The sequence below is a fragment of the Eulemur rufifrons genome, chromosome 30, assembly GCF_041146395.1.
Source record: "Eulemur rufifrons isolate Redbay chromosome 30, OSU_ERuf_1, whole genome shotgun sequence".
NCBI classification, from domain to species: Eukaryota; Metazoa; Chordata; class Mammalia; order Primates; family Lemuridae; genus Eulemur; species Eulemur rufifrons.
This window is the reverse complement of record NC_091012.1, coordinates 18,119,654-18,241,549: the sequence shown is the minus strand read 5'-3', so window position 1 is coordinate 18,241,549 and position 121,896 is coordinate 18,119,654. Positions and strand designations below refer to the sequence as shown.

Sequence of the window (121,896 nt, the reverse complement as noted above, 5' to 3'; positions counted from 1 at the left end):
AATTCCCTTCAGGCTCTGGGTTTTAGAATTCAACACAGAAAGAATTTCAGGCTATTTGTTTCCCTCCAGGATGAAATTAGAATCTTGAGGGGAGCAGGGAGGGCAAGCATGTGCATTGTTGCAAGCCCGCTCAAGTGATTCTGATGTGGAGCTCCGGTCAAGAGCCACTGCACAACATGGTAAGCTATTTGACTGCAGGAACCACACCTTTCAGTTTTGTGCTCACCAAAACATACCTCAGCCAATACCTGATGTAGAATCAGTGCCCAGTAAATGTATAAGTGAATGAATGAATACAAGAACTGAAGAATGATAGGGTGTAAAGAAATAGATGGAAGGGATCTTAGGAGTTACTTAGTACAATCACCTCATTTTTTTCCCCCAGTGACTTCAGTGTTGGAATGGATTGAGACTCCGAGACAGTCATAGGATGTCATTTTTGGCAACCACGGACCACTAGTAACCTAGCTTTTCTAGGTGTTTTGTAGCAAAGAGGGATTTCAGGTTACGTAGTCTGCAATATTACCAGAAATTGAAATTGTTTCTTTTTCCTTTTATGACTCACACAACACCAGGAAATTCCCACAAAACTCCCAGAAAAAGAACACGATGAAGGAAACCGCTTTCCTTATATGTACTTCTTATGGAACTGCCAATGAAGCAGTAGATGTGGCCAGAAGACACCACTTTCCTGGTGTCTCCTGAGAACTCTTTTCTCTCATTGGTTCTTTTCTACTGTCTTCTTCTGCAAGTTCCTTTTTGTTGGGGCTCACTTTTCATTTGCTCTCTACCCAGGCTTGTAGAAAATGCAGATGCCAGTGCTTCCCAACCTTCCCTACACCAATCGCCTATGCACACACACCCACTTGTGCACACACACACACTCCTGGAATCTTGAGAAACTTTCAAAAGGAACTTACAAGGTGAAAACTTTTATTATCATTATTATTATTTTAATATCTGAAATATAACATTTTGGACACATGGAGATGCCCTAACTCCAAAATTCCTGTCTATCTCTGGAAAGGAGCAGGTAGTCTAGGGTGAGCAGGGACACACAAAAGAACTCAGCTTCTGCTATATATATGCATTAGGCCTAACGTATTTACAAAGCAAAAGAGGCAGCTGTGGTGAGGCAGAACTCAGAGTTAAAAGACCTGGGTTAGAGTCCTGGCTCTGTCACTTGCTCTCTATGTCTCAGTTTCCTCATCTGTAAAATCAGGGCAATGTTACCGCTTCATATTAATATAACCTCAGCCGCAAAAGACTGGTGTAGGTACCCTTGTTCTGAGCTCCCACAGACCTCTTGTGCTTACCTGGTATTAACATTGTCTGCTAATATGTCTGCCTCCCGTGGTAGAAGGGGACCTGTTTCAGGGCAGAAATTGTATTTGTCTGGCCCCCACTGTGCCTGCCTTCAGTGCACAGCAGAGTGATCAGTGAATGTTGGTTGAGTGAATGAAGAACAACTGGAAATGTGCAGATTTTTGTCTGTCCTCTTAAGCTGTTCAGTTTCTAAAAGAATAATTTCTGTTTTACGATCATCAGTAGGCTACCAGGATAGTACAGATGTATTTTTATTGTATGTAAATTTGATGTATAGACATACCAAATTAACAGGAGTTGATTCACTTGCCATGTTACCTAACAACTAGTTCTGAGAACTTGTTAGATTCTCAGAGGAGAATATTTCAGTAAACTTGCTCCCCCGATTATTCAGTTGATGTGTTCCCAGCACGTGCATTTCCTCAATAATAAACCTTTACATGTGTGCACCACCACTTTAAAGATTTGTTAAGAGATGTTGTCATGTACATTGACTCATGCGTTCCTCACAACAATCCTGTGAGATAGGCAAGAAAGGGTGCTTGCTACCAGTTGACAGGTGATGAAAGGACAGCCTTAATAGTGAAATAACAACAACAAAAAATATTTAACCCACAGTAAGGGATAAAATGAATTGTATGAGTGCTCTCTCTGTTCTCTGTCTCTCCCCCTCACTGACAGACACCCTGTGGGGTTCTGTTTTCACATCATCTGAAAAGAGCCAAACAGATAGAAAGGAAATGTAAATCTTTCTCTTTACATTTGCTAGAAACTATCTTCTAGAATGTGCTTTTACAGCCTGGAGGAGTTCCTGAGTGGACAGCAGGGATGTGAGGTATAGGCCTCAGTTCCTCCCCAAAACTATATTTCAAGGGCAGAATCAATGACAAGATCACAATTAAGTGATAAGTCTGTCTCCAAAGGAAAGGCAACCACTTCTGTTATCTGTCTGCCACTAAGGAAAAAAAAAAAAAAAGAACAACAACAACAAGAAGTGGATACAACAATTCACAGTACCCTGCTAATTTGATTACAGCCATAAATCTTCTTCACCCCCCTTACAACCCCTAAATAAAAAGCCTGAGTACCTGGTTCCCTCTGCCAACATTATCTTCCTCTTTTTCACTTCCATGTTGGCTGTTTTCCATCTGGAAAAGTAAAATAAACATTTTCTTCTTTCTATCCTAATCTTCGTCTGGAGAAATTTTTCTCGACCTGCGCCGTGAGCTCCTACGTAAGTTTACACCCTAACAGATGAAGAAACCCAATGTTCAGAGACATTAATTGAGTCACCACATACCATACCAAGAGCAAGTTTGTGGCAGAGCTGGGCCCAGAATGGAACTAAGTTTCTCACTTCACAGTACAGTGTTCCTTACACAATCCAGTAGTTCAACCTGGCTGCATTTTTGGGTGATGCTTCAGTGACATTTTTGCATCTCATCCTATTCCTACTTCCCGACTGCACCTTCTGCTACTTGCTTTGGCATACCGTGTGCTCAACCAGGGTCTCCCCCTCTTCCCTGAACATGTCCTCTTGCAATTTCTTGCCTCTGGATCTTTGCATCTGTTTCCCCCTCTTGATGGGCACCCCTCCACCAACCCCTGCATCATTGCAAGTTGAAAGAAACCCTAGGCATTCTCCTAGTTTCAACTCAAAGACCATCTAATTTCATGAAACCTTTGCAGATGGGCCCTGCTGGATGAGATCTCTCTGCCTTCAAACACACAGACCAGTCTATGTCTTGTTCTACATACATTTCCATATCTGCTTAATTCCCTTTACTGTACAGTGTCCCTTGCTCTGTGTTCTCACAGCCTCTTGTGCTCAGTTTTCACAGCACTTATCACCCTATGTTGTGAGTCTACTTTTGCCCCATGACTGTGAGCTCCTTGAGGCCTGGAACCTTGTCTGATTCATCTCAGTATCTTCAGCACCGGCACAGGGCCTGGAACATAGTAGTTGCTCCAAAAAATTTTGGATGAATGAGTAGATGGATGAATGAACACTACTCAGCACAATGCCTTGGATATAGTAAGCAAAATAATGATAGATTGAATTGAGTCTTCAACCAAATCTCATTTCATTTCTTTTCATCCTATCCTAGCGGGGGAGAAAGGTTCTTCATTTTGCCTCAGGCTGTCACTTCCACTTGTGCTCTGGATTCCATCCCATCCTGCCTCCCCAAGTGCCTCACTCCATCAATTACCACCTCTCTCCAGAATCTCTAATCTCTCCCTCTTTTCTGTCTGGCTCCTTTCCTTGCAGTAACTAACATGCTCAGATCTCTCCTCCCATCCTAAAACTAAGTACCCTCAGCTGAATAGGTGTCCTCCTCCTCCTCTCCCTGACAGTATCAAGCTATGTACCTCATCGTAGAATAATCCAGCTGAGCCCTTTATTGGTGAAACTTCAGTGTCAGTATCCTTAGATCTTTTACTCTTTTGTTGGTCAGATGGCCCGTGGAGGACTCTTCCAGCCGCCAGAATTTTAGGGGCATAGTCGAGGAAGAAGACTGGAGATTCACAGCCCTCAGGATGCATACCTCCACTTAATCCCCCCACCACCTCTGTTTTCAATATGGGACCCCATCCCTTGACTGGATTTGGGAGTTCCTCCCAGGCCAGAGGCCCTTGCTTGGGGGCCTCCAGACTTCTGTCAGCGCAGGGAAGGGCCAGCCCCTCACTGGAATTGACTGCAGGAGGGTATTTGGAAGTGAATCTACTTCTTAAATGGGTTTCAAACAGCCTTCACTATTTTGGCGCCCACACCCCTTTCACCTCTATTTCCAGAGTTACCTGTGGCAGCTTTTAAAGATTCTTGGGAGTGGGAGGTAAATTAGGTTGGTTTTTTGCTTTTACCACTAAGGTCTCAGAATCCTGGTTTGTGGCCTTCTTGGAGCTGATAAGTCAAGTGCTACTCATCCATCAGTTTTTCAGCATCCAAAATTTAGTTGTTGCCTCCTTTCCCATTCTTCCACTCTTTTTTTTTTCCAATTATGTTCTTTCAAAAATCATTTTCTGGTCATTTCAGTGGGGTTTTGGTAGGTGGTGAAGTTAGATGTGGAAGTATGTGTTCCACCTTAGCTATCCATCAAGGACATGGGTGTCTGCCTGCTTGTCTCATTTACCCTTCAAACCTTTGTTACCAAGCCACTCTCCCTAAAACTCTGCTGACTCAGCTTGTCTCATCAGGCTCTCTCACCTGTTCTCTGACAATTTTGCCATTTCAGCTCTCAACCCCTCAACACAAGCCACCAAAATCCAAACCGAACTTCCTATCCATAAACCCTCAGGCCTAGAAGTTCAGACGCCTTGCCAACATATCTGTGCTTCATGACCTGTCTACTCTCTCTGACCTCCAGCATTTTCACATATTTTCCCAATTCTGACAGTCATGACTTTGGTGCTTCTCCCTAAATAGAATGTTGGTTTCTGTCAAAGACACAGGCTAGCCCTGTTCCCCCCTCTTCTCTCAAATAATGATACTGGCAACAATGATAAACAGCTACTATGTACTGCGTGTTTATTATGTGCTGTTCACTATGACAGACACTTTATACACATGACCTCAGTACATACTTCATCATAGCTTTTTCAGGTAGATGGCATTTATTAGCCACACTTTGCATATGATGAAACAGAGCCCCAAGAAAGGAAAGAAGCTTCCTAAAATTCACCAGGCTAGTAAAAGTCAGAGATGGAATCCACGCCCAGGTCAGTCCAAATTCATGCTCTTCCTATGATACTATGGTGCTTCAGTCAAGGCATCAGAGAGGGAGCTAGAAAGGAGAAGGTGAGAGGATACTGAGTACCTGAGTTGTAGGGAATGGCTGCCATCAATGGGTAGACCATGGACAAAGATGGGGCTAACAGAAAATCCTTCACTGACTTCACAGGTTTGCACAGCATCAACCCTTGTGATTCTCAGTTTGCACTGCTCATCTGCCCACACAGAAAGTAAGTTAGAACACTACTATTAATCTATATGATACACACCAACATGGCTTAAAACAATTGTAAAAGATGCCTGATTTTTTTTTTCCCAAAAAGGAAGCTTGGGATACATTAATCAAGCTAAGGGTTTTATACAGCTTTACAACCTGGCACAAAAACAGACAGTCACAATGATAAGCCTGAATCATCAAGAAACTGTGCAGTCATATTTTGTAAACCCAATTTAGGGAATCATGGAAGAGGAAAATCCACACGGGAAAGATTTCCATTGACTTTCCATTCACGATGGTACAGTGAGCTCATGCTATGGAAAGCCCACTGCTCCAAGCACGTGGCAATGATGGACAGACTATAAAAAGGCAAACTCCAAAAGGCATGAACAAAGCAAAAAAACACAACTGCCTCTGTGTTGAACTGGCAGGCTTGCTGGTCTGGAAGCAAACCATAGTAGCCAGAAGAGCCAGAAGCTAAGCTCCTGTGAGGTGTAGTGGTCCAAAAGTACCCTGAACAAGATGGAGGGCAAAAGCCAGGCTCACTGCTTTAAAGTCAAGGACTAGGATGGAGCTACCCACAAACCCATCACCCCCTGGCTGTAAGTCTGACAAAAAAAGAAGTACCACCAAACTCTGCCAGGGTCTTTGGCTCTGATGAGCTGCAGGCTTAGGGAGGTGAGGACACAGACACGAACCGGCCTCACAACTATCAGCTGAGCTCTGGCTCTGTGAGCTGGCTCTGAGTGGATCTTCAATATGCCCAAGAGCACCCTGGGGCCAGTGATATGGACATGTCCTATAAAATGGTTTTGATTCTAACAACTGACAGGTATTTTGCAAGAGTCTGGTAAGGGGGAAAAATGCGGAATATGTTAATTTCCTTCTATCATCAGGCTTCCATCTTTGGAAGAGGCAAAATTAGAAAACATGAAAAAAAAATTTATGTTTGCAAACTATTTGCAAAACTAACCTAGATATTGCCTTGGTTCTTTTAAGATCTTATTGGATGGACTGTGAAAACCCTGTGAGGTAGGTATTTCCTTTGCTATACCCGTATGAGGAAACTTAAGCAATGCAAACTCAAACAAAATGACCAATGTCACACAACTACAGAGTGGCAGAGCCTTTAGATGCTGCCTAGTCCAAGGCTTTCATTTCACAGAAGAGCAAACTGAAGCTCAAAATAGGAGCAGAAGATGCCTCAAGTCATTTAGTGAGTCAGTGGGCCTAGAACTGGGCCTAGAACTCAGCAACGGGGCTCTTCCTATCAGTGGTTCTCCAACTTTGGAGTGCATTAGAATCCCCTGGAGGCTTGTTGAAGCAAACTGCTGGTTCCCATGCCCAGAGTTTCTGATTTAGTAAGTGTGGGATAGGACTTGAAAATTTGCATTTCTGAGACATTCTAAAATGATGCTGGTCTGGGGACCCTATTGTGGGAACCACCATAGCACACCATGGTTCGTACATCTTTTTTTCCTCTTCCTCGTGGACTACACAGTCTGTGATCTACAAACACTTCGAAAGAAATGGGAACCAGTGATGGCAGCTAAAGAAAAATATGTAGCTCTCAGCAAGATGGCAGGGTGACGAACCAACAGTCCTTGTTTGTGTGGGACTCTCCTAGTTTTAAAATGGAGAGTTCTCCAGCCCTGAAAACCCCTCAGTCCCAGGTACACAGGGATGGTTGCTCACTATAGATGAAGGTGAACAAAATTCAGTGTCAGTGAACTGCCAAACACAAAAGGACATACTTACAGAGAATGTGGTAATTTCTGGTGAGTTTGTTTGAAAAGGACTCATTCATTTATTCTTCTTCCTACAAATCTCTGTCATGGACTATTTGTAAGACACTGTGTCAGGTGCTGTGGCCTGACCCTATTGATCCCATCCCACCATAGCAAAAGGTAAAAGTGACTCTATAGTGAGCTTGGTAGACACAGACCCATGCTTATATGATCAGGGACACCTGGAAGAGATGTGAAAAAAGAAACATCTCACATAGAAAATTTTCAATGTACCATAGTCAGCACTCAAATAATTCCCTTTTCTCTTTCTTCAATGTACTGAAGGGAGTACACTGTTGAGAAGGATTGATTGAAAATTTAGGAAAAGGAGGGTGAAATAAGTAATGAATCAAGGTTCCAGGAGAGACAGAAGGTAAAAGGGGAGAGGGGGATGGGGGAAAATTGATTTTTTTTTTTTGGTCTTCATCTTTCCAGGGCCATGAGGATGCCCTTTGCTTGTCATAAATAAGTGTTGACCTCAGTTATGGTATAATTTTCAAGGCTAATTTACACAAAATTTCAAGAAAGGTAAATGTCCTCATGAAAACTAATTGTGCATATCATGAGGAGTGCATAATAGTAGAGAGAAAATATTGCATGGTAAAATGTTGTTACTTCTGTTATGATTGCTAAAGGTTATATGCTTTGATAATAAACTTAATTCTCAATCCTTTGACCTAGAGGAAAACAAATTTCATGGACGATCCCCCAAATTCCTATATAGTGCAAACAAAATACAGAAATATTTTTAGAACACATTTTGGAGCACTGGACGGGTCAATAAAATAATGCATAGACTACCAAATGTGACCTAGGAACTCCCTGAAAATATCAGATTAGGCTCCATTCTCTGTCAGAATACAGAATTTGCTTTGCTTGGTGACTCCTAGCTTCACTAATAATGCTTTTTTTTTTTTTTTCTGTTATGTACATCCTAGCCTAGATTCTCTTTCATCATTCTACAGTGGTCAATGTGGTTATTGTACAGCTTCACTTCCAATGAAAGCTGGGGGAAAAGAAGCCTCATACCACCCCTCCTCCTTACATAAAAGAAGCCAGTTAAAAAATAAAAGAAGAAAGATATTCAACTTGATCCAGTCAATTCTTGGCAAATATCATGTATAATATTTTAAGAGAGAGAGAAAAAAAGACCAGCAGAAGTGGAAGAAAACAGATTACATCCTAAATGCCAGCAAATTGCCAAAATACAAACTTGGATAGTAATTTCCAGTTCTCTGGGGGCACATCATCTAACATGTTGAATTCCCTGAACAATCTTACAGAACAACCCTGTGTACTCTCTCTTGGTGTGTGTGTGTGTGTGTGTGCACGCACACGCACGTGCGCATGTGTGTGTGAGCACGTAAACATGGAAACTCACAAGTCTCTAAAAACTTTCTGCAATTATCCCTCACAGAATTACCAAACTGATGAGTCTGCTCAACAGGAGCTGTTGTGACTTCCTAATTGAACTCTTTGAGGGACGATTTGGATGGAGATAACACTTCTCAGAAAATAAAGCACTGTATTTGAACTCAGATCCCACCTTATTGCTGAGCTTGTGCTGCCAAGCAATTCCTACAATGTCTGGAGTTCTATTAGACTATAGAGAAAAATCTAGGGTTTCAAGCTAAACCCTTCAATCCACAGGCCTATGTAAAGGACTGTACTGTTCCGAGGTATCCTCTAGCCCATGGGTTTTTCAAAGTATGGTCTGAAGACATCTGGAGGGGTCCCTGAGGCCCTTTTAGTGGGTCTGTGGGTTAAAATTATTTTTTATAACACTAAGATGATATTTACTTTTTCATTCTCATTATCTTATGAGTATACAAGGACTTTTCCAGAGGCTACATGACATGTGATGTTGTCATTTCTCTGGTGGCTGAGGAATGTGTGATTCTGTGTTCTTGAGTTTTAAGCATTTCTCAGTCTTAATATCTGATATAATTAGTATCAATAGAAAGATCCCACACCCAAGAACTCCTTGGGGAGCCTCAGTAACTTTTAAGAGTGTTCAGGTATCCTAAGATCAGAAATTTTGCAAATTGCTGCTTTATCAAGATTTTGTTATTTCTAGACTGCATTTCTTTCTAACTGATCTAGTTGGAAAAAATTTTTACCTTGTGACTATTATTGCTTTCTTATTTGTGTGGAGATTATAATTCTAAAATAGATTGACCAAAATTATATCAAAAGCTTTAAAAAACATGTGGGCCCATGTTGTCACTTGGGGAAGAGCCCCACTCTTTAACAAGTTTCCCCTACTAAAGAAAGGGGTAGCTTCTGTTTTGTGGGATGGGGTAAGGAGACAATCTGAAGTAGGTTTTGACACAGTATTATTCTACGGATACGAAATTCTGGTAGCGACGGTGCCAGGTGTATTCATAATCCTGATGCTGTCAGTTTTAAGCCTGAAGCCCCAAGAGACGAGCAGTGTTTAATACATCATCTCTTGTTAAATAGCAGCCACAGAGTTGGCGGTAGCCAGTGAAGCATTCCCTGCCATGTAGGACACGCCAGTTGTCTATAAATAGGACCTGTGAATGGGCAAAGAGAGAGACAAAAAAACATCATCAGAAGAAGGGCAGACCAAAGGAACCTAAATCAGAAGAGATCATTTAAAAGAAAAGCTTTAGGTTGTTCTCTGGTTACATTCAATGAGGCATTTTTCTTTTGAAATTAAACGGACTTTTGGAAACTAAGATGTGTATAGCCCTGTAGTAGGCTAAATGGAAGTTACAAAGGCAATAGTAGGTAATAGGCCCTGGACTCAAGGTGCTTCTGTTTCTTGAGTAAATGTTCTCTTAGCAAAGCAAATCAGGTAGTTGGTTTCTTTCTTTTTCTTTTCTTTCTCTTTACTTCTTATTCTATAATTTCTCAAAGGGCTAAACTATTTCATTATGTTTTATGCTAAGCTGAAAATGTTCTTCATCCAGTGGAAATATCAAGATTTAAGAAAATGGATTCATTAAGCTGAAAGGACCCTTAGGAATCATCCAGTTAAACCCCCTCATCATATCAATAGAGTCACTGATGCCTAGAGATGGGGTGGGGCCTGCTTCCAGGTCATTCAGCGAGTGAGTGGCAGGACCAGGGCCAACACCCAGGACTCTTTTCTCTTTTTCCTGTCCAACATATTGATACTGTGACTCACATATTAAATGAGTACCCGTTCTTCAACTGATTCAGTATAACGAGCTTACTTGACATCTTTAGAGTTTAGGACCCACCCTGCCAGGCTTTAGTTTGACCCAAAACTCATTCTCAGGTCTCCTCAACTCTACTGTTAGAGTCCGATGTGCCATATACCAACGATGGACGACATCATAAGGTACGGTATTGATGATAGCGCGATCATAGTTGTTGTACCTAACATGGAAAAATGAGAAGAAAGATCTCAAACACATGTTAAAGACATCTGTTGTTTATCAAAAAATTTTCTATAAGGCTTTCCCTATATTCACTACTTGTCCCAGAGATGAAGCAACAATAAGTCAATGTTCTCTCAGGAATATAAGATCAGAGAGAGGAACTCCACTGGCTGTTAACCATATTTTATTTTTCTTTGGAGAATCTGGGGGTCGGGCACAGAAGTTAAGTTCCACTTGGTTTCTCCAAACCTAGGGTGAGATGTTTTATCTAAAGCACTTTGCATAGAGTAAATCCTTATTGGCCAAATTCATGGGACCACTGGGGAAAGCTCTGAGCTTTCTCCTCAGCAACCTGAAGTGGACAAGAGAAGAGAGGTTGTACTAACAAAGCCTTCTTTTTAACAGGATGGCTGATACTTTCTCAAGTGTCTTTCTTTGTGGGAGATATCCCAGCTATAACCTAGTAGGCAGCTCGCCCAGGGATCTTCATTCATTCATTCAACCCTAACATTTATATGAGCACTGACTATGTGCTAGGCAGCGTGTCAGGCATTAAAGATAAAATGATGAATAAATATAGCAGACATGATCTTAGTCTTAGTGGAGTTTACATTCTATTGAGGAATATAGACAATGAACAAGGAAGAAATGCATAAAATAAACAAGATCATTTCAGCTAGTTACAGATGCTATGAAAAATAATAATGCTATATGATAAAGAGTCACTGGGAAATCTACTTCAGATGGAGTGTTGAGTGAAGGACTTTTTGAAGAAGTGACATTTGAGCTGGTTCCTACATGATAAGAAACTAACAATGTGACAAGCTGAGGGAAGAGTGTTCCAGGCAGAGGGAACAGCAAGTACAAAGTCTTGGGTTGGAATGGAGTTTTACTGTGTTTGCATAACAGCAAGAAGGCCATGTGGTTGGAGCTGAGTAAGCAAGGGGAATAATGGTGGAAGAAATGATGTGGAGGAGGTATCCGGGGGCCATATCATGTGTGTATAGCCATGCAGGCCATGGTAAAGACTTTGGATTTTATTCTGAGTACTGCGGCAAGCCACTGAAAAGCCTTGGCTAAGATAACAGATTTCTGTTTTGCCTATGGCAAATTAACTTTTTACTGACGTTAATTTCTCAGATGTGTAGAAAGCAAATATTTTCTCCCATTCTGAAGGTTGTCTATTCGCTCTAATGATAGTTTCCTTGGCTGTGCAGAAGCTTTTTAATTTGTGGTATATGTATACCATGGAATACTACTCAACTACAAAAAACAATGGTGAACTGGCACCTCTTATATTACCCTGGATAGAGATTGAGCCCATCCTTCGAAGTGAGGTATCACAAGGATGGAAAAACATGCACCACATGTATTCACCATCAAATTGGTACTAAGTGACCAACACTAAGGTGTTGGTTCACATGGTAGCAATACTCTTGCAGTGCTGGTCAGGTGGGGGCCGTAAACCTACAAGTAATGGAAGTGGAGTGCACTGTATGGGGGGAAGGACACCCTTGTAGCCCTGCCTTGGGCAAGGCAGATGCATTACATGTAACCAAAATGTTTGTACCCCCATAATATCCTGAATTTTAAAAAAAATTCTGTTAATTTACTGAAGGTAATTTTCTGTATGTATACAGCAAATCATAAGCTTGAAGAATATTCACGATGTGATCACATCCATATCGCCAGCACCAGAACCCCATAACCTTCCCTTGGGCCCCTTTCTAGTCACACCCTTTCCCCCAAGCCCAGGGTAACTACCATCTTGACTTCTATCACCAAAGATTGGTTTTGCCTGTTTATATAAAACTTTAAATAAATGGAATTACACAGTATGTACTCATTTTTGGCTGGCTTCTTTCATTTAATAATAAATATTATGGGCTGGGTGCGGTGGCTCATGCCTGTAATCCTAGCACTCTGGAAGGCCGAGGCAGGAGGATCGCTCGAGGTCAGGAGTTTGAGATCAGCCTGAGCAAGAGCAAGACCCCGTCTCTACTAAAAAATAGAAAGAAATTATCTGGACAACTAAAAATATATAGAAAAAATTAGCCGGACATGGTGGTGCATGCCTGTAGTCCCAGCTACTCAGGAGGCTGAGGCAGGAGGATTGCTTAAGCCCAGGAGTTTGAGGTTGCTGTGAGCTAGGCTGACACCACAGCACTCTAGCCAGGGCAAAAGAGCGAGACTCTGTCTCAAAAAAAAATATTAAATATTATGTTTAGGAGATTCATCATTGTCTAGCAGTAATTTATTCATCCTTGGTGCTATATAGAATTTGATTGTGTGACCACAATGCAATTTATTTATCCATTCTACTGTTGATGGACATTTGAGTAGTTTCCAGTTTGGAACTGTTACAAATAATGCTGCTATGAACATCCTATTACATGCCTTTTGATGAACATATATATTCATTTCTGTTTGATATAAACTTAAGTATGGAATTTCTGGGTCATAAGGCATGTGTATGCTCAGCTTCAATAAATACTGACAAAGATACTCTTTCCAAAGAGAAATATCTCTTTTCAAAGAGAAATACACTTATAGCACATTTCCATTTGAAATGTGCTATAAGCGTAAAACTCACATTGGATTTTGAAGACTTGGAATAAGAAAAGATTGTAAAATAGGCCAGTAATGTTTAAATTGGCCACATACGGAAATGATAATATTTTGGATATATGGGGTTAAATGAAATATAATATTAAAATTTTTAAAAAAGAGAAACAAATATCCAATGGTACCCTTTTTGGACATCAGACGGTATTCATTAGTGTTAGACAGTACATGGCACAATCAGAGCCAATATTCTTAGTTTTCTCATATATAACATGAGCATAATAAACACCCACTTAGCTGATCTCACAGGGCTACCGTGAGAATCAAATGAAAGAATGTAATAGTCCTTCTTTGAGGAGCCATGCCTGGAAGGAGAATAGAGTGAGGAAGCATAGTCTTCACCAAGGTCTCGACACCGATTGTCGCTTCCAGAAACCTCCAGTGTTATATTAGGCACTTGCACAAATATTATTTCATTCACTCCTTTCATCATCCCTGAAGGGAAGGTGCTATTAGCCTCCTTTTACATGTAAGGCACCTGAAACTTAGATAGGTTGAACCTGCTATAGAGTTTATAAGTAGCAGAGAGGTTTTGAAATCAGGTCTCCCTAATACTTTAACTCATTGTTTATACCACAGAGCAGAAAAATGATCTTAATTCCTGTGTATGCTTGTTCATAAAACCAACTTTTTACAGATTTTAATTGTAATCTCTTGACCAAAAATAGAGATTTACAGTTTACAAGTGGTTTCATACACACTACCTCATTGCCCCTCTATCTGATAACTCTGTGACGTAAGTAGTACAGCTATTATTATCTTACTTTATAGATAAGGAAAATAACGATAAGGCCTTGCGATTTGCCCAGGGTTACATAGGATCTAGTATTCACTACTTATATTAGATGATGATGTTTTCTAAAGCCAATAGCAGGAAGCAGAAGGAAAAGTCTATTACAAATTAGCAAAATGGTTGTACAATGTTCTTTTGATTAGATTAAGACTGTTTCTGGACTCTTGCACAAAGTGTTGTCATCATATTATTGTGTAATTTTTCTTTTCTTTTTTTTCTCAGCTTTGATATGAAGCAAGAGAGACCTAGAAGTAGGGAAAACCAAATAAAATAGGCATTTATCTGAAAAGAAAACCTAGGAAAGTTTAACAAAACTATTTCATTGACTGACAGACAATGAAAGATTTCCAAGTAAAGAGAGCTCAGTGATTGAGTGGATTGTGGTGTAAGTGAAAGACGATGGGCACTGAAGTCAAGTAGACCATCATTACAATCTCAGTTCAGATGTGTGACTTTGGAGGAGCTATTTGATCTCCTGAGCCTCAGTTTCCCCACCTGAAACTGATATTAACAATAAATACCTTATACAGTTGTTATGAGGATTATATAAAGCATTATATATTACACACTGACACTGTGCTTGACATAAAGGAGGTAAATCATGTTAGCTAAAATAAAAACTGCTTAGCTATCTCAAGCCATAAAAACAAGCCCTAGAAACCATGAACATCTTCACGGTGAGTTAGTTATACTCAGAGTTGGAGGACAAGGTTAGACTAAGCTTTGAATAATAGTGGCTGAAGAATAGGCAAGTAATTATATCTAAATAGTTACATTTTAAAACCCCTTGCTCTAAAATGTTTAATAAGTTTTAAAATGCATTTGTGAATAGTCATCATGCTTAACTGTTACAATATCCCATTTGTAGAAAATCCTCACTTATATATAATACAAAGCATGCTATATTTTTATGTTATTATAAATATTGAACACTGGGTTCTGCTCTGGTAATGGCTGGGTAAACTCCTATTTGATCCACTCCATCATCTCACAGGTGACAATTAAAAAGCTCTAGGCAAAATATAAATAACAACTACCTGAAGGTAGTGTAGAGGCAGATTCTGGAGGAGAGTTGACACATGGAAGAAACAAACTGCATTGGGTGAGTTTCCCAGTTCCATGGCATACAGCCCGAGGGCATGCCACAGCCTGTACCTGCACCATATGGGGAAGTTAAAACTCCAAAGAAAACTTTCAGTCTTTCTGGTCCGAAGAACTAGAGGGCAGAGTTTGGGCAACCACTGCAACCAGAAAATGAAGAGGAAATCCTGGAAATAAAGAGATTGAGAAAAGTAGAGAACTAAACTCTGTGTATGAGCTGTGCCCAAATATCTAGATGATCCCTGAATTTTCCATATACAAGGCAGACTCTCAGAATTCCATCTAAAGATAAAATAACTGAACCGAACTTTGAGCTACCAAAGAACAGAGTTTGAATTTTGAGTACAGCTAAGTTAATTGCCCATTAAAACAAAAGCAAAGACAGTAACACCTTTGGAGAAACATAACAGAATCTAAAATCTCAATGACATAATATTCACATTGTCCAGGATGCAATCCAAAATTATTCAATATAACAAGAACCAGGAAAATGTGACTGATTACTAAGGGAAAAGTCAATTGATCAAGGCCAACCCTGAGATGTCCCAGGTGTTGGAAATATCAGACAAGGATTTTAAACTAGCTATTATAACTACATGCAATGAGGTAAACAAAACTATGCTTTCAATGAAAGGATAGAAAACCTCAGCAAAGAAAAACAAATTAAAAAAAAAAATATCTACTGGGTGAGCTTAACAACAGATAAAACAGTCCGTGAATCTGAAAACTGGATGATTTTGTTTGATCTATCTGAAGAACAGAGAGAAAAATTTTAGAAAAGAAAATGAACAGAACCTCAAGGACCTGTGGGACAGTATCAAAAGGTCTGACCCATGTGTAATTGGAGTCCCAGAAGGAGAAGAGAGAAAATAAGGCAGAAAAGAAATCTGAAGAAATAATGACCAAAATTTGGTGAAAGATATAAATTTTTAGGTCCAAGAGGCTCAGGGAATCTCAATCAGTATAAATATAAAGAAAGCCACACCTAGAATCCTTTCAGCCAAATTGCTGCAAACCAAAAATAAAGATAAAATCTTGCAAGGAGCCAGAAAAAAAGTTTACATGGTACACAAATTAAAATATAATTTAAAAAATAGATTTTAAATGAATCCATCGGAAAGCAGGAAATGAGAAATAGAGGGAAAATTAGAGCAAAGAGAAAACAAAAAATTAAAAATAAACATGTAATTATATGTTTATAGACTAGGCATAATGATAGATATACCCATAGGTCAATGTAATAGAATTCAAAGTCAGATATAAACCCATATATCTATGAATCATTGATTTTCAATAAGGGAGCCAAGACTATTGAATGGGGGACAGAATAATCTCTTCAACAATGGTGCTAGGATAACTGAACATTCTCAAGCAGAAGAATGAGCTTGGATCATTACCTCACACCATAAACAAAAATTAACTATAAAATAGAGCAGCAACCTAAATGTAAGAGCTAAAATTGTAAAATTCTCAGAATAGCCATAGGAGTAAATGTTCATGGCCTTGGATTAGGCAAAGCCTTTTCAGATGGAACACAAGCAATGAGAAAAAAAAGAAATCAGACTTCATCAAAATTAAAAGCTTTACTGACTGCATCAAGAAACACACTTGAGAGAGTCAAAAGACAAGTCATAGACTGAGAGAAAAAGAGCTGCAAATAGCATACACAATAAGGGGACTTGAATTCAGAACATATAAAGAACTCATAAAACTGACCAATGAAAAGACAAATGATTTAATTTAGAAATAACCAAAAGATTTGACCAAAGAAGATATACAAATGTTCAAGAAGCACATGGAAGTATGCTCAACATCATTAGTTATCATGGACATGCAAACGAAAAGCACAGTGATATACTACTTTATACCTACTAGGCTGGCTATAATGAACAAGACAGATAATAACAAGGGTTGGTGAGGATGTGGAAAAACCGAAGCCCTATACTGGTAGGAGTGTAAACTGATGCAACTACTGTGAAAAAGTTTGGCAGTTCCTCAGAGGGTTATTCATAGAGTTTCCATATGACCCAGCAATTCCACTTGTAGATATCTACTGAAGAGCAATGAAAACACACATCTACACAGAATTGTATGCAAAAGTTCATGGCAGCATTATAGAGCTCAAAACTGGAAACAATCCAAATGTTCATTATTGGTAAATGTATAAACAAAATGTGGTATATATTATACAATATTATATGCAAATCAATACATGTGATACAGTGTACTAAGAGAATCAAGGACAAAAATGACATAATTATTTTAATAAATTCTGAAAAAGCATTCGATAAAATTCAACATCCTTTCCTGCTAAAAGTTCTAAACAAATTTCACATAGAAGGAACATACCTCAATATGATAAAGGCCATATATGATAAACCCACAGCTAACATCATATCAAAGAGGGAAAAGTTAAAATCCTTTCCTCTAAGATCTGAAACAAGACAAAATGCCCACTTTTACCACTTTTATTAAACATACTAGAAATCCTAGCCAGATCAATTAGGTAAGAGAAAGAAATAAATTAGAAAGTAGGAAGTCAAATTATCCCTGTGTGCAGATGACATAATCATACATTTAATATATAGAAAATCCCAAAGACTCCACCAAAAACCTGTTAGAACTAATAAATGAAAGTTGCAGGACACAAAATTAATAAACAAAATTCAGCAGTGTGTCTATATGCCAACAGAAAACTATCTGAAAAAGAAATCAAGAAAATAATTCTATCTACAATAGCTACAAAAAATACTGAGGAATACTTGGAATAAAACAAAGGAGATAATAGATCTCTATAATGAAAACTATTATCACCAAAGAAAGAAATTGAAGGTGCCACAAATAAGTGGCAAGATATATCCCATGTTCAATATTGAATATTAAATGTTCATTATTCAATATTAGAATAATTAATAGTGTTTAAATATACAAATCACCCAAAGCGATTTATATATTCAATGCAATCTCTATCAAAATAGCAATGACTTTCTTCACAGAAATAGAATAAAAAATCTTAAAATTCATATGGAAATGCAAAAGACCTGGGATAATGAAAGCAATCTTTAGCAAAAAGAACAAAGCTGGGGATATCACACTACCTACCTGACATCAAAACATACTATAAAGCTACAGTGAACAAAACAGCATGGTACTGGCATAAAAACAGACATATAGACCAATGGCACAGAAGAGAGAACCTAGAAATAAATCCATGCATTTAAAGCCAATGAATTTTTTACAAGGCACTATGAACACATAGTGCAAAAAGGACAGTCTCTTTAATAAATGGTGTTGGAAAAACTGAATATCCACATGCAGGAAAATGAAACTAGACCCTTAACTCTCACCATATACAAAAATCAAGTCTAAATGGATAAATGACTTAAATATAATATCCGAAACTATGAAACTACTAGAAGAAAACACAGGGGGCCTGCTTCATGAAAATGGAGTGAAAAATGATCTTTTTTTGATAAAACTTTAAAAGCACAGGTAACAAAAGCAAAAACAGACAAATGGGATTACATCAAAGTATAAAGCTTCTGCACAGCAAAGGAAACAATCAATAGAGTGAAGAGAAAACCTACAGAATAGGAGAAAGTACTGGAAAACTATGTATCTGATAAGAGCTTAATATCCATAATATGTAAGGAACTCAACTCAGTAGGAAAAGAAAATAATCTTTTTTTTAAAATGGGCAAAAGATCTAAATAGACATTTCTCAAAGGAAGACATATAAATGCCTAATATATACATATGAAAGAAAATGCTCAACATCACTAATCATCAGGGAAATGCAAGTCAAAACCACAGTGAGATATCACATCACCCCAGTTATTAACAGAATGGCTGTTAACAAAAAGACAAAAAATAACAAATGCTGGTGAGGATGTGGAGAAAGAGGAACTCTTCTACACTATTGGTGGAAATTAAAATTTGTACAGCCATTATGGAAAACAGTATAGAGTTTCCCCAACAAATTAAAAACAGAACTACCATATGATCTAGCAATCCTACTAGTGGGTATATATCTAAAGGAAGTGAATATTTCAAAGAGATATCTGTGTCCCCATTTTTTATTGCAGCACTATTCACAATAGCCAAGATATGGAATCAAATTAAGTGCCCATTTACAGAAAAATGGATAAAAATGTGATTTTACACACACACACACACACACACACACACAGAGAGAGAGAGAGAGAGAGAGAGAGAGATGCCACTCAGCCATAAAACAGAAAGAAATCCTGTCATTTGCAGCAACGTGGATGAACCCGGAGGACATAATGTTAAGTGGCATAAGCCAGGCATAGAAAGACAAACACTGCATGATTTCACTCATATGTGAAATCTTAAAAAGTTGATCTCATAGAAGTAGCAAGTAGAATAGTGGTTACAGGAGGAATAAGTTCTGGTACTCTATGGCACAGTACGGTCACTATAGGAAATAACAATGTACTGTATCTTTCAAGATAGCTAGGAGAGAAAATTTTGAATGTTGCCACCACAAAGAAATGATAAATGTTTAAAGTGATAGATGTGTTAATTACAATGATTTGATCATTATACTGTGTATACATGCATTGAAACATCACACTGTACCCCATAAATATGTACAATTATAATATTATGTGTCAATTATAAAAAATATTTTAAAAAGAACATTATTCAGCAATTAAACTGATATACATTACAATATGTATGAACCTTGAAAACATGCTAAGTGAAAGAAAGCTGACACAAAAGACTTTATATTATATGATTTTATTTCTATGGAACTTCTAGAATAGGCAAATCCATAGAGACAGAAAGTAGATTAGTGATTGACAGGGGCTGGGGACAAAGGCAGAATGGGGAGTGACTGATTAATTAGTACAAAATAACTTTTTGAGGCAACAGAAATGTCCAAAAACTGGAATGTGATGATGATTACACATGTTTTTAAATATACTAACAATCATTGAATTGTGCACTTAAAACATTAATTTTATGGTATACATGTTAAGTAATCCATATGCAAACTGTTTGGGATCAAAAGTGTTTTGGATTTTAGATTTTAGAATATTTGTATTATACTCACTGAACATCACAAATCCAAGATCTGAAATCTAAAATGCTGCATTGAGCATTTCCTTGAGAGTCATGTTACACTCAACAAGTTTTATATTTTGGAGCATTTCAGATTTCAAAGTTTCAAATTTGGGAGGCTTAATTTGTATAAATAAAAACTTCAAAAATATTGTAAAGAGTTTAAAAATGCTAATGCAATCAATATCCCAATTAAATCAGGGAGACCAACAAACATATAAAAAACTGCTCAACCTCTCTAATCATCAGAGAAATGCAAATCAAAACTACAATGAGATATCACTTAACTCTAGTGAGAATGGCCTTCATCAAAAAGTTCCAAAACAACAAATGCTGGCATGGATGCAGAGACATAGTAACACTCATACATTGCTGGTGGGACTGCAAACTAGTGCAACCTCTGTGGAAAGTAATATGGAGATACCTCAAAGAGCTACAAGTAGATTTACCATTTGATCCAGGAATCCCACTACTGGGCATCTACCCAAAAGAACAAAAGACATTCTATAAAAAAGACATCTGCACTAGAATGTTTATAGCAGCACAATTCCCAATTGCAAAGAGGTGGAAACAACTCAAGTGCCCATCAATACATGAGTGGATTAATAAAATGTGGTGTATGTATACCATGGAGTCCTACTCAGCCACAAAAAAACATGATGAACTAATATCTCTTGTGTTATCCTGGATAGAACTGGAGCCCAATCTTCAAAGTGAAGTATCACGAGAATGGAAAAACAAGCACCACATGTACTCACCATTAAATTGGTATTAACTGGTCAACACTTATGTGCACATATAGTAGTAACATTCACAGTGTGTCAGGCAGGTGGGGGGAGGAAGGGATGGGTAAATGTATAGCAAACGGGTACAATGCTCACTATCTGGGGGATGAACATACTTAAAACTTCGACTCAAATGCTACAAATACAATTTATGTAACCAAAACGTTTATAATCCCATAATATTCTGAAACAAAAGAATTCAATTGGAGATTGTCATACTGGATAAGAAAGCAAGACTGGAGTATATGCTGTTTATAATACTAAACTTTAAATACAAAAACATACATAGGTCAGAAGAAAAGACGATAGAAAATCATATACTATGTAAAGAGTAAGCACAAGAAGGCTGAAGTGGATATATTAATTCCAGGTAAAGTATACTTCAAAGGAAAGTTAAAGAGGGACATTTCATGGTGACAAGAGGTCATGTTATCAGGAAAACATACTAGCCATACATGTGCATGTGCTTAATAACAGATATTCAAAATACATGAAGAACTAATGGAATTAAAGGGAAAATAGACAAAAATCTCAATATTAGTTGGATATTTTAATGTTGCTCTCTCAGCAATTGAGAGAATAATTAGCCAATAAAAACCTAGAAAGCACACAGAATATCAAATAACACTACCAAATACCTTGAACTAATTGATACTTATAAGAGTCCACTGAAGTAATGCAGAAGAAACACATGCACATGCTCTTTAAGTACACATGCTATTTTTACCAAGGTAGACTATTTTTTGGGTTAAATCCAAGTCTCAGTAAACTTTTAAAACTTCGAATCCTATAGAATAGGTTTTCTTTCAACTACAGCATCAAATTAGAAGTTAATAATAATAAGATAGCTAGGAAAACTTCAAATATTTGGAAATTAAAGAACATACTTTAATACATGGTTGAAGGAAGAAAACAAAGAAAATTTGAAAATATTTTGTATTTAATGATCATTAAAATAAAATATATCAATATTCAGCTTAGGCCGGGCGCGGTGGCTCACGCCTGTAATCCTAGCACTCTGGGAGGCCGAGGTAGGCGGATCGTTTGAGCTCAGGAGTTCGAGACCAGCCTGAGCAAGAGCGAGACCCCATCTCTACTAAAAATAGAAAGAAATTATATGGACAGCTAAAAATATATATAGAAAAAATTAGCCGGGCATGGTGGTGCATGCCTGTAGTCCCAGCTACTCGGGAGGCTGAGACAGGAGGATTGCTTGAGCTCAGGAGTTTGAGGTTGCTGTGAGCTAGGCTGACGCCACGGCACTCACTCTAGCCTGGGCAACACAGTGAGACTCTGTCTCAAAAAAAAAAAAAAAATATTCAGCTTAGAGAAAAAGGCTTAGAGATAAAAATACAGCTTTAAATGCTTATATTAGATAATGACTGGATGTATAAAATCAATTACCTTAGGGAGCTAGGAAAATAAGATTAAGTTAAACCAAAATATGTAAAAAGAAAGGAATAACAAAGATAAGAGCATAAATGAATGAAATAGAAACAAACAATGGAGAAAATCAAAACAAAAAGATAGCTCTTTGAAATGACCAACAATACTGATAAACTCTTAGCCAGACTGAACAAGAAAAAAAGAGAACAAAAGCTGTCAGTATAAAGAATCAGATATCACTATAGAGCCTATAGATACCATGAAGATAAAAAGAGAATGTTATGAATGACTTTATGACTACAAATTTGACAACTTAGGTAAAATGTACAAATTTCTCGAAAGAACCACTAAGTAAAGATGAAACAGAAGAGCTTACTGGCTTCGTATCTATGGAAAAAGTTGAATTTAATGTCCAAAACCTTTCCACAAAGTAAACTGCATTATCAGAGAGTTTCCTTGGTAAATTCCAGCAAACATTTAAGGAAGAAATAAGCACTATTACATAAACTCTTTGTTAAACCAGAGTTTTACAAAGTCAGTATAATAACAAAATGTGACAAAACTCATTACAAAAAAAGAAAATTATAGAATAGTATCCTTCTGGAACCTAGATGCAAAATTCTCAATTATTAAGCTGAAACCAGCTATGTATATGTGTCAGTTATTAATTTATTGCCTCTCAGTTCCAAATCCACCTGTCTCTATATGCTCTAGATATAAGAATCCCTTGAAGCATTTTTCCTTTATATTAAGCACAATGTTAAGCCTTCACAGAAAAGGGCATGGAGGGACCTTGAAAGAGGAAGAGATTTTTCCTGCTGTTTCTGATCCTAGTAGAGGCTCTGAGGCGTCAGTGTGAAGACATCTGGTAGAGCCAGCCCCAGCCTCTAGGCCACGATTTGGTCCTTATGGGACCCTGCAGTCTCAGCCTGGTGATAACCTTTCCACAGCTCCCTTGACGCAGTAAACCAGAACCTCATCATAGCCTGCCTTCAGCTGCCTACCTATAGCCACTTTCCTAGACTCCCTGGGCAAGCCCCTGTGTGACCCACAATACAACTTCCTGTCTCCCATAGGGTCACACACTAAGCAGTCATTCTTTCTGCAAGCTCTTACTTCTCAACCCCACCCCAGGCAACCCATGTTTTCTGAAGTCATCCTGCTCTTGCAGGTACCCAGTCTTCCACTGTACACTTATACCACCAGTTACTGATTGCCTGCTCCCCTGCCTGCACTACAGAGGGTGGCCTGTTGTTTGCTTAGCAATTCCAGATCAAGTCCAGCCTGGCCAAACCAGAGAGCTTCTCTGCTATCAGGTAGCTGAATCACTCTTTTTTCAAGATCTGAACCTCTGCAGGTTTATCCTTCCTTAGATATTCTGCCTCGGCCCAACAGGGTACCATATTGGTTTTCCTTATATCTTATAGTTACTATTTTACCACAGTTCAAAATACTTTATATTAAACATTCTCTGTTTAAACTACTGTGTTGTATTGTCTCCTGATCGGGTTTATTAGGATTTATCCCAATAATTTACTGAATTAACAGAATAAAGAAGAAAAATCACATGATTATTTCAATAATTAAGGGAGGAAAAAGACTCTAAGAAAACTCAAGCTGATAAAAGACATTACCAAAAATCCTACAGCTAACATTGTACATGGTGAAATAGCGAATACTCTACTAAGATTGAGGACAAGGCAAGGATGTCTAGATATGCACTATTATTTAACATAGTACTGGAAGTGTTAGCCAGTACAGTAAAGCAAGAAAGCAAATAAGTAAGCATACAGATTTGTAAGAAAGATTTAAAACTGTCTCTATTTGCAGACATTATTGTCTATACAGAAAATCCAAAGGAATCTAAAACAAAACTCCTAAAACTAATAAATGACTATAGCAAGTTTGCAGGATAAAAATGCTAATTAAAAAAAAAATCAACTGAGTTTTTATAATAGCAGTAAACAATTAGAAAAAAATATTAAAATTTTAATTTATAATCCCATCAAAACATAAAAATACTTAGGAATAAAATTAATAAGAGATATGTAAAATCTCTGTCTTCAATACTACAAAATAGTGCTGAGAGAAATTAAGGAAGACCTAAATAAATGGAAAGATAGATCAGGTTCATTGGTTAGAAATCTCAAAATGGTTAGTTTTTCAATTCTCACCAAAATAATCTATAGATCCAAAACAATCTCAATCATAATCTTAACAGTCTTTTCATAAAAATCACAGACTGATTTTAAAATTTATGTGAACATGCAAAGAATCTAGAACATGGGTTGATAAAGTATGGTCTGTGGGCCAAATACAGTGCACTGCCTGTTTTGTAAATAAAGTTTTACCAGAACACAGCCACCCTAATTTCTTTATGTAATGTGCTACCACAGTAGAGTTGAGTAGCTGTGATAGAGACCATATGGTACAAAAAGCCTAAAATATTTATTATCCAGCCTTTTTAAGAAAAAGTTTGCAGACCCCTGATCTGGAGTATCCACAGCAATCTTGAAAAAGAAGAACAAAGTTGACAAACTTATACTATCTGACTTAAGAATGGATGTAAACCTACTACGGCCAAGACAGTGTGAAATTGTCATAGGGATCCATAAACAGGTTAATGGAACCAAACAGAAAGTCTGTAAATAAACCTAAATTTGATTTTTGACAGAGTTTCAAAGGAAATCCAATGGATAAAGAAAGGTCTTTTCAACAAATGGTGCTATAACAAACACCTAGATATCCACATGTTAAAAAATGAACTTCTACCTCTATCTCACAACATAGATAACATTAATTTGAGATAGATCATAGATCTAAATGTAAAAGCTAAAACCATAACACCTTTAAAAGAAAACAGGAGAATATCATCATGGCATGAGAGTAGTCAAGGTTTCTTATAAAGGTCACAGAAACAATGATCATTAAAGAAAAAAAACCAATCAATTATATTTCATTAAAATTAAAATTTTCTGCTCATCAAAAGACACCATTAAAAATAGTTCAGCCAAAGAAGATAATATTACTAAAACATATATCAGGTAAGAAGTGGTAACTAGCATATATAAAGAACTCCCACAATTCAATAATAAAAAGACAACCCAATGAAAAAATGGGCAAAAAGATTTAACCAGATATTTCTCAAAAGGAGATGTACAGTCTCAATAAGATGGCAGAATAGTATTCCCTAGTGCTCATCCCTCTGAAGAAACATCAATTCAACAACTATCTACACATGACAACGCCTTCGCAAGAGCTAAGAAAACCAGGTTAGAGATCACAGCACTGGAACGTAGCACAGAAATGAGAAAAGACACATCAGAGAGGGCAAGAAGGACAGTTTTCCATTACCCACATTACCCTTCTGCCAGCCCCAGGCAGCACAGCACAGAGACAGATATCTTCCAGTTGGGAGAACGAGAGGGAAGTGAGCATTAAACTTTGCGTTGGGCCCCAACACTGGACCTTCCTCAGTAAAACCTGACACCAGGCATTCCCCACTGCCCCAGATTCCAGGCTGTTATCCATAGACTAAGCTTCCAGCCCTTCCCAGGGTGGATCCCACAGCCCCAGGATCTAGGCCTGCATTGTACATTTGGTATCCAGGTTGCTCCACTATCAGGCCAAATTCAGTGGCCCCAGATTCTGAACTGCTCTTAGCACTGGGCTAAACCGAGAGGCCTCAGGCTACAGACTGCCCTTACCACTAGGCTGACACCAGAAGATCCAGGCTCTATACTTCTCCCATCAGTGGGCAGACCCCTATAGCCTTAGTCATCAGGCCAGCACCCATGAACCCAGCCACCAGGCTTGCCCCTGAAGATACAGGCCCAAGGCCCACCATTGTGGACCCAAGCTCCAGGCCCATCTTCATGGACCCAATAAGGGAATACACTCCAGTAGAGTAATATAACAGAATAGGGAACTCAGAAATAAATCTATCAAAATTAATTAATTTTTGACAAAGGTGCCCTGAGTATTCTCGGGAAAGGACAGTCTTTTCAATAAATGGTGTTGACAAAACTGGATATTCACACGCAGAAGAATAAAATAAGGCCCTTCTCTCACATATATACAAAAATCTACTCTAAATGGATTAAAGACTTAGCTGCAAGACCTGAAACTGTAAACCTACTCAAAGAAAATATAGGGAAAGAGCTCCATGACATTGGTCTGAGCAATGATTTTTTTGGATATCAACTCAAAAGCACAGGCAGCAAAAGGAAAAATAGACAAATAGGATTGCATCAAACTAAAAAGCTTCTTCACAGCAAAGGAAACAATCAACAGAGTGAAGAAACAACCTACAGATTGGGAGAAAATAATATATATGGTTTATACATATGAAAAGTGGTTAATATCTTAAATATATAAGGAACTTAAATAATTCAATAGTAAGAAACCAAACTGATTTAAAAATTGGCAAAGGATCTGAATAGATATTTCTCAAAAAAAGACATACAAGTGGCCAATAGATATAAGAAAAAATGTTCAGTCAGTATGTTGAAGGGATATTTTACATGTTCATTGCAGTGCTATTCACAATAGCCAAGATAAGGAATCAACCTAAGTGTCTATCCATGGGTGAATGTATAAAGAAAATGTGGTATATATACACAATGGAATACTCTTCAGCCTTAAAAAAGGAAATTATATCATTTGTGACAACATGGATGAACCTGGAAAATGTTAAGCGAAATAAGCCAGGCACAGAAAGACAAATATTGCATGATGTCACTTATATGTGGAATCTTAAAGGTTGAACTCACAGAAGTAGAGAGTAGAATGGTGACTACTAGAGGCTGGTAGGTGTCGGGGAGCACAGGTTGGGGAGATATTGCTCAAAGGATACAGAATTTCATTTAGATAGGATAAATAAATTGAAGTGATGTATTATTCAATAGGATGACTTAATAACAATGGATTGTATACTTGAAAATTGCTAAGAAACAATCAACAGAGTGAACAGACAACCCATAGAATGGGAGAAATATTTGGAAACTATACATATACAAGGGGTTAATATCTAGAGTACATAAGGAACTCCAACTTAATAGCCAAAAATAAAATCCAATTAAAAATGAGCAAAAGATCTGAATAGACATTTCTCAAAAGAAGACATAAAAATGGCCAACAGGTATATGGAAAAATGCTGACTATCACTAATTATCAGGGAAATGCAAGTAGTCAAAATCACAATGACATATCACCTCACCTAAGTTAGAATGATTATTATCAAAAAGATAAAAGATAACAAATATTGGCAAGGATGTGTAGAAAGGGGAACTCTTATACACTGTTGGTAGGAATGAAAATTAGTACAGGCAGTATGGACAACAGTATGGAGGTTCTTAAAAAAATAGAACTACCATATGATCGAAAAACCCCACTACTGGGTATATATCCAAAGGAAATGACATCAGTATGTCAAAGAGATATCTGCACTCCCATTGTGATGGTTCACTTTAGGTGTCAACTTGACTGGATTGAGAGATATTTCTATGATTGGTGAATAATTGTTTCTGGGGGTGTCTGTCAGGGAATTTCCAGGGGAGACTGGTATGTGAGACAGCAGACTAAAAGAGGAAGACCTGCCTTCACTGTGGGCAGGCATTGTCCAATTGGCTGGGAGCCTAATTGGGACAAATAGGCAGAAGAAGGGGGATTCTCTCTCTCTCCCTTTCAGAGCAGGATGTCTTTTCTCCTCCTGCCCTTGGACATTAGACTCTAGGTTCTGCTTTTGGACTCTGGGACTTATACCAGCAGCCTTCCGTAGGCTCTCAGGCCTTTGGCCTCTGACTCAGGTTTGCACTGTAAGCTTCCCTGGTTCTGAGGCTTCCAGAGTTGGACTGAGCCATGCTACCAGCTTCTCGGGTTCTCCAGCTTGCAGATGGCCTATTGTGGGACTTCTCCACCTCTGCGATCATCTGAGTAAATTCTCCCGATAAATCCCCTCTCATATATCCTATTGGTTCTGTCTCTCTGGACAACACCGCTTAATAAACTCATGTTAATGCAGCAGTATTCACAATAGCCAAGATATAAAATCAACCTGTGCTCATCAATAGATGAGTGGATAAAAAAATGTGGTATGTGGTATATATACACAGTGGAATACTAGTAAGCCAAAAAAAGAATGAAATCCTGTCATTTACAACAGCATGGATAAAGCTAGAGGATATTATGTTAAGTGAAGTAGGTCAAGCACAGAAGGACAAATACCACATAATCTTACTCACGTGTGGAATCTAAAAAAGTTATTCTCATAGAAGTAGACAGTAGAATGGTAGTTACTAGAGGCTGAAGAGAGTATGGGGCAGGGGGAGATATGGAGATGTTGATCACAAGGTACAAAGTTATAGTTAGATAGGAGAAATAAGTTCTGGTGTTCTATTGAACAGTAGGGTGCCTAGACTCAACAATAATATACTGCATGCTTCAAAATAGAAGAGAAGATTTTGAATATTCTCATTACAAAGAAATGACAAGTGTTTGAGGTGATATATATGCTAATTATCCCAATTTGATCATTATACAATCTATATATGCAGCAAAACATCACACCATATACCATAAATATGTAATCACGTGTCAATTAAAAACAAAACTTAAACATGAATATTGCTAAGAGAATATATTTTATGCGTTCTCACCACAAAAAATAAGTATGTGAGGTAATATATATGTTAATTAGCTCAATTTAATCATTACACAATGTATGTATATTTCAAAACAATATGTTATACATGATATATATAATTTTAATTTATCAATTAAAAAATAAAGTCATTGGCTCAACAAAAAAAAGATATATAAATGGCCAATAAGTACATGAAAAGGTCCTCAACATCATTAGTTATCAAAAAGATCAAATTAAAGCAGAAACTCACCATAATGGCCAAAATTAATAAGACTGACAACATCAAGTATTGACAAGGATGTGGAGCAGCTACAATTCATACATTGTTGATGACAGTGTAAAATGGTACATCTATTTTGGTAAAACTTGTTGCAGTTATTATAATACTTATCATAATACTTATGAAGCTAAACACTCACCTACTCTATGACCCAGCAATTCTACTCCTAGAATTTACCTTAGGATTTTGTGGAAATGAAAACATATTCACAAAAACACTTTTACGTGAACATTCATAGCAGCTTTATTCATAAAACTGCAAACTGGAAACAGGCCAGGTATCTATTCATGAAAGAATGTATTTATTCCAGAACAAGCAAAAATAATCTATGGTAGTAAAAAAATCAAACTATGGCTTCCTCTAGGATATGTGTATAGGGCTCTGAGGGTATTTCCTGTAGTGATAGTAGTATTTTATATTTTGATAAGGGTTTGAGTCACACAGGTGATGCATGTGTCAAAACTCAGCAACTGTATATTTAATATTTTAAAACATAATTTTATATATAGTATATACATGTATCAAAACATCACACTTAATTTTAACTTAAAACAAAAAAGGCTGTAAATATATATTGAACTCTAATGATATAAATGTTGAAGTATTTTAGGGAGACATACTGATATCTTTAACAGACTTTAAAATACATCAAAAATAAGATTAACTGATGAATGGACAGATGGAGAGGGATAGGTAATAAAGCAAATATACCAATAGTAATATCTTAATGGTAGAATCTAAGTGGTAGGTATCTATGGGTGTTTCCTGTTAAATGCTTTCAATTTTTATATATGTTTAAAAATGTTCATAATAAAATGTTGAAAAAATATTGAGTATCTACTCATCATTTTTTTTTAGTATCTACTCATCATTTTTGCCCCTACAAGCCAGAGGCAAAGGCAGGGGCAAGAGTTTATTTTTATCTTCACAGCAACTGAGTACAGTAGATATTATAACTGGAAAATCATGATCAGCAGGTTATCCAAAATCAAAAAACAATACATGGCAGTCAGGATTTTATACTGAACTCTTTCTGATTATAAAGTCTGTATTATTTGTAATATGTCAAGTTAAATTTTGCAGCTACCTCCACCCTGCCTTTGTACTTCCTCCTTCACTGCTTTATTGCTTTTCCCTAGTAATCATCACCATTTGATAAATTATATATTTGCTTATTTTTCAATTAACTATCTCCTCCTACTAGAATGAGAATTCCATGAGGGCTGGGAATTTTGTCTGATTTGCTCACAGCTGAATCGCCAGTGTCAAGGACAGTGTCTGTAGATGCTCAAGAGATATTTGCTAAGTAAATTGAATTGATGCACAGTAGAAGTTAGCTTAGACTAAGTGGAACAGGAAGGGTAAGCCATATGAAAAACAGCATAAAGAAAAGCTTGACTGAAAGATGGAAAATAATTGGCTCCAGAAACCTTAAGTAATTTGGTACATCTGGGCAGAATGTGTGTGTGTGGGGGGGGAAACATAGATTGTATGGAATCGTGCTAGAAGAGTAAGAATGAATCAGATCATGCAGAACCTTGTAAGTCATGAAAGGCACTGAGGAGACTTAGAAGGATCTTAACAGAAGAGCAACAAGATAAAACTTGGATTTTAGAAAGATGCTCTAGCTGCACATGGAAAATGAATAGAAGGGGGCTCATGGCGGAAACAAGGACATGAATTAAAGGTTTAGCAATGGTACAGAAGAGAGTGGTCTCACTGAAAGAAGTGGCACTGCAGATAGAAATCAGGGGATGGTTTGAGAAAAATTTAGGAGGTACAGTTGATAGGATTGGTTGTGTAGTGTGAGGGAGAGGGAAAACCGAAAAATGACTTTTGGTTTATGGCTTGGGAAACTTGATGGAAGGCGGTGCCATTCAGTGAAATTAGGGAAACAAGTGGAAGAGCATGCTTAAAATGAGTGGAGACAATGAGTTTCATGGTATCCAGTAGGCAATTGAATGCACTGGTCAGGAGTTTTGCATAAATCTGAGCTACAGACATAAATGTTGCTGTTGTCATGCCTTTGGGTACCCTAGCTGTTTGTTCACTGAGGATAATTTAATAACTGTTTTTCATTTTAATAGTGTTTTCATTTAAAAAATACTACCTCTACTATCTGCCCCCTCCAAAATATAGTATCCTTTGGCTGTTGGCCTATTATTCCATGAGAATTATAAGAAGAATATAAATTATTCTATAATAGAAAACTATACAGTAGCAAGATTAAAATGTGGCAGTTCTAAGGATCTTAGAGATTTTCATTGCATTAGAAGGCTAATATTTGGTAAATACATTACAATGGAGGATAGTTCTTTGGTACTCACCTGATCAAATACAGCTCTTTATTCCATGGGTAGATATTTAAGACTGGCCCAACCCCAATCATGTGGTTGTGACATTCTCCAACATTTTCAATATATTCATGCTTCAAAGGCACTTTGCTAAGGAGTTCAAATTCCTCAGGTGCCTTTTGAAGTACTTGTTCTGCTGCATAGAATCCATCTACTAGCAGCGTCCTGCCACCTGTTCCTTCATGCTTAAGACAGTGAAACACCTGAACGCTAAGGAAGGAAAAGAAAGCTCTGTTCAGTGGAGAAATTCTAGAAAATTATATATAAAATGATTACTGAATCTACTTGTGTCATTTTCTTTTTTTTTTTATTTCAGCTTCTTATGGGGGTACAAAAGTTCAGGTTACATACGTTGCCCATGTACCGCCAATCCCCCCGAGTCAGAGCTCCAGGCATGTCTGTTCCCCAGACTATATAAACAAATGTTTTGGAGAATGGAGATGGCTTTGCTAGTCTTAAAGAATGAGCAATAATTAGACTGGAATGAGATTGAGGTGAGGAGAAGGCATTCCAGGCAGAGAAAAAGCATAACCAAAGATATCAATGTGAAACAACAAGGTATATTTAAGGAAGAGAAGAAGAAGTTCCTATTGGGATAGCACCGAGAACCACAGAATGATTTTAAACTGTGAAACTCTATGGTCATATTAACATTTTAAAGAGTTGATTATGGTGCTAGTGTGGAAGACAGACTGGTGGGAAGCGAGATGAAAAAAAACACCATGGAGTCCTACTCAGCCACAAAAAACAATGGTGATCTAGCACCTCCTGTATTATCCTGGATAGAGCTGAAACCCATTCTAATAAGTGAAGTATCACAAGAATGGAAAAACAAGCACCACATGTACTCACCATCAAATTGGTATTAACTGATCAACACTTATGTGCATATGTAGTAATAACATATATCGGGTGTCGGGCAGGTGGGAGGGGAGAGGCGGGGATGGGTATGTTCACACCTAATGGGTGCCGTGCACCTGTCTGGGGGATGGACACACTTGAAGCTCTGACTCAGGTGGGGTAAAGGCAATATACGTAACCTAAACATTTGTACCCCCGTAATATGCTGAAATAAAAGAAAAATGAAAAAAAAAAAACTTGGAAAACAACTTGGATAACTGTAATAGTAAAAAAAAAAAATGTTGAGGGCTTGAGCTTAGAGAAGACCTTTGTAGAAAAGAAAACACACCTGAGAGATACTAGGGAGATAGAACTGGAAGGATTTTATAACTTGTTAAATATAAAGGATGAAGGACAGGCAAGAAATTAGAATGACTACAGGTTTCTCACTTGGGCAAACTGAAAGATGATAATGCTGTTTACTAAGACAGAGAATGCAAGCAGAAGTTAAATTGGATGATAATGAAGGAGTATCAGGGGATGAGAGGAAGAAGTTCGGGTTAGGGGCATGTTGAAATAGGTGAATTGTATGCATCTGAACAGGTTAACAGGGAAAGGGAAGGTGACAATTAATGGACTGGAAAACTACAGTAGAATATTCAAATTAATGAAGGGAAATAAAATCAATAGTAATTTAATCAAATAAGCAAAAATAAGGAAAAGTAAACAACAAATTAAACAAAAAGAAATATGGAAAAGATGAAAGGAATAGAATCAAAGATAATCTAATAAATACAATTAAAATGAGAAATGTCAGTTCTGGCCATGTTGAAATTTCTGTGAAACTTCTAGGTCAGGATTATTTAGTAGCCAGTTAAAGATGTTTAACTCAGAAGAGAGGTAGATTTCATGATTTATAGATGATAGCTAAAGCCAAGAGCATGGAAGAAGTCATTTGGAGAGATCATTTCAAGTAAGAAAAGAGAGACAAGGAGAAAACCTTGAGGAACAGTAATATTTAGGACATGGACAGGGGAAAATTATCCAGTGAAGGAGGCTGAGAAAAATGGTCAAAGATATAGGAGGAAAATTAGGAAAGAAGGGATATTTAAGAAAAGGTAGTGGTTAATTATATGTCCCAGGGGTCAAGTAAGATGAAGGTACACACTGTATATGGCACTAAGTTAGTTGCTGGTGATGCTGGAGAGAATAATTTTAATTGGGGGGGGGGCAGGGTTGGGAAAACTAGCTGCCTATGGGTTTGGGGAGTGAATGGGAAGTGAGAATGGAAAGATATTGAATGTAGATAATTCTTTTAATAAGATTAGCCATGAAGGGGAGGATAAATACATGGCTGTAGCTGGAGGGAGATAGAGTCCAGGGAAGTATAAAAGTAGAGAATTAAGATATGAGAAGTTGATAAGAAGGAGTCACTAGGTATGGAAAGGCTGAAGATAGAGGAGACAGAAATCCACAAGGAGGCTGGAAAGGACGAGATCCAGAACAAAGATAGCTTTAGACAGGGCAAAGCATATAGTAGTGAAGATGATGAGGATGATCATGATGATGAATAAAATGATAACAATAATAGCTAATATTTATTGAACACTTAATATATGTCAGGCAGTATTCCAAGTGCTTTAAATATATCATGTAATTTAATCCTTAGAAACACCAATGGGTAGGTTTTATTACTAGTCCCATTTTACACATGAAGAACCTGAGGCACAGAGAAGTTAAGTTACTTGTGTAAGATCACAAATTTATTACATGTTCAGGCTGGGATGCAAATCCAGGTCTGGTTGATGCCATAGCTGGAACTCTTATCCACTATTACCATACCACTAATCTACTTAGTCCTTGCTATTGATTAGAAAGGGTTAAATTAAAGGCACAGACAATTGTTTATCTCCTGTATTGGTCATGAAGGGAAGAGCTTATCAGTATTTGAACCTCAGTCCCTGTCCAGCTGCTTCTTATTCCATTTCCTCTTTCTTCCTTTTGCATCCCCTAAAGTGAGGATGCAGGGTTATTGATCTCTTCATATATTGACAACATGGAGCAGGATCTCTAAAAGCTGCTTTGTTCTTCCTCCATTGAACCAAACATTCTTAAATTCTAAACTCTTAAAGGATATCAATGTAACCATAATCAATTGTATATTATCATCTTCTCATACAGTCTTCATAAATCCATATTACTAATATCTTTGTGTCTCAGGATCATCATGCATATGCAGAAGCAAGATCAACAACAACGAAATAACCATGGAGGTGCCTCTACTAAGTAGCAAATATTAATAGTAGGAAAGTTAAGTATGGTATAGATCATCTTTGGCTCAAGAGCTTCTGATTCCATGTGAAAAACGTTATGTTTCAGTCATTCCTCCTCTCCACCTTCTTAAAAATCAGATTCAAATTCCTCTTAGTATCATTCCCAAAGTATCTGTGTTTGCATGACTAACCCCTTTGCAACATGTTAATAACTATATGCAAGAAAACTGTACACATTCCAAAACTAATGATCAGCCAATACATTTTTGGGGGTAATTTATAATTACTTTAAGAAAAAATATAAATTTAATAAAGTTAAGACTCCATTTATGTAGTAAGGAGGGTTTTCAATCACTTAAATGTTTTTCATTGTTAGCAAAGTTTATTGAAGGGTGTTATGGTTCATTCTTAACAACAACAAAAAAACCCATATACTCCAAGTAAAAGGGAGGGAAGCAGTAATGAAGATAAAATTTGTTAAGGATCACCTATGCACCCTTTACTCTGCTAGGTGACCTTTGAGTTAGCTTTTATCACCCCATTTTACATATGAAGCAGGTCTCAGAGAAATATTGGTCACCTTATTAAAAATTTTTTATTCCCACAAGTCTAAAGAAGACTGAACTAGGGTATTTAAAAATGATCATGTTTCTAGGGAAAGAGAAGGGAACAGTCATACAAATCTGCAGCATCAGATATGATCTTGGTTCAAATACAATGAAAAGTGATTAAGAAACTACTCAAGACAATCACATATAAAGACCCTACTCTGCAAAAGTCTAGTCCACCTACCCACAGGGCTCTTGAAAATAAGTAGTGTCAGTATGCCGATCCAGAGCTAGCTTGGTGTATGCCGTGTCACCTCTGGAGAAGTCTGAAGTGAAATACCACATCCTCCCATAGATGGTTTCCCTGCCATGAGATAAAGGAAGACTTATTAGCTATTTGAAATCTTCATTCTTGCCTTTTGAAACTCTTTCCAATACTTTCTTTAATTACTCACAAATAACAATAGATTTTTTTTGGTTACAGATTTTCATCCGCAAGGTGAAAATGACAGTGGAATACAACAGTCTTGACAATTCTGTCACTGATTAACATTCTAGGAAATCAAGAGGAAAGCTGTGGGAATATAATGTATTCTGAAAGTTTAGAGAATCATCCCTCTCTGTTAATGTGCCTGTTTTTCATAGCCTTCACATTCAAGGTGCTTTTCTATGCTTACATTCCTTTCATAGAAAAAGATGATATGACTACTTCTGGAAGTGATTTTTAACTTTATTTAAAAATTTTATAACTGTTGTCTTTATTAATATTCTTACTTCTTTCAATAATAGTGTTAATTTCCTAATATCTTGGATAATCCAATTTGCAAGAGTGACTGAAGAGTTTCATATTCTTCTTGTGACATAGAAGTGATTAATGTAGATCCTTACTTATCTTTTGGATGTGGAGGAATAAGGAAAAGAGAAAAAGATGGTATTTAGTGAGACTTGCTGTACCATTGTTGTTGCATCTCTCTTTCAGGTATACATCATAGATTTTGATTTTATAATCATTTTCATTGTGGGTTCAAAGCTTTCAGAGTTCATCTTATTCTCTGAACCCTCCAAGTCCAAACAGGAAATAGTCTTCCTTTCAAACTATAATCTCTAAGGCTCTCTCAATTTCACTTGAAAGTTTTCAAAGTGTGTTTCAAACTGACTGGCTCACAGATGCTATTGATTATGCTCTTCTAGTACAGGGCAAATGACCCAGCATGATACTTGCTGCACAATGAGCTATATCTCTGGACCTTATTAAGTAAAAGGAAAAGTACTAATTATAGTAAAGTAGGTTTATATCACATTTAACACTATAGAAGATCAATTTATATACCACTTAGAAAAGCAGAATGGTAATAAAAAGAACACTGTGTTTAGGATCAGGAAACCTGGACTATTTGAATTTCAATTCTATTGCTTACTAGCAAAGCAATTCTGGGCAAACCACTTAGTATATCTGAGCGTCAGGTGCCTCATCAGAACAGGAGACAAAACATGCACTGATCAGGATTATTATAATGACCAAAGGAAAATAGTGGGTATGAATGTGCTGGTTAAACGCTATATAGCCATATAAATGCTAAGGCAATATTATTAAAAACCAGTCTCTGAATCAAGCCTTAGGAGTCATACAAAGTCAAAACTGAGTGATCTTTAGACACCACCTTATTCAATCCTCTTTTGAACAGATGGGGAAAATAGAGGACAGTGGGGGTCAGGTGTGCGTGTGTGTGTGTGTGTGTGTGTGTATAATGGACTTGCCTATTATCATATAAGTGCTTGATCGTAGAGCTCAGACTACTGCCCAGTTCTCTTACTAACAGTCAGTGCTCTTTCTAGTGTACAATAATTTTTCACTTCAGGGATCACTGGGCCAGAAAAATATACCTGCGGGGAGTTAGCTACACTCCCCGCAAAGAGGATTTTCCTTCCAGTCGGGTCTCTCAGGCAGGGGTAGTCGCAAAGGATGAAAAAATAGTAGGAAACAGAAATAAAAGAATAATAATAAAAATACACAGAGCCAAAGATATAGTTTATAAAGTAAAGGTTTATGAAGTTAGACAAAGGAGGAGTCTGGAAGGTATATATTTCTCCCGTGGAAATATAACAAAGACTGAAACTCCACACAGGTACTTTATAGGGTAGATACAGGCTCCCCATTGCCAAGGGCAATGGGATTTACATACTAACAGGCAGTTTGGTTTAGGGTCAAAGTCTTCTAAAAGGCTACTACAGATCCTTTAACTAACTCTATCTAGGTGAACAATGAGTTACAAAATCTTCTTAGGGAAAACTTCTAAGTTTTATGATAAGGCTATTACTTTAGCAAAAAACAGAGACATCTTGGCTCCGGTAATTATGTTCTTGGAGACAGAGAGGATCTCAGAAGTCAACATGAGCTGTGCCTTGTGCTAATTACTTGAACTGCATGGTTCTGTCTGGGCCAGCTTGGGCATTAGCATATCTATTTGATCAGCTCTCATCTCAGGTGGCCTTTGATCAGCTCTGGCAACCTATGGCCCTAGGTGAAGCCTGTCTTGTCTTTCAAAACAGGTGAGAACCATAGGCCCAGCTTACAGCTGTCTCTTTGAAATGCAGCTGTTACTGACCAATGAGACACCCTTCTGAGGGGAGGCAGCTTTTGAACTAACACATTTATTTTTTCTTTAAGGCAAAGCCTTATTTGACTTCTGAAATCAAATCTTGTCTCCAAAAATACAGGGGGCATTTCTATAACTCAGTATTCTTAGGCTCAACATACACCAATGACTTTGAAGGCATCATTATATTTATCACGTAAGTGTCTTTAGAGATTAGAAGTCCAGGCCTTAAATAAAGCACTGTATGTGGGAGTCCCCTTCCTTATTCAAGCCACAAATATTCTGGATTAAAAACAAGGGTGACCATACCTGTTACATTTATTTATTGTTGCTCATGCTCAAGAAATTATAGTACTGTGGATTTAAGGAAACTAATGAGTTACCTGATCAAGCTGATCCTTTTTGCCAACTTCTCTGTATGGTCTTGAGTGGGAGGGACATTTTCTACAAATGCAATTCCATAAAGCAGAAAGTTCTGCAGAAACTTCTTCAATCCCTCCTTGGTTTCTAAGAAGCTCTGAAAATCTACAGATGGAACTTGAGCTTGCTGGTAGATTTCAGCATTCCATAATATTCTAGGCTGGATGACCTTTTGTTTCTGCCCTTCATAGCTGTTTTTCACCAGCCAATCCAAATCATATCTAGTCACATGACCATCTGGCCCTTTTAAGGGGAAAAATAAAAGACATTAAAATAATAATTAAAAATATTGCCAATAATTTATGACTAGGACCTCAAAAGTAAATGTAACAAAACCAAAAACAAACAAATGGAACTTAATTAAACTAAAAAGCTTCTGCACAGCAAAAGAAATAATCAACACAGTAAATAGACAACCTACAGATTGGGAGAAAATATTCATAGACTATGCATCTGACAAAGCACTAATATCCAGAATCTACAAGGAACTCAATCAACTTAGCAAGAAAAAACCAGATAACCTCATTTAAAAAGTGGGCAAAAGACATGAACAGACATTTTTTCAAAAGAAGAGATACAAATGGCCAACAAGTATATGAAAAAATGCTCAACATCACTAATCATCAGGGAAATGTAAATTAAAAGCACAGTGAGATACTTCCTTACCCCTGTCAGAATGGCCGTAATTAAAAAGTTAAAAAACTATAGAAGTTGGCACTGATTCAGTGAAAAGGGAATGCTTATACACTGTTGGTGGGAATGGAAATTAGTACAACCTCTATGGAAAACAGTATGGAGATTCATGAAAGAACTAAAAGTAGACCTACCATTTGATCCAGCAATCCCACTACTGGGTATATACCAAAAGGAAGACATCCCATCAAAAAGATATCTGCACTTTTGTTTTTATTGCAGCACAATTCACAATTGCAAAGACATGGAATCAACCTAAGTGCCCATCAGTTAATGAGTGGATAAAGAAAATGTGGCTTATATTATATCATAGTATATATATGATATATGTGTATATACCATGGAATGCTACTCAGTCATAAAAAAGAATGAAACAATGACTTTTGCAGCAACTTGGATGGAACTGGAAGCCATTATCCTAAGTGAAATATCTCAGGAATGGAAACACAAATACCACATGTTCTCACATATAAGTCGGAGATAAACAGTGGGTATACATCATTATACAGAGTGGTATCATAGACTTGGGAGACTCAGAATATGGGAAAGTGGGAGGGAGGATGAGGGATCAAAAATTATCTGTCGGGTACAATGTACACTCTGCATGACAGGTACACTAAAAGCCCTGACTTCACTACCACACAGTTCATCCATGTAAAAAAAAAAACTACTTGTATTGCCTAAATCCATTGAAATAAAAAAAAAAAAGGAAAAAAGAAAAAGAAATTCTGGACCTGAAGTATTCATCAAATGAAATATAAAATACATTTGAATGTTTTGACAACAGACTAGATCAAGCAAAAGAAAGAATTTCAGAACTTGAAGACAGGTCTTTTGAAATAATGTAGTCAGACAAAAATAAAGAAAAAAGAATAAAAAAGAATGAGAAAATTATTTGTGACATATAGGACACGACAAAGTGACAAAATACAGGAATTTTTGGTGTCGAAGAAGTTAAAGAGAAAACAAAAGTGATAGAACACCTATTTAAGGGAAAAACAGATTTTTTAATGTTGAGTTTTATTTTTTTATTTTATTTTTTTTTATTTCAGCATATTATGTACCGTATGTTGAGTTCTGAAAGTTATTTAGTCCTAGTCCTAGTCAGGACGTGAAGATGTTCACCAATGTCCTTTTCTAGAAGTTTTATAGTTTTATGTTTTACATTTAAGTCCACAGTGTATTTTGAGCTAATTTTTGTATAAGGTGTGAGACTTTAGTTGAGGGTCTTTTATTTTTTTGCTATGGATGTCCAATTGCTCCAATACTAATTGTTGAATAGACTATCTGTCCTCCATTGAATGGCTGGCACTTTTGCCAAAGCTCAGTTGTCTATATTTCTGTGGAACCGCTTCTGGGTTCTCTATTCTGTTTCATTGATCTATGTGTCTATCACTCCACCAATATCACACTGTCTTAATTACTGAAGTCTTAACATCAGGAAGTCATTCTTCTAACTTCATTCTTTTTCAAAATTGTGTTGGCTATTCTAGGGCCTATGCATTTCCATTTATATTTGAGAACAAGCTTCTTTATAACTATAAAGGAATCTTGCTGAGATTTTGACAGGAATTACATTAAAACTATAGATAGATTTGAAGAAAATTAACATCTTTAGTATGTCAAGTCTTCCCATTCATGAACATGGTTTGTCTCTCCAAGTACTTATGTCTTCTTTCACTTCTTTCAGCAGCATTTTATAATTTTTATCATATAGATCTTTTACATATTTTGTTAGATTTATACCTAAGTACTTAAATTTCTTTGAAGCAATTAAAATAGTCATTTTTCACTGCAGTTGCTGCATATTCATTGTACCTATATAAAAATGCAATTGATTTTTGTGTGTTCATTTTGTATTCTGTGACCTTATTGAATTCACTTATTAGTTGTAGCAGTTTTGTGATAGATTACCTAGACTATGTAATCAGTGAGGTATCTGCAAATAAAGAGATATTTCCTTTCTAATATGTATGCATTTTATTTATTTTTCTTGCTTTATTGTGATGACTAGAACTTTCAGTACTATGTTAAATAAGAGTGGGGAGAACAGACACTCTTGCCATGTTTCTATCTTAGAGGGAAAGCATTTAGTCTCATCATTAAGTATAATGTTAGCTGTGGATTACAATTTTATTTGAAGAGAAAAACAAAAGGTTCCAAAAATGCTTCCAAAACAAGGAAAAAAGAAAAAAAGTAGCTAAAAGAATACCCAGTTTTGGAAAGGGGCAAATCATTTTTCACAAAATAATTGTTCTTTAGAAGAATACCCCAAAGAAGAACAAGTCTTCTGTCCACTCACAAGTAAAAAAGAGTGTGGTCTCATCCAGACGAATAGTCTTTGGCTTGATACATAAATCCACACTTGCAGTGTCCAGGTTGCGCTGGTGAGTCTTAGAGTTGTAGCAAGATGCTGAGCGGCAGTGGTCTCGAAGCCAGACGTAATCAAAGCGCATCACAGTGTTAGCATATTGCAGTTCTAGGAAAAAGATCACATTCATCAAAAATATTTATTAAGAAAACTCAAAAAAATCAGTAGCCAGAAAATTTTCTTCAAAAAGTCTTCTACCAAGAAAGAAGCAAGAGCACTTGCTCCTTATCAGATATTAGAACATGCTATAGAGCTGCAGTCCCCAACCCCCAGGCCGTGGACCAGTCAGTACCAGTTTGCAGCCTGTTAGGAACCTGGGTGGCACAGCAGGAGGTGAGCGGCAGATGAGTCAGCAATGCTTCATGTGAATTTACAACTGCTCCCCATCACTCGCATCACTGCCTGAGCTCTGCCTCCTGTCAGATCAACAGCAGCATTAGATTCTCATAGGAGCACGAGCCCTACTGTAAACTGCGCATGCAAGGGATGTAAACTGTGTGCTCCTTATGAGACTCTAATGCCCAATGATCTGAGGTGGAGCTGAGGCTGTGATGCTAGTGCTGGGGAGCAGCTGCAAATGCAGATTATCATTAGCAGAGAGGTTTGACTGCACAATAAATGTAATGCACTTGAATCATCCCAAAACTATCCCCACCCCTGATCTGTGGACAAACTGTCTTCCATGAAACTGGTCCCTGGTGCCAAAAAGCTTAGGGACTGCTGCTATAGAAATTCTATAATTAAAATGGTGTGATGTTGGTATGGGAATAGACATATAAAACAATGGAAGAGTATAAATGCCCAAAAATATACTTAAATGCATATGGAAATCTGGTATGTAATAAAGTGACAGTGAAAATCGCTACGGAAAAGAATTTTTAAATAAATGGTGTTAGGACAACTAGATAGTTATTTGGAAAAAGATAAATTTGTGTCCATATCTCATGTTTTCACCAGGTCACCAAGATAAACTCACAATATGTAAGAGTTCTAAATTTTGAACATGAAACTATTCAAGTGCTTTTTAAAAAAGGAAATATGGGTGGGGTACAGTATATACAGGAGGTCCTTGTACTATTCTGGCAAATTTTCTGTTAGTTTGAGGTTATACCATAATGAAAAGTTACAAAAAACATCAAAGACTAGGTTACTCATTTAGAAAAGGTAAACAAAACAAGATAGAATTTACCAAAGAAAAGAAAAATAAATTCTGGCTTAATATCATTCAGAAAAGTAAATTTCTGATAAAATGAAATATAAAAATTAAAACAATATGTTGACAACCTTGAGGTAGCAAACGTTGTTTTATATGACACAAAAGCATAAAAGATGAATTTATCTACGTGAAAATAAAAACCTTCTGTTTTGTAAACAATATGAAGACAAACTTAAAAGACAAGTAATAGGCAAAATATCCAAAACATAAAAGGATTAATACCCAGCATATAGAATAAATCCTTGTCATTAAATATAAAATCCTAACAGAAAAATGGGTGAGTGATGTCAATAGAAAAGTTACCAAAGTGACCAGTAAATACATGAACTGCCCCCAGGCTTAGTAGTAATCAAAGGAATGGGTGTTGAAACCAAAATGAGATACCATCTTATAACAATCAGAACTGGAACATTTTTTTTAATTTCAGCTTATTATGGGGGTACAAAAGCTTGGGGGAGGGGATGGGTGTATACCTACTTGATGAGTGCGATGCACACTGTCTGGGGAATCGACACGCTTGAAGGGGAACATTTTTAAAATTTGATTAAAATGAGTGTTTTTAAGGATGTGGGGAAATACATATTCTCAAACATTTAGCAGTAGAAGTATAAATTGTTAAAGCCACACTAGATGGCAATCTGGAAGTTTCTATAAAAATAATAAAAACTGTGTGTATTTATTGTTTGACCAAGAAATTCACCTCTCAGTATTTATTTTATGGAAACTGTTACACACATGGAGGAGCACACAAAGATATTCATAATAGTGTTGTTTATAATAGCAAAAATATTAGAAAATAAGATTAAATGTCTATCATTTGGGGAAGTGGAGGAATAGCTGAATAAATTGTGGTTTATCCCATTATAAGATATTAAGCAACATAACGACACCAATCGGATATCAGACTGAGGTGGGGGGTGGGGGAGGGATGGGGGTATGCCTACACAATGAGTGCATTGCGCACCGTTTGGGGAATGGTCACGCTTGAAGGTGCTGACTTGGGAAGGGGGGGTGGGAAAGGGAGGGATATATACCTACATGATGGGTGCAACGCGCACTACCTGGGGAACAGACACGCCTGGAGCTTTGACTTGGGGGGAAAGGCGGTACATGGGCAACGTATGTAACCTGCAATTCTGTATCCCCCATAACAATAAGATGAAAAAAAAAAAAAGGATATTAAGCAACAGTTTCCTAAAAATGGTGTACCTATACTCTTCCCATTGACTCCCACTGTTATAATCATTCTCATTTTAAGGACAAGAAAACTAAGGTTCAGAGATGTTAAGTAACTTTGTAAGATAAAATAATCATTAGGCGGTAGAGCTAGTATATGAACACAAGTTGTACAACCTAATAGCTCACTATACTAATGTTTCCCAAAATGTAGCCTTCAGAATCTGGAGGTGAGACTTCTGGAAAAGCACAGTGAAGATCTTGGCAAATTCTCTCCCCCAAAAGCAATGATAAAACTGAACAAAACTTAAAAATGACCATTGTAGCACTCAGGAAATTTTCTAAAGACATAATAAATTAAGAAGTATTCATTCTATTTTTAATTTCTTTAGGAACTTCCATGCTGTTTTCCATAATGGCTGCATTAATCTACATTCCCACTATCAGTGTACAAGAGTTCCTTTTTCTCCACATCCTTTCTAACACTTGTTATCTCTTGTCTTTTTGATAGTAGGTATCCTAATGGGTGTTAGGTGGTATTTCATAGTTTTGATTTGCAACTGATTATTGGTGATGTTGATATCTTTTCATATATCTGTTGGCTATTTTTATGTTCTTTGGAGAAATGTATAATCAGATCCATTGCCCATTTTTAATTGGGTTATATGTTTCCTTGCTACTGAGTTTGAATTCCTTATATATTTTGGATATTAGCCCTTGGTTTGCAAATATTTTCTCCCATTGTGTAGGTTCTCTCTTCATTCTGTTGACTGTTTCCTTTGCTGTGCAGAAGCTTTTTAGATTGATGTAATCCCATTTGTCTATTTGTGCTTTTGAGGTTATATCCAAAAAATCTTTGTCCAGAAGAATGTTATGGGGCTTTCCCCTTAAGTTTTTTCTAGTAGTTTTAGAAAGTCTTATGTTTCAGGCCTTATGTTTAAGTCTTATCAGAATTGAATTGATTTTTGTATATGGTGTGAGATGAGAATCTAATTTCATTCTTTTGCCTTCTGGGTATGTATCCAAAGGAACTGAAATCACCACCTTGTAAAGACATCTGCACTCCCATGTTCATTGCAGCATTATTCATAAAAGCCAAGATATGAAAACAACCTAGGTATCTGTCAGTGGATGAATATAAGAAACTGTGGTATATGTGTGTACACATATACACATCACAGTGGAATATGATTCATCTTTTAAAAAGGAGGAAATTCTGCCATTTGCCACAATATGGATGAAGCTAGAGGACATTATGCTAAGTGAAATAAGCCAGGCACAGAAAAACAAATACTGCATGATCTCAGTTACATGTGGAATCTAAAAACAAAGAGTCAAATATACACAGACAGAGAATAAACCAGTGGTTATCAGTGGTGTGAGGGGAGAGGAGAAAATGGGAGATGTAGGTCAAAGGATACAAAGTAGTAGATATGTAGGATGAACATATCTAGAGATCTAATGTACAATATGATGACTATAGTTAGTAAAAGTGAATTGTATTTGGGATTTTTGCTAAATGAGTAGATTGTAGTTGCTCTTGCCACAAAAAATGGGTAACTATATGAGATGATGGATATGTTAATTTGCTTCAATATAGTAACCATTTTAGAATATATATGTACCTCATAACATCATGTTATATAGTTTAAACATACACAATAAAATTTATTTTCAAAAAAAGCTTTTATTCAGGAAAAACTACTGAACTTTGGGTAAGAACAATGGGCATCTGCGATGTGTTTTAGCCTAAGGTGCTCCCACTCACTACCCTCCACCACCCCCACCTCCATCAGCAATAGTTTCATAAAGGTGGGCAAACCAAGAAAACCAGTAGTGTTACTGCTAATGTGAACTAACTTGATTTGTAGCAGAGCATGCATAAAAACTCCATGCCCCTGGGTGTTGTTGAAAACCATCAGGGAAGGCATACTGGTTGGGGCAAGCAACAGACAAGAAGAATAGTCAGAAATCTAACAAGGGGATAAAGGGAATAAGGCAGCTATAATGGGCCTTGAAAAGCTCCCAGACATCCCCAATGTTCGGAAGCGTGTGCACATATGCAAGGCTGTGTGCACACTGAAGAGAGACTGGAAATCGCCCTATTATCTACACATCCATAGAAGAAAATGAGGCTTTGTGCAGGCACAAAGGAGACAAGAATGACAGAAAGTAAAAACCATGGCAAACTTTTAAATAGCCTGAACTTTGAATGTTTGCCTCAAACCACACAGAGATCCATTGGCAAAGGGAAGAAGCTTTACTGGCTTAGGATTTTAAGCATAACCTCTGACCAATAGCTGGCTGGCCAATAAACTATACTAGGGTTTCTCAACCTGATGCCTCAGCTAGTTACTATGGATACTGGGGTCAGATAATATTTTGTTGTAGGACACTGTCCTATGCATTATAGGATGCTTAGTAACATCCCCAATATCTACTCACCAGATGTCAGTAGCATCTTCCTCTCCAGTTGTGCCAACCAAAAATGTCTCCCGACAATGCCAAATGTTCCCTGAGGGTCAAAACAGACCCCCTCTGAGAGCCACTGGGCTATGGTGACCACAGTGCAATGCCTAGGAAGCCATAGATAAAAATAAAAACAAGAAGTAAAAATAAAACCTCAGCAGAGATATCAGTGGCAACACACAGCAGGAGACACAGACTCCACAGAATTACTCCAGGCAAGTCAGTAAACAAATACACCAAAAACAAACAAAAAAAATAGTATCCCTGGGGAGGTCAGCCTCAGTTTTTACAACATATTATCTAAAATGTACAGATTTCAACAAAAAAAATGAAGTATGTATAGAAACAGAAGGGTGACTTATGTATAGAAAAAAAGCAGGCAACAAACTCTCTGAGAATTATATTACTCCAAAGCATATTGTCTAAGTCACACATGCAGATAGAAGGCAACCTACTGCCTATAAAAATGTCTTTTCCTTCTAATAGTCAGGCTTTACAGGAGAGAAGCAGAGTGGACCATTGGTTTTCTTTGAGTCACTTTGTCTGTGAGCAACTGTGCCTTCAAGGTATACCCCAATTAGATATTTTGAAATTCAAATATTGTTTTATTAATCTTCCATATAGTTTTTTTGTTGTCAAATTCATTTACTTCTGCTCTTATCTTTGTTATTTACTTTCTTCTGCTGGGTTTGGTGTTTGTTTGCTCATCCTTTTCCAGTTCTTTGAGATGATTCATTAGATTGTTTATCTGTGATCTTTCTGTCTTTTGGATGTAGGCATTTTGGATATAAATTTTCCTCTCAGGGCTGCTTTAGCTGTGTCCCACAGATTTTGATAACTTGTGTCTCTTTTATCATTTAGTTCAAAGAATCTTTTGATTTCCCTCTTAATTTCTTCCTTAATGCAATAATCATTTAGCAGAAGGTTGTTTAGTTTCCATGATTTTGTGTAGAGATGAGAGTTTCTGTTGGAGTTGATTTCTAATTTTATTCCACTGTGGTCTAAGAAGATGTACTGTGTAAGTTCTATTTTTAAAAATTTTTTGAGACATGCTTTGTAGCCTAGGATATGGTCAACCTTAGAGAATGTCCCATGAGCTGATGAGAAAAATGTATATTCAGTGGTTTGGGGGTAGAATGTTCTGTAAATGTCAGTGAGGCCCATTTTTTCTAGAGATCTGTTTAAGTCCATTGTTGTTTTGTTTATTTTCTCTTTGAAGGCTCTGTCCTATTCTGTCAGAGGGGTGTTGAAGTCCCTGGCTATTACAGTGTTGCTGTTTATCATTTTGTTTAGGTCAAGTAGGATTTGCTTTATGAATCTGGGTGTAACTGAGTTAGGTGCATAAATATTTAGAATTGTTATGTCTTCTGGGTGAATTGTACCCTTCACCATTATATAGTGACCATCTTTGTCTTTCATTACTTTTGTTGATCTGAAGAGTAAGTTATCCGAAATCAGAACTGCCATGCCAGCTTGCTTTTGGCTTCTGTTTGCCTGAAATATTATTTTCCATCCCTTCACCTTGAGTCTGAATGAATCCTTGTGGGTTAGATGTGTTTCCTGAAATCAGAAGACGCTTGGCTTGTGCATATTTATCCATTTGGCTAGCCTATGTCTCTTTAGTGCATAGTTCAAGCCATTCACATTTACTGAGAGAATTGATAAGTGGGACATATTTCTGTTCATCCTGTTGAGTTGAACTTTGTTGCTTTGCTTTCTCTCTTGAGCCATTGTGGTATGTGGCCATTGAACTTTAGCTTTTGAATGATTTTACATTTGTGAGTGTTTATTATGCTGATCCGTGTGTAACACTGTTTTCAGTACTTTCTGGAGGGCAGATCTTGTCTTTATGAATTCCCTCAGTCTTTGCTTGCCTGAGAAGGTCTTTATTTCTCCTTGATATAGGAAACTTAGTTTTTCAGGGTACAAGATTCTAGGCTGGGCATTATTCAGTTTGAGAAGAGTAAGAATGGACCCCCTGTCTCTTCTGGCTTGTAAGGTCTCAGTTGAGAAGTCTGTCATTATTCTGATGGGTTTTCCTTTGTAGGTTACCTGTTTCTTTTGCATTAGAGCTTGTAGGAAGGCCTCATTCATGGTCATTTTGGCCAGTCTGATGACTATGTGTCGTAGTGACTTCCTGTTTCCAATGAATCTCCCAGGAGCCCTTTAAGCTTCTTGTACCTGGATATCTAGGTTTTTAGCAAGGCCTGGGAAATTTTCCTCCATTATATCCACAAATAGTTTATCCAACCCTTGTGTATTTTCCTCTTCACTCTCAGGGATGCCTATAATTCTAATGTTAGGCCTCTTCATATAATCCCACATTTCTTCTAGGCTTTGCTGTTTTCTCTTATTTCTCTGCTTGGTTCTTTGAAAAAATAAACAAAATTGACATGCCTCTTGCTAGATTAATGAGAAGCAGAAAAGAAAGGACTCTACTAAGCTCCATCAGAATGAAAAAGGAGAAATTACAACTGATACCATGGAAATATAAAAAATTATGTATGAATACTATAAAAACCTCTATGCACATAAATTTGAAAACGTGGAGGAAATGGACAAATTCTTAGAAACACACAGCCTCTCTAGCCTCAATCAGGAAGAAATAGAAATCCTAAAAAGAAAAGTCCTGGACCAGATGGTTTCACATCCGAATTTTACCAGACCTACAAAGAAAAACTGGTGCCTATCCTGTAGAAGTAATTCCATAACGTCAAGTAGGAAGGAATCCTCCCTAACACATTTGTTGAAGGCAACATCACCCTGACACCAAAACCAAGAAAGGATGCAACAAAAAAAGAAAACTACAGACCAATATCCCTTATGAAATAGATGCAAAAAATTCTCAACAAAATCCTAGCAAACCGAATTCAGGTGCTTATCAAAAAGTAATTCATCATGACCAAGTGGGCTTCATCTCAGAGATGGAGGGATGGTTCAATATATGTAAATCTATAAATGTAATCCAACACATAAAGAGAAGCAAAAACAAAGACCATATGATCCTCTAAATAGATGCAAAAAAAGCATTTGACAAAATTCAGCACCCTTTTATAATAAGAACACAACAAAACAGGCATAGGAAGGACTTACTTCAAAATAATAAAAGCCATATATGAACAAACCCACAGCCAACATCATACTGAATGGGGAAAAAATGAAAGTATTCCCACTTAGAACTGGAATCAGACTAGGTTGCCCGCTATCACCACTACTATTCAACATAGTGCTGGAAGTCCTATCCAGAGCAATCAGACAAGAGATGGAAATCAAGGGCATCCAAATGGAGGCAGAAGAGGTCAAACTATCACTCTTTCCTGAAGATATGATCTTATATTTAGAAAACCCCAAAGATTCTGCCATGAGACTATTGGAACTGATAAACAAATTCATCAAAGTCTCAGGTTACAAAATCAATGTACACAAATCAGTACCATCCACGTACGCCAACAATAGTCAAACCGATATCCAAATCAAAGACTCCACACCCTTCACAATAGCAACAAACAAGATAAAATACCTAGGAATATATTTAACTAAGGAGGTGAAAGACCTCTACAGGGAGAATTATTAAAGACTGAGGAATAAAATAGCAAAGGACATAAACAGGTGGAAAACCATACCATGGTCATGAGTCAGCAGAATCAACATTGTTAAAATGTCTATACTACCCAAAGTGATCTAGAGATTCAATGCAATCCCTATTAAATACCAACATCATTTTTCTCAGATCTAGAAAAAAATAATTCTATGCTTCATATGAAACCAGAGAAGACCCCATATAGCAAAAGCAATCTTAGGCAAAAAGAACAAATTGGGAGGCATCAATTTACCAGACTTCAAACTATACTACAAGGCTATAGTAACTAAAACAGCATGGTACTGGCACAAGAACAAAGACATAGACCAATGGAACAGAACTGAGAACCCAAATATAAAACCATCCTCATATATCCATCTAATCTTTGACAAAGCAGACAAAAGCATACACTGGGGGAAAGAATCCTTATTCAAAAAATGGTGTTGGGAAAATTGGATAGTCCCATGTAGAAGACTGAAACAGGATCTGCATCTTTCCCCTCTTACAAAAATCAACTCATGGTGGATAACAGACTTAAACCTAAGGCATGAAACTATAAGAATTCTATAAGAAAATGTTGGAAAAAACCCTTATGGACATTGGCCTAGGCAAAGAATTTATGAGGTCACGGCAACAACAAAAGTATATAAGTAGGACCTGATCAAATTAAAAAGCTTCTGCACAGCCAAGAAGACTATGACCAGAGCAAACAGACAACCTATAGAATAGAAGAAAATATTCACATTCTACACATACAATAAAGGGCTAATAACTAGCATCTATATAGAATTCAGGAAAACCAGGAAGAAAAAAAAATCAAACAATACTATTAAAAAGTTGTCAAAGACATGAACAGAAACTTTTCAAAAGAAGATAATGGCCAAGAAACATATGAAAAAAAATGTCTAACATCTCTAATCATCAGGAAAATGCAAATTGAAGCCATAATGAGATATCACTTACGTCCAGTGTGAATGGCCTTAATCAAAAAGTCCCAAAACAATAAATGTTGGCATGGATGTGGAGATATAAGGACACTCATACACTGCCGGTGTGACTGCAAAGTAGTACAACCTCTATGGAATGTAATATAGAGATATCTCAAAGAGCTACAAGTAGAACTACAATTTTATCCAGTAATCCCATTACTGGGCATCTACTCCTCCCAAAATACATTCTGTAATAAAGACATCTGCACTTGAATATTTAGAGCAGCACAGTTCACAATTGCAAAGATGTGGAAACAACCCAAGTGCCCAGGGTAGAGCCCTCATGATATTATTAGTTCCCTATAAGAAGGGACAGGAGATGGAGCTCCCTCTCTTTAAGAAGGGAGCCATCTGCAGGCCAGGAAGAGGGCTCTCACCAGAACATGATGATGCTGGCACCCTGATTTCAAACTTTCTAGTCTCCATACCTATGAGAAATAAACGTCTATCGTTTAAGCCACCGAGTCTATGGTATTTTCTTAAAGCAACCTGAGTTGACTAAGACAACCATGCAATAGAGATTGCATATGGCTCAAAAAAGCTTAAAATATTTACTATCTGGCTGCTTTAGTCAGTTCAGGCTGCTGTAACAAAAATACCATAGACTGGGTGGCCTAAACAGATATTTATTTCTCACAGTGTGGAGGCTAGGAAGTCCAAGATCAAGGTTCTGGCCAATTTGGTTCCTGGTGAGGGCCCTCGTCTTGTTTTGCAGATGGCTGCATCCTTGCTATATCCTTACTTGGTGAAGAGAGAGAGAGAGAGATTCCTGTTATTAGGGCACTAATCCCATCATGAGGACTCTATTCTTATGACCTAATTACCTTCCAAATGCCTTATCTCCAAATACCATCACACTGGGGATTAGAGCTACAACATATGCATTTGGGGGAAGCATAAACATTCACTCCATAGAACTGGCCCTTCGTGGATGGAAGTTTGCTGACCCCTGAGATAATCCATAGCAGAAACTCCCTTTTCACCTTCTTATCCACTTCTAGGGAGTTAGAAAAAGTAGCTACTAATAGCACCTTAATGGCACTTGAAACATCCTAACTGCTCTTTCTGCCTCCATCTAAGCTCCACGCATCTGCCAGAATAATCCTTCCAATGAAATTTAGCTTAAAAAACCCTTAAGTAGTTCCTCATTCCAACAGGGTAAAGACAAATCAACTTGAAATTGCCTATGAGGCTCTGTACAATATGGCCTCTGCCAATCTCTCCAGCTTCTTTTATCAACCCTTTCTTGCATTCCATGTAGCAGTCCATATAGGCCAATATGCCATCTTCTCTGTAGCCTTCAAATTCTTGTACGTGCAGTTCTCTCTGACTAGAACATTCCTCCTCACCTCCTCTCCCCTCTTTTACTGCCTAATTCATACTCAGTCAGTATTCATGACTCAGCTCAGTAGTTGTAATCTGTAAGCAGTCATTCATAAATCTCCAATTTGGATTAAGTAACTTTCCACTGTGTTCTTATGGCACCCAATACATTGTCTGAACACATTTATCACAGTCTTATAATTGTCTGTATTTGTCACAAGAATGTGAGCACCTTGAAGATAGTGAATGTATCTTCTTCATCACTGCATGCTTACCACTTACCACAATGTCTAGCTCTTGGTCAGTGCTCATTAAATGTTGGTTGAGTAAATCAATGGTAAATCAATAGTAAATCAAGCAGTGGCCTAGCTGCCTTATTGGTAACTCCATCGTAGGCCACATATCAGAAGTGAAAAGAATTCTCTCGTTGAAACTACAAATAATCTTCTCCTGCCCTACTAGAGACCTAGTAATCCTGACTATCTGCTACATCCCATTTTCAGGTTGAGTTGCTAGGTACCTAAGCAGTACAGTAGTGAAATAATCTGTGCTATGTGGCTGGACTCACCTTTTAGCAAGCTCAAATATATCCCCTTCATTTTAGTTAAGTTGGTATGCTTACTGTCCTTTCATTGACTGGAGCTTATTCTTATCATTTCATTGGTCATTTTTTCTCTAAAGACAGGTTCCTCTAAAGACTATCTTCTTCAAAATCTAGACAAAAATTCATTCATTCAATGCACCTTCCTTGAATAACCTATGTTCTCTTTGACATTAAGTATTTGGTAGGTATCAACTAATCTGCATTTGTGTATAGCATAACCTATTTATGCTTCTTATATTTATTTATTTATTTTCTTTTGTTTCATGGACTTCCTACACTGAGAAAGGGACTCTGCTTCCATCTTCAGTTCTCTAGTTCTCAGCTCTCTATAAAATCAGCACTCAACAAATGCTTATTAATTAGGCCTCATCAAAGTTTCAACACAGAAAAGAAACTTGGAACTCAACTTGACTCATCTCTTTCATAACCCACATTTAGTCAATCACCAAGGTCTGTTGATTCTACCTCCTAAATATCTCTGAAATCCATATGACCTCTCCATTCCTATTCCTTTCTTATACACATTCAGGTTTTCACCATCTATAGACAGGGGGACTCCATAAAAAGATTTTAAAAATCAGAGTAGTAAAATCAGATTGTATTTTAGAAAGAGCACTCTAGTTTATGAGTGGGGAATGGATCATCAGGGGAAAAAGACAAGGCTCTAGTAACATTGGTAGGATAGCTACCTCCTTGCTCCTCAATGCTGCTTTTGGATCACTTTTTCTTCCTCTTTCCTCTAAACAAAAGCTCCTTTGAAGCTTATGCCATCCTAAACGATTCTGGACTCCTCTTTATTACCCTAATCAAGTACCTCCTACGTCACTTTCCATTTTTAATGATGACCAATTTACTGTTGTCCACTTTACCGCTTTCCCTGTCATCATTCTTGGCAACTTCATCATCGTTAATTACAGCACATTCAAAATTTTCATTTTAAACACCCCATACTCTGACCACTACTTGTCACCATTCCAGTTCAATTATTCTGGCACTCCTCACTCCAATAATCCTTCAACCCCATAGAGAGCTCCAATCCATTTATTCCAAGCTCCTTTCACTATCCAACATCTTGTTTCCTTTAATGTTTTCACTTTCCTCCTTATAGAGCCCAGATTCCATGGTCTATCATTTTAATCAATTCCCTACAAACAGCTTTAACCTCTTTGCCCCTTTTCTCTGTGTGCCGTACTTTCCTGACAAAGACCCAACCATGGTAAACTCAAGCTCCTACCTCCTCTGTGCCTGCAGCCAAAAAAGTGAACATTGATTTAGAAAATTTTTTTCTTTTTGTTTTCTTTTATATTTTATTTTTAATTGATAGATAAGATTACATTTTTATTGTGTACAACATGATGTTTTGAAGTATAAATATACTGTGGAATGGCTAAATCTAGCCAATTAACAAATGCATTACCTCATATAGTTATTTTTTGTGGTGATAGCACATAACATCAACTCTCTTTATATTTTTCAAGAATACAATATATAGTCACTTCGCTGCATAATAGATCTCTTGAAATTTATTCCTCCTATCTAACTGTAATTACGTATCCTCTGGCCAACATTTTTCCATCCTTCCCTCCCCACTTAATCACCACCACCTCTGATAACCACAAATATTTTAGATTTCACATATGAGTGATAATCTGTGGCATTTGTCTTTCAGTGCTTAGATTAATTCACTTAACAATATTCCAGGTACATCCACGTTATCACATAACAGGATTTCATTTTCTGTGTGGCTGAGTAGTAGTCCCTTGTGTTATATACTACATTTTCTTTATTCATCCACTGATTGACAGTTAGGTTGGAGAAAATTTTAAAAACTGTACTGGCTAATATGTTAAACTCATCATCAAAAATCTCAAATGATTCCATGACCTATTTGAAGTATAAAAAAATCTCAGATGAGTGCTCAACATTGTCAAACAATCCTTGTATAATTTCCTAGTAAAATTACTTGCTCTCCAAGAAGAGTATTTTTCATATCATCTCCTCTCACCTCAAACTGCCAACACCTCCTCTCACTTCCCACTTTCAACTGATTACCTTGCTTCCTCTTTCAAAAAGAATATGGAAGCAATCAGGAGATAATCTCCACAAACTTATGCCCTATATCCAACCACTTACCTGCATCTGTGCCTATATATTCTGCCTTAATTAGTTATAATTTTTGAAGTATCTGTGCACTTAATCAAGGCCAATACTTCCATTTAAGAATTAGATTCCATCTCTTCTCTCTTACTCAGGGACTACAGTCCTGAGGTTGTTCCATCCCTCTCTTTTGCATCATCAAATTTTCCCACCCTACTGGATCATTCTCATCAGGAACTACATGTTGTAATATCTCCCATCTTAAAACTATATTCCAGGAGTGATGTCAGCAAGATAGCAAAATAGAAAACACAAGACCCTCCTTCCCTCATGGAGACAAGGATTTAAGAATTTATGGAACAATTGCATTTATGAGAAATCCAGAAACCAATTAAGAGGTTCTCATACCCCAGGTGAGCACAAAGCCAACCTCAACAAAATCCAGTAGGACAATTCATGGCATTCATTCACCAGAGCCCCTCCCACCTGGCTTGGTGCAGGGCAACAAAGGAAACTCCCAACTCCTGACTTCTCCCTGGTGATGAAAAGGAGTGGGATATCCAACATTCTGACATTTCAGGGTGCTACCCAAGAGACTGGTTTCTGTCTTACCTGAATCTAAGCACTGTCAGCAATAAGGTAACCAGTTGGGGGCCCTTTGAAGACAAAGGCAATCAACATGGTTTGGTCTAGCACCAGAGTCTACAGACCACAGGCCGACACTATGTAGAACTCTAGTATTCCAGCTTACTACAGCACCGGGGAAGTGGCAGTATCATAGACAGACTTCAAGGGGAGCTTCTAAGGTCAGGGATTGATCTTTGGGGACCTGAGGAAAGGCCAGATCCTGTACCCTCAGGACTCTATTGTGTTGTTTGGGGGAATAGAGGGATGATTTGTGAGCTAATCTTGGGAGGCTACGGAGCCCACATGGGCAGAAGAAAAAGATAGTGCAGTGTGGGTCCCAGCCACAGCACACTCACAGAGCATGCCTCACCCCACAGGAAGGCCACTCTCTCAGCCCATGCCAGGATCCTGGACAAGGAAGCTCCCAGCCCACAGTGGCATCATGGGGAAGCTCAGCTAGTTTGAGCTCCTGCCTGCCAGCAGACACTGGAGGGACACTATGGAGTAGGGGAGGGAAGAGAAGAGTGAAATGTACTCCTGACAGCCAGATTGTATATCTCAGATGGCTCCCACCTCCATAAGCAGTCTTTCTGGCTGGGTGGGGCCACTTCAGCCACTCCGTGGTGGCTTTTCCCAGAAGTTTGGGAGCAGACTTTTGATACCTGACAAAATAGTTACCTTACCAGATTTCATGGAGCCTGAAGGCAAGATAACCCAACTCAGGCTTTACCATCCTCACTCCTCAACCTGCCTTTGCTGTGGTGAAGAATAAGGACTCACCTAGATGTTCCAGGGTCCCACTCAACACCTAGGGCATTGAAGTGCTTCTCCTGAGGGGCTACAGTTGGCCACAGATCCCAAAAACAACATTGCAGCTTGTTCCTTCTGGAAAGCATAACCTACTGACAGGGAGGTCAACTTGCAAAGCCCGTTACAGCATTCACTGACTCAGTCATATAGGGTGTGGTTGATTCTTACCCACAAGTATCACCTACAATTTCACAGGTTAAACTGGGCATGCCAATACAAACTCACACTGTTAAGAAGGCCACAGGGGTGGGAAGAGAGAAAGGATTTCAAAGACCTTAATCCTCCCTCATCAATGAGAGACAGGGAATCTTCCCATGCAAATAGCTCACCACTGCTATAGCCTACAAACAACTAATAACTGAGAAAACCACCACACTAAGGATATTTATAACCAAGGCATCCATCCAGAAACTAGACGCCCATCAAAGCACCCACAAACAAAGTCAAACATTCTTACCCAACATATGCAACAACACACCCATAAGAGTGAGGCAGGAAGGAAAGAGAGCCCCGTCTAAACAAAAGATAATCTAAAAATAAGAAGTGACAGGTTCCCCACATGAGAGGGAATCAGTAAAAGAACTCTCGAAGTATGAAAAATCAGAGAGAAAGGATACACCCAAATGGGAACACCAGCTCTCTAGCAATGGATACCAACAAAAATGAAAATATTGAAATGACATAAATAATTCCAAATATAGATTATAAGGAAGCTTAATGAAATCCAAAAGAAAATGGAAAACCAACTCAAACAAACCAGAAAAACAATTCAGAAAATGAATAAAAATTCACTACAGAGATCAATATATTAAAAAAAACAAAACAAAACAAAACAGAACCTCTGGAAATGAAAAATTAATTTAAGGAAATACAAAGCACAGTGGAAAGTTTTAAGAATAGAATACACCAGGCAGAAGAATGAGCCTCAGAGCTTAAAGACAACTTTTTCAAATTAACTTAGTCAATCAAAAATAAAGAAGAGAGAATTAAGAGTAATGAATAATGCCTACAAGAAATATGGCATTATTTAAAACAGCCAAATGAAAGAATGGTAGGCATCCCTGAGAGTGAAGAAGAAAATGCACAAGGGCTGGAAACCCTATTTAAGAGAATAATTGAGGAAAATGTTCCTGTTTTTGCTAGAGATTTAGACATCCAGGTACAAGAAGCTCAATGAACACCTGGCAGATTCATTCCACAGGGACAATCACCAAGACACAAACTCATCAGGCTGGCCAAAGTCAACATGAAGGAGGAACTCCTGCAAGCTGGGAGGCAACAACATCAAGTAACTTACAAAAGAAAACCCATTAGGCTAACTGCAGTTTTCCCAACTGAGACCTTGCAAGCCAGAAGGGAGTAGGGCCCCATCATCAGTCTTCTTAAACAGAACAGCTGCCAGCCTAGAATTTTGTATCCTGTGAAACTAATTTTCATATCTGAAGGAGAAATAAAGACTTATCCTGAGAAGCAAACACTGAGGAAATTTGTCAAGACCAGACCTGCCCTGCAGGAAATACTCAGAACTATATTATACATGGATCAGAACAAGAGTCCACCCATCAGTGTAAAACCACCCAAAAGCTAAAGTTCATAGCTCATATGAAACAATAGCACAAGAGGTAAAACAGAGCAATAATGTACTACCGAACAGGATGAACAGAACTGCATCCCACATATCAATTCTATCAATCAGAGTGAATGGTCTGAATGCCCCACTGAAGAGACACAGGCTGGCTGAATGGATGAAAAAATACAACCCAGGTATCTTGTGTCTTCAGGAAACACATCTAACCCATAATGACTCATACAGACTCAAGTTGAAAGGATGGAAAAAAAATATTCCATGCAAATGGAAATAATAAGAAATTGGGTACAGCCATTCTCATATCAGATAAAATTGACTTTAAATCAATAATAGCAAGGAAATTCAAAGATGGTCATTATAAAATGGTAAAGAAGCAATTCAACAAGAAGGCACAACAATCCTAAATATTTCTGCACCTAATAAGGAGCACCCATATTCATAAAGCAAACTCTACTAGATAGATGTAAACCAAGAGATAAACAGCAGCATCATAATTGCCGGGGACTTCAACAGCCCACTGACAGATCTGGGCAGATCATCCAAGCAGAAAATAAAGAAATACTGGACTTAAAGGGGACTCTAGAACAAATGGGTCTAACAGACATTTACAGAACATTTTACCCCCAAACTACTTGATATACATTCTTCTCATCAGCATATGGAACATTCTCCAAGGTTGATGATATCTTAGACCACAAAAGATGTCTCAACATATTAAAAAAAACAGAAATCATACCACGTGTCTCCTCAGACCACAGTGGAATAAAACTAGAAATCAATTCCAAGAGAAACACTGAATTCTACATAAAATCATGGAAATTAAATAACCTGCTGCTGAATGATTATTAGGTCAATAATGAAATTAAGATGGAAATCAAAAAATTCCCTGAACTGAATAATAAAGGATACACAATCTATCAAAATCTATGGGATTCAGCAAAAATAGTCCTAAGGGGAAAGCTGATAGTCTAAAATGCCTACATAAAAATACCCAGAAATATCACAAGTTAACAATCTAATGATACTTCTCAAGGAACTAGATCAGGAAGAGCAAACCATCTGAAAATCAGCAGAAAAAAAGAAATAACTAAGGTAAGAGCAGAACTAAATGAAATTGGAAACAAGAAAATAATAAAGATCAACGAAACAAAAACTTGGTTCTTTGAAAAGATAAACATTGATAGACCTCTTGCTAGACTAATCAGGAACAGAAGAGAAAGGACTCAAATAAGCTCAATCAGAAATGGAAAAGAAGATATTACAACTACCACAGAAATACAAAATATCATCTGTGAATACTATGAAAATCTCTGTGCACATAAAATCAGAAATGTCGAGGAAATGGACAAATTTCTGGAAATTCATGACACCCCAAGACTCAATCAGGAAGAAACCGAACTTATGAACAGATCAATAACAAGCAATGAGATGGAATTTTTTTTTCTATCCTTTCACCTTGAATCTGCATGTATAATGTAGTTCTGCGTATTTCCTGCAGGGCAGGTCTGGACTGGACAAATTTCCTCAGTGTTTGCTTCTCTGGAAAAGCCTTTATTTCTTCTTCCTGTATCAAATTTTGTTTTTCAGAATACAGAAATCTAGGCTGGCAGTTGTTCTGTTTAAGAAGACCAAAGATGTGGCCACACTCCCTTCTGGCTTGTAAGGTCTCAGTTGAGAAGTCTGTACTTAGCCTGATGGGTTTTACTTTGTAAGTTACTTGATGTTTTCACCTCCCAGCTTGCAGGAGTTCCTCCTTCATGTTGACTTTGGCCAGTCTGATGACTCTGTGTCTTGGAGATTGCCTCTTTTCAATGAATCTGCCAGGTATTCGTTGAGCTTCTTGTAACTGGATGTCTAAATCTCTAGCAAAAACAGGGAAGTTTTCCTCAATTATTCCCTCAAATAGGGTTTGAAGCCCTGTGCATTTTCTTCTTCACCCTCAGGAATGCCTATGATTCTTATATTAGGCCATACTACATAATGCCATATTTCCTGTAGGCTTTGTTCATTCCTCTTAATTCTCTCTATTTTTGACTGAGTTAATTCAAAAGAGTTATCTTCATGTTCTGAGATTCTTTCTTCTGCCTGGTGCATTCTATTCTTAAAACTTTCCACTGTGTTTTGTATTTCCTTAAATGAATTTTTCATTTCCAGGAGTTCCATTTTTTTTTTAATATGTTGACCTCTTTAGTGAATTTTTCATTCATTTCCTGAATTGTTTTTTCTGGTTTGTTTCAGTTGGTTTTCCATTTTCTCTTGGATTTCATTGAGTTTCCTTACAATCCATATTTGGAATTAGTTATCTGTCATTTCAATATTTTCATTTTTGTTTGTATCCATTGCTAGAGAGTTGGTGTTCCCTTTGGGGGGGTGTTCTTTTGCTCTGATTTTTCGTACTTCTGGAGTTCTTTCGCTGAATCCTTCTCACCTGGAGCAGGTGTTGCTTCTTATTTTTGGATTATCTTTTGTTTAAATGGGGCTTCTCTCCTTCCTAACTCGTTTGAGTATGTTTTTGGCATATGTTGGGTAAGAAACTTTGGCTTTGCTTGTGGGTGCTTTGATGGTGCTCTAGTTTCTGGATGGATGCCTTGGTTGTAGATAACCTTAATGTGGTGGTTTTCTCAGTGGCTAGTTGTTTGTGGGCTGTACCTGTGGTGAGCTGTGTGTGTGCGTAGATTCCCTTTCTGTGATGGGGAGGATGGAGGTCTTTGAACTCCTTTCTCTTTCCCCATCCCTATGGTCTACTTAACAGTGTGAGTTGTATTCTCATGCCCAGTTTAGTCTCTGAGACAGTAGGTGGTGCTTGTGGGTGAGAATTAACCACACCCTGTATGATTGAGTCAATAGATGCTGTAAAGTGCTGTGCAGACTGACCTCCATGTCAGTAGGTGGCACTTGCCAGAAGGCACAAGCTGAAGTGTTGTTTTTGGGACCTGTGACCACCTGTATTCCCTCAGGAGTGCCCCAGGTGGTGAGTGGGGCCCTGGAACTTCAAGATGATGAGTCCCTATTCTCTGCGTAGGTCGGGGAGTGGGGCTAGGTGGGGCTGGGTTGGGCCACTCTGCCTTCAGGCTCCACAAAAGCCATCAATGTAGCTATTTTGCCAGGGGTCATAGGTCAGTTCCCAGCTTCTGGGAAACCCTGCCAGGGAGGGTCTGAAGTGGCCCCACCCAACCTGGAAGCCTCCTTGTAGATACAGGGCCATCTGAGATTGACAATCTGACTGTCAAGAGTGGGTTTCACTCTTCTCCTCACTCCTCTGCTCTGTATTCTCCTTTGAATGTCTACTGGCAAGCAAGAGCTCAAATTAGCTGAGCTGCTCCATGAGTACACTGCAGGCTAAGGATCTTCCCTGCCCAGGATCCTGGCCTGGGCTGAGAGCTCGACCTTCCTGTGGGGGAAGGGGTGCTCCATGAGTATGCCACAGCTGGGACCCACACTGAACTCTCCTCTCAGTTCTACCAATGCAGGCTCCCTCACCTTCTGAGATCAGTTCACAAATTTCCACTCCATGCCACTGAGAAACACAATCGAATCCTGGGAGTATGGGGTCTGGCCTACAGGCCTGCCCCAGGGTCCCCAAAGATAAATCCCTGACCATGGCAGGGAGAAGTGTGCTGGTCTCAAGTTGCCTATGGGGTACTCCAGCAGGTATGATGTCCCTGCTTCAGCTTTGATGGATCCACTGTTCATGCAGCACCAGGCAGTGCTAGTGAGCAGGAAGCTCACAGTCTGAGCAACCTCTTAGTCTGCTGCAGGACTTTAAGAGAAAATGATTTGAGTCCCACTCTCTGTAGAAACCTTGGTGTGGTGGCTCAAGAATCTCTCTTGGCAGCCATGGGTGGGGGAGTGGAGTGGGATGAACAGAGTCTTGAAGGGAGGAAAGCTAGCACTCTGGTCATTTTCGTTCCCCTCCCTGCAGGGCAGCCTGCCTGGAATGTACTTGCTCCGGGACCCACTGGATCCCTGTGCCTCCCCCAGCCTGAGCCAAAGTTGGGAAATGTTTGCATGGGAACGAGCAAGCCAAAAACTGAGAGGCTGAAGTCCCCTGGGGAGGATAAAAGCTCACAGTGAGTAGAGAAGCAATATGGTGCCTGCCATTTCAGTTCAGGTCTGTGGTGACTGGAAGTGCCCCAGGGGGGGCTATAAGCCTGGTCATTTGTCCACAAGAAGCTCCAGTTTTCTGGCGGCAGCAGCTTTTGGGTTTGTGGGAGCAGAAAGTCACTCCAGCAGCCAAGAAGCCCACTGTCAGAGATGTGAGGGTGGGAGAAACAAACTGATCCATCTACCCTTTCTGCTGGACTCCAAGCCTCTTGGGCACTGATCTCTGCCAATATCATGCTCCACCTTGTTCTGCTCTGCAACTTCTTCCCATGGAGCTCCCCTACAACTTCTGGCACCGTTCCCTCAGAATTACCCCTGATCTATGTTTATCTGTTTTTTTTCTCTTTCATCTAAAACCTTTCCTTCCTACCAAGACACTTGGACAGCTAATGTCTCTAGTCAGCCATCTTCCAGGGTCTCCCAGTTGGGGTAATTTCTACTTATCTATCTTTACATTCACCAATTATATCCTTGGATATGTCAATGCTACTGATGAGCCCATCAAAACCATTCATTTCTGGTACTGTCATTTTGATTTTCAGAATTTCCATTTGATTATTTCTTATATTTTCCATCTTTCTGCTGACATCATCAAACTGGTCTTTTGTCTACCTTTTCCATTAGCTTCATTAACATATTAATAATAGTTATTTTAAATTTCCTGCCTATTTCTTTTTAATCGTTTTAATTGACAAATAATAATTATTTATATTTATGGGATATAATGTAACATTTTAATGTATGTATGCACTGTAGTATAATTAAGCCAGTGAATTATTAAAATATCCATCACCTTACATACTTATTTTTTGTGGTGAGAACATATGAAATCTACTCTCTTAGCATTTTTTGAAATATACAATATATTATTGTTAACTATAGTCACCATGTTGAAAAATAGATCTCTTGCACTTATTCCTCTGGTCTAATTAAAACTTGTATCATTTCATCAATACCTCTCCATGCCCTAGTCTCTAGCCTCTGGTAACCACCATTCTACTTTATACTATGAGTTTGGTTTTTTTTCAGATTCCACATGTAAGTGAGATCATGTAATATTTGTCTTTTTGTGCCCAGCTTATTTCACTTAACATAATGTCTTCTGGGTTCACCCATGTTGTCTGAAATGACAGGATTTCCATCTTTTTAAAAGCTGAATAGTATTTCACTGTGTATATATATACCACATTTTATTTATTCATTCATGCACTGATGGGCACTGATATAGTTTGGATGTTTGTCCCCTCCAAATGTCATGTTGAAATTTGATCCCAGTATTGGAAGTTTGAAGTGTTTCGGTCATTGGAACAGATCCCTCATGAATGGCTTGGTAACCTCCCTGAGGTGGTGAGTGAGTTCTCACTCTATTAGTTCACATGAGAGATGACTGTTTAAAACAGCCTGGCTCCTCCTCCTCTCTCTCTCTTTGGATATAACCCACTGGCTCCCCCTTCACCTTCTGCATTAATTGGAAGCTCCCTGAAGCCCTCACCAGAAGCAGAAGCTGGTGCCATGCTTCTTGTACAGCCTGCAGAAACATGAGCCAAATAAATGTCTTTTCTTTATAAATTACCTAGCCTCAGATATTCCTTTAAGCAATGAAAAATGGACTAAGACAGTCACCTAAGTGGATTTCATATCTTGGCTATTATGAATAATGTGCTGTAATAAACATGGGAGTAAAGATATCTCTTCAATTACTGATTTCATCTCCTTTGGATATGTGTGTGTGTGTATGTGTGTGTATATACACACACACACACACACCCAGTAGTGGGATTTCTGGAACATATGGTAGTTCTATTTTTAATTTTTTGAGGAACCTCCATACTGTTTTCCATAATGCCTCTACTAATTTCCATTTTCACTGATAGTGTACAAAGGTTCCCCCTTCTCCACATCCTTGCCAACACTTGCTATCTTTTACCTTTTTTGATAATAATTTCCCTGATGATTAGTGATGTTGAGCATTTTTAATATACCTGTTGGCCATTTATATGTGTTCTTTTGAGAAATGTCTGTTCATATCCTTTGCCCATCTTTTAAACATGTTGGTTTCTTGCTATTGCATTGAGTTACTTATATATATTGAGTATTAACCCCTTACCAGATACATGGTCTACAAATATTTTTTCCCAATATGTGGGCTGTCTCTTCGTTCTGTTTTTTCCTTTGCTGTGCAGAAGCTTTCTAGTTTGATATACTCCCATTTGTCTATTTTTGCACTCGTTGCCTGTGCTTTTGGGGTTATATAAAAAAATCATTGTCCAGACCAATGTCATGTAGCTTTTCCTCTAAGTTTTCTTCTAGAGTTTTACAGTTTCTTGTCTTAAATTAAGTCTTTAATCCACTTTGAGTTGATATTTGTACATGGTGTGAGATAAGAGTCCGATTTCATTCTTCTGTATGTGTATACCCACTTGTCCCAACATTATTTATTGAAGAGACTCCTTTCCCCATTGTGTGTTCATAATTGACAAACATTTTGACCTTTGTCAAAAATCAATTGACCATAAATGCATGATTTATTTCTGGGCTTGTTATTCTGTTCCATTGGTTGATGTGTCTGTATTTATTCTAGTACCATGCTTTTTTTATTACTATAGCTTTGTAATATATTTTGAAATCAGGTAGCATGATGCCTCCACCTTTGTTCTTTTTCCTCAAAATTGCTTTGGCTATCAGGATCTTAAGTTGAAAGCTTTCTCTCTAAGATCAGAATAAGACAAGAAAGCCCAGTCTTGCCATTTCTATTCAACATAGTACTAGCCAGAGTGATTAGGCAAGAGAAAGAAATAAAAGGCATCCAAATAGAAAAGGAAGAGATGAATTGTCTCTGTTTGCTTTTGACATGACCTCGTATCTAGAAAACCCTAAAGATGTTACCAAAAAACTGGTAGAGCTAATAAACAAATTCAGTAAAATCAACACACAAAAAATCAGTAGCATTTCTATACACTAATATCAGCTATTCAAGAAGGAAATCAAGAAAAAAATTTCATTTACAATAGCTGCAATAAAAATACTTAGGAATAAATTCAATCAAAGAAATGAAAAATCTCTACATTCAAAACTATAAAACATTGAGGAAAGAAATTGAAGAAAATACAGTAAATGGAATGATATTTCATGCTCATGGAGTGGCAAAACTAATGTTAAAATTTCCATACTACTCAAATTGATCTATAGATTCAATGCATTTTTCATAGAAATAGAAAAAATAATCCTAAAATTCTGACTGATAAATTCAACACCTGTGTCATATGTAAGTCTAGTCCTGATCTTGCTTTATCTCTTCTAATTGTGTTATTTCTTTCTCTAACATGTTTTGTAATTTTGTTATTGTTGAAAGACACACATGTTGTATAGAGTGGTAGTTATTGAGGTAAATAGGACTTTGCCATGAGTATTTTTATTAATCTGGTCAGGAGTTAGGCTGGGTTTGTCGTTTGTTATCTCTATGGGTACCAGAGGCTTTAAATCCCTCTAGTGATTATGTTTTTGTCTCCCCTTTTGGCTTTGGTCTTTCCCTTTGTGCTATACCTCAGAGACCCTGTCTCTTGCAGCTCTCCCAGGTATAATCCACTGTTATTTTAACTGGAGGTTTATTAACTTGTTGTAGTGTGTGGGGAAGGAGAGCATTCTATAATCTTCTGATTAAGTCTCAGTCCATAGAGTGCACAGTGGACCTGTGTCTTGGGAGTGTGGCCTTCACGATTGTTTTTGTCTCTTTTCCAGGGTGTGGTTGATTAAAATGTATCCCCCTAAAAGATACGTTGAGGTCCTAACCCCTGGAACCTGTGAATGTAACCTTATTTGGAGAGTCTGCAGATATAACCAATTTAAAATGAGTTCACAATGGATTAGGGTGGGCCCTAAATCCAATGAATGGTATCCTCATAAGAGAGAGATTTGAAGCTACAGAGATCTGAAGACACAATGAAGAAGGCCATGTGAAGATGGAGGCACAGATTGGAGTGATGCTGTCACAAGCAAAGTAATGTCAATGGTTGCAGGCAAACACAAGAAACTAGAAGAGGCAAGGGAAGATTATATCCTAGAGTCTTGGGAGGGAGTGTGGCCCTATCAAGACCTGGATCTCAGATGTCTAGCCTCTAGAACTATCAAAGAATAAATTTATGTTGTTTTAAGCCATCTAGTTTGTGTAATTTGTTATGGCAGCCCTAGAAAACTCATACATAGGGGTAAAGCTTCTCCTCTATTAGCCACTTAATATCTTCTATGATTGTAATATTCCTAGTCTATGTCTTTAAAACTCTTTCTCTTGAATATTGAGTCTTTCTTTATTTCTTTTTTTCCTTAGGTAAGGCAGGGAGATGAGTGAGTCGGGCTGGAGCAGGGCAGAGTTGCCTTTTCCTAGTTGGGATGGGATTTCACTGGTGCCCTCCCTATATTTTGTCTTTCTCCCAACTTCTAGAATAATCTAGGAAATAAATTGCTAGAGATTCTCTCAACTCCATAAAAAGTATTTTCAAACCATACAAAACATATTTGGTATTGCATAACCATGTTAATATACTTAACATTACTAAATTGTATACTTAAGATGGTAAGTTTTGTGTTTTCTTAACACAATTTTATCATTCTTAACACAATATTTTTGTACAATTTTTAAAAAGTATCTGTCCCCACACATCTCTTACCAAAATGATCTTCATGTTGCTGCCAAGCACAATTCTGAGCCTTGGAGGTTGTATGGTGCCAACGGATGGCTAAAGGAAATAATCTTCTGAAGTTAGGCTGTTGAATGGCCCAACATATGACTCTCCCCTTCAGCAAGTCCTGAAGCTTGCTTTGTAGGTAGGACAACCTGTGGCACCACATCCTAGAAGACTGGACAATGACAAAAGAAAGTTAGCAACAATATAAAACAACTTTTATGAGGCTACATGAATACTATAGATATAACTATGTAAAATAATAGATTTAATGATCTCCACTGCAGAGGATTAAACAAAGGAGAAATTCTGGAAAGCTAAGCATACGTGGTCTATAACCATTACTTCCATTTTCTAACCAGCCACTCTTATTTTATGCCTTGCAATCCTGCTTCTGCTCCACTACCTAATTGAGTAGTTCTTTAAAAAATTCACTAATCTTAACCTTGCAAACACATACACTCATACGTTGCATAACGATGTCACAATGGATCACATATATGAGGTGGTCTTGTAAGATGATAATGGACCTGAAAAATTCCTAACACCTATTGACATTGTAGTGCTGTAACACAACACAATACCTTTTCTATGTTTAGAGGTGTTTAGATACACAAATACTTAGCACTATTTTACAATTGTCTACAGTATTCAGCACAGTCACATGCTATACAGGTTTGTAGCCCAGGAGCAGTAGGATGTACCATGTAGCCTAGGAGTGTAGTAGGCTATACCACCTAGGTTTGTGTAAGTACACTCTGTGATAGTAACACAGTGATGAAATCGCCTAACAATGCATTTCTCAGAAAGTATTCCTTGTCATTAAGCAATTCATGACTGTACAAGGATCATTCTTCAGGTATCATCCTTCTGGACCTCTCTGCTGGATCATCCTTATCCTGACTACTTGAAACTTTCTTCTATACTGAATATGTGTGACTATGGACAAGCTACTTAAATTCTCAATAATTCCATTTCCTTTTTTGGAAAAAGAGGATGATATTTATCTCATGGGTTTATTGTGAGGACTAAACTACTTAGAATTGAGTCTGTCCCATAGTAAGCCCTATATATGTTTCAGCTGCTACTGTTATCACTATAATTATTATGGCTATTGTTAAGAATAAACTGTATCTGTTGGAGAAAGTGCCTTGATAAATCTGCTTGGAATTGGTGACTCTGAGTGGTATGGTTTTAGAAAAATTAATAAGACAACTCCATTGGCATAAGATCATAAAAGGCATTAATCTGTCTTGTGGGAATGGAGGGAGAAAACCATGTAACTGCAGATAGGCTGTGTGGTTCTTGATGTGAACCTTCTCAATTACCCCCCAAATATTCAGTAAAGTAACTAAATCCACAAAATGCTTATTTTTAGGGGGATTGTGTGTGTGTGTATGTCTGTGCACACACATGTGTATGTATGTGAGGTGTAAGCTGATGAAAGGACTGAAGTTCATGTTGATGTGGGATGAAACTAATCAAATACACAAAGGCCATAGCTGGAGACATAATAAAATTTATTAATGACTTGCGAGCATTCTGAAATAACAGGCTATGAAATTGAGGGCTAAAGTCACATTTATTGAGATTTTGTGGCTGAGTGCTAGGAGGAGAGCATAGAAAGGTCTTTGCTGACATGTGGGTTACATTTATTTCTTCACTGTCTCTTGTTTTCCAACCTCTTATCTACAGGTACTGTCTAAGAGGCTGACAATCCACAGCCCACAAGCTAAGAATAAATTTTATATTTTTAAAGGATTGTAAGGAAAAACAAAGAAGAGTATGACACCAAAGCCTACAATATTTGCTATCTGGCCCCTCAAAGAAAAAATTTTCCAACCCCTGGTCTAATATTCAATTCTTAATCAAAATACTCTTCTCCCACTGCATTGAATACCCCCAAAATCTACTCTTAAGAAAATGCATTCATTCATTTCTTCATTATTTTACCCAATAAATTTTACTAAGCATGTGTGGAATAGGCACTTTCTTAAGTACTGAGAATACAAACAGACAACTGAGCAATTCCAGCTACCATTCAAGAGGCTCACAATCTAGTGGAGAAGAAACACAAGTATAGGGTGATAACTACTGCTACCTATAATAGTTTTAAGCACAGAGTACAGTGAAAAAGTACAAAGGAGAAAGCCGTTAATTATGCCTGGGAAAACTGGCAGAACTCTGCATGAGTCGGGTTCTTTGAAGAAGTGTTTGATTGTTCTGCATATACTTTAAAAACCAAACTTGCTCATTGTAAAAAAAAAAAAAGGAGGGGAAATTAAAAACAACCTACACAACCAAAAATATATATAAAATAAAGAGTGAAAACATCCTTCTCTCATTATTTGCCATTCCCATTCCATCAAGGAAACTGTTGATGAGGTTTGGCACATACAATTGAAATCTCCATTACTGCCATTCACACATACAAAAATGCATATGTTTTAATATTCAAACCATAAAGAAGAGTAGAAAACAAAAAGAAAGTCTCTCCTTCCCCACTTTCTCTTATCTTACTACTGAAATGTTACCAGTTTTGATTTTTAAAAATTTAAAATTTATACCTACATGATGAGTGCGTTGAGCACCATCTGGGGAATGGTCACGCTTGAATGTTCTGACTCGGGGGGATGGGGGTGGGGGGAGGGGATGGGGGTATAACTACATGATGAGTGCGATGAGCACTGTCTGGGGAATGGACACGCTTGAAGCTCTGACTCGGGGGGATGGGTGGTACATGGGCAATATATATAACCTGAACTTTTGTACCCCCATAATAAGCTGAAATAAAAAAAAAATCCAAGCAATTTACAAACTGGGAGTAGGTATTTGAAATTCATACCACTGACAAAATATTAGTATCAAGAATATTTAAAGGCATCCTACAAATCAACAGGAAAAGCAAACAATATGTGAGCAAACAAGACGAACAGACATTTCTAAGAAGAGAAAACACATATGATCAATAAATTTATGAAGACATGTTCAACATCGTTAATGATTAGGGAAATTTAATGCAATTTAGTCAAAGTATCATGTTTCTTTTATACCCTGTTATCATCTTTCATTTTACTTATTTTTTTTTTTTTTTGTTCTTCAACTTTGATGTTTTCTATTTACTGGCCCCTTTCTATTTCTAGTTTGCAGTTAAGGTGATCCCAAAAGTTTTTCATTTCATATATTTCACTTTTCAGTTTAAGTATTTCCATTTGGTTCTATATTATACATGATTCTCAAACTTGACCTACTGCATTGTATCTATACTTGCCACCATTCCATTCCAGGCCCACCATTATTTCTCACTCAAAGTCTCCTAACTGATCTATCCATATCTACTCTTGCCCTGCCTTCTACTACCTGGTCCTAAGCTACTTCTCAGCCTAACTTCCTGCTACTTATCTTTTTGTACTTTATTGTTTACCCCTAGATCCACCAGATTCTTTCCTATTCAGAGAAACTCATGTTCATGCTCTTCATTCCTTCAAACTGGAAGTCCTTCCTATTCTGACTTTTATTCATCTTTTAAGAGTCAGCCTGGATATCATCACATCAAAGAAGTCTCTAAACTTCCAGAATAAACAAGTTGCTTTCTTTTCTTCTCTCATAACACTCTTTTTATATCTCTTTCTTCTTAATACGTTATGCTGAAAGGGTATGTTTATATATCTTTCCCCCTAATAATACTGGATGTTCCTCAACAGGAAGAACTATATGTTTCATTCACTTTTATACCCTAACATCTAGAATGGTTCCTAGTACTTACTAGGACTCCATAAATGTTTGTGGGAAGTGGATTGAATTACTCTTCTTCCAGTTTCACAGCCTCTTTAAATCTGATGTCTGTTCTAAATCTTCACTTAAGTAATAAAAATATTGACCAGGTCAAGCCAAAGGTAGAGTTTATAGCAGGTCATCAAAAAATTCTTCCATTGCCTATAATCTATTACTCAGCACTCTTTGAATACAGTATTTAATCAATATATAATTATATTAATTAGCTAATTCATATTTTATTGTCATAAAAGACTTGTTAAAGTCTTGCTGAAATTTCATTCATTCATCATTCATTCAACGTATATACTATGTTTGCCATAGTTCCATAAACTACCTCTAATAACCTTGTCAGAAATAAAAACTAGGTTTGTGTTGAATGACTTTGTTGATAACTTTGTAATTTTCTAAGTACTCAGTATTTTGAAAATCTGTTCTAGAAACAAACCCAGGAGATATTTAGCTCACCAGTTAGCAAATTGAAGACTTCCCTCTTCTTCTTTGTTAGAATCAGTAATATTTTTTACATAATTCCAATCTTAAAGGACCTCTCCTATTTTTCTAAATTCCTTTGATCACTGAGAATAGTTTAATAATATTGTCTGAGTTATAATTTACCCATGCCAGGACACATGTACTTTTTCTGAGAGCACAGTTAAAATATTGTTCTAGTTGTCTTTACAAATATGTATTTCTATAAGCCTGAGGTAATCTGGGGCCTTATCCTTCCAAATACTAATCCTTTAAGCACATGCCACCTGTTATATTTATCCTTGCTTTTGTATTCTTTATTTCCATCTTTTATATATCATCTTTTAAAAAAATAAACTATGAGCTCATTGTAAAACTTCCTATATGGCCCTATGGTTTTCCTCTTTTCTCCTTTAACGGAATAATTTGCTGTTTCATAGTCAAAATTATGTTTTTGAGAGCTTCCCAACCTTTAGAGTTTAAAGCCATCTTAATGTAAATTAAAGTCCAACAAGTATCAATCATAATAACAAAAAATTTTGGAGAACAGCCATAGCTAGAAATTCTAGTCAGAGTAGGCAATTACATAATAGGTCAATCTGAATTGTTTCATGGTTATTACTAAGGAAGAAGCATTACCTCCTGGAAGGCTTAAAGCCAAGAGTCCATTTAGCTCCTGTCAATTTTTCCTTCCAAATGTCTTTCAGATTTGTCCTTCTCTTTCCATTCCTATAGATGCCTTCATCACCTCATACCTGGACTATTGCCATAGACTAGATGGTTTCCTTGCCTCCAGTCCATCCATATTCCGATCCACTTTCCATATTATTGCCAGATTAATCTTTTTAAAACACTTTCATCATGTCGCTCTCCTGCCTGAGACCTAGCTCAAATGTCACCTTCTTTGTAAAATATTCCCAGCTCTCTTAGAAGAGTTAATACCTACCTACTCGGTGTTTTCACAACTCTCTGTGCATACCCTTATTAGTGCACTTAGAACATGTATAATAATTTGTTTAATTATTTTTCTCACTCTATTTTCTGTGAGCTCCTTGAGAGGAGGCAAAAGGTCTGAAAGTCATCTCTTTACAAGGATTTATACATAATTGGCTCCATCTATATTGACCCACTACCTCAAGGCTATCACATATATTGTCTTCTCTGCCTACTATGCTCTCTCATTTATTCTTTGGGTCTCAGATTAAATATCAATTCATTGAGATACCTTCTTTGACACTCTTATTAACTAATTAATGAATTAGTTGAACATGTATTTATTGAGTGCCTATTATGTGCCAGACACTGTTTTAGGCACTTCAGATATATCAGTGAACAAAGCAGACAAAAAGTCTGTTTTCATGGAGCTCATCTCCTGGTAGGAAAACATAGATAATTAAAGACAAACATAATAAGTAAATTATATAGTAAGCTATGAAAAGACAGCAGGATAAAGGGTTGTGTTGGAGGTTGGACTTTTATACATGGTGGTCAGGAGTTCAGGAATCAAGATGGTGGACGAGAAAAACCGCCAGCTAGAGTGTCTCTGCAAAAAAGACAGATTTTAGAAGAAAGTAAAAAAAAAATAATCAGGCAGACGAACATAGATCAGACGAGGGTCAGAAGGAAGAATGCCTAAAACTACAAGAGACTCCACATGAAGAAGCTGCGGAGGAGATCTGGAAGGAAAAAGGCCCCCAAGAGGCTTGGAGACCAGCAACAAGGGTAGGTGGAGCTGCTACATTTCCCCTCCCTTGCGTTTTGGACTGTGAGTGGGCTCCTGAGCGGAGAGACCTGCCCACACCAGCCCAGAGACGGCCACCGCCAGTGAGCCATGAGCCTCTTGTGGACAGGACACCAGGCTCCCATCTGCCTCGGGACACCTCCTGGTCTGCAGACCCGAGCCCATCGGCAGGCACCATATTGCTTCATTCTCCCCTCCCCTTTTGCCTACCGGCCACTGCCGAGAGAGACAATTTAGCCACCACCTGGAAGCATCTGCAGGGAACGGGATCTCTCCTTTTGGGGACCTACAGCAGATTGAGGGGTACTCAGATGGAGAGCTCCCTACCCGCCCACCCTCCCAGGTGCTGCTTGCCTGGTGACAACAGGAGAACGGGGCAAATCCTGAGGCGGAGAGACATCGATCCAGCTTGGGCACCCCGTGGGTGACTTGAGACCAGCACTCCTATCCCTGGAAGGGTCAGGGATTGATCTCCAGGGCCCAGGGGACAGCCCTGCAGACCAGATCCCATACACCCAGGCCTCAATCGTATTGCCCTGGGGCACAGAAGGGTTATTTGTGAAGGACCCTACTGAGTGTGTGTGCCTTCAAGGGCAGACCAGCATGCCTGAGGGACAACCCTCCTCTCACAGGAAGGCCGTGCGCCCAGCCCAGGCTGGGATCCTGGGCAAGGAACCTCCTGGCAGGCATGACAGCCAGGGTAGATCCACTGGCTTGAGGTCCTGCTTGCGGACAGAGGCCCCGGAGAAACTGCGGAATAGGGGAGGGTGGAAAGGAGTAAGGCCTGCTCTAGACTGTAGGTCTCAGACAGCCCCACCCTCTACATGCAGACTTTTCTGCTGACAGGGGCCATTCCAGCCCCTCCCTAGCAGCTTTGCCCAGAGGCAAAGAACAGACCTTTGACCCCTGCTAACAGCAATTGTGGAGCTTGAGGGCAGGCTCACCAAACCCAGCTCTGCCAAGACTCATTCCCTGACCTGCCCCCACTGAGGTGCAAAATAAGGATACACCTGGAAGTCCCAGGGCCCCACCCACCACGTGAGGCACTAGAGTGTCTCTCCAGAGGAACGAGAGCTGGTTACAGGACCCAAAAACAACACTGCAGTCTGCCCCTCCCAGCAAGTGTCACCTACTGATAGGCAGGTCATTCTGCACACCCTTTTACTGCATCTACTGACTCATTGTATAGGGTGTGGTCAACTCTCACCCACAAACACCACCTAGTGGCTCAGAGACTAAACAGGGTGTGTCATCATCTAAACAAAAATCTAAAGGCAAGAATCAGCAGCTGATCCAGATGGGAAGGAATAAGCGAAAGAACTCCAGAAGGACGAAGAATCAAATGGAAAGCACACCCCCAAAGAGAAACACCAGCTCTCTAGCAATGGACATTAACCAAACTCAGAACACCAAAATGACAGAAGAATTTCAAACATGGATCATCAGAAAACTGAATGATATGCAAGAAAAAATGGACAACCAACACAAAAAAACCTCAAAAAAATCCAGGACTTGGAAGAAAAATTCACTAAAGAAATTGAAACATTAAAGAAAAATCAAACTGATCTCCTGGAAATGAAGAATTTATTCAGGGAACTACAAAACACAGTGGAAAGCCTGAAGAGCAGCGTAGATCAAACAGAAGAAAGAATCTCAGAGATCGAAGATAACACCTTCCAATTAAATAAGTCAGTCACAGAGATAGAGCAAAGAAATAAGAGAAAAGACTAGAGTCTGCAAGAAATGTGGGATTATGTGAAGAAGCCCAACGTGAGAGTTATGGGCATTCCTGAGGGTGAAGAAGATAATACGCAAGGGGTGGATAAACTATTTGAAGATATAATTGAGGAAAATTTCCCAGGCCTTGCTAAAAATCGAGATATACAGGTACAAGAAGCCCAAAGGACCCCTGAGAGATTCATTGCAAATAGGATGACACCTCATCATGCAGTCATCAGATTGACCAAAATATCCACTAAAGAGCCCGTTCTTCGAGCTGCAAGGCGAAAGAAACAAGTAACATACAAAGGAAAGCCCATCCAAGTAACGCCAGATTTCTCAACTGAAACCTTACAAGCAAGAAGAGACTGGGACCCCATCCTCACTCTTCTGAAACAGAATAATGCCCAGCCTAGAATCTTGTACCCAGCAAAGCTAAGTTTTGTATACGAAGGAGAAATTAAGACATTCTCAGGTAAACAAAGACTGAGGGAATTCACCAAGACAAGACCAGCCCTCCAAGAAGTACTCAAAACAGAGTTGCATATGGACCAGCACAAGAAACACTCATGAATGTAAAACTATTCAAAAGCTAAAGATCAAAGGCCAGATACCACAATGGCTCAAGAGAGAAAACATAGCAATGAAGTTCTACCCAACAGGATGAACACAAATCTGCCCTACCTATCAGTTCTCTCAATAAATGTGAATGGCTTGAACTCCCCACTCAAGAGATATAGGTTGGCTCATGGTGGTAAGGGTAGGCCTCATTGAGAAAGATGACATTTAATTAAATGAAGACTTAGCCATGAGGACATCTGGGGTAAAGTAAGATAGGCAGAGATGATACCCAGTGCAAAGGCTCTAAATTATGATTGTATCTGTTTGTGGCCAAAGAACAGCAAAAGAAACCATTGTGACTGGAGCTCAGTAAGCAAGTGGTAGAATAACAGGAGATGAAGTCAGAAAGGTGGGGGTAGGTGGGTCAGATCCTGTGAGGCCTTGTAAGCTAATATATAAAAACTTCAGTTTTTACTGATATGAATGATAGACTATTATAGAGTTTTAAAGCAAAGAATTAACATGATGATATGTTTTAAATGGATTGTTTTGGCTGCCATATTGAGAATAAACTGTAAATGGGCCAAGGAAAGGAGGAGGGAGACCTGTTAATAGGCTACTGCAGTATTGCAGTTACTACAGTAATCCAGACAAGAGATGATACTAGATTAGACTAGGGTGGTGGCAATGGAGGTGATGAAAAGGGGCCAGAACTCTATGTCTTTTTGAAGGCACAGACAACAGGATTTGCTGATGTATTGGATATGGTGTGTGAGATAAAGAGGAATGAATGATGATCCAAGGTATTTGGACTGAGAAACTGAAAGGATGAAATTGTCATCAATCAAGATGGGGAAGACTGCTGGAGCAGGTTTGTAGGAAAAGATTAGGACTTCAGTTTTGGATCTGTTAAATTTAAAATGTCTATTAAATTTCTAAGTGAAAATACCAGAGAGGCAGCTGGATATATGAGTCTTGAGTTCGGGGGAGAGATCTGAGTTGGAGATACAAATTTGGGATTTCAATTGGTATTTAAAGTCATGAGACTGGATGGGACTACCAAGGGAAGAAATGTAGATAGAGAAAAGAAGGGGATCACACCCTCATAACTTTCTCATAGATCCCTTTTTTCCTTCAATGAACTTATTACAACTTATAATTGTGTGTTTACTTGTTTTTGTTTCTGTGATTGGCTAATGTCTGTTTGCCATATTACAAGAAAAAGCTCCAAGGGAATCAGAGTCTATGCCATTTTTTCCATCACTACCAGCATCTGGCATAATAACTAGCAAAATAATATACTGGATTACATGAATTAAAAGAATGTTCCTTTACATCAATGTCTCAAAATTAACTGCTGGCAGGAGCTAGGCAAGTAACATAAATAAGTTGTGTATAAGAGACAGTGGGTCATGGAGAAAGGGGTGAACTGAAGTGTCCAAAAATCATAGCCACTACTCAGTTCCAGCTGATTATTGTCAGGTGTCTAATGTTTCCAGATCTTCAGAATTTTTGAGAGGAGCCAGATATACAGATTATATATGAAATCTCCCAAATTGTAGTGCTGAAAATTGCATTAGTCCAGCACTAAAAAAGATATCAAGATTGGAATAGATGTGCAAGTAATTTGTTGGGGAAAACACATGTGAGGGAAAATAGGGCTAGAGTCTAGACTTGGAGGGCTATTAGATCATGGTACAGGCCCTATCCCTATAGAGAAGAGAGGGAAGAAAGCAAGGTCTTATACCACAATGTAGTTCTAAGAAGGTTTCAGCAAGGTTCTTGGGGATTTCCCAAGCAAAAGATGCCCATAACAGGAGTCTTCATCTACAAGGAATAGACTTTCACTAGTATTCTTAAGAATATTCATTCAGTAGTTAGGAGTCGTCCACGGGCTTTGTGGTCTTGGCAGGAAAACAATGACAGATTATAGAACACAGAAGCTGGCCCTTGGTCATTTATACTCCCTTTAGTAAGAGATTTGAGAGGCACTTTGTGGTGAGCATCACAATGACTAAATTTAACACTGTGGTAGCCAGAACAGTATAGACCAAAAACACATCTTCATGTTATATTCAGCCAAATTGGGGACAGTTATCAACCTCTACTCTAGTCACTAACATATACTTCACCATCAATGGGCCAGTTATATATAGATTCTGAGATAGGCCCAAATGGATCACCAATAGCACCTTAGGTAGTAGGGTTTAAGGTACCAGGAAAAGCATTGGCTAAGGTGGGTGTAAAATATACCACAATTTATTGAATAAAGATTCTTTTTCCCAGTGTATGTTTTTGTCTGCTTTGTCAAAGCTTAGATGGCTACATAAGGCTGGTTTTATATCTGAGTTCTCAGTTCTGTTCCATAGGTCTATGTCTCTGTTCTTGTGCCAGGACCATACTGTTTTAATTACTGTAGCCTTATAGCATAGTTTGAAGTCTGGTAAATTGATGCCTCCCATTTTATTCTTTTTGCCTAGGATTGCTTTTGTTATACGGGGTCTTCTCTGGCTCCATATGAAGCGTAAAATTATTTTTTCTATATCTGTGAAAAATGATGTTGGTATTTTAATAGGGATTGCATTAACTCTGTAGATCACTTTGGGTAGTATAGACATGCTGGGAAAACTGGATAGCCACATGCAGAAGACTGAAACAGGATCCATACCTTTCACCTCTCAAAAAAATCAACTCATGGTGGATAACAGACTTAAACCTAAGGCGTGAAACTATAAGAATTCTAGAAGAAAATGTTGGAAAAACTCTTCTAGACATTGGCCTAGGCAAAAAATTTATGAAGAAGACCCCAAAGGCAATCACAGCAACAATAAAAATAAATAAATGGGACCTGATCAAATTAAAAAGCTTCTGCACAGCCAAAGAAACTATCACGAGAGCAAACAGACAACCTATAGAATGGGAGAAAATATTCACGTTACACATCCAATAAAGGGCTGATAACTAGAATCTATTTAGAACTCAGGAAAATCAGCAATGAAAAATCAAACAACCCTATCAAAAAGTGGGCAAAGAACATGAAAAGAAACTTTCAAAAGAAGACAGACTAATGGCCAACAAACACATGAAGAAATGCTCAACATCGCTAATCATCAGGGAAATGCAAATCAAAACCACAATATCACTTATCTGCAGTGAGAATGGCCTTTATCAAAAAGTCCCAAAACAATAAAATTTGGTATGGATGTGGAGAGATAGGAACACTCATACACTGCTGGTGGGACTGCAAACTAGTGCAACCTCTGTGGAAAGCAATATGGAGACACCTCAAAGAGATACAAGTACATCTACCATTTCATCCAGCAATCCCATTACTGGGCATCTACCCAAAAGAGCAAAAGACATTCTGTAAAAAAGACATCTGCACTTGAATGTTTATAGCAGCACAATTCACAATTGCAAAGATGTGTAAATAACCCAAGTGCCCATCAATACATGAGTGGATTAATAAAATGTGGTATATGTATACCATGGAGTACTATTCACCTTTAAGAAACAGTGTTGATATAGCACCTCTTGTATTTTCCTATAGAGCTGGAACCCATTCTACTAAGTGAAGTATCCCAAGAATGGAAAAACAAACACCACATGTACTCATCATCAAATTGGTTTTACCTGATCAACACCTAAGTGCACATATAGGAAAACATTCATCGGGCGTTGGGCAGATGGGAGGGGGGAGGAGGGGATGGGTGTATACATACATAATGAGTATGGTGCACACCGTCTGGGGGATGGACACGCTTGAAGCTCTGACTCCGGGGAAGGGGGAGGTGGGGTGGGGACAAGGGCAATATATGTAACCTAAACATTTGTACCCCCATAATATGCTGAAATAAAATAAATTTAAAAAAAATGTACCACAAGAATAGAGAGGTAGTTTAAGAGTATGGGGGAGCAAAAATCACAATCTGAAAGGGAAAGGTATGAGTTAAAGCAAAGTGTCCTCAAGCATTATAAGAGAATAAACAGTGAAGTCAAAAAACCAGAAATAGATGATAATAATTGACTAAGCAGAGCATTTTAGATCTTTTTTATATGAAAGGAGAAGGAGCACTGTTACATATACTTTATTTAGTGTTGAGAGTATGCTGTGAGAAGAGAAGGAAGACCTTAAAAAATTGAAGTCTGAAAAGCAGTGACAACTGTGGCCCTTGGTGACAGACAATAATGTCAGGCAGGACATGACCAATTTCATCAGTGTATTACCACAACGAGTATGACTTGTAGGGCAGAACATGTCGAGGTAAAGTTTATGTCAAGTAAGAGTGGTCTAGGGTTAAGAGCAGGTGCAGCTGCCCTTTGGGTTTCCTGATGTGCCCTTGGTTCCAGTGCACAGATCTCATGTTTCCATGTGCCATGGGACCTCATGTCAGATGTAGTGCCACCACAAGTCTTAAAGATATTTCTTCCATGGGCCACAGAGGCACACTTGGGTGGCATTATGATATGGACAGAAAAGTAGGGCTTGGACTTAGCACATCAGGACTTACATATGCCAGTATAAGTGTGGCTTCTCCAATCCACAGTCTCACACACACCCCTCAATCACACATTCCATCTCCAGGTGCCAAGTAAGGTCTTTCTGAATGTCCACCAGGCTCTTCTGAGCACAGGTGTTGGTTTTCTGTTGCTTCTGGATGAAATCTATTGACATTCATGCTTGTTGGAGGGGGTGCCTCTATACTCCAGAGATACTGACTTGATAGTAGAGACCACCCACCTGCCCTTTGGGGGTGGCCTTTGGCTTCTGAGAGTACGTAGTAAAATGTATGGGCAGGGTGCCCCATCACTCATGTGGGGATCTCCTGCACTGCTCTGTTTGAGATGTCCCTCTATCAGATGTGTAGATATTATGGGATAAAATGGAGTATAAACGAAGAGCCCTCTGAATGCCTTAGGCTGCTTTGGAATATTAGGACCATTTTAAATCTGGGAAGCTATAATGAGTAGCTAGAAAAAAATGTTCCAATAGAAGCAATTGTGTATGGTTAGTACCTTTAAAGTGAAACCTGAACCAAAACTATGTGCATGTATGTACTTTCCAGGACAGAAAGTAGAGCAAGGTGATTTCAAGGTTAGCAATTATACTCTTGAGTACTGTTAGCTGGTTGATTAGTTAGCATTCTTAATATGAAGGAAAGCTGTTTCTTTTCTCTGGGTTGTATTTGCCAGATAAATTGTCTACTGGGGCACTATTTTCTCTTCCAAGGGGACATCATATTGCCACTATAAGTCATTTTCTCAAGGACAGATTTTCTGAGAGACAGGTATTGCAATCCAAGGAGGATTTATACCAACGTCTAAGCAGGAAGGTTGTGAGAACTGCTAAAATCAGGAAAGAAACTATCAGGAATAGTCAAAGTATGACCTACTAATATGGCAAGATAAGATGGATTATTCAACAAGAAGGATGAGGCAGATATACAACAGAAGAACAAATGGCAAAGTTGGTTTCTGAGCGAGTCAAGTAAGAGATGGGCCAATATTTAAGAGTTAATGGTTCATGATTTCCCTGTGAGTGGCCATTTAAATGCTGGGGCTCTTTTTTACCAGTTGAGGTACCTGTGGAACGAGTAGGTATATATGACTAAAAAAGACACATTATTCTAGCTAAAAGGTGTCAATGGTACAGATCATGGTGTTGCTCATAATATTTTACCTTGGAATATTCTCTTCACTCTATATAAAATGTCTATTCATTCTTCACAGACCATTTCAAATCCTGTTCATTCAAAGAAGCAAGCCTTCTTCACCTCATCTGGAAACACATATTTCTATCTTTCCTGATGGCCAATGGTACATACTATTTGAACCAAATGTGCTAGTGTCGTTTTGATTTTAAGTGTCCTCCTAATTGATTCAAGTATGTAAGCTTTGATTCTCTAGCTAGGCTGTGAATTCCATCAGTTCAGAGAATAAATTTCTTTATAACCTCCACAATGTCAAACATACACTAAGGACTCAATGTGTTTCTTATGTGAATTAAATTAAATCAAGATCCAACAATCATTGGTTACAGAATAATCATAAATGCCTGAGGAATGACCACAACTGGAAATTCTAGTCAGAGGAGGCAATCAAATCTGGGCCAACTTCAATCTCTTTATGGTTACTACAAAGGAAAAAACAGCATCTCCCAAAAGGCTGCAAGCCAACAGCCAGAGCAGTTTACTTCCTGAATGACTGGCAGTATCATCTGAGAAGAATGACTACATTAGGAATTGGAATAAAAACAACTTTGCCTCTACTTTTTGTGCAGTACAAGAATCAATCTAAGAACTTGAAATCCCAAATGTCTAAGTTTAGTTCAAATTACAAAACAAAATAAACCAAACTATCCAATTGGAAAAATAATAAATATCTAAAGTAAATAAAGGGGGACTTTGAAATGGCTGAGTGAGGAGTTCGGCAAAAGTACTATCCAAAAAGCAAAGATAAACTGGACAAAGTTGTCAAAAACAACTCCTTCATGACTCTGGAAATTGACCAAAATCATATAACAAATTGAGAAGAATTTAAGAAAAACTACTGAATCCTGGGTAAGAATGGTAGGAATCTGCGGCATTTAAATATGGGGCAAATCCCATTCCCCCCACCAGCTCTGTAGCATGGTAATTCTAAATGTGTAGTGGAAGACCTAAGGACTGAAAGCTCTACTGATACCAGGGTGCTGCCATTTGGAGTAAAGCACAATAAAACCCATATCCAGTGGCATTGCTGAAAACAATAGCAATCTCAGTGGCAAAAAAATCAAGAAGGCCAATATCACATCTAGCCTAAAGTCTCTATAATGGTTGGAGAGAGCCATAGACCAGAAGACCAGCAAGAAATTTAACAAGGATATCCAAGTAACGAGACAGCCAAAGTGGGCCTTGAAAAGTTCTCACATATCATTGGGGCTCTGACAGAATATGTATATGAGCAAAACTTCACATTTTCTTAGGGGTAGTCCAAGTGGATCCCAGATGCGTACTTGTCCCTGGAAGAATGTGAGGCATTGTCCACAGAGAAAGTAAAAGCTGAGATAAGCTTGTAAATAGCCTGAACTTTGAATGCATTTCCCATCCCACATGCAGATCCACTGGCAAAAGGTATGAGCCAAGTCCTACTGGTTCAAGATTTTAAGCACCGTCTCTTACCAACTATTAACTGATTACTAAGCTATGCTGACACAGAGGTATCTTATCACAGAGGTATATTATCTAAAATGCCCAGTTTTCATTTAAAAATACGAGATATGCAAAGAAAAAGGAATGTGTGATCCCTATACAAGAGGAAAAAGGCAGTCAATAGAAACTTTCTGAGAGGCACAGATGTCGCACATACTCAAAGACATAAAAATATGCTCAAAAAACAAAATAAACTGTGTTTAGTGAATTAAAGAAAAGTATGAGGACAACGACTTATTGCATAGAGAATATCAATAAAGAGACAGGAAGTTATAAAAAAGAATCAAATGGAAACTCTGGAGTTGAAAAGTATAACTGAAATGAAAAATTCACTAGGGGACTCCACAGATTTGATCTGACTGAGAAGGAATCAATAAACTAAAAGGCAAATGAACAGAGATGATCTGACCTACATAACAGAAAGAAAAAAGAATTAAGAAAAACTAATAGAGCCACAGAGACCTGTGGGACACCACCAAACATATCAATCTATATTAGTTTGCTAGGGCTATCGTAATGTCACAAACTTGGTGGCTTAAGCAATAGAAATGTATTATCCCACAGTTCTACAGGCTAGAAGTCTCTGATCACATGTTGGCAGTGTTGGTTCCTTCTAAGGGATGTGAGGGAAAGATCTGTTCTATACTGCTCTCCTTGGCTTGTTAGATTGGCTATCTTTTCCCTGTGTCTTCATATTGTCTTTGCCCTGCATGTATCTACCTCCAAATTTCCTCTCTTTATGAGAATATAAATTAAAATGATCTTTTAAAGTTAAAATGATCTTATAAGTTAAAACAAGATCAAATTTTAACTTGATTACCTCTGTAAAGGCCTTATCTCCAAATAAGGTTACATTCCGAGGTACAGAGGAATAGGACTTCAACATATGAATTTTGGTGGGACACAAGTCAACCCATAAGATAACCTATGAAACACTGTAGTCTAAGAAAGAACAGAGAGACAAAAAGGAACAGAAAAAAATACTTGAAAATATAATTGTTGTTTCCACAAAATGTGGTATATGTATACCATGGAGTGCTACTCAGCTATAAGAAACGATGGTGATATAGCACCTCTTGTATTTTCCTGGATAGAGCTGGAACCTATTCTACTAAGGGAAGTATCCCAAGAATGGAAAAATAAGCACCACATGTACTCACCATCAAATTGGTTTTAACTGATCAACACCTAAGTGCACATATAGGAATAACATTCATCGGGCGTTGGGCAGAAGGGAGAAGAGAGGAGGGGATGGGTATATACATACATAATGAGTGCAATGCACACCATCCAGGGGATGGACACGCTTGAAGCTCTGATTCGGGGGGGAAGGGGGGCAAGGGCAATATAGGTAACCTAAACTTTTGTACCCCCATAATATGCTGAAATATATATATGTATATAATTGTCATAAACTTCCCCAATTTGATGAAAAATATTAATCTACACATCTAAGAAGCTCAAAGAACCTCAAGTATGATAAATATGAGGAAGTCCACATATTTTAAAAAATTGTCTTTGAAAGCTAAAGACAATAGGCAAGTTTTAAAACAACAAAAGAAAAATGGCTCATTGTGTATAAGGGAGCTACAAAAGGATTAATTTTGACTTCTCATCAGAAACAATGGAGGCCAAAGGCAGTGGAATGGCATATGCAAAATGCTGAAATTAAGATAAACTGTCAAGTAAGAATTCTATAGGCAGCAAAACTATATTTCAAAAATGAAGGTAAAATAAAGACTTTTCCAGGAAAAAAAATTGTATTTATTACTAGCAGACATCCCTTACAGGAACTACTAAATGAAGTACCTTAGGCCGAAAGGAAATGACACCAGATGGTAATCAAATAATCACAAAGGAATAATAATAAAGGTCATTACATAGGTAAATATAAAAGATGGTAAATACACTCACTCACACATGCACACTCTTCTGTTTTCTTCACTTAGCTGATCCAAAAGAATTGCATAAAACAATAATTATAAAACTGTATGGTTGGTCTTACAACATATAAAGGTACAAATACATATGATAATTACAAAAGTGTGGGGGGAGAAAACAGAAAATATTGGTGCAATAAAATGATGTCATTGGCAATGTGAATCCACAGAAAGAACTGAAGACCACCAGAAAAGGTAAATATGTAAGTTAATCTAAAAGATCTTATAAATGTATTTTTCTTTCCTCCTTCTCTTTTTTAAAAGATATATAATTTCACAAATTCATAATAATAACTCTGTATTTAGGGCTTCATATCACATATAATATACATGACAATAACAGCACAAAGGAGAGTGGAGAATGGAGCTCTACTAGAGTGAATTTCTATACAAGCAGTCCCTAGGTTATGGACGACCTGACTTATGGCATTCTGTACTTACAAATGGGCTCCCAAGGCTCCCCATAAGGATAATTTATAATTAAATAATTTCTTCCATGCATGTAAACAAACCTGCATGGCGTAAGCAGTTCATTGGCACTGTATATTTACACAAGCAAGCAGCTAGTCTCAGAGAAGCAGCTGATACAAACTTAAGAACATTAAGAGTCAGAGGGTCCAGAGCCAAGAAAGCTTATGACAAAAGAATTAGCTGAAGCCTTTCATCTCATTGAAGCAGGATTTGCTAAGCTTGAGGAGCAAGATCCTAACACTGAATGGTTTACAAAGGTTTACTATGCAGTTAATGAGAACATTAGCTGCTACGAGGCCATTTATGATGTAAAAAAGAAAAAGGCTGTGCAAGCAAGCCTAGATACCTTTCTCAAGAAACCAACTTCAGTGGTCAGCTCCCCTCCTCCAGCAACAGAACCAAATCCTGATTCTCCAGCACCCATTCCATCCTCTCCAGCACCATCTCCATCACCATCTTCTGATTAATTTTACCTACCTTCTTGCCTCAAAAATGCCCCTTCCAGTAAGCAAAACACTGATGCGACAATAGCCTTTAAAATTCTTTTGTGAAATTTCTCCTATCTTCTACCTAAACTTTTTGTATGAGTTTGTTTTTATGTCCTATTTGTTTGAATTAAAAGAAAGAGCAGGCCGGGCGTGGTGGCTCACGCCTGTAATCCTAGCACTCTGGGAGGCCGAGGTGGGCGGATCGTTTGAGCTCAGGAGTTCGAGACCAGCCTGAGCAAGAGCGAGACCCCATCTCTACTAAAAATAGAAAGAAATTATATGGACAGCTAAAAATATATATAGAAAAAATTAGCCGGGCATGGTGGTGCATGCCTGTAGTCCCAGCTACTCGGGAGGCTGAGACAGGAGGATCGCTTGAGCTCAGGAGTTTGAGGTTGCTGTGAGCTAGGCTGACGCCACGGCACTCACTCTAGCCTGGGCAACAGAGTGAGACTCTGTCTCAAAAAAAAAAAAAAAAAAAAAAAAAAAAAAAAAAAAGAAAGAGCAGAATAGTTTCCATAACTTATTATTACAGTATAGGGGTGTTATTATTGCAATATTACACTGCATTATTATTATCACATGAACCATTATAGTATTATTATTATTACCATATATGCACTGTTCATCATGGATCCTAGTTTCATACAAATGTGACCTAAAGACTTTCTCAGGAACATATCTCGTCCATAACCTGGGGACTGCCTATAAACTACTGAAATGATGTTGGCATTAATCTTATGTGGATTGTGATTAGATGCACATTACAATCTCTAGAGTAACCAGTAGGAAAATAATTAAAAATATATAGTAAAAATACCAAAAAATGAATTAAAATGGTACACTAGAAAATAGCTATTTAACACAAAAAAGGTAGTACAGGAGGAACAGAGGAACAAAAAGACAGGATGTATATAGATTAAAAAATAGTAAAATGGCAGATACTAATTGAAACAGACTAAATGTAAACAATTACATTAAGTATAAAACAACTAAACATTCAAATCAAAAAGAAGGGATTGTAAAACTGGATTTTAAACAGTGGATGAAAATATATAGATCTAACTGTATTATGAGAGACACACATTATAGTCAAAGAAACAGTAAAAGAATGGGAAAAGATACACTATGTAAGACATAACCAAAAAAGAGCTGGAGTGGTTAGACTATTGTTGGACTACATAGACTTAAAAGAAAAAGAGGGACTTTTTTTTTTATTTCAGTAATTCAATTCATCAGGGAAATATGAAAATTAAAAGGATACATGTATCTAACAAATAGAGTCCCATGGCACATGAAGAAAAAACTGACAGAATTAAAGAAAGAAATAAATAATTCAATAATAATAGATGAAGACTCTAAAACTCCACTCTTAATAATGGATATTATATTAATAATGGATATATATATAATTATATTAATTTTATATCAAATAAAATTAAGAAATATATAAAAGACTTAGACACATTATGTATCTGTGGCATAACTGACCTCAATAGAACACTTTACTCCAAAACAGCAAAATACACATTCTTTTAAGCACGCATGTAACATTATACAGAAAAAAAACATATGTTAGGCCATAAAACAATGTTTTATAAATTTAAAAGGATTAAAATCATAAAGTTTGTTCTCCCATCACAATGGAATTCAATTAGAAACCAATAGTAGAAGGAAATTTGGGAAATTCACAAATATTTAAAAATTAAGCAACACATTTACAAATAATCCATGGGCTAAAAAGGAAACCAAAGAGAAATTATACAGTATTTTAACTGAATAAAAAGGAAACTAATATATCAAAATTTATGGAATACCTCATACCTGTTAGAATGGCTATTATCAAAAAGACAAAAGATAACAAGTGTGGTGAAGATGTGGAGAAAAGGGAACCCCTGTATACTGTTGGTGGGAATGTAAATTAGTAGAGCCATTATGGAAAACAGCATGGAGTTTCCTCAAAAAATTAAAAATAGAATTTCCATTTGATTCAACAATCACACTTATGGATATATATCCAAAAGTTATAAAATCAGTGTATTGAAGAGATGTTTGCACCTCCATGTTCAGTGTAGCACTATTCACAATAGCCAAGATATAGATCAACCTAGGTATCTACCAATAGATGAATGTATAAAGAAAATGTGGTATATGTACACCATAAAATACTATTCAGCTTAAAAAGCAGAAGGAAATCCTGTCGTTTGGAACAACATAGACAAACCTGAAAAACATTATGTTAAGAGAAATAATCCAGGCACAAAATGGCAAATACCACATTATTTTACTTATATGTTAAATCTAAAGAATTTGAACCTATGGAAGCAGAGAGTAAATTGGTGATTACCAGGGGCTGTGTGGGGAGGAGGGGACTGGGGAGATGTTGGTCAAAGGATATAAAACTTTAGTTAAACAGGAGGAATGAGTTCAGGAGATCTATTGTACAACATGATGACCACAGTTGATAACAATGTATTGTTGAGAGTAATGTCAGCAAGATGGCAGAATAGGAATTTCCAGACTTTACTTTTCCCTCACAGAAAGTTCAACTAGCAATTATACACAGATCAGAAAACCTTTGTGAAAAGCCCAAACTTTGGGAATAAGCCTGAGATATCCATGTGGACCATAGAACTGAATAAAAACTGCATTATAAGGGTAAAAGGAATGGTCTCACTTTGACTACCTGGTCTCACCCCCTGCCCCAAGTTGGCATGATGCCACACAGAGAGGATTCCACTGAGCCCATGGTTTCTACAGTGGAAAGAGAACTGGAAGTAAACATCCAGCTTCCTAGCATTTCAAGATGCTTCCCAGGAAGCCCACTCTGGTTTAACCTCACAGGGAAGAGAAAGGGTAATGGCACAGCTAGATTGCATAGGGTCAGGTAGAAACAAAGAAGGGATGCAGAGCTTGCAGTAACCAGTGTGTGGATCTTAGTGGTAGCTTTGTGCTCCTGCCAGCAGTGGTTCCCCATCAGAAGTACCTGCTATTGACATAACCCACCCACAAAGTCAAGCTGGTCACTCCCAGAAGCACAATGGAGAGTTCAATCTGACTTGAGTCCCTACATGGCCAGCCTCAATGACCAGCCTCAGACCTCCTCCAGCCTCAGACCCCACCCAGGGAGGAAGTCACTTACAACATTGCATTTTGGCAAAGCACAAGGACTAGACCTGCCCCATCTGGGAGAATAAACAGTGGCTTGACTTGTCTCAAGCTCCACCCCAAATCCCCACCCAGGAAAGGAGACAAACCCCACCCATACATTTCTACTGAGCAGAGATTATTACAGAGCCCAGCCAGCAGCTCTGCCTGATCTCAAAGATCAGCCAGTGATCTAATCACACATTGTAGCCCAGCCAGCAGCCCCATCTGACCTCAGAGCAAAGGCAGCAGCCCACCCAGCTAGAGCATCTGACGGCAAGCTCTGCCTGTGCAGGGTTGTTACCAGCTAGTCCATCTAGTATCACAGACTGGACTTAATAGTGAAAGTCTACACCTGTCAAAGATCACCTGTAAAGGTCAAAAGAGGTGGCTGTCTCCTAAAATGCAAAGACACAAATGTAAGAACACAAGAATTAAGATGAATCAGGGAATTATGACACCGCTAAAACAAACCAATAAAGCTCCAACAATGGACCCTAAAGAAATGGAGATATCTATGAGACGACTGACAAAGAATTCTGACTAATCCTCTTTCAAAAGTTCAGTAAACTAAAAGAATATATGGATAGAAAATTAAATAAAATGTGGAAAACAATGCATGGACAAAATTTGACAAAGAAATAAAACAATTAAGAACTTAAAATCTTACAGATGAAGAATACAATGCCTGTAATGAAAAATTCAATAGAAAGTTTCAATAGCAGGCTTGATAAAGTAGAAGACTCAGTGAGCTTAAAGACAGAACATTTGAAATTATCCAGTTAGAGGAGGAAAAAGAAAAAAGAATGAAAAAGAATGAAGAAATCCTATGGGAATCAAGGGACACTATCGAGATACTTAGCATTTGCATAACAGTAGTACATGGTAAAGAGAAAGGAAAAGAGCCAGAAAGCATATTAAAAGACATAATGGCTAAAAGCTTCCCAAATCTTGGAAAATCTTTGTCATCACAAATTCCAGGCACGGGAGGCACGAGCGGCACGGGCTCGCCAATCAAATTCAAGCCAAAGAGGAGTTCACCAAGACACAATGGTGAAACTATCAAAAATCAAAGACAAAGCTATGAAGGGAGCAAGACATAAGAAACATATCACATACAAGAGAGTATCAATGTAGCTATCAGCAGACTTCTCAGCAGAAACCCTAAAGGCCAGGAGAGAGTGGGATAATATATTCAAAGTGCTGAAGGAAAAATACAGCCAACCAAAAATAGTTTACCTGGCAAAGTTGTCCTTCAGAAATGAGGAAGAAATTTTTTGAAAAAAGAAAAAAAATGAGAAAGAAATAAAAACTTTTCCAGACAAACAAAAGCTAAGGGAGTTCATCATCACTAGGCCTGCCTTATCAGAATTACTCATGGGACTCCGTAAGCTGAAACAAAAGGCCACCAATTAATAACATAAAGCATATGAAAGCACAAAATTTAATGTTACGAGTGATACAGAGTCATATTCAGAATACTCTAGTATTGTAATGGTGGTATGTAAAGAAATTTTACTTCAAGTACAATGGTTAAAGACAAAGCTATTAAAAACAACTACAGCTGAAAATAAATTATCAAGCAACACAAATTACAAAATGATGTAAATTTTGAAATTAAAAACAAAATGTGTGTGATAGGGAAATAAAAATGTAGAGTTGTTGTATGTGATCAAAGTTAAGTTGCTATCAACTTGCAGTAACCTATTATAAGTATGATGTGTTATGTAAGCTTCATGATAATGACAAAGTAAAAATCTACAGTACACTTGGCTCTTCAACAACACAGGTTTGAACTCCATAGGTCCACTTATAAGCAGATTTTTTTCAATAAATATATTGGAAAATTTTTTGGAGATTTGCAACAATTTGAAAAAACTCACAGATGAACCACATAGCCCAGAAATATCAAAAAGATTAAGAAGTTAGGTATGTTATGAATGCATAAAATATGTATAGATACTACTCTATTTTATTATTTACTACAATAAAATATGCACAAATCATAAAAAGTTAAAATTCACCAGAACTTATGCACACAAACACTACAGACCATACACGGTGCTATTCACAATCGAGAAAATATAAAACAAATGTAAAGATGCAGTATTAAATCATAACTGCACAAAATTAACCATAGTACACACTGTACTATTGTAATACTTTTGTAGAAACCCCCTGTTGTTATTGTGGTGAGCTCAAGTGCTAATAATATCTGCTTAAGAAGCCATGTGATGCAAATCATCTCCATGTGAGCACTTCATCTCTCCAGTAAATTGCATATCACAGTAAAAAGTGATCTCTCATGGTTCTTGTATATTTTATATTGTGTTTAGTGCAATACCATAAACCTTGAATAACACCATGGGATCCACACAAAGTACCACTAGTGATGGTCGAAGTGCTCCCAAGAAGCAGAGAAAAGTCATGACATTACAAGAAAAAGCTGAATTGCTTGATATCTACAATAGATTAAGGTCTGTAGTTGCAGTTGCCTGACATTTCAAGATAAATGAATCCAGTGTAAGGACCACTGTAAAAAAAAAAAAAAAAGAAAAGGAAATTAGTGAAATTGTAGCTACAGCTATGTCAGTAGGCATGAAAACCTTGCACCTTTTGTAAAATATCTTTTTATCTTGTATTGAAAATGCAGCTGTTAAGTGGGTACAGGATTTATATAAGAAAGGCATACCTATAGACTCTACTATGATTTGAGAAAACATGAAGTCATTATATAGCAACTTAAAGCAAAAGTAAGGTGAAGTATCTAAAGATGGAAATTTTAATGATAGCCAAGGATGGCTTGATAATTTTAGAAGAAGGTTTGCCTTAAAAAAAAATGTCAAAAGAAGCAGGTTCTGCTGACCAAGAGGCAGCAAACAATTTCCCAGACATCATAAAGAAAATGCCTGAGGAGAAATGATATCTGCCTGAACAGGTTTATAATGGAGACAAAAGTACCCTATTCTGGAAAAAATGCTACAAAGGACATTTACTAGTAAGTAAGAGAATTGAGCACAAAGATTTAAGGCAAGAAGGGATAATAAAATAAAAACTCTACTGTTTTGTGCAAATGTAGTCATGTTTATGATCAAGACTGCCCTTATCTATAAACCTAACCCTAAGCCTTAAAGGAAAAAAATAAACACCAGCTGCCAGTCTTTTGGTTGTACTCTTGAAGCTCTGATTCGAGGGGGGAGGGGGGCAAGGGCAATATATGTAACTTAAACTTTTGTACCCCCATAATATGCTGAAATTAAAAAAAAAACACCTATATATCATTTAAAAAAAAAGAAGAAGAAGGAGGCCTGGACAGTGAGACCCTTTTTCTGGATTGGTATCATCAATGCTTTGTCCCTGAGGTCAGAAAGTACCTTGTCAGTAAGGGACTGCCTTTTAAATTTCTTTTGATATTGGACAATGTCCCTGGCCATCCAGAATGCCATGAATTTAACACCAATGGCATCTAAGTAGTCTACTTGCCCCCAAACACAAGATTTCTAATTCCACATCTAGATCAGGGGGTCATATTATGGACTTTTAAGGCTCATTACACACAGTAAGTACTCTATGGAAAGAATTGTCAATACTATGGAAGAAACCCTGATAGAACATCGTGAAAGTCTAGAAGGTTACACCATTGAAGATGCCATGATTGTTACAGAAAAAGCTGTGAAAGTCATCAAGCCCAAAACAATAAATTCCTGCTAGAGAAAACTGTGTTCAAATGTTATGCATTACTTCACAGGATTTATGACAGAGCCAATCAAGTAAATCATAAAAGAGATTATGGATGTTGCAAAAACAAGTAGGGGACTGAAGGGTTTCAAGATATGGATCGTGGAGAAATTCAATAGTTAATAGGCACCATACCAGAGGAATTAACAGATGACTTGATAGAGATGAGTACTTCCAAATCAGCGCCAGATGATGAGGAAGAAGATGTAGAAGAAGCAATGCCAGAAAAGAAATTGACATTAGATAATCTGGCAGAAGGGTTACAATTATTATTCAAGACAGTTTTTGAACTCTTTTATGACATGGGCCCTTCTATGATACAGGCACCAAAACTAAAACAAATAGTGAAAGAAGGATTGATACCGTATAGAAACATTTTTAGAGAAATGAAAAGGCAAAAAAGTCAGATGGAAATTATGATGTACTTCTGTAAAGTTGCACTGAGTGTATCTGCCTCCCCTGCCTCCCCTTCCACCTCCTCCACCTCTTCTGTCTCTGCCACCCCTGAGACAGCAACTCCTCCTCATTCTCCTCCTCCTCAGCTTACTCAATGTGAAGACAATAAGGATGAAGACCTTTATGATGATCCACTTCCACTTAATGAATAGTAAATATATTTTCTGTTCCTAATGATTTTCTTAATAACAGTTTCTTTTCTCTAGCTCGCTTTATTAGAAGAATACAGTAATATAATACATATAACATAGAAAATATATGTTGATTGACTGTTTGTTATTGGTAAGGCTCTGGTCAACAGTAGGCTACTAATAGTTAAGTTTCTGGGGAGTCAAAAGTTATATGTGGACTTTCAACTGTGTAGGAGTCAGCACCCCTAACCCCTGCATAGTTCAAGGGTCAATTTTATTTGCCTATTACACAAACTCTTCCTGAGAACATACACAGAGAAAACACTCTCATATTCATTTTAAAGCAAGTATAACCTTCATATCAAAATCAAATCAAGATAACTCAATAATAGACCAATCTCACTCATGAACATGCTTGCCAAAAACAAAATATATTAGTACAGCATATCCAAGAATGAATTGAAGACATGAATCATCATGTCCAAGTCAGATTAGTCCTAGGAATACAATATTGCTTAAATTTTAGAAAATACATTATAGAAGTCAACAAATGAATAGAAGATAGGGGAAAATACTTTCATTTCAATGTGTTCAGAAAACCATTAGATAACATTTCCATTCACAATATTAAAAAAAACACCTCTTAGTAAATTAGGCATAAAACTGTTAAAGGGTACAAAAAACACAGCAAACATACTTAACAATAAAATAATAAATCTTTCCCATTTACATATTGTTGCTGAGATGAAAATTGATATGACCATTTTGAAAATCAATTTGGTATTTTTATATCTACTAGAGTTGAAGAAATGCATACACTTTATCCTAGAATAGTGGTTCTCAACAGCCATCTTGCCATCTCTAGGAGGTTTGTTGGAAATGTGTATGGTGGGGTTGGTTATCAAAATGATTGGCAAGCATTATTGACATTTAGTGGGATCAGGACTACTAGGCATCCTGAAATGTTCAGGATAGTCCCAGGCAATGGAGAATCCTACCTAACATTTGAATATTACCCTGGACATGCCTATAAATTAAAAACCCATTTATGATTATCAGAGCCCAGAACTTAACTCCTTTTGTTACATATAAGCATGGTATTTTTGCACAAATTTACCATGCACTCAATTTTTTAGGAATAAATCTACCAAGTAAATTAAGTATGTATTTCCTTTTGTTGATAAATTTATCCAAAATTATTCATTATTTTAGAAAATTATATGACATTCATGGTGATTCATGTATAGGTATAATCATTTGGCTACTTCAAGTAGTCATGCTATAGCATTTACATATTTAAATACATTATTTTATTGTAAATCACTTACATTTAATTTTTCCCTTAAATTCTAGTTAGGGCACCGTGCTCATATTTTAAAATCAAGTGTATAGGTAGGTTATTCTATCTATGAATTTCACTTGTGGTTAATAAAGAAGTTGGTACAAAGTACTTCTTACAAAAAGGGGGAACTTGGAGAGTCTTTCAAAATGGCTGACTAGAGGCACAAGACACTCAATTCCTCCACAAGGAGGAACCAAAATAGCAAGCAGGTAATCACACTTCGAATAGAATATCTAAAAGAGAATGCTAGAATTCAGCAGAGAAGTGAAAGGAAAGCCCAGCAGGGATTGGCTGGGAGCCCAGAGAGGGCTCCCCAGTTCAGGGAAAGGGCAAGTGAGAAATCCCCAGTGGTCCACTTCTTCACCACAGACTACTATAATCCTAGCCACAGGAGAGTCCCTTGACCCCCACAGGCCCTGAGACTGGCATAGGGAGCTGCCTAGAGTCCGTGAAATGGCACTGCTCCAGAAAGGGAGCTTGTGTTGGGTCCTACACATACCCCAAGTCCCAGGCAGTTGCAGCATGGGCCATTTTAAGAGCCTAGCCCCTACCAGACTGTGTCCTGCCCAACAGCCCCTGCATCTCCACATTTCTAGAGCCCCACTGACATCCCCCTGCATCCACCCAGAGGGCTGCAGTGGCAAGACATCAGTTGGACTCAGTGAAGTGACAGGGTCCCCAGCACTCTAGCCCACATAGTGTCCTGCACTTCGGGGAAATGGCAATGCAGGAAACCAGGGAGGCTTACCTCTAGGACAAAGGCAGCCAAAGGGCATGCAGTCCGGAGCCTGAAATCTGCCTGCCTGGGGCAAGTGTCACTAACAGCAACCCCACTCTCCCTGCCTCCCCAGCAGGAAGTCTACCATATACTTGCATGTATCCTGAGAAGAGTCTCTCCTTACCAGCAGCTCAGCCACTGCCACTAAAGCACACAACCCAGAGCCTGAAACCCTTGCCTGGGACTGCTTTCACTAACAGCAACACCATTCCCCTTAGCAATAGGGCTGGCACACACTTGCACATTCCCTAAGAATAGGCTCTCCTCACTATCTGCCACAGCCACCGCTGTTGATGCGAGTCAAAGCACATGTTCCTAGAGCCTGAAACCTGCCTGCTTAGGATCACCGTCACTAATATCAACCCCACCCCCCTCAGCAGCAGAACTGCCATACACTTGCATGTGTCCCAAGTACAGGGTTTCCCTGACAACTGCAGCCATTGTTGCTGTAACCTCAGTACACAGCCCGGGGCCTGAGGATTGCTCAGGCCTGCTCACCACAGCCTGTACCCATGTGCATCACTGGGCAGCTTGAGGACAAACCTGCCCACCCTGGACCACCTGCCCAATGCCTGAGCACATTCCCCAGAGTCCTGGGGATTGTCCTGCCCCATCAGTAACCCCAGGCACATACAGACACATAATCAGGCCAAACAATAGGCCCAAAAAACCTGCCCCTGGTGACCAAGCATGTCATCCAAAGGCCTAAGTATCACTCCACCTCATCCACCACTGCTGGCATCTGGGCACTCCTCCTACGCCACTGAGGACAGGCCCCCCTAGGATAACACCACCACTGCCACTGGCACCCATCCACTCACACCACCTGGGTGCGTAGAGACAGGTCCACCCAGCCCATCACAGCTACCACTAACACCAGCAAGGGCTACCTGGAAGCCTGAGGGTTGTCCCACCACCGCTATTACCACTGCCCATACCAAGCATGCAGCTCAGGGGCCTGAAAACTTGCCCAGCTTCCCAATACACTGCTGCCATTCCTGGAACACAAGCAAGCTGCCTATATGTATTAACATAAGTACCCACATATGCTGACCAGGAGCCCAAGGACAGTCACACTTGGGCTGCCGCAGTCACTACCAGGGCCCGAAGATGGGCCAATCTAGTGTCCTCATCCCCAAAAAAACCTCACCACAGCCTTCACTAACAACTGTACCCTAACCCACCGGGAATATCACAGACACCACTGACACTGTTTATAGCCGAAGATATCATACAGAGACTACAGCACACATCTAGAATCAAAGCTAAAGTATCCTAGCTAAGAAACACTATAGATACAACTATAGGAAAAAGTCTTCCACTATGAAAGCCAATCCAAAAAATTAGCAGAAGTGACTGTTATACTTGATGCGCAGATATCAATGAAAGGACACGAGAAACATTACAAAAAAGGAAATAAGACACCTCCAAAGGAACACAATAATTCTCCAGAAACAGATTCCAACAAAAAAGAAATTGATGAAATGCCTGAAAAAGAAATCAAGATAATGATATTAAAGAAGCTCAATGAGATACAAGAGAACACAGATAAATAATACAAAGAAATAACAAAATTGATTCAGGATATGAATGAGAAATTCACCAAAGAGATAAATATCATGAAAAAATAAACAAACAGAAATCCTGGAACTGAAGAATTCAATTAATAACATAAAAAACACAATTGAGAGCTTCAAAATAGACTAGATCAAGCAGAAGAAAGAATCTAAGAACATGAAGATAGGTCTTTCAAAATAACCCAGACAGACAAAAATAAAAAAAAAAAAGAATGAAGAAATGATGTATAGGACACCATAAAGTGGCTATATATCTGAATTTTGGGTGTCCACGAAGGCGAAGAGAAGTTTAATGGCACATAAAAATTGTTTAATGAAACAGCAGCTGAAAATTTCCAAGTCAAGTAAGAGATTTAGACATCCACATACAAGAAGCTCAGAGATCCCCAAATAGTTACAACTCAAAAGGTCTTCTCCCAGCATATTATAGTCAAACTGAAAGTCAAAGACAAAGAGAGAATTCTAAAAACAAGAAGAGAGCAGTGTCTAGTCACATAGTCACATATATGTGACCATGAGAATAACAGCAGATTTCTCAGCAGAAACCTTACAGGCAAAAAGAAAGAAAGAAAAGAAAAGAAGAAGAGAAGAGAAGAGAGGAGAGAAAAGAACAGAACTGCCCAGGAATAATACTATACCCAGCAAAGATACTTCATAAATAAAGGAGAAATGAAGATTTTCCCAGACAAACAAAAACTGAGAGAATTAATTGCTACTAGACTAGCCCTATAAGAAATGCTTAATGGAGTCCTATACCTGGAAGTGAAAGGATGAGATCTACCATTATGGAAACAGATGCGGCTATAAAACTAAGTGGTAGAGCAAACACACAAATGAGGAAGAGAAAGGACTCAAATGTTACCACTACAGAGGTAACATTTACTCTACTACCAAACCACAGAGATAAACAATAAGAGAAAAAGAAAGGAACACAGGATATAGGAAACAACCAGAAAAAAATTAACAAAATGACAATAAGTCCTTACATATCAATAGTAACCTTGACTATAAACACAGTAAATTTTCTAATTAAGAGATATAGACTGGCCGAATGGATAAGAAAACATGACACAATTATATTCTGTCTACAAGAAACTTACTTAACCTATAAAGACACAAATAGACAGAAAGTAAAGTGGTGGGAAAAAAATTCCACACAAACGAAAACCAAAAGCAAGCAGGAGTAGTCATACTTACATCAATTCTCCTCAAAATATTCCAAAAAATAGAAGAGGAGGGAATTCTTCCTAACTCATTCTATGAAGCCAACATCACCCTGATACCAAAACCAGACAAGGGTATACACACAAAAATAAAACTACAGGCCAATATTCCTGATGAACATACATAAAAAAAATCCTCAACAAAATAATAGCAAATCGAATCCAACAGTACATGACAAAAAGATAACACTCCACTATAAAGTGAGATTTATCTCAGGGATTTAATGGTTATTGAACATATATGCACATCAATAAATGTGATGTATCACATCAACAGAATGAAGGACAAAAACCATATGATCATCTCAATAGAGGCAGAAAAAGCATCTGATAAAATTCAACATCCATTTATGATAAAAAAAAAAAACCTTTCAAAGTAGGCATAGAAGTGACATACCTCAACATAGTAAAGGCCATGTACGACAAGCCCACAGCTAACCTCATATTGATGAAGTAAAGCTGAAAACCTTTTCTCTAAAACTGGAACTAGACAAGGAAGCCCATTTTCAATACTCCTATTCAACATTGTACTGAAAGTACTAGCCAGAGCAATCAGGCAAGAGAAAGAAATAAAAGATATCCCAATTGGAAAAGAGAAATTCAGTTTTTCCCTCTTTGCAGATGACATGATCTTATATCAAGAAAATCCTAAAGATTCCACCAAAATCTCTTAGATCTGATAAACAACTTCAGTAAAGCTGTAGTATACAAAATCAACATAAAAAAACAGGAGCATTTCTGTACACCAATAATGAACTAGCGAAAAAAGAAATCAAGCCCATTTAAAATAGTAAAAAAAAAAAAAATACCTAGGAATAAATTTAACCAAGGGGGTGAGAGAGCTCTACAAGGAAATTACAAAACGCTGATGAAGGAAATTGAAGAGGATCCAAACAAATGGAAAGACATTCCATGATGATGGATCAGAAGAATTAATATTGTTCAAATGACCATACTGCCCAAAGCAATCACAGATTCAATGTAATCCCTATCAAAATACAAATGACATTTTTCACAGAAGCAGAAAAAACAATCCTAAAATTTGTATGAAATCAAAAACAGCCCACATAGCCAAAGCAATCCTGACCAAAAAGAACAAAGCTGCTGAGGTGAAAAGACAGAATCTTAACCACTAGGCCAAGACCGTCTTTGCTAACACTTTCTCTCACCCATAACCTGTCTTGCCACTAAAAATCTATTTAGCTAAAATCCAATCCCCACTCTTTAAAAACCTCTGTACCTCACCGAGAAGTTGAGTGCTTTTTGTTTTGTTTTGTTTTAAGAGATGGAGTCTTGCTCTTTCACTCAGGCTGGGGTGCAGTGGTGTGATCATATCTCACTGCAACCTCTACCTCCTGTGCTAAAGTGATCCTCCCACCTCAGCCTCCCAAAGTAGCAAGGATTATAGGTGCAGGCCACCATGCCCAGCTAAATTTTTTTGTAGAGAACGCATCTTGCTATGTTACCCAGGCTGGTCTTGAACTCCTGGCCTCAAGCAATCTTCCTACCTCAGTCTCCTATAGTGCTGGGATTACAGGCATGATCTATCATGCCCAGCCAAGTTTTAATTGTGAAGGCTCCTGTGTATACATGTAAAAATTAAAATTTGTAGGTGTTTTCTCCAATTAAAAAAAAAAGAACAAAGCTAGAGGTATCACACTACCTGACTCTGAAATATATTACAAAGCTATAATAACCAAAACAGCATGGTATTGGTATAGAAATATACATACATACCAATGGAACAGAATAAAGAACCCAGAAATATAACTATATATTTAAAGCCAACTGATGCTTTACAAAGCTGTCAAAAGCATAACAGTGTGGAAAGTATACTCTCTTCAATAAATGGTGCTGAGAAAACTGGATCACCATATTCAGAAAAATAAAACTGAACACCTATCTCTCACTCTATACAAAACAAACTCAAGAGGGATTAAAGACTTAAACATAAAGCCTGAAACTATAAAATTGCTAGAATAAAACACAAGGAAAACTCTTCAGGACATTTGGGTCTAGGCCAAGATTTTATGGTTAAGATCTTAAAAACACAGACAATAAAAACAATGTAGTATATTAAACTATAAAGCTTCTGCACAGAAAAGGAAACAATCAACAGAGTGAAGACACAACCTGTTGAATGGGAGAAAATATCTGCAAACTTTTCATCCAACAGGGGACTGATATGTCGAATATACAAGGAACTCAAACAACAGCAAAAAAACCAAATAATCCCATTTTTAAATGGGCAAAGTACATGAATAGGCATTTCTCAAAAGAAGACATACAAATGGACAACAGGTATATGAAAGAATGGTTGACATCACTAATCATCAGGGAAATGCAAAAACTACAATGAGCTATCATCTTACCCCAGTTAGAATGGCTATTAATAAAAAGACAAAAAATTACAGATGTCGGTGAGAATGTAAAGAAAAGGGAACTCTTATATACTGTTGGTGGGGATGTAAATTAGCACAGCTACTATGGAAACAGTATGGAGATTTCTCAAAATACTAAAAATCGAACTACCATATGATCTAGCAATCCCACTACTTGGTATTTACCCAAAAGAAAGGAAATCAGTATGTTGAAGAGATATCTGCACTCCCATGTTTACTGCAGCACTATTCACAATAGCAAAGATATAGAATCAACCTATGGGTCCATAAATAGATGAATAGATAAAGAAAATGTGGTATATATACACAATGGGATATTATTTGGCCATAAATAGGAGTGAAATCATGTCATTTGCAGCAACTTTGATAGAACTGGAGGTCATTATTTTAAGTGAAATAAGCCAGGTGCAGAAAGACAAATACTGCATGTTCTCACTCATAAATGGAAACTAAAAAAGTTGATCATATGGAGGTAGAGAGTGAAGTGACAAATACCAGAGACTGGGATCTATCCTTCCTTATGGGAAGGAGGGATGGCATAAAGAGAGGGAGGTTAATAGGTATAAGGTATACTTAGATATAAAGAATAAGTTCTAATCTCTGATTGGATAGTAGGTTGTATAGTATAGTTAACAACGATGTATTATATTTTTCAAAATAGCTAGAAGAACGGACTTGAAATATACCTAACGCATACACAGGATAAATATCAGGTGATGGATACTCTAAATACTCTGGCTCGATCATCATACATTCGATGCATATGACGAAATTTCACATGAAACCCATAAATAAATAAACATTAAAACTTTTTAAAAATAAATAAAACACAAAACTGTCAGTGAAGAATTCTGTATTCAGCAAAACTATTCTTAAAAATGAAGATAAAATAAAGAAGTTTCACAATACACAAAGACTGAGACAATTCATTGCTAACAGATCTACCTTACAAAAAATACTAAAGGAAGTGTTCAGGCTAAAAGGAAATGGCACTAGATGGTAACTTGAATCCACAGGAAGAAATAATGAGGACTAGTAAAAGTAAATACGTAGGTAAACATAAAAGAGAGTATACTCATTATTTATTTATTTATTTTAAAGGGAAACTACATAAAACAATAATTTTAAAACTATATTTTGGGTCTATAACATATTAAGATGTGTAATATACATTAATAGCACAAAGGATGGGAGAGCAAAACTTCCCTGTTACTGAAATTAAATTATTATTTATATAAAGTAGATTATTTTAAGTTGACATATGTATTATAATCCTCAGAGCAATCAATAAAAAGCTCCAAAAGTTATAGTAAAAATATAAAAAGGGGTTTAAATGGTTCATGAGAAAAGAGCTATATAACATAAAATAAGGTAATAAATGCAGTGCAGAGGAACAAAAAAGTCAAGAGATATTAAAATAAATAAATAAATAGAAAACTCAGATGTAAATCCAATTTTATCTTTAATTAAGGTAAAAGTGAATGGGTTAAACAACCCAATCAAAAGATAAAGCATATAAGGTTGGATAAAACAACAGATTACAAAGATATGGCATGTACAATAGTGGAAAGACACAGTTTAACTGTGAATACATAAATATGTTAAATGAATAAAGAACGAAAAAATTTATACAATGCAAAGATCAACCATAAGAGAGCTGGATTAACTAGACTGATATCTAATATCAGACAAAATAGACTTTAAGAAAAAAATGTTAGTATAAGAGGAAAAAGGGACGGATGAGTCAATTCATCAGGAAGACATAATAACTATAAACACATGCACATCTGACAACAAAATTCTCCCCAAGTCATTCTATGAGGCTGGTATTTGACATCAAACAAGACAAATACATCATAAGAAAAGAAAACTATAATCTAATATTCCTTATGAATATTAATATATATTCATATATATCAAATATTTATTCATATATTGATAATATAAGTGCAAAAATCCTCAACAAAATGTTAGCACATCAAATCCACCAATATAAATAAAAGGATTACACAGCATGACCAAGAAGGATCATTTTATTCTTTTTGGTGTTGTGAATTATTCTTATAATACCATTTTCTGATTTTTTCCCAAGAGTATAGAAACACAAATGACCTTCATATATTGATTTTGTATGCAAAAAGATGAATTTAGACTCTTACCTCACACCATAAAGAAAAGTAATTCAAAATGAATCAGAGACATACATGAAAGAGGTAAAACTATAAAACTTTTGGAAGAAAACATAGGAGGAAACTTTCATTATCATGGGTGAGGCAAAGAGTTCTTAGATAAAACACCAAAAAACATAATTCAAAAGAAAAAAAATAACTTGGACTTTATCAAAATTCAAAATTTTTGCCCTTCAAAAGATGTCATTAATAAAATTAAAAGACAAGCCACATACTGGGGGTAAATATTTGCAAATTATATATCTGATAAGGGTCTAATATTCAAAAGAACTCTTACATCTCAATGATAAGGAAGCAAACAATCCAATTGAAAGTGGGTAAAATATGTGAGTAGACATTTCTCCAAAGAACATATACAAATGTATAAAGCACATGTAAAGATGATCAGTTAGCCATTAGGGAAATGTAAATCCAAACCACAATGAGATACAACTCCATACCCATGAGGATAGCTATACTATTCCTAAAAAATGGAAAGCAACAAATGTTGGGGAGGAGGTAGAGAAATTAGAATCCTCAGACATTGCTGGTAGTTCATGTAAATGTAATTAATGTAAAACGGTACAGCTTCTTTGGAAAACAGGTTGGCAAAAGAGTAAACATACAGTTTATGGGCAAGCAATTCCATTTCTAGTTATCTACCCAAGAGAACTGAAAACCACCCTAAAACTTCACATGAATATTTATAGCAGCCTTATTCACAATAACCAAAAGATGGAAATAATCCAAATGTCCATCAGTTTATGAATGGATAAACAAAATGTAGTATATTGATACAATGGAATATTATTCAGCTATAAAAAGGAATGAAGTATTGATATATGCTACAAGATGACTACACCTTGAAAACATTATGGTAAGTGAAAGAAATTAGTCACAAAAGACCATATAGTATATGATTCCATTTATATGAAATGTTCACAATAGGCAAATCCATAGGCACAGAAAGTAGATTAGTGGTTGCTTGATGTTAGAGTTGGTAAATGGGATTGACTGAAAATGGGCAAGAGAGATGTCACTGATGTTATGGAAATGTCCTAAAATTGGATTGTAGTGATGGTTGCACCACTCAATAAATTTACATAAAAGCACTTTAAATAAGTGAATTTGATGGCATGTAAATTATTTCTAAATACATTATTAAACACTCTATGAAGCAAGAAAAAAGAGATAGCTCATCTCTTTATTTGACAATTTATTAGAGATCATACATAGGCTATTAGGCCCTTGTTGGTTGTTGCAGTGGTGGTGTGGTGGTGGTGGTGATGGTAAGGATAGTGGTTTTCCCGTGAGACCTGAGGGTCAAGCAACGATTTGGTCTTTTAAAATAAAATTTTTAAAACCAATTAAAAAAGAATGTTGCTGGCTTGAAATTTGGAGTAGCAGTGGAGGCAAAGAGAAGTCGATGAATTCTTAAAATAGTCAGGATATAGAAGTGACAAGAGTTGCACTCATTAGATATAGAGAGTGACGGAAAGGTGAGGATGCATCAGACTGAGTGGGCTTGAAGTTGAATTCCTGATGTCCTCCCAAACTTCCTGTCCTCCCATGCTGCCAGTCTCAGTCAGTGGATCAGCATCCTGGCACAGAGTAAGCATTCATTGATCGTCTTCAGAATGAACAAATAGAGTAAGATGAATAGCATAAAAATAAGGCTAAACAAAGCAGTCACCAAGTCCTGCCAGTCAGTCAGTCCTAAACTCACCCTCAAGGTTGACTCAGCAGATGCCCAGCACAATTTCACTCTCAATTTTCAGACCATCTGGGAAATCATCAGGCCTCTCCCTCACCCAAAACAACACCCACCTTCATATCAGCCACCCCTTGCCTAGAACCTGTAGGTATGGAACAGGCTGGGTTTCTCCCAAGAGCCTCTTAACCCTGTAAATCTTTACACAGGGCAATGGCAGGTGCATGCCAACTGGTGGATCTATGTTCAGTCTGGCTCCAAGCAGGAAGAGACTGTTCCCACCAAAGAGTTTTATTAATCCAGGGGTCCGCAGCCCTAGCCCGGGTGGGCAGAAAACACAGCTGCTAGAAACATCATAGACACTGTGTGATCAGTTTGGATACTTTACTGCTGTTCCCAGGGTTGACAAGCAGATACAGAACTACTTGTGGTTCCTGATAACAGATGCCAAAACAAGGAAGTGATCTGTCCCAGTCCACACTTCCAAGAAATAAAGGACTAGATAGGGCACATTGAAGAAGCCCCCAGACTCAACCACCCCAGTGAACATTCCCTTCATCATACTGGTTATGTGCTAAAGTATAACTTCTTTTAAGTATTATGATAAATAACCATACTTACTTCTCCTGGTTGTTATGAAAATTAGAGTATTTTGCATAACATATGGTTGCCATTATCATTATAACCAGTTCTTTAATGAGAAGGAATTGGAAGTTGACACCATAATGTTGGTCCATAGTGTTTATAATTCTTCTTTGCCTATATAGTTAAGTTAATGTAAAATAAATTGTATGTAATGTTTACTATAGTGTGTCCTGAAAGGGCAATACTCAGCTAAGAAGAAAGTGTAAAAGACTACTGTATGGGAGCAGATTATGAAAGTGTTTCTAAAATATGAGAGCTCAAGTTTTTCTTTCAGCGATTGGGTATACAGTTAAATCACTGAACAACTCTTTTATCATGAGACTTTTGCTAGGCAGTGTACTACTATGTCCATTCACCACATAACATTTTAGGCAATCATCTGGTTAAAATTTGTAATAGTAAAAACATTCACAAAAGCATTCTTCAGAGCTGACAATTAATGCATTGAATGAATGTCATTTCCAGTTTTCAGGCCACACAGAAGTGTTAAAAGGCTTTTCAGGGTGGTTTTCAGAACACAAGGAGAACTTCCTGGCCCCACTCACCTAATGCCCTACTCTGCCACTTCCTAGGCAGCTTTGCTCCAGAGGGGCAGACAAAGGGTAAAATCCGGCAGAGAACATTAGTGGATAATGAGAACGAAAGCAAGCGCTGCAAGGTCTTGCAGACAGCCGAGTTCCACCTTCCACTCTCTCGCAGAGCAAAGTGAGGTAAGGAGAGGGTAGGAACTCGCTGAAAGCTAGACACAAAGTCAGTGACAGATTCAGGGCTGGAAAGTCCAACCGAGTTTGAGACAATGTATACTGGGCGACAGTCCCAACGCGAGCTTGCTCCAGTTCTTCCAGCCCTTCCTGAGCGCTAGGCCCATCTGGCCCCACGCTGATCTCCGGGCGGACTCTGTCGCGCAATCGGCACAGACCGTGACGACAGCCCTGCCGCAAGGCAGGAGTGGCCTCCTTCGCCAAGACTAAGGTAAGTACCACTGCCCTAGGACCAAGCAACCTGGGTAGGAACCGCCGCCGCCTCCCACTGCGCCAGGCCTGAAAGCAAGTGCCTGGACAAACCCCTCCCTAGCACCCATCCGGGACTCCCCTTCCCCGACCCACAGGACAGGACCCACCTGCGCTGGAGGTCGTGACTCTTGACTGCGCAAAGCGTGCGTAATTCCAAGCAAGGAGGGCCTCCGGAGGCAGCCTTGCACCCGCCTTTTCCTCCCCCCCACAAAAAACTCTCGGCCCGGAGGTCCCCTCCCCCAGCCCGCTCGGGCCCAGTGGCGAGCCTCGAGGCCCCGCCCCTCTCCTTCCGGCCGTGTGGGGTGGGTGCCTAAGCGCGCCTGTAACCTCTGGAGTCTCTGATCCAGAAGGATTGCACTGAGGCGCTGTCGTCAATCGCCATCATTGAACGTATTTGAAGCCATGGCCGCAGGGAGGAGAAAAGACTGACCCATAAAGTTACACTGCGTGTAAAACCTGGGTCGTCTGCCTGCCATTTCAGTGCTCTTTCCGATTGCCCCAGTGTACTTCTATTTACAGTGGCTTATCGAGGTTTGCTAGAACTAAAATTTTTCTACTACCCTTCCACCACTTTCTTGAACTTACGGACGTCATATACCACTCACTGCTGGACTGCCATCAATTCAGTTGAGCATCCTGAATCCAGGGTCCAGGTACAGTGCTAAATATAGTGAGCACTAGAAGGGAATAAGCCATCAAGAAGGAACATTTTCTGCAGGTAAAAATTTAAGAACAATATATATTACAAAGAAGGCAATGGAAATCCAGGGCAGAGAAAAAAATTTGAGAGCAAAAACAAACAAGAAAATATAATATATATACATTGAAAGATGGGAAATTGTGCAGTATTATCGTTATTAGAGATTTAAAGTATTAGTCTAATGTCAAAAAGGTAATAAAGGAAATGGTTTGTAAAAACTCAGAATCAACAGAAGAAGAAAAGGCCTCCACACCTTTGCCCTGGAATTCTTTCTGCCATGGGTGCTCTACCTCCGTGGAAAACTGTTAACTCATCATTTTTGACTCAAGTGAGACATTACTTCCTCTGTGAACCCTTCCTTGTCTTTCCAAGATAAATTTATATTCTTTTCCCTGGGTCTGATATGCCCAAGCATACCACTTATTCTGGATTATAATTTCTCTCTTTCCATATTTGGCCTCTAATGAACAAGTAGCTTCTTCAGAGCAAAACACTTGTATTTCATATTTGTTTTCCAAGCCCATATCACAGAGCCTAACATCTATATATTTAATAAATATTTGTTGAGAATTGCCTAGAACCAATGAGTAGACAAACAAAAGGCCATAGCCAGAATGTGAACTAATGTGAAGAGAAAAAACTGAATAAGGTAAGATTCTAGATTTAGTTGGGCTGGTATTCATTCATGCAACAAACATTAATGAGTATCTACTGTATTCCAAGCACTGTACTAAGCTCTGGGTGTAAAATAATAAAGACCAGATATAGTCCATGCCCTTATGCTCTTATGTTTAAAGACAAAGCAGTTGGCCAGGCAAACAGGAAAAGGAAAAAAATTCCAGACACATGGAACAGCACGATCCAAGGTCCTGCACTAGGAAGAAGCATGACAGTAGCAATTAGAGTACATAAATTCATTAAAGGTAAGGTGAAGTCAACAGATAGAAGGTATTCAGAAAGAGGCAAGAGGTTGATAGACAAAACCTGTTTGAGTCAGTAAAAGAAGCTAGTTGCCTTAGTAATCGTAACCAACATTTATTAAATCTGAACTATATGCCTAACACTTGCCTAAGTATTTTATAATAAACATTTAAGGTAGATAATATTATTATTCTTACTTTAAGGATAAGGCAACTGAGACACAGATAGGTTGAGCAATTTCAACAGGATCACATGGAAGTTATGTTTGAGAGCTGAGATTCAGACTTAGATAATCGGCCTCTAAATCCTAGGCCAGGACTGTAATAAAAGCACGAGCAAAAATTACAAAGAACTCTTTGACCAAATATTTTCATTGATGCTAGATATTTGGCATTTATAAGAAACCATACTAAGAGCTTCAAGAAACAATATCCTGGACTCAAACATTAATGCTTTAGAGATAAGGCTTTGGCATAGACATTGGTTGATATTAGCAATGGTTGTGGTTTGGTGGGTGATACCATCAAGCAGCAGGGATCTTAACATAAGCCATCAGCAACAAGCCAGAGCAGAGCAGGAAGAAAATGTTTGATGACCTGAGTGCTACTTTGAGGAGCACATATGAGACCTTGGGCAAAGAACTTCACTTCTCTGACCCTCAGTTTACTTTTAGTAATCTATTTCACAGAGCTGTGATGATTAAATGAGACAATGCATATACAGTACCTGGCCATGCCCAGCACCTAGTCAATGCTCAATGAGTACTGGCGGCTATGATGATAGTGATTAATATTACAATGTTGTATTTTAGTGACTGAAGGAGAGGAGGCATGATCAACCAGGGAAGAAGTGGTTCAGGTACAGTTTGAGGAAGGTGACATCAAATGTCAGCTAAATACTGAACAAGTGATGGAAAGTTTATTCCCTCTGCTTTGCATCAATTACACTGTTTTGTCCCTGAATTTTAGTTAGCACTTACTGTTAGTAATTAAGTGTTGTAATTGTTTACTTGTTGGTTTCCCTTATGATGTGAATGTGTGCATTTCTGTGTTTGCATGTGTAGCGGCTCACACAGTATATGACACAGAGTAGTACTTAAAGAATATTTGTGGAACAAATGAATTAATGGATGGATAAAAAGCAAGAAGTACAAATGTGCTAGAAAATAAAATAGAAAATAACAACAATAGTATCTGGGTCCTTTTATGTTCCTGCAACACTAGCCTTCCTTCTGTTCCAAGAACACACCAAACTTGTTGCTATTCTGCTTTGAAAATATAATCTGCGCATCCATTTGTCCCTGCCTGAACTGCTAACATTCAAGGCCAAAGTTTGACAATTTTTTTTCTGTAAAGGGTCAAATAGTAAATATTTTAGGCTTATGAGACATAATCTCTGTCTGCAACTACTCAGTTCTACCTTCATAGAGTGAAAGCAGTCACAGACAATACATAAATGTATGAGTGGATATGTTACGATAAAAGTTTATTTATAAAAACAGGTAGGAGGCAGGATTTGGCCTGTGGGCTATAATTTACCAAGCCCTGCTCTAGACCAAATTACCACCTTCTCTTGCAAGGACTATTGTATTGAATGATGTGTGGGACTTGTCATCTTTCAATAACATCTACATCTTGCTTTTATCAGCATCTTAATGAAGCTTTGTTGCTGTCTAATCCTGTGCATAACCTTAATAGTTCTTGAAAAGTGATTAAAACTGTATATTAATTGTGATTTTGAATTGTCAAAAATTATCTTTAAGGCCGGGCTCAGTGGCTCACTCCTGTAATCCTAGCACTCTCGAAGGCCAAGGCGGAAGGATCACTTCGAGACCAGCCTGAGCAAGAGCGAGACCCTGTCTCTAATAAAAATAGAAATTAGCTGGACAACTAAAAATATACAGAAAAAATTAGCCGGGCATGGTGGCACATGCCTGTAGTTCCAGCTACTCGGGAGGCTGAGGCAGAAGGATTGCTTAAACCCAGGAGTTTGAGGTTGCTATGAGCTATGCTAACGCCGCAGCAATCTAGCCCAGGCAACAGAGCGAGACTCTGTCTCCAAAAAAAAAAAAAAAAAAAAAAGAATTGTCTTTAAAATAACCAACTACTAGTAATCTTTGAAAGAGTTCAAAAAAAGGAAAGAAAGAAAAGAATAAAATTTATAGTGAAAGTAGTGACTTTTAGGCAGAAAATAAATACTCTGGACATAGTGCAATGTTGAATTTGGCTGAGGTTTTGGTCTATGACAACAATTCTGCTATGTACTCTATAGAGAAACAAATGCTAAAAGTTTTCAGAAATTATCTAGGCCATGCAAAATTTTCCTTATCTACTGATGGAAAAAAATTTAGTAAAAGCTGAAAAGCATATTAATTTGTGTCTAGGGATTAGAACATTTCTGATTCCCAAGAAAAACATGATTAAGCACAAACTCAGTGGCCTATACAATTAGATTTGCAGTGAAGAGGTATTAGTCAGGACTTACTAGTTGAAGGTAACAACAACCAACCTGAAATTAACCAGAAAAGGGAGAAATTTATGGGAAGATAACGGGGTATCTCACAGAATTCAAGGATTGGAACAACCAAAACTTGAAAAGGGCAAGGTACAGTTAGGCCTCAATAATGGTCAAAACCAAGGATTCAAATGATATCAAGGCTCTCTATCATTCTTTTATCTCTGTTTTTCCCTGCATACTTATGTTTCTCTCTCCCTCCCCCCCCTCTTTCTCTCTCTTCCTCTCTCCCCACCTCCCCTCCCCATTTCCCCCAAGCTCCTTTTGTTTCACAAGTCCATGTCACAGGAAATATGGTTGCTGACACCTTCCTAGATTTCTGTATCACAGCTTCAGCCACTGGAGAGAGACACCGAGCCAAATCAGGTCCTCTGAAAAGCAGATGCCAATACGGGGTTACAAGTCAAGAGATCTATTGTGGGTAATGACTGGGAAGATAAAGAGAAGCAGCAGCAGGAGTAGGCAGACCACAGTGCAGGTTTGATACTTATAAAAGGAGAGGAAAGAAAGGAAGAATGGATAGGAAGGGCTTCAGATTACAGTGCAGCCCTGTAGAAGTCCCCACCACCCAAACCAGAAGACCTAGAACAAAGATTGCTGATTAGAGGGATACTGAATTGTGAAGAAACAGCCATAGTATCCCTCTTGTATGCAGAAATTGGATGAAGATGCATGGGAAGGGAATGGCTTTGGATCAAATGATGCAAAAATATTCTAGAAGTGCTCCAGCTAGAGGCTGTTAGCTTACTCCACTCCTCACAGTAGGTTTTCTCTTGAAAGATCTGAAAGGCACTTACATGGCTGCCACAGACACTATGGTCCCATATCCATAAATCTAGGGAGGGATTCATTGGCCAAGTGCGAGTCTGGTGCCCATCCAAAACCAATCAACTGTAGCCAGGTGAACAAGGTCACCTGATATTAAAGGACAGTTTTCTTAGTTTTCCTGGAACAGAAGGATTCCCTTGGATGCGGGTCTTTGCTGAAACTACAACAGTCTAGGGCAAACTGGGATGGTTGGTTATTCTAGTGGTGCCCATATTAATGAGGGTTGCAGGGACAGCTAAAACAATCCTATAGGAATCTACTATACAAAAAAAAATCACATTTTACTGCATTTTATGGAGGAAATTCTACGTTAGAGTGGTTTTATTGGATCAGAAGGATTTATGCAGGTCTCAGGACCATTTCCTTGAAAATTTCAAAGGTTTCATACTTTGTTTTTTTGCATGCTGACTGTCTTGTGTATTTATACATGCTTTCTCCATCTACAATGTTTCTCTCACTGAAACTTCTCTCCCCTCACTCTCTTCCTCACCATTGGAGATAAATTCTTCTTGCCCATTGTTTTGGTTTCTATGAGGAAAGATTTTTCTAAATGAAGATTAAATCAATGAATCTCAAGAACCTATCATAGGGCATGGCATAAACTAGGGGCTTGTATCAGTCAGGGTTCTTAGTTGCATGCAACAGAAGCTGAATCTGGCAGATTTAAGCAGAAAAAAAAAAGTTTAATAAATCTATATTGGGGACGACACTAGACTAGCACTCCTGCTATTACAAAAATCACAAAACTGAATAAAATATGCAAGGAACAGTTTATAGGTATTGAACAATAGTCAGCACATGGTTATGATCCTCAGAAAAAGAGAAACTCTCAAATTAAGCCCCAAGATTGCCCCAGCTCTTTGCCTGTTGACAATTTTCAGACCCTAGGCAGTCTCATCAAGTGGAGGAGGAAAAGGTCAGAGTTCTGAGTAGGTGAAGCAGCTGAAATCTGTGGAGCCAGGCATCAGAGAAGACAAAGCTGTGCAGATGTTGAGGTGGGCAAAAATACATCATGGCATTTCCAGCAAAACTTTAAAAAGAGAAAAAGAGTTATAGAACTTATACTTCTTGGTTTCAAGACTTACTATAAAGCTGTACTTATCAAAACAGTGTGGGATTGGAGTAAGAAATAAGTCAATGGAACAGATCAGAATCCAGTAATAGACCTTCACATATATGGTCATTTTTTTGTTTTAACTTGTTATTTTAAAATAATTATAAATTCACAGGAAGTTGCAAAAAATGCAGGGAGACCTCATGGACCTTTTATGCAGTTTCCCCAATGGTAAAATCTTACATAACTCTAGTAAAATATCAATTCAAGAAATTGACATTGGTACAATTCACAGAGGATATTCAGATTTCACCAGTTACACATACATATGTGTGTATAGTTTTATGAAATATTATCACATGTGTAATCTCATATAATGACCACCACAGTTAAGATACAGAACATTTCCATTACCACCATTTACGTCATGTCCTTTTATAACCACACTCACTTCCCACCCTCTCTCCTCCTCAACACCCAGCAGCCACTAATCTGTTGTCCATCTCTATAAATTTGTCATTTCAAGAATGTTATATAAATGGAATCCATGTAATATGTAACCTTTGGGGATTGGCTTTTTTCCACTCGGCCTAATTCCCTTGAGATCCATCTAAGTTGTGTATATTAAATAATAGTTCATTCTCCTTTATTGTTGAGTAGCATTCCATGGTATGTATATATCAGAGTTTGTTCAACCATTAACCCATTGAAGAACATTTGAGCTGTTTTCAGTATTTTGCTATTGTGAATGAAGCTTATATGAACATTCATGTACAGTTCTTTTGTGGGAACACAAGTTTTAATTTTTCTGGCCTAAGTGCCCAGGAATACAATTGCTGGGTTATATGCTATTTGCATATTTAATATTTTAAGAAACTACCAAATTGTCTTCCAGAGTGGCTGTACTATTTTGCATTCCCATCAGCAATATATGAGAGATCCAGTTTTTTTATGTTCCCAATATTTTTTATCTTAGCTATTTTTAATTTCAGCTATTCTTATAGGTCTCTAATGATATCACATTGTGGTTTTAATTTGCCTTTATTGGGTGACTAATGATATCGAACATGTTTTCATGAGCTTATTTGCTATCTGTATATCATCTTCAATGAAAGATCTCTTCATATCTTTTGCTCATTTTTGACTTGGGTTGTTTGGTCCTCTTTATATATTTAAGATGCTAAATCTTTGTTATATGTGTGGTTTACAAATACTTTCTGCCATTCTGTTCCTTGTCTTTTCATCCTCTTAAGAGGGTATTCTACAGAGTAAAAATTTTAGATTTTGATGAAGTCCACTTTATCAATTTTTAACTGATTATGCTTTAGATGTAAAGTCTTATAAACCTCTGCTGAGACCTATATCCCAAAGATTTTCTCATTTTTCTAAAAGTTTTATAGTTTTGCATTTTACATTTAAGTCCATGATCCATTTTAAGTGATATTTTAAAGTGGGAAACAGTTTGAAGTTTGTATTTTTGCATATGAATGTTCAGTTGCTTCAAGACCATTGTTGAAAGGCGATCCTTACTCCATTGAATTGTTTTTGCATCTTTGTCAAAAATCAGTTGGGCATATTTGTGTGCATCTAATTCTGGTTTTTTATTTTGTTCCAACACCACATTGTCTTTATTACTTCAATTAATTTTTTATAAAGTCACCAATGCCATTAAATGAGGAAAGGAAATCTCTTAAACTGCTGATTATTGAAGAAAATGAACCTCAAACCCTACTTCATGCTATACACAAAACTCAATTTAGGATGAATCATAGGCCTAAACATAAATGCTGAAACTATGAAGTATAAGGAAGAAAACATAGGAGAATATGTTCATGATCTTGTGTTAGGCAAACATTTCTCAGAATAGAAAAAAAATCACTAACCATAAAAGGAAAAAGTGATAAATCAAACTTCGTCAACATTAAAAGCTTCTGCACATCAAAGACATGAAAATGAAAGCATAAGCCACAGACTAGAGAGGAAATATTCACAATATACATATCTTACAAAAGTCAGATTATATATATATATATATATATTGCATACAGAACTCTTAAAAATCAAAAATAAAAACACAAAAAAACCCGATGAGAAATGGGCAAAAATGTCTACAGCCATACCACCCAGAACATGCCCGATCTCATCTGATCCTGGAAGCTAAGCAGGGTTGCGCCTGGTTAGTACTTGGATAGGAGAAATGGGCAAAAGACTTAAACACGCACTTTACAAAAGAAGATGTATGAATGGCCAATAAACACATGAAAAATGGTCAACATCACTTACTCTTAAACTGAAGGAAAAGTAAAATCACAAAGACAAAGCACTTCACACAAACTAAAATACGTAACATTTAAAAGAAGTGTTGATGAGACTGGCTCATTTTGAGCTCTCATACATTGCTGATGGCAAAACAATATGGCACAAGTGCTTTAGAAAACTGGTTAGCAGAATCTCATAAAGTTGAACATATGGCCGGGCATGGTGGCTCACACCTGTAATTCTAGCACTTTGGGAGCCTGAGGCAGGAGGATTGCTTGAGGCCAGTTCAAGACCAGTCTGAGCAACATAGTAAGACCCTGTCTCCACAAAAAGTAAAAAGAAAAAAATTATCCTGGTGTGGTGGCATATGCCTGTGGTCCCAGTTACACGGGAGGCTGAGGCAGGAGGATCATTTGAGCACAAGAGTTTGAGGCTGCAATGAACTATGACACCACTTCACTGCAGCCCGGGCAACAGAGCAAGATTCTGTCTAAAAAAAAAAGAGTTGAACAACAACAACAAAAAAGTTGAACATACAGTTTCCCCATGATTCAGTAATACCACCACTAGGTATTTACCCAAGAGAAATGGAAATTTACAGCAGCTTTATTTGTAATAGCCCCAAACTACAAACAATTCAAAGCAGGCAAGTGGATAAACTGTATATCCGTAAAATGGAATACTACTGACCCATATAAAAGAAATGAATTCTTCAAAAGCAACAAACATGGATGAACCTCAAACACCTTATGCTCAGCTAAAGAAACTAGATACAAAAGAATACACATTGTATTACTCAATTTATATGAAATTCTAGAAATTACAAAACTAAACTATGCTGATAGAAAGCAAAATAATGATTTCCTGTGGTACAGCAGATATGTATTTACTGAAAAAAGGAATGGCAGAACCCTTTAGAATGATGATATTGCTCTATATCTTGATTGTGATGTTGGTTACACAGTTTATACATTTGTCAAAACTCATTGGTCTGTACAGTTAAGATCTATACATTTGACTGTGTATAAAATATACCTCAATAAAACTTAATTTAGAAAAAAAGATACTTGGTAGCTATCATAATCACCATGAGGTGTGGAGAACCAGGCATAAGACTAGGTTTCCAGGACTAACTACCAAAACCTCACTGTACAACTGGTGTGATGAAGAAACCTTTTTGCTACCATAAAACACTAGATGCCATAATGAGTGTGATGTGCACCGTCTGGGGGATGGACACGCTTGAAACTCTGACTCAGGGGTGAACGGGGTAAGGGAAATACACGTAACCTAAACTTTTGTACCCCCATAATAAGCTGAAATAAAATTTAAAAAAACACTAGATGCTGCTATTCATACCACTGCTACTTCTACAACAGAAATTCAACCTTACTAGCATCCAGTAATGTCAATTACTACAACTTCTATGGTGGAAACTCAATCTAGCAACTATTGTTGCTGCTCACAGAGAGGGCATGAGTGCAAGAACAGCTAAGTTTTGTGATCAAATACTGTCACTATCATTATCTTCAGTTCAGTTTTTCTCCCTATGTGAATATACTTTTTTTAATTTTAATTTTTTTTATTTCACCATATTATGGGGTACAAATGTTAGGTTATATATATTACCATTGCCACAGCTGAGTCAGAGCTTCAAGCATGTCCATTCCCCCAGACAGTGTGCACCGCACCCATTAGGTGTGTATATACCTATCACCTCCTCCCCCCTCTCATCTGCCGACACCCGATGAATGTTACTACTATATGTACACTTAAGTGTTGATCAGTTAAAACCAATTTGGTGGTGAGTACATGTGGTGCTTGTTTTTCCATTCTTGTGATACGTCACTTAGTAGAATGGGTTCCAGCTCTATTTAGGATAATACAAGAGGTGCTATATCACCATTGTTTTTTTTCTGGCTGAATAGAACTCCATGGTAGACATATACCACATTTTATTAATCCACTCCTGTATTGATGGGCACTTGAGTTGTTTCCACCACTTTACAATTGTGAATTGTGCTGCTATAAACATTCGAGTGCAGATGTCTTTTGTTCTTTTGGATAGATGCCCAGTAATGGGATTGCTGGATCAAATGGTAGTTCTACATGTATCTCTTTGAGGTATCTCTGTATTATTTTCCACGGAGGTTGTACTAGTTTTCAGTCCCACCAGCAGTGTATGAGTGTTCCTATCTCTCCACATCAATGCCAACATTTATTGTTTTGGGACTTTTTGATAAAGGCCATTCTCACTGGAGATAAGTGATATCTCATTGTGGTTTTGATTTGCATTTTCCTGATGATTAGAGATGTTGAGCATTTTATCATATGTTTGTTAGACGTCAGTTTATCTTCTTTTGAAAAGCATCTGTGCATGTCCTTTGCCCACATTTTGACAGGTTTGTTTGATTTTTTTCTTGATGATTTTCCTGACTTCTATATAGATTCTAGTTATCAGCCCTTTAACAGATGTGTAACATGAGAATATTTTCTCCCATTCTGCAGGTTTTCTGTTTGCTCTTGTGATAGTTTCCTTGGCTGTGCAGAGCATATTAATTTGATCAGGTCCCATTTATTTATTTTTGTTGTTGCTGTGATTGCTGTTGAGGTTTTCTTCATAAATTCTTTGCCTAGGCTAATGTCTATAAGAGTTTTCCAACATTTTCTTCTAGAATTCTTATAGTTTCATGTCTTAGGTTTAAGTCTCTTATCCATTGTGAGTTGACTTTTGCAAGAGGTGCAAGATGCAGATCCTGTTTCAGTCTTCTACATGTGGCTATCCAATTTTCCCAGCACCTTTTATGAAATAGGGATTCATTTTCCCCGTGTATATTTTTGTCTGCTTTGTCACAGATCAGATGGCTATATGAGCATGGTTTTATATGAGCTATCTGGTCTGATCCACTGGTCTATGTCTCTGTTCTTGTGCCAGTACCATGCTGTTTCCGTTACTACACCCTTATAGTATAGCTTGGATTCTGGCAAATTGATGCCTCCCAATTTGTTCTCTTTGCTTAAGATTGCTTTGACTATATGTGGTCTTCTCTAGTTCCATGCAAATCATATAATTATTTTTTCTAGATCTGTGAAAAATGATGTTGGTATTTGAATAGGAACTGCATTGAATCTGTAGATCACTTTGGGCAGTATAGACATTTTAACAATGTTGATTCTGCTGATCCATGAGCATCATATGACTTTCCACGTGTTTACATCCTCTGCCATTTCCTTCCTCAGTGTTTTGTAGCTTTCCCTGTAGAGGTCTTTTACCTCCTTAGTTAAATACATTCCTAGGTACTTTGTTTTCTTTGTTGCTATTGTGAAGGATATTGAGTCTTTGATTTGGTCTCAGTTTGACTGTTGGCGTATAGGAATGCTACTGATTTCTGTACATTGATTTTGTAACCTGAGACTTTGCTGAATTTTGTTTATCAATTCCAGTGGTCTCATGGAAGAATCTCTGGGGTTTTCTAGATATAAGATAGTAAGTCAGCAAAGAGAGATAGTTTGACCTCTTCTGGCCCGATTTGGATATCCTTGGTTTGTTTCTCTTTTCTGATTGCTCTGGCTGGGACTTCTAGCACTATGTTGAAGAGAAGTAGTGATAGAAGGCAACCATGTCTGGTTCCAGTTCTAAGCGAGAATGCTTTCAAATTTTCCCCATTCAGTATGATGTTGGCTATGGGTTTGTCATTATGGCTTGTATCATTTTTAGGTAAGTCCCCTATATGCCTATTTTGTTAAGTGTTCTTATTATAAAAGGGTGTTGAATTTTGTCGAATACTTTTTCTGTGTCTGTTGTGAGGATCATTTGATCTGTTTTTGCTTCTATGTATGTGGTGAATTGCATTTATAGATTTGTGTATGTTGAACCATCCATGCATCTGTGGGATAAAGCCCACTTGGTCGTGATGGATTATTTTTTTGATAAGCACCTGAATTCAGTTTACTAGAATTTTTTTGAGAATTTTTGCATCTATATTCATAAGGGATATTGGTCTGTAGTTTTCTTTTTTTGTTGCATCCTTTCTTGGTTTTGGTATCAGGGTGATGTTGGCATCATAAAATGTGTTGGGGAGGATTCCTTTTTTCTCGATGTTGTGGAATAATTTCTACAGGATAGGCACCAGTTCTTCTTTGTAGGTTTGGTAAAATTAGGGTGTGAAGCCATCTGGTCTGGACTTTTCTTTTTACAGGGGTTTTATTGCTGTTTCAATTTTGGTACTTGATATTGGTCCATTCAGGAATTCTATTTCTTCCTCATTGTGCCTAGGATTGCTGTGTGTTTCTAAGAATTTTTCCATTATCTCCATATTTTCTAGTTTATGTGCATAGAAGTTTTTTTAGTATTAACAGATGATATTTTGTGTTTCTGTGGCATCAGTCATAATTTCTCCTTTTTCATTCCTGATGGAGCTTATTAGAGTTCTTTCTTTTCTGCTCATCCTTAATCTAGCTAGAAGTGTGTCAATTTAGTTTATTTTTTCAAAGAACCAACTTTTTGTTTTATTAATCTTCCATATAGTTTTTTAATCAATTTTATTTAGTTCTGCTCTCATCTTTGTTATTTATTTTCTTCTGCTGGGTTTGGGATTGGTTTGCTCATCCTTTTATAGTTCTTTGAGATGATTCATTAGACTGTTTATTTGTGATCTTTCTGTCTTTTGAATGTAGGCATTTATGGATATAAATTTTCCTCTGATGACTGCTTTATCTGTGTCCCACAGATTTTGATAACTTGTGTCTCCTTTATCTTTTAACTCAAAGAATATTTTGATTTCCATCTTGATTTCCTCCTTAATGAAATAATAATTCAGTAGAAGGTTGTTTAGTTTCCATGACTTTGTGTAGAGATGAGAGTTTCTGTTGGAGTTGATTTCTAATTTTATACCACTGTGATCTGAGAAGATGCATGGTATAATTCATATTTTTAAAAATTTTTTGAGACACGCTTTGTGGCCTAGGATATGGTCAATCTTAGAGAATGTCCCATGAGCTTATGAGAAAAACATATATTCAGTGGTTTTGGGGTAGACTGTTCTGTAAATGTCAGTCAGAGTTCTGTTTAAGTGCATTGTTTATTTGTTTATTTTATGTTTGGACGCTCTGTCCTGTTCTGTCAGAGGGGTGTTGAAGTCTTCGGCTATTATGGTGTTGCTGTTTATCATTTTGTTTAGATCAAGTAGGATTTTCTGTATGAATCAGAGTTCACTTGAGTTAGGTGCATAAATATGTAGAATTGTTATGTCTTCTTGTTGAATTGTACCCTTCAACATTATATAGTGACCCTCTTTGTCTTTCATTACTTTTGTTGATCTGAAGACTAAGTTATCTGAAATCAGAACCACCATGCCAGCTTTTTTTTTGGCTTCAGTTTTCTTAAAATATTGTTTTCCATCCCCTCACCTTGAGTCTGAATGCATCCTTGTGGGTTAGATGTGTTTCCTGAAGACAGAAGATGCTTGGCTTGTGCATATTTTTCCATTTGGCCAGCCTATGCCTCTTTAGTATTCAAGCCATTCACATTTATTGAGAGAATTGATAAGTGGGGCAGATTTCTGTTCATCCTGTTGAATTGAATTTTGTTGGTTTGTTTTCTCTCTTGAGCCATTGTGGTATGTGGCCATTGAACTTTAGCTTTTGGATGATTTTACATTTGTGAGTATTCACTGTGCTGATCCGTGTGTAATACTGTTTTCAGTACTTTCTGGAGGGCAGATCTTGTCTTTATAAATTCCCTCAGTCTTTGATTGCCTGAGAAGGTCTTTATTTCTCCTTGATATAGGAAACTTAGTTTTTCAGGGTACAAGATTCTAGGCTGGACTTTATTCAGTTTGAGAAGAGTAAAAATGGACCCCCTGTCTCTTCTGGCTTGTAAGGTCTCAGTTGAGAAGTCTGTCATTATTCTGATGGGTTTTCCTTTGTAGGTTACCTGCTTCTTTTGCTTTACAGCTTGTAGGAGGGCCTCATTCATGGTCATTTTGGCCAGTCTGATGACTGTGTGTTGTGGTGACTTCCTATTTGCAATGAATCTCCCAGGAGCCCTTTAAGCTTCTTGTACCTGGATATCTAGATTTTTAGCAAGGCCTGGGAAATTTTCCTCCATTATATCCTCAAGTAGTTTATCCAACCCTTGTGTATTTTCCTCTTCACTCTCAGGGATGCCTATAATTCTCATGTTAGGCCTCTTCACATAATACCACATTTCTTGTAGGCTTTGCTCTTTTCTCTTATTTCTCTGGTCTATCTTGGTGACTGACTTATTTAATTGAAAGATGTTATCTTCAGTCCCTGAGATTCTTTCTTCTGTTTGATGTACCCTGTTATTGAGGCTTTCCCCTGTGTTTTGCAATTCCTTGAATAAATTCTTCATTTCCAGGAGTTCTGTTTGATTTTTCTTTAATATTTCAATTTCTTTAGTGAATTTTTCTTCCAAATCCTGGAATTTTTTTTTTGTGGTTTCTTTATGTTGATTATCCATTTTTTCTTGCATATCATTGAGTTTTCTTACAATCCATGTTCGAAATAATTCTTCTGTCATTTTAGTGTTCTGAATTTGGTTGATGTCCATTGCTAGCGACTGGTGTTCCCCTTTGGGGGTGTGCTTTCCGTTTGATTCTTCCTACTTCCAGAGTTTTTGCTGATTCCTTCCCATCTGGATCATCTGTTGCTTCTTACCTTTAGATTTTTGTTTGAATAATGACATGCCCTGTTTAGTCTCTGAGCCAGTATGTGATATTTGTGGGTGAGATTGGACCACACCCTATATTATGAGTCAGTAGATGCAGTAAAAGGGTGTGCAGAATGACCTCCCTGTCCGTAGGTGGTGCTTGCTTGGAGGAACAGGCTGCAGAGTTGTTTTTGGGTCCTGTAACCAGCTTTGATCATCTCCAGAGGCACTCTAGTGCCTCAGGTGGTGGGTGGGGCCCTGGGGCTTCCAGGTGTGTCCTTATTCTGCACCTCAGTGGGGGCAGGTCAGGAAGTGAGTCTTGGCAGAGCTGGGTTGGTGAGCCTGCCCTCAAGCTGCACAAGTGCTGTTAGCAGGGGGCAAAGGTCTGATCTCTGCTTCTGGGCAAAGCTGCCAGGGATGGGCTGAAATGTCCCCACTCAGCCAAAAAGTCCGTATGTGGGGTGGGGCTGTCTGAGACCTGCAGTCTGGAGCAGGCCTCACTTCTTTCCACTCTCCCTTATTCCGCAATTCCTCCTGGGCCTTTGCCAGCAGGCAGGACCTCAAGCCAGTGGATCTCCCCTGGTTGTGATGCGGGGCCAGGAGGTTCCCTGCCCAGGATCGTAGCTGGGGCTGGGAGAATGGCCTTCCTGTTGGAGGAGAGTTGCCCCTCAAGCACGCTGATCTGCCTCTAAAGGCACACATACCTCAGTAGGCTTGTTCACAAATATCCCTTCTGTGCCCCCGGGCAATGTGATTGAGACCTGAGTGTACAAGATCTGGTCTGCAGGGCTGTCCCCTGGACCCTGGAGATCAATCCCTGACCCTGCCAGGAAGAGGAGTGCTGTTCTGAAGTCACCCACGGAATGCCCAAGCTGGATCAATGTCTCTCCACCTTGAGATTTGCCCTGCTCTCCTGGAGTCACCAGGCAAGCAGCACTGGGAGGGCTGGCCTGTAGGGAGCTCACAGTCTGAGTATTTCTCTGTCTGCTGTAGGGCCCCAAAAGGAAAGGTCCCGTTCCCTGCAAATGTCTCTGAGTGGTGGCTAAATTTTCTCTCTTGGCAGCTGCGGGTAGGGAAAGGGAAGGGGAGAATGACATAATATGGCGTCTGCCGATAGGCTCAGTTCTGCAGGCCGGGAGGTGCCCCGTGGGAGCTAGGAGCCTGGTGCCCTGTCCACAAGAGGCTCACCACTCACTGGTGGTGGCAATCTCTGGGCTGATGTTGGTAGGTCTCTCCAACGGCTCAGGAGCCCACCAGCAGTCCGAGATGCAAGGGAGGGGAAATTTAAACACTCCACCTACCCTTGTTGCTGGTCTCCAAGCCTCTCAGTGGCCTTTCTCCTTCCAGTTCTCCCCAGAAACTTCTTCCATGGAGTCTCCTGTAGTTTCAGGCACCCTTCCTTCCAACCCTCATCTGATCTATGTTTGTCTGCCTGTTTATTGTTTTTTCACTTTCTTCTAAAATCTGTCTTTCTTGCAGAGGCACTCTGGCTGGCAGTTTTTCTCGCCTGACATCTTGCCCCCTATCTGGATATCTTAATCTCTGGTGATACCAGAGAAGTTTTCCTCAAATAAGTTTTCCATGTTTTTGCTTTCTTTTCTTCTCCCTCCACAATACCTTTAATTCTCCCCCTGCCCAGGTCCCACAGAGGCAGTTGCCACAGCACTTCTCAGGTTAGCATCTGTAGCACCTGTTCTGCTGAAATCCCCTGTGGGAGGGGGGTGCTTGGCTTCTATCCATGGGGCCCATGAAAGCGTCTGCTCTCCCTGCT

The 121,896-nt window shown here is 37.9% G+C and overlaps 1 protein-coding gene across 4 annotated transcripts; it reads right to left on the bottom strand.

Moving 5' to 3' along the window:
• Positions 1-8,015: 8,015 nt before the first annotated feature.
• TMLHE (trimethyllysine hydroxylase, epsilon) lies at positions 8,016-105,397 on the bottom strand. 4 transcript variants are annotated; one of them, XM_069462969.1, is made up of 8 exons: positions 105,284-105,397; positions 66,476-66,544; positions 41,160-41,336; positions 38,128-38,407; positions 35,392-35,511; positions 31,460-31,696; positions 10,291-10,429; positions 8,016-9,597 (listed from the first exon to the last, which is right to left on the bottom strand). In XM_069462969.1, the coding sequence occupies exons 3-8, from the start codon at positions 41,311-41,313 to the stop codon at positions 9,466-9,468; spliced, it is 1,062 nt and encodes a 353-aa protein (XP_069319070.1). In that variant the 5' UTR covers positions 41,314-41,336; positions 66,476-66,544; positions 105,284-105,397; the 3' UTR covers positions 8,016-9,465. The 4 variants fall into 4 exon arrangements, with proteins under 4 accessions (XP_069319070.1, XP_069319067.1, XP_069319069.1 ...); XM_069462966.1 differs by having other exon boundaries at positions 66,476-66,665; positions 105,284-105,341; XM_069462968.1 differs by lacking the exon at positions 66,476-66,544 and having other exon boundaries at positions 105,284-105,341.
• Between the last annotated feature and the right edge of the window lie 16,499 nt (positions 105,398-121,896).

What these genes read in the sequence shown, in the direction of transcription:
- TMLHE (XM_069462966.1), bottom strand. Translation starts at nt 66,656, where the DNA reads ATGTGGTGCCACAGGTTGTCCTACCTACAAAGCAAGCTTCAGGACTTG. An exon ending in AAAAGGATCAGCTTGATCAG is followed by an intron (nt 35,512 to 38,127) that starts GTAACTCATTAG and finishes ATCTCATGGCAG; the next exon opens with GGAAACCATCTATGGGAGGA. An exon ending in TATTTTCAAGAGCCCTGTGG is followed by an intron (nt 31,697 to 35,391) that starts GTAGGTGGACTA and finishes TTCCTTCCTTAG; the next exon opens with CGTTCAGGTGTTTCACTGTC.